The sequence below is a fragment of the Tasmannia lanceolata genome, unplaced genomic scaffold (genome assembly GCF_043159265.1).
Source record: "Tasmannia lanceolata isolate RefF3 unplaced genomic scaffold, GAP_Taslan_0.1 ptg000002l, whole genome shotgun sequence".
NCBI lineage: Eukaryota > Viridiplantae > Streptophyta > Magnoliopsida > Canellales > Winteraceae > Tasmannia > Tasmannia lanceolata.
Window position 1 is genome coordinate 53,787,501 of NW_027518679.1, and position 108,453 is coordinate 53,895,953.

Sequence of the window (108,453 nt, forward strand, 5' to 3'; positions counted from 1 at the left end):
ATCAGCCCTATAGGATCATCCTAACCCTGCCATCTGTTGAGGGAAAAAATGGGCAGAAACATGGACACAGAGTGTCTGTCCATTTTCCACTCCAACTTTGATTGGGTTAGGATGATCCTATAGGGCTGATTTTTGGTACACACCCTATCGATGGAAGGCCCTTCCAAATGAATGCTTTGGATCCCCCAAAAAATGTGGGGCCACATGTGTTTTTGAGCTATAGCTTCGGAACACTTTCCTCATATATATATATATATATATATATATATATATATATATATATATATATATATATAGGGAAAACGGTTCGTGAGCTTGAGCTCACGAAGCTTATATGAGAGCTAGAGTTCCACAAACACATGGGTCCCACATTTTTTGGGGTGATCCAAAGCATTCATTTAGAAGGCCCTTTATATAGATAGGGTGTGTACCAAAAATCAAGTCCATAGGATCATCCTAACCCATCCAAAAGTGGAGGGAAAAATGGACAGACACTGTTTGTCGACAAATCTGCCCATTTTTGCCCTCCACTTTTGGAGGGGTTAGGATGATCCAATGGACCTTATTTTTGGTACACACCTTATTTATATAAAGGGCCTTCCAAATGAATGCTTTGGATCACCCCAAAAAATGTGGGACCCATGTGTTTGAGCACTCTAGCTCATATAAGCTTATATGAGCTCTAGCTCACGAACCGTTTCCCTATATATATATATATATATATATATATATATATATATATATATATATATATATATATATATATATAGAGAGAGAGAGAGAGAGAGAAGGGTTCATACTCCCTAGAGTAGATAACTTATCTACTCCCTAGGCTTAAAATACAGTGGGGGCACATTGTTTAGGTGATCCAAAGCATTCATTTGATGGGCCCTCACATAGATAGGGTGTGCCAAAAAAATCAGCTCCATAAGATCATCCCAACCCTTCGAACTGAGGAGGCAAAAAATGGACAGATTTCTGAAGCTTTATACACGTCCATTTTTACCTCCACAAATTGAAGGGTTGGGATGGTCCTGTGGAGCTGATTTTTCGGCACACCCTATCTATGTGAGGGCCCATCAAATGAATGCTTTGGATCACCCAAACAATATGGCCCCCACTGTATCTTAAGCCTAGGGTGTAGATCGCTTATCCACACTAGGGAGTAGGAACTCTTCTCTCATATATATTACAAAGGAATTGGCACAATCTGTTGTAGTTTCTTTCATGGAGACCATGCTAAGAAAAGAAATTGCTAGTGAAATTGAGGGTGTAACTACAGAAACTGGAAAGGATGTAAAAGGCCACCAAGGAGTTATTAAATGAAGGGTGAACATTGTGAGGCAAGGGATCAAGACGGTGAACAATTGCTATCAAAAAAGACATTTTGGCATCATTCAAAGAACCACCAACTAACAAAATAAATCAGTAGAGAAATTGGAGCTGGGTTCTGATGCAGGAGCAAATCTATAACAGTAGCTAGAGCAAAATATTGCTTAATCCAGTGACAGAAGACCTTGGTAAATTGCATCACCAGTTGCCATTGCACAATTTAAAGATGAAAGAAACCCTTTACCAGAAGGAAGGCCATGAGCTAAACAAATGAATATTATCCAGAAAGACCGTAATAAAGACATACCATAATAAGAATGAAGTCGAAACTGTAATAAATCTGTGGAATATTTGCATTGCCTATTTACCTGGGTATAAAAACAATAGAACCGATGAATGTACAAAATCTAATACGAACCTTTAATCCTTCAATAAGACGCCCTGGCAGGCTTCCAATATCTGACCTTTGATGCCCTCTAATAACGGCCTTATCCTCGACACAACTAAGAGAAATTCGTACAAACTTTCGGTCCAAGGCAGCAGCAATAGATGATGCCAAAGATGTCTTCCCAACACCTGGCGGGCCAACAAAGAGCAGCACCGGAACTCTGGCATCTGGTTTAAGCTGCACACCAGTAGAATGAATTAAGCAGAAAGGTACTACTGGAATGCCAAAAATAGGCTGAATGGATACATAAAAAATAGCGCAGAGAGACAACCTTGAGAACAGCTAAATATTTCATAATCCGCTGCTTAACTTTAACTAAACCATAGTGGTCAGTGTTAAGACGCTCCTCAGCAGCTCTTAGATCCAGCTCCTTTTCTTCACTGGCCTTCTGCCAAGGGAGATCCGCAAGAAGTTCCAGGTAGGCATGAGAACTACTATATTCAGGTTGCTGTGGTTGCATTTTTCTCAGTAGCCTGAAAATAAAGAATTCAGGTGAGGAACTACAAGTCTGCAGGACCTTGAAATTATGCAATTCATATAGTTTCTCGATCATTTGATGTTGCAACACATATCCACATTAACATCACAGAACAAACATGTAACAATGTCCATCAACATTTTTTGAACCAAAAGCCCTAGTATTTTTTTTTATGATAATAAAATTTTTCGTATTATGGTTGTTACGTTCATCATCTCATCTCTGCCACAGGGGGTTTTCCAGCTGCCTGAAACACCGAGATCAAAAGTGATTTGCTGCAGCTTAAAGAGGGTTAGAGCCAAAAAATCCTTGTAACGGGATTAAGATGAAGAAAATGGAGAAGAAGAAAGATGGTGGAAGAGATAGAGTTGGACATAGTAAACATTTGTTTAGTAAAATCAAAAGACGGGCATTTTTCCCCAAATTTTGTTGGCAGAATGCTAGCCTATCCCTGATTGCCATGCCAGTATCAACTATGTCTAGTTTTCAAATTGCAGGCCGTACATCATTTTCTTAAGATTGGTAGGTAAGACTTTTGTCTGCACTTGTAACCTAGCATACCACAATTCTCTTAATGCCTGCTTCTGAACATTTGTAGGCATTCCGGCACCTTGTATCTTTATTTCTAAGGCAGCCACACCATTCTCATCATTGTCACCAAGCTCCTCTTTTAAAGTCCTCGTCTGAAAAGTTTTACATATAAAACAAAGTATATAAGATCTCAAATTCAGGTAAAATACAAAATAAATATAATGGCAGCATATGCACAAGTTCTTCAGTAGATGTTTCTCTCAATCAAGATGAGATGGTGCAACCAAAGACAACATTTGAAAATCACTAGTATGCATAAGAAGAAAGATAAGTATATCCCGGTAATAATATATCCCAGTATTAAAAGCACATTCAAGATGGTAAAAATTGGAATAACCAGAAAGCAACCAACATGAAGCTCTTAAGAACAGACTGATTTAGACAACAATTGGAGACACGCCGTCAAGTTTCTCACGGTGATTATTCAGATCTGCCGCATTTTCTATTTACCAATTTTTTATTTGGAGCTACCACATTTTCCATTCATCTGGCTATGATCCAGATCTCCTGTTTTCTCCATCCCAAGGAAAGTTTGCATTGGGGTTGGGCATGTAGCTCAATGATTGACACTTTGTTTCTCAACCTTGAGGTCACAGGTTCGATCCCAGCTTACTTACCATTTTGGTGTGGTAATAAAATTGGATCGTTTCCACCATTTTGTTGTTATTTAAGATTAGGATTTTGTTATTGTTTACTCCAAGGTAAAAAAAGGAATATTTCATGGATGCAAAGCATGGTACATCTGAGACGGACAAACCTTGAGGGTCAGCATGAGGGCTGGTATAGATCTTCAAATAACAGTTTTCATGCAAAAATATGCAACCTGTCAATTGATGGGGACCATTCTAGGGTCCATATTCTAATTATTGTTAAGTGTTGTCTAGGTGTCTTTTAAGTCTCTTAAGTTATAGGATGGGCATCACGGACTTTCCCACTAATAATACTTGTTTTTTTTAAGTTGTAGGTGCTTAAAATGTGGCCCAAATGTTTATTATGAAATTCGTAAGCGATAGGGGCATTAAAGTTATTTGTAATGAATTACCTAAGTTGTTAAGTGACCACAAGGGCCCATGTTGCAGCATAAAGGAGTCTTTGTATTTGTGTGACTTGACAGGGTTTGAAGTCTAGGATTAGATAGAGTCCATGTAGAGTCATTAAGTCATTAGAAGTTGACAATCATTTGTCACTTGTCTTGCATTATTGGTCGAAAATGGGAGTCCTTGTGTTAAGAATTTTTTTAAGAAGGAAAGTCCATGAAAAAATACACGTAAGTTGAAAAGTCTTAGTAGAGGTAGAAATTAGGGTTTACAACTTGATTTGGGAGAGGTTTAGGACTCTTAATCCTCCCCTAAACATGAATTTTGTGGTGTTTGAAGTATATAAAATTGTAAAGGCATGTGGCCTTTAGCTACTATGATATGATTGAATAAAATTGAGTTTATAACTAAGCGTGGTTGCCAAACCTCTCTCTTTCTCTCTATAAGGGAGTATCAGTCCTCCCTCACTTCCTTTAATTTTTCTCTTTCCTTCTCTTCCAAAAAACCCACCAAACTCTGGATTTGCATCATCATTCAATATGGAGTGTCTTCTTTTGATGGGAAATGTAGGTTTGAATTAGTGACCTCAACAAGAATTGTGGGCCATGGTACACAGATTCTTTTGAATAGGCTAAGTGCCCCTGTTCGACACATGTCGGATTCCAATATTTCAGGATTCTTTGCATTTTTGCAACACTTTTAGATCTCTTTATATGTTTTTCTTTTGAATATTACTACTTCAACTTTACAATTACCACATGTTTTCAGTTTTACCCAACCTAAGAGTAAGTTTTTATATGGAAAAAAAATTATATTTACGTAATCTATTTAAAATTTTAATATATTACTTGTTTTTTTTTTTTGAGACGGCAATAAAAAAGATACATTAACGAAAGAACCGAGGTGGTCCTTGAAGATTACAAACGGAAAATAAAGCCAACATAACAACATTGAAGATTATAACAATGTTATTATGTAAAGAAACTAAATTTTGAGAATTGATTAAAATATTCTGCCAAACAAATCTTTGTTTTTGACTTTTGTTGAATAAGACATGTGATATCCGTGTCAGATTCCGACACTCGTACTCGCACTGATACAACATAGATTTTGAGGCATCTCAATGCAAGTTTATCATCAAGCATGAAAGGAAATAACTTGGTGGGTCTAGACTGGATAGAGCAGCGCGGAGATGAGTTTCCTTGCGATATGACCCCTTAAAACTCAATTTCAATGATAGCTCTTCTGGCAATCTGGGCCCACCAATAACGGGAGGGATGGCTTTTTACGAATGAAAGAAGAAAAGGGGTGATGGTTTTTTCTTGTCCTTATTGGGCTCAGGATCTCATTGTGATTTGATTTTGCTTCCTCAAATGCGATTGCTTGAGCTAAATTAAGAAGCCCGAGCCTAAATCACCCATATTACTGCAGAGAATCAAGAGTTGAGTAGAGGTTTTGATCCATCTTTTTAGAGTATTTTAAGAGGAGCCAATTGGATGACAAACTCTCTAGGCAGGGATGGTGTTGTGAGACTAATTTCTATATGCCTTTCCATTTGATAGGTTATCACTTACTAAAAAAGAAACAATGTTTGTGAACTTTATTTCATAATTGCTAGGGTATAAGGCTCAGACCGAAACAGAGCAAAATAGAAAGAATATGCATCAGTCTATAAGTGATAAAACTTGCCCAAAACCAACAATATCTGCTCTGCCTAATTCCAGATTCACGATTTCAAAGAAAAAGGTATTACTTAATAAGCTCTGTGATAAAACAAACCTACTGACAGATAATAGATTCTTAGATTTTGACAATCATATCGATGGTAACATAGTAGCCAGAACATAATTAGAGATAATTGCATTTCTAGATTTTGATAGCAACTAAAATCTCATTCTCACTATTGAAGTCATCAGTTTCTGTTGAAATGACAAAGAAAGCTGGCTTGAAAGGTGATTTGTGCCACATAGGTCCCATCATTTGAATCCAATCAGCTTGTGTTCCTCTTCTTTAGTTCTAATTTGCTTAATTTGATCCTAAACTTATGTTTGGTTTTTGTGTCCAAGGGGTGTTCCAGCCCCCTTTCCCCCCCTCTTTTGACTCTTTTCTAAGGATTGGGCAGGTATTCTGTACTCTAGAATGTATTATAATTTAATGTTAGAAATATAAATGGAGCTAGGGTTAGAAAGAAGAAAAAGAAGAGTAGAGAAGATGTGAAGTCTCCACTAAAGGGAGCTCCTCATGAATACAATGGTATATATAGGCCCAAATAGGGCATCCAATGTACAAAGGCTACAATACCCCTAACACTACCAGTAATACCTAAACTACCCTTACATGTTATTCAACACTCCCCCTCAAGCTGGAGTGTATATACTATGAAACTCCAGCTTGCTACAAAGAACTACAACAAACAACTAAAAATACAACAAAAAGGACCATACATCAAAAATTACAATAAGCTCATACACATCCAGCTTCATATAACACTCATCCTCAAGCTGGTGTGATAAATATATAATGAAAACATGACAAAAAGACAGCAAAGGCCAAGAGTATGGTAGCGAGATCGACGGCCATAAGAAACAAAGCAGCTCCCCCTGAATAAGCGTGAAGGCGAGAGTGATAAAAAACAGGACCTCCCCCTAGGGGTGTTCATTATTCGGTTAAAACCGAATAACCGAACTGAACCGATTTAGTTCAGTTGGTTCGGTTCGGTTTTTTTCCTTTTCAGTTCGGTTTTGGTTTTTTTTTTTTTGGGAATTCGGTTATTCGGTTTCGGTTATCTCAAAAAAAAATCCGGTTAACCGAAATTATGATAAAAACCATTATTTTTTCAAAAAAAAAAATGCTATATGGGCACTCCGTAGGATGATCAAAACCATCCATTTGATTGATCACAACTTAATTAGGTTGTGCTCAAAAAATCATTTCGATTGGATGATCCTAGCCCTCTGATCAAAACCAAGATTTTGCTTTTTTCCCTCTTTTTCTCCCAACCGAATTTTTAATCGGTTCGGTTTCGGTTATTTCGGTTCAGTTATAACCGAATAACCACCCCTACCTCCCCCTGAATGAGAGCCAGGTAAATACATCTGCAAACCACGAAGGATCGAACAGTAAGACCTCGGCAGAGAAATAGCAGCAATTGATCGAGTAAAATAGGCACACAAAAGGTGCGCACATAAGAAACGGCAAAGCAGCACCACGCCAACAGAAGATAACCACTGATGAGAAAACCATCGGAGACAAGGCGACGGAGAAACCGTCGCCTAAAGATAAGAAGAGAAACAGGATAACCAACCAACAATGGGGAAACCATCGTCTGGTGACAAGGTCGACGGCATAAACATCGTCGCCTGAAGAGAGGTCGACGGGGAAACCGTCGCCTAAACAGATCCGACCAACGATGAGGAAACCACCGTCCGGAAAGAAGGTCGACGAAAAAAATGAACTCGTCACCTGTAAAAGAACCGACTAAAGATGGGGACACCATCGCCCAGAAAAGAGAGATCGAAGGAAAAACAAAATTGATGCCTGTAAGAGAGCCGACCAATGATGGGGACATCATCGTCGAAAAAAATAAGAGAGGTCGACGGGAAAACGAAGTCGTCACCTATAAAAGAGCAGGCCAACGATGGAGATACCATCGCCCGGAAAAGAAGATCAACGGGAAAACGAAGTTGTCACCTATAAAAGAGCCGACCAACGATGGAGACACCATAGCCCAGAAAAAGAGGTCGACGAGAAAACGAAGCACATGCACGCCTGTAAGAGAGATAAGGGAAAACGAAGTTGTCACCTATAAAAGAGCCGACCAACGATGGAGACACCATAGCCTAGAAAAAAGAGGTCGACGGAAAAACGAAGCCCATGCACGCCTATAAGAGAGATAAGGCATAAAACCGGACAACACAAAGAGATAAGGCATAAAGATGGAAACTAATGCGTAAAACTACGCCAAAAGAAAACATATGACGAAGAACATAACGAGAATACAACATTCCCCTTCGGGCAAGACTACATGAGCCCGGACAAGACAAGAAAAGACAAAAAGGAAGACGACAACAACCACCAAAGAGACGGACGAAGATCATAAAGAGAAGACGATAACACTCTCCCTTAAGAAAAGACAACATAGCAACACTCCCCCAAGAAGACAATACGAAGAAAAAGACAACCTCAACAGAAAGGAACAACTCCAAGAAAAACATGAAAACACTCCCCTCAAGTTGAAGGACTGCAACGAAAAGGAAGAAAACGAGGCACTACACTTCTCTCGGACATTTCATCAAACACTTGGCGCATGGTGTGCGCTTTGAAGAAGACGACAAGGAAAACATAGAAGACAACAATAGACAACACTTCATACCGTAACCCAAACGAGAGAATACGAGATTAAAAAGAGAGAATAAGAGACGAGAGAGATACGGAAGAGAGAGAATGGCGTGAAGTGAGTAGACTCTTCTTCTATCCTTGGATCAGCCCTTTGGCTCTGATGCCATGATAAAAATGGAGTTAGGGTTAGATAGAGGAAGAAAAGGAGTAGAGAAGATGGGAAGTCTTCACTAAAGGGAGCTCCTCATGTATGCGATGTATATATAGGCCCAAAAAAAAAATATATGTCATCTCCACCTCAAGTAAAAATGATCAAAACCCATTTCAGGGGCTTCTACTTTCAACGATCCGGACGCTTAACTCCACAAATGAAATAATATAAAAAAAACTCAAAAGGCATACGAGTAGAAAGCAAATTATATGGAAAATGTAAATGTAGGAGAATTACATAGGGCAACTCAGCAGCAAACTCAGGTATAATCAAGCGTTTATCGTCTCCTGGGACAGCCTGCGCATTAAAGAAGAAGAGCTAAGCTCATGAACAAAAGGGAAAATGAAAGAAAGCAAAATCCAAAAAGAGAAAAAGAAAACCTTGGGGGATTCTCATTTCGCCTTGAATCTCCCCAGTTTTTTATGCAAAAGTCTCCAATACCGAGATTTAGAGAAGGAGACGGAGTTTGGAGATGCCAAACCAAGCAATCGATGAACGTATTCAGGACGAGGGTTGGATGGGAAGAGAACCGAGGTCTTTGAATTTGTGATTGAGAAGTCCATGGAAAGAGAATAGCACTTCTCTCTGTGCAGCAAATGGAGAAAAAAAAACCTCTTTAGACCTCTTGTTTTCGAGTGATAATTTCTCCGATTAGGGTTGAAATATGAGAGACACTTTCTCCGATTAGGTTTGAAATATGAGAGACAGAGGTGGAAAGTAAATGTGAATGGCTAGGTATAAATGGTAATTTCATACCTGTTTTGAGAAGCAGGTGTAATTTCACATTTGTAAAATTCTCAAAACATTGAGGAAAAAGAAAAAAGAAATAAAACGGCGGGATTATAGATACTTCCCTCATAACGTTGGTAAGACGCATTTTTATTGGGCCCACCGATTTTAACTGGGGAGTGATAAATCGACTCCCCATGTGTCTTTCTCTCTCCTCTGGATTAGAGAGAGAAAGAGGAGAGAGATAGACACATGGGAGCCTATTTATCATTTTGGGGGGTCGATTTATCACTGCCCTTTTAACTAGGGGTGCGAGTGTGCAACTCGTGTAAAAAAAAGGTCGGGTCGGGTACGGGTCGAGTTTTCCCAACAAGAGTTGAGTTCCGGTCGTTTGAGGGTTTGGGCAACCCCACCCAAGTGAAAACCAGCAGTTTTTATCAACAAAAAAAAAAAAAAAGATTTGGTAGGCTTAAAAACTCGGGTTGGGTCAAGTTTAACCTCGCTAGGTTGGAAAACTGGGTTCCTCGGGTCGGGTCGGGTTGAGGCGGGTTGGCCTCAACCCTATCCACCCCGACCCGAGTTGCACCCCTAATTTTAACGTGATCACGATCCGGATCACAAGCCTTTCGTGAAGAGGGCATAAGCTCTGGAAATGTCATCTAACCATCCAATTGAAGGGCTTGAATTTTGACCATTTCTAATACTTTTAGTCATCCACATCCCAAGTTGAATTGTTAAGATCATCCAATGATGGAATTTTTAAGCTAATGGCATCTCCACGGTGGGGGTTCACCAAATAAATGGTCAAGATCCTGCTAGCATCTTGGGTGGGCCCAATCAATGTAGGAAGGCTCTTTAGAAATTAACGCAGAAGCGGATAGCGAAATCAATGGGCTGATTTTAGAATGGGTTTTGCGGGGTGGAGATCTAGTAATAATATGGGGCTAAATTTATGAAAGGAAAGCAGCATATGGCTTTATCATAGAGGGTCAAAAGAGCATCAGATGGCTCTGGTGTACGTTCTCTAAAAAGCAACAAGAGGCAACCAAATTTTATTCCAATACAATATCTATTTGGAGTTGTTGATTACATATTTATATTGGTCTGTGGTAGTCGAAACCAACCCAGACTCAAAAGCAAATACCGACTAACCTTTCTCAAATCTCTCCTAAAATTTCTCTAAAACAAATCTCCGAAGGATCTCACAAATCGTCAAATTCTACTTTTCCTACCAAAACTCAAACAAAAGCCTAAAAGTTCTCTACTTTTACACTATTGACTTGCTTTAAAACTCTTAAAATAACTCATATTTTCCTTCAATTCAAGATCCCTAAAATTTCTCAAAGAATATCCGTAAGTCCTACTGATGATGCCAAAATTCGTACCTGAGAATCGGATGAGCGTTGTAGACGGATCCCACTGTTCGGGTTGGTAGAGCTCCGATATGTGGGTGGCTATGCTCACAGAAAACAACATTAGAAGGGCCTCCGGAGGGGGACTCTGGGGGCACCCTCTGACGCTCAAATCAGAAATCAGCATCAAGAGTATCCAAGCAAATGACTAATTCGTGGAGAAAGAGAGATTGGGGGTTGAGAAAGCTGATTACCTTTGAGCTTGGGGGTACCTTTTTATAGGAGGGGAGGCCCATGATGCCCACTACGTCCATCATGCCCATGATGGTGCTGTTGTGGCATTGATTGGGCAGAGGTTACCATTGTGGGGGCTTAATTTTAGGTTTGACCGAGAGGGAATGGCGGGAACTTTTGAATTTGTATGTGGTGTCTTGGGCGTAACTATTACCCTGATTAATTGCTTGACGGTGAGATTTCTGTAATCTCGTCTAATTCTTTTTTAGAGTCGGCGCCGATCTTGGAGAATGTTGTATGAGTGGCTTGTTAGGAGGGACGGTTGGGTCGGCACCAATAATTTCTTCATATTTGTTTACATCAAACCGGTTGTGTGTTAAGGTTTGGTTTGAGGGTCGGTACTGGGTATACCGATTTTACCCCCAACATACTGCCCCCTACTTTCTTATCTCGTTATGCTGGTCAAGGAAGTATTTGAGCTTTTAAGAGGTTGCCCGGTACTGACCCACTTGTTATTAATTGCTTGGTGATAATAAAGTTGAAGCGTCCTTGGCGGGAACTTGAAATAAATTTAAAGCGTCGTATCACTCACACTTCCTTGAGCCGTTTTCGAGTCGAGGAAGTAGCTCTAGGCTTTGGAGATCTTTTAAGATCTTTCGGTACCGACCTTTAATGAGATGCTTTTGGATGCTCGGTCGAGTTTACTTAAGTTCGGCGATATGAAGTTCGAAAGTGTGGAGTCTATCCTTAGCGTGTCCGAGCTTTGAGAAGCCTAACGGAGATCTTTTGTTGGAGTCCAAGTTGTGTCTCCTTCAACCTTTGGAGGTTGAATGGCCATGAGGAGGGGCAATCGATGATGGAGAATGTAGACACTCTATTGAGCCATCTCGGGGCTACTGTTTTTTGGGTGTACCTTTTGTTGGAGAAACTGTCTGTGGAGAAGGTAGACGCTCTACCGAGCCTTCTCGGGGCTACGGTCTTTGGGTGTACCTTTTGTTGGAGAAACCGTCAATGGAGAAGGTAGACGCTCTACAGAGCCTTCTTGGGGCTACGATTTTTTGGTGTACCTTTTGTCGGAGAAACCGTCGATGGAGAAACGGTCGTTGTTCTCTCGAGTAATGAGCTCGGAGGTAACTGACCCACCCGTCTTGACTTAGATCGGGACTTTTACCCATGATGTTTTGTGGTGATCTCCAAGGGATCAGACTCAGTCACGCAAGTATCATCTCATGGAACCCTTTTATTTGGACAACCTGGAGGCTCGTCCGATGGGCGTTAACCTCTTTATAGGTAAACTGTCGTTTCGCCCGGCATGGAGATTTATAATTTGGCGAGTAACCACTGGAGATGCTAAGAGCTCGTCCGATGGGCGTCAACCTTAAAGAGGTTAACTAGGGTCGGTGACCTTCTACCTCTCGGGTTCATGATCGAACCACCCTTGGAGATTCCTGAAGAAATATTGGAGATGGGGTCGGTGACCTTTTACCTCTTGGGTGTATGGTTGATCTGCCCTTGGAAATACCCGGAGAAACATTGGAGATGGGGTCGGTGACCTTTTACCCCTTGGGTGTATGCTCGATATCTGGAGAGGACATTGGTCGAGGGTCGGTCTAGAGCTTTTCAACTTGTCCTTGGCGGAGCTTTGAAGCTTGGCCTATAAACTACTTCAACACATATGATCATTGTGCAAACGGCATTTCAAAAGCAAAACAAGATAGAACTGTGATTAATATAATTTGAGGAGAGCTCATCTTTACATATGGTTTAGAAGCATCCATAGTGAGCATTGACTAGGTGACTTGAAATATTCTACCGTTTACCATGATTTTAATCGCAAATAGTTAGTATGTAGTGTCCCCGCATAAGAACCATTTTCTCAGGGAGTAAATCCTGAACATGACTTAGCCTGAGCTTGGAGATGCCAAACCAGGCGATCTCCGAAAGATATCAAGAGAAGAATTGGATGAGAAGAGAACCGAGGTGTTTGAATGTGTGAGTGAGGAATCCATGGAAAGAGAATATAACTTTTCTCTCTGTGCAGCAAATAGAGAAAAAACCTCTTGTTGTCAAAACGAGTTTCTCCGATTAGGGTTGAAATATGAGAGACAAAGGGGTGTAAGGGTTATTAGGGTTTAAGCAGGATGCTTAAAGCATTACACCCAAGGTATCTAGTTTGGAATACCAAGTTTGTTGCCTCCAGCCCCTATATATAGAGATACACTAGGGTTAAGAGAGGTTAATGGGCTCCAGCTCAAATGGGCCCACTACACCTGGTCCATTACCTATTGGGCTTATATTAGAACATACATGGGTTATATTATATATACCCAACAATCTCCTCCTATGTTCTACGTATAGCACAATCCAATAGATAGATAATGTGATGTCCAAACAAAATTATTCAATCATCCATATCACCATATCAATAAAGATTTGTAATCCAACTGAAAACAAAAATACTTTAAAGAATAACCAAGAGTTTTAGAAATAATCTAAACTCAAACATAAGCAGTCTTATATGTAGGTGAACTATTTAATCAACGGAAAAGAAAATAATAGTTCCACTGCGCTATAAGGATTCACTCATCAAGTAAGTCATCCTCATCAAGATCCAAATTGAGGCAATCTCCTCCATTTTCGCCAATTCCTGTAAATTATCAAATATGAATTTCATTAAAAAATGAATCCAATCATTTGTGTATTTTACTAAAAGTATCTAGTTCTACCAGAAGAACTTAGTACAATTTCATAATGGCTGAAAAATAAATATCAATATCAATAAGCATCAATGTCAAGTTTCAATCAAGAACCAGACCTAAACAGTTTCTTTACAAAGAACCATTCCATGTTTCCATTTGGAATGTTACAGGCATCATATCCAAATTGAGGTAAGCTGTATCATCAAGTTTGGAATGAAACAACCTTTCCCAAGAAGGACATGTCATCAAATGTGGAATGACATAAAGATAACTGTAAACATCATTGAAACATATCAAGTGCTTATCTTGGCCAAGATAGGGAGATTCGAAAAAATTCAAAATAATAGGAATGTAGGTTAAGACACGTCTACACAGTCTTTAACCCCATCTCCCCCACAGTTTTGAATATTCGATCTTTGTTCAGTCCCTTCGTAAGAGCATCGGCCATATTATCCTTCGATCGCACATCAACCAAAGTGATAATACCTTGTTCTAGAAGATAATTCAGCGTGGCATGTTTCAGCCTGACATGTCTCCTCTTACCATTAAAGAGTGAGTTTTTCACAATCGTAATTGTAGCTTGATTATCACAGAACAAACTTAAAGAGTTAATCTTTAAATGGGTCAATGGAATGTCCATGATCAGATCTCTTATCCACTCTGCTTCATCTCCTGTAGAAGCTAAAGCATAAAGTTCCGATTCCATAGATGACAGAGCAATACAAGTCTGTCTCTTTGACTTCCAAGCAACAGCGGCTCCACCCAGTGTAAAAACATAACCACTGGTAGATTTACTGTCTCCTAATTCTGAGCCCCATGATGCATCAGAATACCCTTCCAGGATAGGAGGATGGCCATTATAACATAGAGCATATCCTTGAGTACCCTTAAGGTATCTCATCAGCCTCATAAGGGCATCCCAGTGCTCATGGCCAGGATTACTAGTGAAACGACTCAGCATGCCAACTGTAAAGGCTATGTCTGGTCTAGTGCAACTCATAGCATACATGAGACTACCAATCAGTTTAGAATAATCTAATTGATTCACACTGTCTCCTCCATTAGAGATCAGCTTCTTGGTATAATCAAATGGTGTCTCAATCGGTTTACACTCACTGTATCCCCATGTAGAAAGTAGTTTTTCAATATAATGGGCTTGGCTAAGAGTAATCCCTTGCCTTTCAAAACTTACTTTCATACCAAGAATGGTGTCAACCACACCAAGATCTTTCATATCGAATTCTTGAGCCAAAGTGGTTTTCACGTCACTCACTACAGAGAGATCGGAACCAAGAATCAACATATCGTCCACATACAAACAAATAATCGCAACCTTATTCGACACAGAACGATAGTAAAGGCATTTATCTGAGTAATTGGTCTGAAAACCAGAGCTCTTTACTACCTTGTCAAATTTTTGATGCCACAATTTAGGTGCTTGTTTAAGACCATACAAAGATTTGTGTAACTTACAAACTCTGTTCTCGAAACCTTCCATGACAAACCCTTCAGGTTGGTTCATGTAGATTTCCTCTGTGAGGTCTCCATTTAGGAAAGCCGTTTTTACATCCATTTGATGCACAACATACTTCTCAATAGAAGCCAAAGCAAGAAGAATTCTTATCGTTGCCAAATGACAGACCGGTGAGTAAACATCAAAGTAGTCTATCCCACTGACTTGAGTATAGCCCTTAGCTACTAAACGTGCTTTATACCGAGCTATGGATCCGTCAGGATTAAGTTTCTTCTTCAAAATCCACTTACAGCCCATAGTCTTAGCCCCTTTTGGCAAATCGACTAGCTGCCAAGTTTGATTTTGTAGCAGAGAGCTCATTTCATCATCAATGGCTTCTGCCCACAACAAAGAGTCCCTAGATCTCATCGCTTCCTTATAGGTTGATGGATCATTCTCTACATGGTAGGTCACAAAGTCCTCACCAAAGTTCTTGGGTACTCTATCTCTTGTAGAAACCCTTAAAGGTTCTGATGTAGAAATCAGTGAAGGACAGGTGTCAGAAGTATTCTGTTCAAACTCTACATGCGATTCTGTAACCATCTCAGTATCGCCAGGTAGGTTCAAACCATGATCTCTGAGAAATTTATTCTCAAAGAATACTGCATCTCTAGATTCTATAACCAAATTGGTAGATAGATCCAAAAACCGATCAGCAGCACTATCTTCTGCACCACCTAGATAAACACAAGTGTTTGTTCTAGGTCCTACCTTAGGTCTCCTAGGGTCTTGTATCCTCACATAAGCAATACAACCCCAAGTCTTAAGAGTGTCATATCTACAAGGATGTTTATGCCATAACTCATAAGGAGTAGTGGTCAACTTAGAGTGGTGTACTCTATTCAGGATGTGATTTGCAGTTAAAACTGCTTCTCCCCAATAGCTAGTAGGCATGCCAGCTGTCAATAACATAGAGTTTAACATTTCAGTTAACGTCCGGTTCTTACGTTCAGCTATGCCATTAGATTGAGGTGAGTAAGGAGCAGTAGTTTCAAGTATTATGCCCTGAGAGGCACAGAATTCCTTGAACTCTGTCAAAGTGTATTCTCCTCCTCTATCACTCCTAAATCGCTTAATTTTCAAGTTCAATTGATTTTCAACACGATTCTTGAAAATTTTAAATTTATCAAAAGCTTCATCTTTCGATTTTAGGAGATAAATATGACAATATCTAGAAAAATCGTCTATAAATGTGATTAAATACTTCCGACCACCTCGAGTAGTGAAACTTTTAAAGTCACAGAGGTCAGAATGTATTAACTCAAGAAGTTGTGTGCTCCTAGAAACCGAACGAAAAGGTTTTCTAGTGATCTTGGTTTGTGCACACACTTCACACCTGTCAAATCTAATCGATGTATCTAAAGGTATATTATAAGTTTTAGCAAGTGTGACCATTTTCCTATAGTTCACATGTCCCAATCTAGTGTGTAACAACTTAGGATCAATCAAAGTGGAACTAACCTGACTAACGGTTTCATTTGCTAAACTCAGTCTATACATACCATCGATTAAGAAAGCACAGCCAAAATAATAAGAGTTAACAGTTAAAGTTACTCTACCACCCAAAAAAGATGAACACATGCCAGCATTGTCTAAAAGACTAATAGAAATTAAATTTTTTTGAATAGCAGGAACTACTTTAACATTTTTTAAAGTGAGTATTTTACCTGAAGAAAGGACCAGGTTCGCAGTTCCAGTGTGAGTCACCTGTGCCTCAGCTCCACTAGCCACTGTAACGGTCTCTTTCACGCCAACGGCATCCGTAAGAAGTTTCTTTGAGTTGCAAACATGGCAGGTGGCTCCTGTATCTAACCACCAGTCTGAAGAAGTACTGGCCTTACCATTGCCTAACATGGCAATAAAACTCTTAGGCGCAGTACTGCCCACCATCATATGAGCTTCCTTTTGTGGTGTGTCAGATTTAGCCTTCTTAGGTTGTTTACATTCTGCAGCAAAGTGACCCCATTTCCCACAGTTGTGGCACTTGCCCTTCTTTTTCTGAAAGATGGTCTTTTTGGCCTCCAACTTGGGATGTTCACTTTTAGGTGACTTGGATTTCCGAGGAAATTTCTTGGGATATGTTACCGCGTTAGCAGCAGACTGTTGCTGTCTAACCATCTCCAAGTTATTCCTAGCTCGATTCTCATCTTCGATTCGAATGAATCGTTTGAGATCATCCAGTCCCACTTGCACCTTTTTCCGATACATCTCGGTTTTGAAAGAATGCCATGCAGATGGTAATTTATATATAATTGCACCCACAAGAAACGAATCACAGACAGCTATTTTTTCATTATTCAACTTAGATCTCAAATTCTCTAGATCAGTAACTTGAGGAGTGATTTCCTTGTCTTCTTGAAACTTGAAATCCATGAATTTGTCCACAAGATGGGTCTTGGACAATTCTTCTTCCTTCTTAAAGTGAGCATCTAAGTTGTCCCATATTGCTTTAGCAGTGTTAAATTTACTATAGGTTTCTGCAAGACGATCTGAAAGACAATTCAACAGGTAGTCTTTGCAGAAATCCTCATCTCTAAGCCATTGAGATTCATCAACTTCTTCATCCGTCTCAGCAAAGGTACTCAAAACAGTGTAAAAACAATTCATATATTTGAGACTGAATTGAGTCTTTCGCTTCCATGAGTTAAACTCAGATCCACCAAAGGAGTGAAGTTTGACCATCTCAAAAGGCATAGAAATTTTTTCCATTGGATATTTCAGATGAAATTAAAAATTAGAAAGAGTGCACCTGATTGGCGAATCGCAGAACCAAATTCCAATAACCGTTCCAAGAACCAGAATCCAAGAACGGCGCCAAGACCCGTTCCACGAACCAAAATCCAAGAACCGAACTACGAAGAATTGCAGCACAATATTTGCACCAACAAGATTCGGCAATAAGAATTTGTACTCCACCAAAGATCCAAACTGCTTCGGTTGTGGGAGGCAACCAAACAAATTGGCCTTGTCCTTTCCCACTATCGTGAATAAAGATAAGCAACAGTGAGATCGTCCCCTCTCGTGAATAAAGACAAGCAACAGTGATGAAATGATTGAGGGCTGCAACTTAATGGCTTCAACAAACCCACTTTGGTTCGGTTGAGAGAGGAGAAGGATTCGGTACCCAACTGCAGGATTCAACCAAATATGGGTTCCAACTGATGGCAAGCAAAGGTAGGAGATCGACCCTCTCTCTCTCTCTTTTCAAATTACTACAAATCCCCAATAAAAACAGAGACGATTCTGCTGTGATGGAGAGTAATATCTCTGTGGAGAATAAATCCTCACAGTAGAGAGAGGCCAACTTCCTTTGTGTCCCAAAGACAAGAGATAGAGGAGACGTCCTCTTATTTTGCTCTGAATTTCTGAACGTGAGATCCCACCTGGAAGTGAGTCCGGCAACGAGTCTCCGGCAAGAGAGAACCTCCGATTGTTTTATTCCAACCAGAGAGAGAGAGGCAGACGTTCCCAAGAGAGAACCCTCAGCCAAAAACAATATTTATGCAGACAAAACCCACGCCAAAAAACTTCCGTCGTGATTATTGTCGAATCCGGTGATGGGGATCCAAAGCTTTAGAAGTTTAAACCAATCCCAAATCGAAAACAGTTGTTTCCGAGAGAGACACGCCCAAAAAAAAAAAAATTTTGACGAGTAGAAATCCACGCCCAAAAATCCGAACAAGAGAGAGAAGACGGCTAGGGTTTTTGATGCTTTCGTATGCTTCTCTCTCTCAAAAAAAAATCGCAAGAACATCAGTCTCTGTCGAGTGAAAGAAAGAGATGGAGGCTGTGGGAGAAATCCGTCTTCTTCCTTTTGTGGGCGTTGATGAAACCCTAAAACCAATAATGCTTTAAGAATGTAAGGGTTATTAGGGTTTAAGCAGGATGCTTAAAGCATTACACCCAAGGTATCTAGTTTGGAATACCAAGTTTGTTGCCTCCAGCCCCTATATATAGAGATACACTAGGGTTAAGAGAGGTTAATGGACTTCAGCCCAAATGGGCCCACTACACCTGGTCCATTACCTATTGGGCTTATATTAGAACATACATGGGTTATATTATATATACCCAACAAGGGGGACAGTATCAAAGTATATGGGTTTATCTAGGGACCTAGTGGTATAAATTGTAATTTCATATTTGTTTTGAGAAGCAGGTGTAATTTCACATTTGTAAAATTTTCAAAAAAAATTGAAAAAAAATAAAAGAAATAAAACGGCGGGATCCGGATTAGGATTATATATACTTCCCTCATACGGTTGATGTATCCACGTGAGACAGGTGTGAGACCCATTTTGATTGAGCCCACCGATTTTAACTAGGGGGTGCAACTCGTGTAAAAAAAGGTGGGATTGGGCTGGGTCCGGGTCGGTACGGTTGAGTTCGGGTCGGGTTGAGGGTTTGGGCAACCCCACTCGAGTGAAAACCAGCAGTCTATAAAAAATAAATAAAATAAAATAAAAATCGTAAGCTTAAAAACTCGGGCTGGGTCAGGTTGAACTTGGGTCCGGTCAAGTTTAACCTCGCCGGGTTGGAAATCAGGTTGGGTCGAGTTCAGGTTGGAAAAATGGGTTACTTTGGTCGGAACCCAACCCGAGTCGCACCCCTAATTTTAATGTGATCACGATCCAGGCCGTTCGTGAAGAGGGGCAGAAGCTCTGGAAATGTCATCTAACCATCCAATTGAAGGGCTTGAATTTCGACCATTTCTAAAACTTTTACCACATCACACGTTGAATTGTTAAGATCATCTAATGATGGAATTTTTAAGCTAATGGCATCTCCACAGTGGGGGTTCACCAAATAAATGTTCAAGATCCTGATAGCATCTTGGGTGGGCCCAATCAATGTAGGAAGGCTCCTTAGAAATCCTCCAAAAACAATATTTCTAGGACATCGACCCATTGCCACGTGTATCAAGTCTGAATATTTTTGGCACCCACAATCCAGCCCATTGCCTTTGGTCCCATCCTCATGGGACGGTTTTAGTCTACTGATCAAGCGATTTAAGATATATTGAAGCTAGTGATTTTTGCAGGTCTGAATCTTACTTCATATTTTTTTGTTAAATGAGGTCCCAATCTTAGTATTGAAATATTAATTTCCATCTTACCCACGTGAGGGGGATATTTATGGGTTTCAAACCGAAGATGGAACGTTGAATAACAACGGTAAATCACAAAACAAAACTATAAGTTTTCAAATTAGATTTCATGGCACATAACTCACCAAAAAGAAATGTAATTCTAAAAATTCAAAAGGTCTTATAAGAAAGTTGTAGCATAGATTATTTATGTGAGAATTTATATGGTGTGATAGCCGTGCATGCATGTGCAGCCCAAAAGGACAGTGGGGCCCACATTATTTGGGTGATCCGAACCATTCATTGTATTGGAGACGGCCTAGCATGCACGTGAAGCCCAAAAAACAGTTGACCCCGCATATTTACGTGATCCAAACCATTCATTTGTTGGGCCCTAATGTAGATAGGGTGTGCCCAGAAAATCTTTTACATAGGATGATCATAACCCTCCGATTTCGGGAGGTTTCTATTGTGCTGCTCAGTTTAAACCTCCACAAATCAGAAGGTTAGGATCATCCTATGAAGAAGATTTCGTAAGCACACCCTATCTACGTCAGGCCCAAAAAATAAATGGTTTTGATCACCCAAATAATGTGGGCCCATTGTTTTTCCACTGCCGTGCACCATATAATCTCTCTACTTCTGTAGCAGGAGTGTCCAAACTCTTTATTAATGGTAATCTTTAGCAATCCCTTCTTCTTTGAAATTTTGCTGTGAAGCCTTTCCATGTGATATTGAATTTTTGAATTGTGAACAAGACTCGGGGCCCTTTGGATTCGACCAAAATTTCCGCCTACTTGTAAATAAGATTATTATTAAGTTGGGATTTGCTAGGGACCGTTGCAGATGGCACTCGCGTGCCAGTTGTTGCACGAGAGAGCAGCCACCTCAGATGAATTAAATGAATAAGAGAGCAGTCAACTTTGAGAAAGTTCAGACAAAAAGGAGATGATCTTAAAGATCATTCAAGCAAGGTCATGCCTGGGATCTATCTTGGGTTCACCAAGTACATTACATCATTCTCAATTCTTGAAAATTGCACTGAAGCAACGCAATGCCCGAGTTCAGTTCATAATCAACCCAGTCAACACAAGCAAAGAATCCTAGAGAACATCCTTCGCACCATTCGCACTCGAATCAGGGGGTTAAATCTGAACGGCTCAGAAGCTCGTAATCATCTTCAGATTGCAACCCAGTGGGGCTTTCCCCTTTTCTCTACGCACTCATCTCCAAAGTTTTGCAAATGGGATAAACCTGATGAGGGGTGGATAAAAATAAATACAAATGCTTCTCTTGAGAACTATATATGAAGCGGATATCGGTGGAATTCTTCGAAACTCAGAGGGCACAGTGCTTGTATGAATTAAGCAGGATTAGTTTCTTTTTCAACCTTATTCTACAGTCATAGAATAGGAAATGTGCATTTTAGTAACTTGTGTTTCACTTATTCTATATTAGCAAGTCATAGAATCTTGATTTCTCTAATCTTCTGGGCCATTGATTTCCAAAACTGTTTGGTCGAAACTTGCAGATATAAAATCTCATCAGATTGAGGCCATCATTGAATCCAGAATTTGACTAAAACCGTAGAATTACCCACAAAAAAAACACCTGTAGATTTCCATCTAGTAGCACACACCCAATTCTTGATCTGATCCAACAGTCAGATTTCTTCCGAACAACCAGGCAGTACCTAAATTTGAGATTGATACTCCTATTTGAAAATTTTGAAGTTTGTTTTCCTATGCCTATCTTGATCTTCTTAGCCTAATTCTTCTACAGCTAGCCCTTTCTAAGCATCCTCCTACAAAGCTATTCCCACCTCTCCCTTTGTTTCCCTCAAGTTGGCATCGATTTTATTGTATGTCATCTTATGGAAGTATGATTTCCATAGGTGAATCATGAAGGAGCATCGAGACGGACTGATTGTCAAGTTACAAACATTATTTAGTGATAAAACAGTTTCACACTTGACATGGAACGAAGTGTATCGATTCGCCCTCACATACACCCTCACTAAATGATACGGATGGCAATACGTTTACCAGGTAGGACCAAAATTTCAAGGTCCAAGACACAGGCATAATGATTTCTTCATGTGTCCAACTGTTAAGGAAAGACATACTATTGACAGCAAAAAGTACATTTAAAAATGAGAAGGAGAGTACAGCCGGCCGGGGACCTACAATGAGAATGTGCCATGTGTACAAAAAAAATAGTTTTTGTTGATTTTCCTAAAAAAATAAAAAAGGGGTATAACAAAATGAAGCGATGCTTTCTCACGAACATGCCCTCACAAAGATAGTTTAGGGGTTTTGCTTTGAATTTGGGTGCCGCAAAATCTCTTGCTTGGTTGCCAATGTAGCATCGAAATCCCTGGAGACTACTGGAGACTACAGGACAAGTGTCATGGGCAATTATTGCATGTCTTGTGACATGGCATCCATGTCCCCTACTTATACCTTCCAAGCCAAATTACTCAAAAAGGTGGAATTTGAGTAATTTGGCTAGCAGAATGATGCTCTCTCTCTCTCTCTCTATATATATATATATATAGAGAGAGAGAGAGAGGAAAAGGATTGTGAGCTTGAGCGTTGGAACATATTCGTGAGCTTGAGCTCTCAAACCAATGAGGCTCACATTGTTAGGATGATCCAAAGCATTCACTAGAAAGGGCCTTACATAGATAGGGTGTGTACAAAAAATCAGCTCCATAGGATCATCCTAACCCATCTATTTGTGGAGGTCAAAATGGACAGACCACAAATCTGCCCATTTTTGGCCTCCACTTTTGGAGGGGTTAGGACGATTCAATGGAGCTGATTTTTGGTACCCACCCTATCTATGATAGGCCCTTGCAAATGAATGGTTTGGATCCTCACAGAAATTGTGGGACCCATGTGATTGGTGCACTCAAGCGCACCATTCCTTATTAGAGCTTGAGCGCACGAACATATTCCTCATATATATATATATATATATATATATATATATATATATATATATATATATATATATAAACCTCCACAAATCATAACCCTAACCCTAACTATAACCTATAAAACTAATATGTTGGATGACTCAACCAACTATGGGATATATGGTTTGTGAACTCTAGCTCACAAACTATATATATATATATATATATATATATATATATATATATATATATATATATATATATATATATATAGAGAGAGAGAGAGAGAGAGAGAGAGAGAGAGAGAGAGAGAGGTGTTTCTAAATGAATGCTTTGAATCCCCCAACAATGTGAGCCCACACCTGATTCCTTCAATGTAGGGTTGGGATGGTCCTATGGAGCTGGTTTTTTTTAGCACAACCTATCTATATGAGTGCCTACCAAATGAATGTTGTGGATCATCCAAATAATGTGCGCCCCATATGCATGGCATAGCCCCTGCCAAATGGAAGCAAATGGCGGAGAATTGTCTCTAAGCGAATCCTCCTTCAAAAGCATGTTCCAGAACATCCTCCATTTGCGCAGCAAGCAATACCTATTTTTCAAATACATCAAGACGATGAGATCCTAATAAAGAAGTGGCATGCTTATAAAGTCTACTCTCAACCTAATAATTGATAAAAGGTCATTTTGGCCATGAAAAAAATATTCCCAGGCTCAACGGCTAAGCAAGTAAGAGTGCACTCAACCGTGGTGGAATATTTCTAAGCTCTACTCAGTATGTCACATAATTATTCAAAAGATATAACATACCTCCATGCCGTGAAGAATATCATATGGCACTTCATTTAAGTCTTTCAAGTTCAACTTAGGCAGGATTACTATTTTGATGCCGTGACGATGTGCTGCCAATATCTACAAATTCAAATACATAACATTAGGAGATTCCATCTTCCAATATTTGCATTCATTTGCATTAAAACAAGAACATAAAATGGCTAAGCAGTCTGTGGGATGATTGATGCTTGATGATAGGATTATGTTGAGCACAGGATATACTTCTCAACTCAACTCAACTCAACTAAGCCTTTGTCCCAAACTAGTTGGGGTCGGCTTGAGCATAGGGTATACCTGTGCATATTAAATGTGTTTTTATATGGAAGGAAAGAGTGAGGGAGAAAAGGATCTATATTTGCTTTAAAAAATAATAACCTATAGAAACATAAATGACCGTAGACAAACCTTGTCTTTGACACCGCCAACAGGTAATACTAGTCCATTCAGTGACATTTCTCCAGTCATTGCTGTGTTACCTCGAACTTTTCTATTACTCAACAGTGAAACTAATGATATTGCTACAGTCACTGCTGCTGATGGTCCATCCTTAAGTACACAACTAGGATGAAAATGTATGTGAATATCTCTACCCTCCAGCAAATTGATTTCCTTAGCAGCTGACAAGTTGAGAAGTGCAGCATTTTTTCTTACCTGAAAAATTATAGAATGTTTACAGTGAGATAACCATGACATATATAAATCAATAACTTCAAGTGCATAACTAAAAATACCAGCTAGAGTCTCAAATGGTGAGCCTGAAATTTTCCAGATGTTTAGCCAATTCTTTTCAAAGTGTTTACAGTGAGATAACCATGACATATATAAATCAATAACTTTAAGTGCATAACTAAAAATACCAGCTAAAGTCTCAAACGGCGAGCCTGAAATTTTCCAGATGTTTAGCCTATTCTTTTTAAACTGAAATATATCTTCTGGTCATGAATTAGCAAGTAGGGTTCCCAGTTTCTAACGAGATACAGGTTATATAATATATAAGATACATCAGAAACCTGCATTTGTGAGATCGCAAAAGCATATGAAACACCCTCATGACTGAAAATATAAATATATAGTATGTTTGTCATGGAGGGGAATGATGCATCAGATACACGTCTGTCATCTAAACCCATATAGGCATCATCTATAACTCAAGACAACTAAACAATTATTCAAGAGAGAACAAAGATTACCCATGACAATGCAACATCTGCCGATTCGAAGACAACACCCCCAAGTTGCCCCGTACGAAGCAAATCACCCTTTCCCGCAAATTCTATGGCCTCAACAAGTATAATCCCTCCACCCGTGGAGCTAATTCTATGGCCTCAACAAGTATAATCCCTCCACCCGTGGAGCTAATTCTATGGCCTCAACAAGTATAATCCCTCCACCCGTGGAGCTACCTGCAAGGCCAATTGATATACCAGGAAATAAATTAGAACAATTGCCATGACTGGCAGTTTCCATCTCAACTTCAGCACCATTCGCATGTCTAGTAGCCAGTGGTAGTGGTGATTCTGCCATTGCGTGCACATCTTTACTCAAGTGCATCACCAGAGTTGTGTGGAAATAACATAAACAAAGAAAAAAAAAACACACAGTATCTCAATCATCATCATTTTGGAAATAACATAACAAAATCAAGACCACTACATCTCATCCACCATTTCATCTACAATGAACTTGAAAAACTAAACTTAAAAAAAGAAAGAAAAAGAAAAACTGTGTCATCCGAAACCTTCTCTTCCACCGTCAGAGCATAAAGTCCACACTCAACATCTTCACTGAAATTAAAAGAACAAAAAATATAAAAAAATCCAAATATAAAAATAAAAACTCTTAAAAGAAAAAATCCACACTCGTCTCATAACCCACAGTTTCTCGAGGTGGAACAAACTTTTCTTCTCAGCCTTTCGTGTTCACATTCCCAAGTTAAAATCATAACAGAATAATAAACGGAATCGATTGGAAAGAAACAAGAAAAGAGAGAGCGCGATGTCGTAATAGGTCTCAGCCGGCCTGGCCTGATTGTGCATCACCAGATCATTTTGGAAATAACATAACAAAAGCAAGACCACTACATCTCATCCACCATTTCATCTACCATGAACTTGAAAAACTAAACTTAAAAAAGAAAGAAAAAGAAAAACTGTGTCATCCGAAACCTTCTCCTTCCATCGTCAGAGCATCGCCAACTGCTGTAACAAAGGCCCTTGCAATGGGGGATATTTTTTCACAACGGTTTTGGTTGGGGATGGGATTAGCGTTGGGGTTTTCTAGTAGGGTTGGGGTTGATAGCGATGGTGTTGGGATTAGGGTTTGATGTGATGTTGGTGTTGGGATTTGATGGGATGGTTGGGTTGGGAGCTGCAGAGCTGGGGTTAGGGCTCATTTCCAACGATGAAGGGTTTTCGAAAGAGCTGGGGTTAGGGCTCATTTCCAACAATGAAAGGTTTTCAGGGTTGAGGAGAGGGTTTTTAGGGTTATTTTCCTCCATTGACACGCTGTACCTGTAAACGTTTAAGTTAATGTGTAAAAAATAGAAAATTTTAGAAATATTTTTCCTTTCCAAACTTCTCTTGAAAAATTCAAAACAGGGATTTGCTAGTGTCCATCGCGGATGGTCTGCATGTCAGACAAGCCACATAGGCTCCAGACCATCCTCGATGGACGCTAGCAAGAGAGATAATAGCTAGACGATGTATTTGTTTAATTCATCTTTACGTCAGCACATACGGCCATGAGTAGGAAAATGCAACCTCCACCTTTTTCCATCACTCAGTAGCCTTTTCTGAAAAAACCGTGAGTCATCACTTGAAACGGTACAAAAATGTGTCGACACGCCTACATTAAGTCTGAGTGTCTGAAGGAGTGTCGACACGTGTGGACACGGGTGTGTTGGACACGAAACACCATGAGTCAGTAATAAATTCAAAGTGTCGGCTAAATCATAGATGAAAACATGATGAAAACATAGATCTACAAACCCATAGCAAGGGAGGAAGGCAAAGTAATTTACTCTAAAAAGGGGGCACATTGAGAAGAACAGAAACATCTTCTTTTTATACATTGCCGAGACCCGTAATGACATTCATAATTAATACCGTGTCGAATAAGAAATAGCTGCATATGATTTTTAATAAAAGCACCATAATTCCCAAAAATTGACAGAACTATTCATAAGATTGGCCATAATTGTTAACAAGACTAGAAATTACTTAGAAAAATGCATGTAGTAATAATTAACAAGACTAGAAATTACTTAGAAAGAATCTGATTGATACAAGCGTAACATATTTGACATTAATGAACAAAAGAATCTGATTGATTTGTAATATTGTTTATTAGAGCCTTAGAGATTCTAGATTATAATGAAGAAATCCATATTCTCCATCCAAACATAAAAGATAAAGGGAAGTACATATATACCTGCTTATTTTTTTTCCTATATCACCTGTTCCATGTGTGTGTGTATAACTGCAAAACACAAATGGGTGGGTATTAAAAGATCAACATATAAGTATATAATCAAAAGATAAAGAAAGGAGTTCCTACCATTATGAAGAAAAAGGATGATGGCAAAAGCTTACCAATCTATTCGACCCTTGTCTCTAAGAGGAGGTGGTCAGCAATTCAGGCAATGGCAACAACAAAAGATGAATCGTAGGCCGTCGTCTTGTATATGAGCGGAAGTCAGCATTGAAAGAAATGACATGGATAGGTCCATCATTACTGTATGAACAATAAGCAATAGCCTTAGCCCCCTAATATCACCAAACTGGATCAAAAATCAAAGAAAACAAACTGGACTACCAAAACATGGATCAATTTAAAAAACTAAAACAGAGGTTATATTCTTTAGAAAATAAAAAAAGGAACTAAAATTAAAGGAAAAAAACGATTATTTCAAGAAGCATTAGCCTCTAACCTCACCAAGCTAGATAAAAAATGCCTAAGAAAGCTACATCTGAACAATCATATATCAATAAAAAAACAAAGACAGGAGGAGGAATAGATATTCTTTAGAACATGATAAAACGAAGTAAAAATAAAGGGAAAAAACGAGTATTTCAGGAAGAAATGGCCTTAGCCTCTAATCTCAACAAGCTAGATCAAAAATATAGAAGACAAGCCATCTTATCAGAAAACATTTAAGGCTAGATCTGAAAAATCATAGATCGCCGACCCCAACTAGTTCGGGACAAAGGCTTTGTTGAGTTGAGTTGAGTTGAGTTGAAAAAACATAGATCGATGAAAAATAAAAAACAAAAGTGATGAATAGGTATGCTTTAGATCGATGAAAAATCAAAAACAAAAACTTTCTTTGATTATTTTTTTAGGGGTTTTTGCAGATGAAGTCTTCAATTTCACTTTATTTGCAAAAAGAGTCTTCAAATTTGACAATTTGCAGATAAAGTCATTGAGTAAACTTTGCAAATCAGCTCATGCCATCAATTTGTGACCAAAGTACCCAAGACAGATTTTTTTGGACTCATTTTTAAAAGGACCAAAATGTCCTTGTACGTGAAAAGATAAAAAATAAAAAAAATCTCATAAAAAGACCAAAATACCACTGTGTTGCCACCAATGGAGCTCAACTACATGTCACGTTTGCACTCACCCTTTTATAATAGGGTGTTTCAGCTGAACATTTACTAGTAAAAAAAATGAAAAGAGAGAAGCAATTTGAGAATGAAAAGAGAGCACTTCACACAAACCTCTGTTTTAAGACTCTTAACAATCACACCCTCCCAATAAGAACAATTCTCCAGTATATTTAAGACAACAACCAGATCATGAATCAAAGAAAATTTTGCTTGAAAATAAGGCTTGAGAGAAATAGCTAAAGTGAGTTGGCTCAACGCAAGCATTGTAACTTGATAATGCGGTCATAATGAATATCCATTTGATCATTACCCATCTCACTTGTATGATTGTTAGCATTGTCATAAGGATTCACCATAAGAAATTTTAAAGCAAAAGAGCTAATTGAAATGACGAGGGTGAGCCTCCCTGATGCAGTTACATAGCATTATTTCAACATCCTTAAACCCTAAACATTAACACCATTATGACTCATTTTCATGCTCCCAAGCATCCAGTGGTAATCATACCATACTTATCTTCCTATCAAACATTCACTCAAGTGTTTTGATGAGGTCAGTGCCACTCCAAATAAAATCGTAGTTGCAATCAAAAGAAATTGACAATCAGGTTTTAAGGTCAGACTTTAGTCTACTACCACATTCCAAAGGAAATTAGTAGAAAATTGTTGACATCAAAACCAAATTATAAAATCAAATCACTGATTACTATAACATCCGAGAAGAAGTCAGTATGGTCAATGAGATCAAAATGAGATCGAGATTCTGATTACTGGCACCGCTCACAAGAAATTAATAAAAGTCTAAGTGAGATTGAAACAGAACTCGGAATTCAAAACACTGATTCACCTCAGAGGAAATTAGCAAAGAAATTGTTGAGATCAAAATCAGGTCATGAAGTTGAACCATTAATTACCGTCTTACCTCACAGAAAGTTAATAGAAAGATTATTGAAATAAAAGCCAAATTAGAAAATCTAGCCATTGATTCTCACTACATCATTAAGGAAATCAATATCATGCATGAAATAAAAGTAAGAGGGTTCATGGATTCAAACTTCTGATTGCTACCACTTCTCAGAAATCATTGAGACCAAAACAAGGTTTGCAAAATCAAACACCAGCTCATTACAATGATAACAGAGATCAAGCAAATCAATCCATGGGAAACGAAGTAATATTTGTAAAAACCCATAAAGAAGCTTTCGACCCATCTAAGAAAAGAAATTCAGAGCTCAAGCAAATATAACCAACACATTCAACATTCTACATAAGAAATCAACAACAATGAAAATTGCCTGACAATGACGATTATCTGGATCCAAAGAGATGGAGTCAGATCTTGATTTAAACCAGCCGAAGCTAGAATAGCGATGACCAAATTTCAGGAGATAAGTTGAATCTATAAAAGGGAGAATCGGATCTAAAATTCTGAAGTAACAGGGATGAAACTACGTCAGATCTAAAATTTATATGGCTTTTTATGATGATAAACCAAGGTAATGGAGAGATCAATTAGATCCAAGTAGAAATGGCTGAGTTTAGGGCTTAGATCTATGGCTTAACAAGAAGAAAATTGATGATCGGATGACAACAAACTCGCCGGAGAAAATGAATTGCAGAGATCTCTCTTTCTCTTTTGATCTTCTCACAAATTTCTCTCTATTACTCTCTCTAATCGTTTGATCCCTTCTCTTTCACTCTCTGATCTAAAAAGAAGCAAAACCTACAAGAAAATGGAAAGGTAATCTCTCTCTCAACAGCTTTCTTCTCTCAGCACTCCCCTTTCTCCTACGTTTGAAACCCTAAAAATCCAGCTTTCTTCTCTCAGAAACCCTAAAAATCCACTCTCCCTCTCTCACAAGCCCTTATTCCTCTTATAAAGAGAAATGATGAAATTTTTTTACTCCCCCTTTCCCTCGAGACAACCCTTATCCAAGATATTTTAATTTATTTCATATACAAGACAGTGGTCTAGGCAAGGAGAGGGGTAGGCAAGGAGAGGGGTAGGCAAGCATAAAAAATCAGATGCTCTTTTTCTCTCTTGGGCAACTTATTTTAGGATAAATCACTCCACTTATACCTTTTAAAAGGAAAATGGTATTTGCACCATAATTTTTGATAATAGCCCAAACTCAGCTTGTCTTATCTGAAATTCTTTACCCAAATTCCTTGAAAATTTTCAGGGATCTCTTCGAGGGCAGTAACAATCTCTTGAGAAGTTTGTACTTATTAATGATCACTATAGGTTAACAAAATTCGGATTTCCTTTGCATTTGGGCTTGGCTCATTTTTAAAAGGACCAAAATGTCCTTGTACGTGAAAAGACAAAAAAAAAATCTCATAAAAAGACCAAAAGACCACTGTGTTGCCGCTAGGGGTGCAAGTTTGGCTCTGTCAGCCCTTACCCACCCTGAGCCCGAACAGGGTCAGGGCTGGATTTTCCAACCCTGAGGGCGGGTCATTGTTTCTAGTTCTAAACCTGGGAAAGGTGGAGAATTCTAGATGCATGGCCGGGTAGCTCTCCAATTTTTGACATAGAAGGGTATCTCCATAGGCAGAGCTGGTTTTTTCTGAACCCATGAGCGCTCAAAATCACCTTTGGGGGTCGTGCTCTCATCCTGCAGAAATGGTTTCCAGGCTGTTCTTTGGAGAAGCTGAAACTTTCAACTATCCCAATTTGGATTAAATTCCCTGCATTGCACCTGAAATTCTGGACTCCTACAGGTATTGGAAAGCTATCTAGCATCATTGGCAAACCTTTATACATGGATTCTCACACTGCTGAGGCCTCAAGATTACAATTTGCTAGAGTTTGTGTCGAAATAACTGCCGAAAGCCCCCTTCCTGATGTTGTCCACATCCAAACCCCTACTGGAGATGAAACTCAGGTTGTAGAATATGAATGGAAGCCCAAACCTTGCAAAACGTGTCTTGATTTTAGTCATTCTTCTGAAGGATGCCCTAAGAACCAAATGCCTCCTCCCCTTCTCTCTCAGCCCATCTCGTTTCCTGTTCAATCCAGAAAGGAATGGAGGCCAATCACTAAGGATAGTGATAAAGCTGTTCAGCTAAGTTCTGATTCTCCAATTGCTCATAATAGGATCAGCTTGGATCATCCTGAAACCCCTTCTACCAATAGTGCCTTATCTAGAAATAAATTCTCAGTCATTGGCTCTGATATCCCCGAGACATCTACAAAGCAGACCAAGCCTCCGGACCTTTCTCTCTCTTTATCGTCCCCATCGTCTGAAGGTCCTTGGAATTTAGTTCAGAGCAAGAAGAATAAAAAGGGAAAGTCAGCTGCTTCCCTCCTTAAGCCTCCTTCTTCCTGTGTGTTGCCATCCATCTCCCCGATCCCCTCTACTGGAATAAGGTCGCCATTTCGTGGGCTCATTCCGGGAGGCTGATCATGAATTGGGGTCTGCTTTTGGTGCTGGTGTTTTTGGGTCTGCTGTTAGCTCTGGTGCTGTTTGTTTTTGTGGTAGCTGTTCGAATTTTGGCAGTGTTGTGGCTGTTGTTTTCATTTTGCTGAAGCGGTTAGGTTGTTCTCCTTTGTTTGTCTTTGCCGTTTTGTTGGGTGGCCTTTGGCTCCCTTTTGATAGTTTGTTTGCCCTTCTTCTGATGTGCGAGGGGCTTGCTTTTCTGTTTTCTTGTAGTATCTTTATTGATCTTTCTTAATATATCTGGTCGGGGTCCGCCTGTTCCACTCCAATGCACAAACCTGTAGGCACATCACACACAGTAACGAGTAAATCATGACCAAGAACCTCAAAAAGATTGTGTTATGTGTGCATGAAGTGTGAGATTATGACAAAATAAAGATACAAAATGTACTTATATCTTGCTTGTATCATTATGTACTGCAAGATACCTACTTATATAGATAACTAAAAGTGGGGGAATTACAGCCAAATTAGATTATTGAAAAAAATATACAAAACCTTGCATTTCATTACAGATATTCTGAAATGCATGTCGAACCCAGCACACTATGTTATATTTTACCTGTGCATTTGTATCTAAAGTCTAAACTGTTGAGACATCTCCCTATCTGACAATCCCATATCTTAATGCATCAATCGTTTGTGCCGCCACCGGAAGCCAGTATTTTAGATTGATATGGGCACCAAGCAAGGGCCTTGATTGCTGCATTATGGTCATTAAATCGGTGCAAATATTTGCATGATACCATGCTCCAAGTTTCCCATATGTGAAGGAGGTTGTCATTCCCACCACTAGCCAATAGATTGCCATTCCCCGACCATCTCAGACCGCACACTTCTTCAAAATGCCCTCGTAAACGGGAAACCAAGTGGCTATCCGCTCGCACTAGTACAAAAAATAGAGAAAAGGCAATTACATAACTGTATAATATGCGTGTATTTGTGTGTATGAATGTGTATTACATATATACATATATGTGTGTAAATGTTTTTTGAACATTAAATAACTTGAATAATACTATGAAAGCTTTTAAGTACCATCATGGTTAACAATGGATGCATCTCGGCTTGCTGACGCTAAAAGGTGATCGTTCCATGACAGACTTCCGACTCTGCTGTGATGCCCTTCTAAGTTTCTTACCTGGGAAAAGAGGTTCAATTACTGTTGGATTGAAGCCTGATAAAAAAATGACACTCCAAAAACAAGAAGTGTGGAACTTCTTATTCAACTGATTATAACTTTTCTAATTACAGTTAAAAGAGAATAAAACCCCACTTGTCCATATCACATATTTCATCTAATTGGAATCCATTAACAGTAAACAAAATATAAATTCCTGATATTTGAATAATTAGTGCACAAAGCCACCAAAATCTTCCACATAAAAACATGACATTGAATTGCCATTAAGCCAGAGCTGCCTGGTTTGGTTCCTCATCGCCTTCTCGATATCAAGTTATAACATGGAGATGTAATAGTCGGACTTTTCATTAATACTACTGTTAGATCGTTGAGTTGTAAGAAATGGGGATAAAAAACAGGCACATTTGGGTTTTCTGTGCTATGATTTATGTTTTAGGAAACTGAAAGCAATTTAAGAGGGAGGTGGGTCACTAACCAGATGCGACGTTGTGGCATCCCAAAGCTGAAGTCTGGAGTCTGCTGACCCTATGACCAGTGTTTTTCCAACACCCGACCAAGCAACGCTCGTCAGATAATTCTCATCGCCGTCTGTTTCCATAAATTTATGAGTCTCTCCACTTCCAGCATTCCACAAATATAAGGTGTAACCCAAAGCAATGGCAAGGATGTTGTTCTTCCCCCAATCCATGAGATTCAGATAATAGTCATCCACGAGATTTGGGGCGTCCAAAACCCGCAATGGTGACTGAACAATCAAAAGAACACTTGAGAAATCTTAGATTAACAGTACTCCCATTTTAATACCCATATAATTCACAAAAATTCTCTGCTTTCCACTATAAGTTCTAATGTCTAACCAAATTATCCCCAAAAAAGAAAAAATGCGAAACAGCCAATTAATTTGCTTGTTTCACATGGTGACTGAGCTATTGCCTCATGGCAGGTCCAGGGTTCAAAACTCAAAACCCAACTACTCCCTCCTTGTTATTAAAAATCCACATGTATGGCTAGCCCAAAAAAAGAGGGGTCCCACGTGAGGGGTGTGTTGAAGTATAAATGATTAAATGACACCAACTCTTGACAGCTTAAGCTTTTGGAGTAACTGTTGTTCACCCGAAAAAAATAAAAAAATAAAAAAATAAATATAATAAAAATATAAATATAAATAAAATAAAATCAAATCATGTGATTATACTTGAACAAAAAAATGGCAAAATGGATTAACCTTGGGCAAGCGTCTCAAAGGCTTGACAGCGTTGGATGTATCTTTCTCCTGCTGCATCATCTCATCCAAAAGACGCAGCCGCCTTCCCTGAGATCTAGGGCTCCCTTTGAAAACAAGTATCTTCAAAGGCTTTCCTTCAGAATCCAAGGTCAGATTCTCCTCCACAATTCTCTTATACTCTTCCTGCCAAACCCCCCAAAAAAATAGACATTCATCAAAAAAAAAAAAAAAACAAACAACATCAACCCCATCTTAAAATTCGAAATTGTGAAAGATCAAACTACCTTTGCTGTCAAAATAGCACCCGAATTCGTTACTGCATTGCTGTTTCCCTGAGTATTTCTTCTCAACGAGCATCTAGCGATATCCACATTCATCAAACTCCTCGTTGGGATGAATCTATCCCCCTTAAAAATCCAAAGAAACCCAAAAAAAGGGTGATTAAAATCTTTTGCAAACTACCCCAGAAAAAAAAAATCTATCCCCCTTACAAACACAAAGAAATTCAAAAAGGGTGATCAAAACCTTTTGCAAATTACCCAGAAAAGCAACTGTTAGAAAATTAGAATCGGGAAAGATCGATATATTACCTGTTCGACAAATTGGGTCGAATTGTTGGACAAACGGGACGGGGAATACCAACTCGACATCAGAATTTCTTCTCAATTTGATCGGCAGGCACCGATCACAAAGCGGCCCAAAGAAGATGAAAGAAATGAATGTTGTTTTGCTCTTCTTTTTTTTCTTTCCTTTTTCTTCTTTAGGACCTTATTTACAGTAACAACGGATCTATTAGGGCTTGAAGAGCTCTGAAATCTGATTACCTTTCAGCATATGGGTTTAGAGGCAAAGGAAGAAACGTTCAACGGTCGTTTCTTTTCCCGCCTTCTTGTAGTTTCTTTTTGACAAAGAATTCATTTTCAAAATTACCAAACTAACCCTTGAGCCCTTCTCGGTTTGGAAAGCCAATGGACGCATGTCTTTTAATAAAAAATCAAAAGGGAAAATACCCGGTGCTAGTGTCACACGATTTCTGTAATCTTCGCAGTGCTACTGCCACTTTTTCATGTGCTAGTCGTAGATGAAAACGCCTTGATTGGCGAGTAACTCTAGCAATGGAATTTTCTTTTCACATAGGCCATCTTTGGATATCAGGAAAAACAATTCTTGTCTAGGAATTTTTTTTCAACTTAATGATTTAGAGGGAATTGATAGAGTTATCGCTTATTTAGAGGATATCATTATAAATTGAAGGTCCCTCTGAACAAATTTACCTTTTTCATTTGTAACAAATTTTGGATTTTTTTTTCTTTTCCAGACATTTTCTGAACAAATTTACCCTTTTCATTTGTAACAAATTTTGGATTTTTTTTCTTTTCCAAACAAATTCTGAAAATTCCTACAATCCAAACAGGGCAGGGGGATCCAAGAACTCTAGCTGTGTTTGAATTGTGGGAATCAGAAACCAGAATCAGCGTCTTACTCTGATTTTCTTAGAAATTGAATGGAAACAAAGGAATAAAACTTTATTTAAAGAAAATCTAACACAGATTTTGGATCGATTTTCCGGCTGACGACAAACAACTTTTCGCCTGACTGACTTTCCTCTGTCGGACATATTCTCTAGTTGGACCTCGGCGGCCATTAGTCACATCCAGTTGTTGGAGATTGACTGTTGTGGCTTCACAACCTGTACAACACAGTACAAGGTACAAATATCTAAATGAGTCCCGCTTGGGGTAGCGTAAATTAGTTTAGATATTTATAAGTTTGGCCATTTGGGATTTGCTAGCGTCCATCACCGCAGAAGGCATTTTGCAGATGGGCTGTGGCATGTCAGAACAGCCACATCATGAATGAACCTAAAATCTACTGAAAAGTAAGCTGACGTGACTGGTCTGACATGCAACAGCCCATCCACGAAATGCCTTCTGTGATGGACGCTAGCAAATCCCTCATGCTGATTTTGTACAAGAGGGAGGGAGGGAGAGACATTTGGCTGCTGCAGCAGCAAGGTCAAGGAGTAGCGAGGGTGAAGGTAATTGCCACAAATATTGATTTCCAGATATTGTCCTACAGAAAGGATTTGAAAATCAGATTTTTTTTTTCACTGTTGTGGCTGATTTGGAAATCTAAGGATCTGATCTAGTTTCAAATCTCAACTGCAAATGTGAGAAATCCAAATTTAAATCTTGCCGGTATCCAGATGTGACCTTATAGTTTTTAGATTTGCTCTTTACTTGTTTGGTACAGATAGGAGTTTCAAAGATTGGGGTTATTTAAATTGGTGTTGGGAGTTTTAGAGAAAGTGCACACATGTACAGGTACACACTCGAATACACGCATATTATACAATTAATTAACTGCAGTTTCTCTATTTTTTGTACTAGTGCAAGAGAGTAGCCATTTTGTATCCCGTTTCAGAGGGCCTTTTGAAGAAGTTTGTGGTCTGAGATGATCGGGGAATGGAACTCTATTGGCGAGTGGTGGGAACGACAACCTCCTTCAGTCCTTCACATATGGGAAACTCGAGCATGGTGTCATGCAAATATTTGCACCGGTTTAGTGACTATAATGCAACAATCAAGGTCTTTGCTTGGTGTCCATATCAATCTAAAATACTGGTTTCCGGCCGCGGCACAAACTATCGATGTATTAAGATATGAGATTGTCAGATACGGAGATGTCTCAGCAGTTTAGATATCAATGCACAGGTAATAAATAGCAATGTGTTTTGTATATATATATATATATATATATATATATATATATATTTTTTTTTTTTTTTTCCAATAATCTAATTTGGCGTTAGTTCCCTTACTCTTAGTTATCTATATAAGTTGGTATCCTGCAGTACATAATGATACAAGCAAGATATAAATATGTTTTGTATATGTATTTTGTCATATTCTCACACTTCATGCGCACATAACACAATCTTTGGTTCTTGTTCATGATTAACTCATTCCTGCGTGTGGTGTGCCTACAGGTTTGTGCATTTGAGTGGAACAGGCATCAGGAGATTTTGAGCACTCATGGGTTCAGAAAAAACCAGCTCTGTTTATGTCGAAAATTGGATAGCTACCAGGCTATGCATCTAGAATTCTCCACCTTTCCCAGGATTAGAAACAGAACACAAATGAAAATGATCATATCATATTTATAGAATAATGGAAAAAAGAAAGACACTTTAATGTCTAACACGCCAATGATGACTTTCTTAGTTTAGTATTGGTTTGTGCAGAGTCCAGACAGATCGACTGTGGTATCGGCTGGGGCAGATGAGATTCTTCGTTTATGGGACGTGTTTGGGATACCTCAGTCTGCCTCTTCAAGGATGGAGGATAAGGAGTGTTTTGAGTCCATTGTCGCTGGAGAACATGCACATAAATTGGAGCAAAATTCTTTCAAAGATGATGTATTTTGACATGTCTAAAAGTCTTCTTTTTACGGTGAAGCAGTTTTCAGAGGTTTGAGTGTGCCTTTAGTAAATGTAAGGATGCATATGGTGAAGTAGTTTTCAGAGGTGCGTGCGTGTGTGGGTGGGTGGGTGGGTGTGTGTGTGTGTGTGGTATCAATTTTCTGAAAGTTGAGAATGCCACACATTGAAATCTTCTTCATTGTGTAAATTTCGAAAAAGGGCCAATAAACAGAGACAGAAAATCATGTGCGCAACTGTTTAGAAAAGACATACCTATTTACAGCAAAAAGTCCTCACGTCCTCTCTGCTATGCATAGCAACAATTCCATAGGGTAACAAAAAATGAAGCGATGTTTTCTCGTGAACATGCCATCCAAAGAGAAAACCACACAAGCGATGTTTTATCATGAACATGCCATCCAAAGAGAAAACAACAGGTGTAGGCATATCCGCCCATTTAGTGATATGCTTTGGCTGAGGCTCTCTCCATGCCTTAACATTGGGATCGTGTGATCCTGGATTGCGGGTCGAAGGGTGGCATGGCAAAATTGGGGCATCCTCCTTCAAAAGCTTGTTTCAAAACGTTCTCCTTGTCTCTGCCGGTAAAATCTGTTTTTCAAATATAATGAGACAGTGAGAAGGTTTCTTGACCAAGCCTTAACTCTTAATTCACCCATCGACCAAAGTTGAAGGCTACAAGGACCTTTACCTAGCCCATTTGTTATGAACAAATCCCATCTCTATACTTCAGTAGAACAGAGTTAAAACATAAGTATAGAATGGTTCTGTTTGTAGGAACGATATTTCCACCCTGTTTTGTTTATCTTTCCACCCAATTGATAGCATTTCTGTCCTCCTCTTTTGTTATCTTTTCTTTGAAAATAAGGCCCTCTTTGAAAAAAATTTATTTCCACAATTTAGAGGAAAATGATATGGTATTGGTTAACCAAGAGGGATATTATCATAAATTGAACGTCCCTCTTAAAAAAAAATTGAATAGGGTTAGTTTAATTTATCTTTTTCCATGTGTAAGAAAATTCTTATCCGTGAGATTGGCCGCGTTTGTATTGTCGAATTCGATTAGCAGTAAAAAAAATTATTTCCACAATTTAGAGGAAAATGATATGGTTTTGGTTAATTAAGAGGGATATTATCATAAATTGAAGGTACCTCGAGTAAAATGTGAATAGGGTTAATTCAATATATCTTTTTTCCGCGTGTAAGAAATTTCTCATCCATGAGAGTGTCTGCGTGTGTAATGTCAAATTCAATTAGCAGTGAAAATTTTTATTTCCACAATTTAGAGGAAAATGATATGGTTCTTTTGATTCAGCTGTTACAAATTTGAGTATTTTTTCATAATTTTAGAAGTAATTAATGGTTTTGCTTTTTATAGGGTTGTTGCTACAAATTTCGATTTTTTTTTTCTAATTTTAGTACAGCTCAATGTTTATGCTTTATGGTTGGTTACGTATCAATCTTCTACGTCTGTTCATCATTTCTTCTGTACTTTTTTTGCACTTTCTTTTTCTTTGAGGAATGCTTCTTATCAAACAGGTTTAGGAAAATGAACGCTTAAGAGGAGATTTTATGTCGTACGGACAATGAACTATCATATCGTATTGCTTTTTATTTTTTTTCATGATTTGTTTATATTTTAACTTTATATAGGAATGATGTTAGAAACTCCTCGGATATCCAACACTTAATGGAACCCCTTGCACTGAGTAACAAATTAAAACAAAGGACTTTCCTTGCAAATAATAAATTAAGCTTCCATAAATCATATCTGACCTGAGGCAAACATATTCTATGCCTCACATGTAACACTGGTAGACTAACAAAATCAAACCCAGATCATAACCACTAGCAGAACAAAGGCAAGAGGGAGAGCTCTTTGAAAGGATTCTCTACTTTTTGTATCAAAATAACATATGAAAAGATAATATATGCGGCATTCAATGTCTTATACTGTTTCTATAAAATATTCTTTCTACTTTTATATTGTTTGTACTTTTTATCATAGTGGGTTTCTATTTAGTTATCATTTTGTGATTTTTTTCCTGTATTGTCATAACCTTTTTTAGTTTGAGTTTCTCATGTTTGGATTCTATGTTTTACTCAATTTTACTCTCTCTTTTTTCTTTTTTTTTATAGTTCCCATGAAAGGCTGAATAGAGCATTGATTTACACTGACGAGTGTTGGCAAGGATCTTCTGTAGAGGAGGAGAAACATTTATGCCATTGAGATAAAAATTGAAAGAGTTGATTTTAAGCTATGATCCAACTTCCTTCGTTGGGTTATCTGTTTAATTTTTAATTTTTAGTCATCCGCTCTCTATATCTCAACACCATGCTGTGTGTTAGCATTCTCTTTTTTATTATGCCAAATGATTATAGTATATGCATTGGTTTGTCATTTATGCGTAGAAGTGGGTCAACCCATTGCTGTAAGGAGTATTTCGTAAAGAGACAGGAGACATCACTATTATGCTAAGTTGCTCTTTAGGTAAGCAACTGTATAATAGTATCAATGATAATATTTTGTTAAATTTATATTCACTTTGTTGTGTTCATCCAACCTACACCATGCCAAGTTTTTTCTAGAAGCGCACATACATTTAGAATACGTAATCCTCAACATACTGGTTCCTTATTCATCTCCCTCATCACAAATAGATATATCGATCTATTACGCTTTTGTTTCATTATAAACTATTGTTTTTTTCCTTTTAAAGTGGTGAAGAAATCAGATTTTTATTCATTTGCTTTATTAAACATTAATTTTCTATCTCATTATCTTCGTTTGTTTATTTATTTTTAGTTTATTGATTTTCTTTGTTGTCCGTGCATTGCATGGGGTTGCTTATTAGTACCCCGATCCCGAGAGCGCCGGGGGACGAGCCCCAGCAGCCTCTGAGATCTCTACATATGAAGGAGAGCTCTACCAAGGAACTCTTGAAAGAGTGCCCCCACAGCATGAGTGGCAATAGAAAATGTGAGATACCTCTTGATTCGAGGACTAGTCCGGAACCAAGACGTACTTAAAACAAAGAAGAGTCGACATTCAAGGAAGTCGGCTCTGGAACCAATACTATACTTTGTTGCAACGGATAACCAAAGATACAAAAATCAGTGCCTGATGACGAATGAGGAAGGTTCGAAGAGCACCACATCCGCCCGAATGCAAGCACTTGGGTTTTCATGTCATTTTTTATTAACTTCAAAGAATTTTGGGAGAAAATTATATGATATGAGAACAATTATCCCTGAAAAGACGTCTACCTAAGCATGCATGTCTCCCAGGGGATAAAAGAAAAGAAAACACACAAGTCCTAGATGGTCGATATCACTGTTATTTGATATTGGAATTAACACTACAATCCGTCGTCTCTCTAGGAGGCGAAGAAGACTAAAGTCAATCCAATATTAGCTAGAATCCGTTGTCTCTCTAGGAGGCGAAAAAGACTAAAGTCAATCCAATATTAGATAATCCTGCTACTTGGCTCCATGCATCATATCTAACATCCATGCCTAGAGAGAATTAGTACCGGTATTAATATATTATATGCAGTAAGGGAAACTAAATTTTTCTGTTTTTTTTTAAATTCCGGAAATTTGAATTGTCGCCACGTGCATTTCACGTGAAAAGAGTATATTAATTGAGTTTTGTTTTTTTCTTCTTATCTCAACTCGGTTTGGACGGAGATAGCGATGGATTAGCGTCTCGGAAAACGCGCACCCCAAACTTACATCCATTTGGAGTTATAACATGACTAAAATGCCCTTATTCCCAAATCAATAAACACGTTAAAGGCTTTTTGGTGTCGTTTTCCTCATAAGGCTCTTTCCACTTTAATAGCTGACAGATTCCAAACGTCTATTATAGTATGACTAAATTGTCCCTTATTCCCAAATCTGTGTTTTGGATTAAAAAGTAGGGCTGCAACTCGAGCCGGGTTTTACCCGACCCGCATCGACTCGACCCGAAAATAGCCTAGGTTGGGTTCAGGTTTCATGGGTTTCGGGTCGAGCCGGGTTGAGCATTCAAAAGCCCGCATGAATCTCGGGTCGTGCCGGGTTTGAAGGGGCCCGACCCGACCCGACCCCAGTTACATAAGTTATAGTATGTACATTTTTTTCTATTGTTAGTTAAAAGTTAAAAGTGAAAACCCACGCACCCACTGTTATTGTATGTGAGTGTAATTTCTGCTTCTATGAGTTGAGTTGATTCAACATTGTTTGATTGTAATTACAACATTGTTTGATTACAGCATTGTTTGATTCAAGTGTAATGTGAGTGTAATTACATCATTGTTTGATTCAAGTGTAATGTGAGTGTAATTTCTACTTCTATGAGTTGAGTTGCCTTGCCAAACAAGAATTTTCCTTTAAAAATTGCGTCAATGTGAAAAAACCCGACCCGACCCAAGATTTATCATGGGTAGGGCCGGGTTTGGGAATTGTGGGTTTTCCGAAAAAAAACCCGACCCGACCCGACCCGAGATATTTTTCGGGTAGGGTTGGGTTCTCCAAAACCCGACCCGCCCGACCTGAGTTGCAGCCCTATTAAAAAGGATCTTGTCTAGTTTTTGGTTTCTTCTCAAATTTTATCGCCAAAAAGCCATTAAAATCTCTCTAGGGCTTTGTTTTCCAGAGGCCACCATTTTTTTCAAGGGTAACACATCATCAACTCTCTTCCAAAAATCCCTCACGAATTCTGAAATTCCATATCTCAGATTTCTCCTTCCAAAAGCATAGAAACCCCAGCAAGAGCAGGAGAATCGCACAAAATTGCTAAGGGGTTTAGAGCTTTGCTTTTATGGCGTCAAGGGAAAATAAATATTTGAGGAAGCAAAAGGTGCTTCTTGGGTTTTCTATTACAATATGATTTTTCTTTTCACACTAAAATCTCTCTCTGATTTTTGTCTTTACCCGATGCATTTTGTGGGCCTTTTTTTTTTTTGGGGGGGGGGGGGGGGGGGGGCGCAGTTCCCCTCGATTGGAGGGCTAGGATCAGCCGATGGAAATTATTTTACGGGCACAACCTATTTACGTTGTGTTCCATCACACGGACGGCTTAGATCAACCTATGATGTGGTCTGTATAATTCTTTGTTGGCCCGTGCATCGCACGGGGTTTTTTACTAGTATATATATCGCACGGACCACATCATAGGTTGATCCAAACCGTCCATGTGATGGAACACAACATCAATAGGTTGCGCCCGTAAAATCATTTCCATAGACTAATCCTAGCCCTCCAATCTATAGAGGTTTCCATAATTAAAAAAACATAAAGGAGGGGGGTAGGATTGAAATTATGTGGCTTTAATGGGTGCCTTTGTTAAAAAGCATAAAGGAGGGCGTATGATTGAAAATATATGGGTTGAATGGGTGCCTTTATTAAAAAAAGTCAAAAAAAGTGATGTGTAATTCTCATAGAATTTTGGGAGAAATTCAAATAAATCTCTCATTTTCTCTTGTAATATATATATATATATATATATATATATATAGGAACTTATACTAACGATGATTTCTGGCTTGAAAAAAAGTTTCGATTTTGTACGCGTGGACACGTGTCAATAATTTTGGAAGACAGGTTTGTCCTTAGTTGAGTAGTCTTTTCTATCTTTAAGGCTATTAAAGTCTTTTCCACCCTTAAGGCTAGAACCGGATCGTAAGGGTTTTCTAATTTCTGTTTTTCAAAAATCATAATGCCGACGAGTGTACTTTGACGGGTTTCTGGCCAGTCTACACCAATTTACAAAAATAAATACCCATCTCATCCCACCTCCGTAACACGTCATTGTCGAGATTCGGGACTCTCCACGCGTCCCTCTCTCTCTATCTCTACAACACACGTGCATCCTTACTCTTTCTCTCGAAACCCTTACTCTCTTCTCTCTCTCTCAAAATTTCTCTTTTGCTCCTTTCGCTCCCTCTGCCTGTGTTACAGCTGTTGGTCTCCAGGGGTTCCTCTCTCTTACTCTTCAAAACTCTCTTCCTCCTTCACAAGGGCAACATATTTACCATTATCGGATATTTTCCCCTCCTCTTTCTCAATCTCCCTGTCTCCATCTCTACTCTGTCTTCCTTCCTCTCTATCGTCCTTTGTTTAAAACCATTTTGGGATTTGATTAATCATGTAGAAAGAGAGAGAAATGTTCTTATGCTATGGGATTTAAGGGCTTCTCTGTAACATGTTCCAGGGGATTTAGGCATTTTGTACAAAAATTTGGAACCCTACTTCTCCAATGATAATAGCATTCTGGGCAGTAAAAATTTCTTAAATCCTACAATACTTCCCAGAAGATGAAGACGTTGAAAATGGGTTGCTTCGGTAATGTTTTTTCCTTTTGTTGTTATGTATTTTTCTTTTTCTTTCTTCCACTTCTGGTTGTTTATTTCTTTCTCGAGGTGGGAATCTTGGAAGCTGATGGGAAAGATGGCTTCTAACCCCGTCTTCTCAAACTCCCAAAAGAAAGGCTTTTTAGCTGATGTGCACTGTAATGGATCCATCTCTAGTTTTTGTATCTTTGCATTTGCACGCCATATGATTGATGAAATGCGTGAAAAAGTGATGGTCTCACTAAACAGCAGCTGTGATGGTCTTTTGTCAACATATAGTTTTCATGAAAACATCTATTCGAATCAGTTGCAAGAGGGCATTTCAGAATATAAGACTTCTTTTTTTAGTTTTGACTATTACCGATTAATATATTTGTCAAAATTTCTTCTAACCAAAACCCTCAAAATCAGTTCCTCAGGCGCAGTGTTAGAAGGGTTCAAACAATAGACAACGTCGCCTCTAGGGTATATGACCGTTTTCTCCCTCCTGTTCTGTATTTATTTCTCCTTTTTTCCACTCCAAATGCATTTTTTTTGTTTCTGCTAATATGGAGTGTGTGGTCATCTTCATTTCTATCTCTGTGGAAGCTCTACCATTTTCGAGGTATTTATTTGAGCCGTTTTCTTCCTCGATTCAAGTCCTTTTTTCCCATTTGGATGGAGGTGGAAATAGGGTTGGGTTTGGCTTGCAAGGCCTTGCATCAGTTCTCTCTACCAATACCCCTCTTTTCTGTTCCTTAATTTTTCATTTTTCTTAGTGCCCTTTTGTTTTTTGTCTCCCAGTTTCAATTAAGAACTTAATTTTGGTTTCAAGGAAACATGAAGCATATTTCCCAAAATCAAATCAAATCTAGAATTTTCTTTTCCTCTGTACAAAATTAATTTTTCTTCTTCTGTTCGTATGTGCAAATTTAGTTTTAGATGCCTTAGCTTTCTACTGCATAAATTGAGATTTGACTACAGCCAACTACATTCTACTTAATGTTATTGCTATTGACTTTGTTTTACTTTTCGAATTTTTTGATAATTTTCTTTCAATAAAAAATTTTCTCAAATCGTAGGGTTGGGATGATCCTATGGATCTGATTTTTTGTAGACACCCTATCTATGTGAGGGCCTTTAAAATGGATGGCTTGGATCACCCAAACAATGTGGGCCCCCACTGTATTTTAAGCTAGTGTGTAGAGAACTCTCTACACATATGTGTAGGAACCGTTTTCTCTCTCTCTCTCTCTCTCTCTCTCTCTCTCTCTCTGTATATATATATATATATATATATATATATATATATATATATGGGAAAGGTGTGCGTACTAGGTCGAGTAGATAAGTTTATCTACTCGGTCGGGTTAAAAACAGTGGGGGCCCACATTTTTGGGGTGATCCAAACCATTCATTTGAAAGGCCCTTACCTAGATAGGGTGTCCACAAAAAATCAGCCACATAAGATCATCCTAACCCATCCAACAGTGGAGGGAAAAATGGGCAGATTTGTGGACAAGCTGTGTTTGTCCATTTTTCCCTCCACTGTTGCATGGGTTAGGATGATCCTATGAGGCTGATTTTTTTGTGGACACCCTATCTAGGTAAGTGCCTTTCAAATGAATGGTTTGGATCACCCCAAAAATGTGGGCCCCCACTGTTTTTAACCCGACCGAGTAGATAAGCTTATCTACTCGACCGAGTACGCACACCTTTCCCTATATATATATATATATATATGAGAATTTATATGACGGGTGGTCGTGAAAACACGTGAAGTCTGAAAAAGTAGGTACGGCCAACTTTTTCTGATGATCCAAACCGTTCATCTGTTTGGGCACAACGTAAATAGGTTGTGCCCCAAAAATCATTTCCATTGGATGATCCTAACCCTCCGATCTGAACTGATCTGAAAATGGAGATTTCCAAAAATCATTTATAGTATCTTCTACAGATCGGAGGGTTAGGATCATCCTATGGAAATGATTTTTGGGGCACAACCTATTTGAGTTGTGCCCAAACAGATGAACGGTTTGGATCATCTAGAAAAGTGGGCCGTACCTACTTTTTCCAAACTTCACGTGTTTTCACGGCCACCCATCATATAAATTCTCTCTCTCTCTCTCTCTCTCTCTCTCTCTCTCTCTGTATATATATATATATATATATATATACTAGTAAAGAACCCGTGCGATGCACGGGGAGAGAAAGAAATGTTAAACAACTAATAAAAAGAAGCCGACAGTAAATACCACGGACAAAAAACATCCGCTTTTATTTAAGAGAAGGGCTTGAAATTGAAAAAAAAGAAGATACAAAAATGAGAAATAAAAAAGTATTGGTCAGGATGATGATAGAATGATGTGCATATTAGGCATCATATTGTAGAAAAGTGGGCAAATACCAGTCTGTGATGAGCATCTAACATGGATGAGAAAGAATATCCAAAATAAGTATTCATATTATAAAAGTATCCCACCTTTTTCATATAACACCTTGTGTTTTGATATGGCAAAGCCCACTATCTCTATCCAAACATATACATATGGTGGGGATTTACAGAAAAGTTTTTCCCCTAGGAAATCAAGCTTGCCACTAATAATTTGGTTTAAAATACAAATTTGAATTCCGAGCTACAATTTTGGTCTCCCCTATAAAATCTAATTTCACGATATTAATTTGGTTTCCCGTACAAATTTAATGCTATTATTTTGGGTTTTGATTTATCACACTGAGAATAAATTGCAATTAGTTCTTTCCTATTGAGAAGATTCCTGCCAACTTCGAATTTTAAATCTGTCACATCCTTACCTAAATCGGTTTTGCTTTGCCAATTACCACCTACAAAATTGCCCAATCAGATTATGATAGAATTAGCAAATAAGAAAATCAGAGAAGGGAATTCTTGGAGCAGCTTTTCTATCCAAGTTCAAGTGGGTAGATTTGGTTTGTTCTCTTTTCCTTTTTACCTAATCTATTTATCCTGATTTTGGTATTCCTTCTATTTATCCTGATTTTGTTTCCCTAATCTAATAATCCTGAAATTTACATAGTTAAATTGTCTCTTTATTAATTATATTTTGCTAATGTGTTTTCTTTTTGTTATTATTTTTAATAATCAGTGGTGATCTTTAGGACTCAATTTATGTTCTTTGCAGGATGCAACGTTATAAAATGTATGGATAGGTGACAATTCGGAGTATTCGCATTACAGAGGATGTGATGGTCATAAACATGGTAAAAATCTGTTTTACCAAATTAATTTCGGTTTCCCGCCCCTTAAAAATTAAATTTGCCTCTATAATATTGTGTTTGTTGCTGAATTTAATTTTACATTATTTTGCTGCTCGCATTCATCCCCTACTAATTAGATTTGAGATAACTTCCAGTCATGCGTGTCCACTTTCTTCCCTATAAATTCGGTTTCTAATGACCAATCACGTTTTGCTTCTAAGTACTAACTACCATAAATCCATTTTAAATTCAAATTGCAAAAAATCAGCCACTTTCAAATCTCTTTCCCTAAAATCTCTCCCATCCCGCCCTGTACATTTCCCTTCTCTTTCTAATGGCACACTTGCAGCCAAGCAGAGCATAAAATGAAGCTGCAGGCGCTTGAATATTGAATACCATCTTTGCAAACAAGAATGCAAGTCCTTTCTCAGAAATTATTTAAAATACCTAGAAATTAGGAAGCCCAATATGCATGGCTGAGCTTCTCCAATTGAAAGCAGATGGAGGAGAAGTGGAAGCGAATCCTCATTCAAAAGCATGTTTCAGAACGTCCTCCATTTTCGCAACAGACAATATCTGTTTTTCAAGTACATTAAGACAATGAGAACGCATTGGGTCATCCTAATAAAGAAGTGGCATGCTTATAAAGTCTACTCTCAACCTAATAATTGATAAGTAAATAGAACGGCACATTGATCAAAGGTCATTTTGGCCATGAAAAAATATTCCCAGGCTCAACGGCTAAGCAAGAGTGCACTCAACCGTGATGGAACATTTCTAAGCTCCAATATGTATGTTACATAACTATTCAAAATATAAAACATACCTCCATGCTGCGACGAATATAAGATGGCACTTCCTCTAAGTCTTTCATGTTCGACTCAGGCAGGATTACTCTTTTGATGCCGTAATCATGTGCTGCCTTTATCTACAAATTCAAATACATAACATTAGGAAATTCCATCTTCCAATATTTGCATTAAAACAAGATCGTAAAATGGCTAAGCAGTTTGCTGGATGATTGATGCTTGATGATAGGATTATGTTGAGCATAGGATATACTTCTCAACTCAACTCAACTAAGCCTCTGTCCCAAACTAGTTGGGATCGGCTTGAGCATAGGGTATACCTGTGCATATTAAATGTGTTTATATATGGAAGGAAAGAGTGAGGGAGGAAAAGATCTATATTTGTTTTAAAAAATAATAACCTATTGAAACATAAAAGGCATAAAGACGGTAGACAAACCTTTTCTTTAATACAGCCAACAGCTAAAACTTCTCCCTTCAGTGAAATTTCTCCAGTCATTGATGTATCAGGTCGAACTCCTCTATTACTAAACAGTGAAACTAATGCTGTCGCAATAGCGATTCCTACTGATGGTCCTTCCTTAGTTAAATCACTAGGATGCACATGCACGTGAATATCTGTATCCTCTAGCAAATTGAATTTCGTAGCAGCTAACAAGTTGAGAGCTGCAGCATTGCTTCTAACCTGAAAAATTATAGAATGTTTACAGTGAGATATAACCGTGACATATATAAATCAATAACTTTAAGTGCATAAATAAAAATACCAGTTAAAGTCTCAACAGGTGAGCCTGGAATTTTCTAGATGTTTAACCTCTTCTTTTCAAAGTGATGTTTATCCCAACCTCTTAAACTGAAATATATCTTCTAGTAATGAATTAGCAAGTAGGGTTCCCAGTTTCTAATGAGATACTGGTTATATAATATATAAGATACATCAGAAACCTGCATTTGTGAGATCACAAAAGCATATGAAACACCCTCACGACTGAAAATATAAATATATAGTATGTTTGTCATGGAGGGGAATGACAAACATACTAAACAAGCATATAGTCATCATCTATAATTCAAGACAACTAAACAAGTATTCAAGAGAGAACGAAGATTACCCATGACAATGCAACAGCTATCGATTCAAACATAAAAGGCCCAAGTAGCCCCGTACGTTGCAAATCACCCTTTCCGCCAAATTTTAAGGTGTCAACATGTATAACCAACCCTCCACCCGAGGACCTACATGTAAGGCCAATTGATTTACCAGGAAGTAAATTAGAACAATTGCCATAGCTGTCAATTTCCATGTCCTCTTCAGCCAGCGGTAGTGGTTTTGCCTTTCTGGGAGATTGAAGTGCATATTCTTCTTTGGCAACTTTGACACCAGATTCTCTAGTGTCTCTCTAAATCACAAGTTTCACCATAGCGCACAATATTAGTTTTCTTTTTTTTTTTAATGGCAGGGCACAATATTAGTCATCATCACAGAAATCAATAACTATGAGGATCACATGTCATGAAAATAAATTATAAACATAAATCAGGAGATGTCATCAGTAACACAATCATCAGCAACCCAATGGTAAATCCAGAACATAAGGAATAGGCAAGTAATCTAAGAAAAACGAAAGCAAAGACCAATATGAAAAATCACCATAAGCGACTCCTACATTACTAGACTTGGAGTTCCATGAGTTGATATAGTAGGAGCATTGACATTTCATGAAATTCAAGATAAGAGTGATGGCGGCATCTTTCTTTTTGTATTAAATTTTATTCCAATAATTTTAGTGCACCTTCATTATGAATATATAGATACATTATGCATCTGTATATATACAGGGATTTGCTAGTGTCCATCGCAAAAGGCATTTTGCGGATGATATGTTGCATGTGAGAGCAGCCACATAGGTTCAATTTCCAGCAGATTTTGTCTTCATTCAAGAGGTGGATGCTTTCACATGCAACAGACCATCCGCGAAATGCCTTTTGCGATGGAAGCTAGCAAATCCACACGTGGAGATCCGAAAGACCGGATGGGGGGCCCGTCTCCCACCGCTCTCTCAGGATCGGGGTCTGATGGGGTGTAAAAAGATCCCCCACTCAAGGATCAACACGTGGTACCAAGGCAAGCCCACATGCTCATCACCCAACAAGGGGTGATAGGGTCATTACAGCCTAAAAAAGGAAAGATCAAGGGTAAACCTTGCCCAACCACAATCTTGCACCTGTCCAAGGGCATGAAGGAAAGGATAAAGTTTGATCCACTAATGGGCTCACACCTGTCCCCAAGGGTAAAAGGGTAATCCAATACCCAAAACTCCACTATAAAAAGCCTCCTAAGGCTTAAAGGTAGGGGAATCCCTAAAAAAGCCATCATCTCTAGCTTTGGTTTTCTCAATTTTGTGCCAATTACTAACTTGACTGTCGAAGGGCCCGTCCGGAGCTACGACTTCGGGTTGGTCTTCTGACCTTGTGTTCTGTGCAAGATATAATCCTTAATCAGTTCAGTAGTTCGGACCCGCCAGATCAGCTCCCTCGTCACTGCCTCATCTGTTATCGATTTTGGGCCTAACAGATTGCCGCCATCCGTGGGACCCGAACTAAAAGTTGTTCCAAGTCCCATTACAAATGGCAGGATGGAGGAGTAATCGAGTACCCCCTGGTCGAACAGTCCAGCCAGAATCACATCGCATGGCTCAGAACAGGCGGATCGCTTCACAAGTAGTTGCTCCCTGACAACAACAGAACGAAGTCTAGCCCGCTCAGAGCATCCAACTCCCGCTTCAGCTTCTACACCTGAGCAAATCCAAACCCTTTTCCAACAGATGACAACCCTTGTCAATTAGTACAAGAACCTGATCCAACAGGTGCCTGAACAACATCCTCCAGAAGTTTCCCGACCTCCGCAAGGAAGGTTGAGCCCCCCCTGGGGAAGAGTTTGTACCTCTCCGTCGTGATCAGACCCACCACTCCTCTTCGAGGCAAGTCCATCACTCCAGAACAAGACATGCACAAACATAGCCTCATCCCTGTCACCGATCCCGATCAGCACATAGACACCGAGCTAGAGAGGATCGTGCAGAACATGCGAGATCTCGACACCGTCTAAAGAGCTCAGAAAGTCATTCAGACTCGGCGGCAAGTCCCACTGTGGAGAGAAGGAACAGACCAGCTAGCCAAGTAGCGAGGAGAGCCGACCCAATGCTACGAAGAATAGAAGAAATAGATCATCTAATCGAAGAGCTGGCAAAGGATCATAATCGGCCCATTTCAAGACCATTCTCAAGCAGACCTTCCTTTACAGGTAAAGTATTACGCACGCCAGCGCCCAAAGGGTTCAAGATGCCGCCAGTCCCGCGATATGATGGAACAATTGATCCCGTGGATCACCTGGAGATGTTCAGAACCATGATGCTCCTCCACGGCTCTTCAGACGGGTTCTTTTGCAGGGCCTCTCCCACTACCTTGATTGGGGCTGCCAGAGATTGGTATTCGCGACTCAAGCCGAACTCAGTTGATAATTTCGAAGATTTTGGAGATGATTTGGTCTGACACTCAATGAGTAGTCGAAGGCAACGAAAGACAGCGGCACCCTCAATGGCATTAAGACAAGAGGACGACGAGTCTCTGAAAGCGTTCGTGAGCCGATTCAACAAAGAAGCTCTTCAAGTTCCGAGCTTAGATCATTCTGCCACCACGAATGCACTCCTTGCGGGTGCCGAGTCCAACAAATTCCGACGTTCAATAGCCCGCCGAAACCCACACTCCTTGGCGGATCTCATGACTGGAGCCGAAGAGTATATATCCGTAGAAGAGATGCTAGCTGCACTGGATTCGAACCGGAGGAGAACTTCGAAAGAGAAACCCTATGAAGCAACGTAGGGAGGATAAGCCTCCAAGAAGAGAAAGGAGCCCTCATAGAAGGGAGGAGAGCTACACGAGGGATAAGTCCAAAAACCTGAGTCCCTGCTCGGGTTAGACATGCCTAAAGCCTGAGGTCCACCTCGGGTTGGGCCTAAGACCGACCTGCTCGGTTAGAATAAACATAAGTCCAAAAACCTGAGTTCCAGGTTGGGTTGGACATGCCTAAAGCCTGAGGTCCACCTCGGGTTGGGCCTGAAATTGACCCATTCGGGTAGAATAAACATAAGTCCAAAAACCTGAGTCCTAGCTCGGGTTGGGCTTGAAACTGACCCATTCGGGTAGAATAAACGTAAGTCCAAAAACCTGAGTCCCAGCTTGGGTTGGACATGCCTAAAGCCTGAGGCCCACCTCGGGTTGGGCCTGAAACGACCCGTTCAGTTGAAACTATAAAATGCTAATTTCTAACTCGATTTGAACGTTCTCACTCTGGACCAAAAGCCTGCCTTGAGCTAGGTCGAAGATCGAGTCGTTACTAATGCAACGAATAAACCTATCCAAAAAGGATTAGCTGAAGCTCGCCGTGATGACCAGTTCGACCAGAATTTGGCCGACCTGGATACAACACAGCCTTTCAGACTTGCCCATAGAGAGCAAGTGGCAGCTCTTCTAAAATCCAGTACGTCCATCCGTTCAGAGCACACATAGCCAGACATGATATTTCACTTCAAAATCCTGGTCGTCTAAAGCCGTTCAGAGCGTATATGGCCGAACATGTCACTCCAAAATCCAGTTCGTCCAGCCGTTCAGAGTACACATGGCCGGACATGATATTTCACTTCAATATCCTGGACGTCCTAAGCCGTTCAGAGCATTTACGGTGGAACGGGTATTTCACTTCAAAATCCAGTTCTTCAAGCCGTTCAGAACATCTCCAGCCAAACTGAATATAACGTGTGGGTAAAACTTAACCTGAAGAAGGCTAAGTTGTAGCTCATCTATTTTTCGGCAGACCTGAGACGGACGACCTGAACCGGCTGACCTGAATCAGTTTCCAGTTCATCCGTTCCTCAAGCCGACCAGGATATAGTGCGATATGTGCTACAAGACAAAATTTTGGTCATCTGAAGTCGACTAGGATACAACGCGATTCGCTACAGGACAAAATTCTGGTTATCTAAAGCCGACTAGGATATAGCACGATTCGTTACAGGATAAAATTCTGGTCATTTGAAGCCGACCAGGATATAGCGCGATGCGCTACAGGACAAAATTCTGGTCATCTGAAGCCGACCAAGACATGGTATAATTCGCTACAAGATAAAATTCAATTTTGTCTTTTAGTAGATTACGCTATATCCTAGTCATCTTAAGCCGACCAGGATATAGGATGACTCGCTACAAGACAAAATTCTGGTCATCTCAAGCCGGCCAGGATATAACGTCATCCGCTACAAGACAAAAATATGGTCATCTCATGCCGACCAGGATCTTGCGCAACAAATTTCTGGTCATCTCAAGCCGACCAAGATATAGCATGACAAATTTCTGGTCATCTCAAGCTGACCAGGATATTGCGCGATAAATTTCTGGTCATCCGATCAGGATATAGCGCGACAAATTTCTGGTCATCTCAAGCCGACCAGGACATAGCGCGACAAAAATCTGGTCATCTCAAGCCTACCAGGATATTGCGCGACAAAAATCTGGTCATCTCAAGCCCACCAGGATATAGCGCGACAAAAAACTGGTCATCTCAAGCCGACCAGCATATTGCGCGACAAATTTCTGATCATCTCAAGCCGACCAGGATATTGCGCGACAAAAATCTGGTCATCTCAAGCCGATGTGGACCCCGATCCGAGAGAGGCGGGGGGACGAGCCCCCAAAAAGTCTCTAGATCATTCACGTGAAGGAGAGCTCCACCAAGGAACTCTCGAAAGAGTGCCCCTCACAGCATGAGTGGCGATGTGAGGTGAAATACCTCTCGATTGGAGGACTAGCCCGGATTCGAAACGTACCTTAAACAAAGAAGAGTCGTCATCCAAGGAAGTAGGCCCTGGATCCCATACTATGCTCTGTCACAACGGATAACCAGAGATACAAAAGGTCCGGCCTGATGACGAATGGGGAAGGGGGTTAGGCACCCCCAATTCGCCCAAGTGCAAGCACCTGGTCTCTTATGCCATTTATTATTAACCTTGAAAAGTTTTGGGCGAAAATCATATGAAATGGGAACGAATATCCCCGAGATAACGTCTATCTAATCATGCATGTCTCGGTGATGAATAATAAGCACACAAAATGTCACCTAAGAATAGATAGATTATGAATGTCATGCCTAATTGGTGTCTAAGTTCTGATGGGCAAGCACATGCATGCTACAGCTAAAGGTATAAAGTATGTACATGAAAGTAAGAAAACACAGCAAAACACACAACACAATACGACTCCAAACACGACTCGACACGACAAACCCTAGACTCTAATGTGATACTTGACTCGGACCAAAATGGTCATCCATCCCGGCTGCTCTACGTATCCCTGCCTTGGGAAGAATCAGAGTCGACGTAGTTCGGCGGCCTATTCTAAACTACAATGCCTGACCATCTAGGACCGCTATCCTAGACTCGACTAGTTTTTAAAGCTTCTTGCGCTATTACTTAAGTTCAAGTGAATTGTAATTTTTATGACTCCATGTATGCTCTAACTAATGCAGGTGGGCCCTACACCCTATGTGTGATTAGGCTGTGCGTCCTAAGGAAAACAATGGGATATCTAAGTGTAATTTTTAGGACTCCATGTATGCTCTAGTCTAGCCATCGGCTCGACTAAGTGTCTAACCGACCACGACTCGAGGCCTCTTAACTCTTAGGACACTCACACGACCAGACATGGCACTCACACCACCAGACACACGAAACAACAACCTATGCAGGACAGACTCCTAACTCTAAGATACCCCAAACGTCTAGGACAGACTCCTAACTCTATGGGAAGATTTTTTTTTTAAATGGTTCGTAAGGTTATTTTTGAAGAATTTTTGTATTTTGGGAAGGTTTGAAAGGTTTTGAAGCTTATGGAAGTTTTTGAAGTTGTGACTGAACTCAGGATGCCAGCTGCAAGCCTGAGCTTCCTACGTACCCCTCAGCTAGGGATCAAGCCATCCGCAGTTCGGAACAGATTTTCCTAACTACTCTATAAAAGAATGACAGGATCCTAAATTTTATGAAGGGCAGGATGGAATCCTATGACTCTATGAAGAAAGGACAGAATCTTAAACTCTATAAGGGGAGGACAGACTCCTAAATTCTATAAAGGGGTAGGACAGACTCCTAAACTCTATAGGGGTAGGACAGACTCCTAAACTCTACAAAGGGGTAGGACAGACTCCTAAACTCTATAAAGGTAGGACAGAATCCTAAACTCTATGAAAGCAGGACGGACTCCTAACTCTATGACGGTAGGACAGACTCCTAACTCTATGACGATGGGACAAACTCCTAACTCTCCCCAAAGAAGAAGAGATCCCTCAACCTGTGAAAACTCTAATACAGGGAGAGAAGGGTTTGGCTCAAGAAGCATTCCGTCATAGCCAAGACCCGACAGGAAACTTCTGAAATCGATGGACAACCCCTCGAAAACCTATAGGAATCCTGAGATTTAAGAAAAACCCTAAAACTAAGAGAAGCCTCGAAAGGGAAGGAAAGAGAAAGGTTAAGGTGGGCTCTGAGTAGCCACATCATAGCCCAAAACAGCAGTTGTTTTGGAAAGCGCTCTCTTTTTTTCCCTTTTTTTTTGTATGCCTTCAGAAGAAAGAAGTTGGCAAGGTCACTACCCCCACTCCGATAGTTACTCAAGAATCATCTTGTCTCTTACTTGTAGAATATTCATAAGGAACCATGATAGTTTCCTATGAAAGACCCTGCAAAGAAGAAGTTGATTAAAATGGAAGAGACATGATGATTTTGCACTAGTACCGAGGTAAGTTGGTGCAAGTTGGAAGATATAGCAAAGAGAATTGGGTTGAATAGGGAGTGGTGCTAACACAATCGCTAAGCCCTTTTGTCTTTCAGTGTTCGAAGAGATGTCAAATGATCTTAGCGGTTCTTATAAGCTATACAAGGAAATGACTGCCACACCAACATATCTTGATATTTCCATAAATTGTTTAGATGTTATTATGGTTCACAAATGCTTCTTATAAGCCAATCATAGTGGAAGAGACAAGCTGAGTTGTGCAACAATTGAAACATGGTTGAGACTAATATCGTTTCCCACTAAACAATTGATAAGAATTGGACAAGAACTAAGCACAACACACATTAAAATGCAATTGTGTTGTTAAAAACACCCAAAAAGGATGAAGAAGAAGCCCTATTTTAGGTTAGAAATATTGACAATACTATGGTTTGATAATTACACCAAGTCACCTATGAAGGTAATTTTAAGTAATTACAAACATGATAAAGCTGTTGTTGGTGTCCATTTCCTTAAGACTCTAATGTTGGCATTACCATGCTTCAAATATTCTTGGGACTTGTTTTTCATTAACTGAACATCTATGAAACAGACAAATATTTGAATTGTTCCAACAATAACAAATCAGTTTTCTAGTGTATCGATTGAAGCATGGTTATTCCAACATTAGGCCTAAGGAGGATACCGGAAAAGAAGGGTTTCTTCTTTGATTTTGAACAAAGGGGTGAGGGCTGGGATCAAGGATAGGAACTACTCGTTTTAGGCTTTGTAATTAGAGCATTAGTAAATCGAATGAAATCCCAAATGGCCCAGCAGCAAAAGATAGATAAGAACAATCACCCCATTCACACGCATGAATTAAAAACAAGGGGTGATTGTTATCTAAGCAGCCAATCGAGATTGAACTGGAATTAACTTAGCGAGAACTCCCATCCGACACCATTTTGAGTGGCTGATTCATATTGGAGCGATGAAAAGGACAGCAGCCAAGCTTTATAATAGGAAGCAACTCCCCCCAAAATCAAAGACACAATCTCCTTTTCTTCCTCTCTAAGTTAGTAATAACTCTAGACTAGAGAGCAAATCCCAAATCAACCCCATACTCCTTCAGATTTATCTAGAGGGGGGGTAAAGTGAATTCAGATCTAATGAGATGGGATCTATTTGGGTGTTTTTCAGGGGGGGAATGGGATCTAATGGAGATATAATGGGTTTGGATGGGGTGATGGCTGCACGGAAATGGGTTTATGGCGGTGGATCTCAAAAGGGGAGGTTTGGTGGTGAAGGGATGAGGTCAGATTTATTGTGGAGGTTGGTTGGATTCCAGCAATCCGTCCGGAGAAGATGGGTGAAGGGAATAAAGAGGGTTTTGATAGAGATGAAGTTGAAGGTGAAGATGGATGAGGTGGCTGATGAGGGGATAAAGAATGAAATGCGTTTTTAAGATGATGGGGTGGTGGTGACCGGAGAAAGTGGTGGCTGGAATCGGGTAGGAGCTCGGGTGGTGGAAATGGCGATGATGCTGGGGTGCGGGACTTGCAATAGTGGCCGGCGGCAAGGCAATTGGCCGGACAAAATGGCCCAACTGCCCCTCTCCTTTTGCTCATGCTCCATCTTCCTCTCCCTCTCTGTTTTTTTTTTCACCCAAATGGGCTTTCTCCTCCCAAGCTCTAGTTCAACCCGTATAAAGGGAAATGATAAATTTCCCCTCCCCCCCTTTTATCTACTGGACAGCCCTCCTACCTAGTGCATTTGACTACTCTCCTTACCCTATAGGGTGGTCCAAGTAGAAAACAAGGTGAAAATTCCCTTCTCTATACATGATCCTAATCTTCTGATTTGATCCAAGGGACATTAGGGATTGCTTACAACATAAGCCATATGGGAATTACAAAATCACACTTATAAAGATAGCAAACCCCCTTTTCGCCTTGAATAAAGAAAATGATATCAACACACCAAATTTTGATATTTGCACAACCCAACTTGTCTCTTCTTCTTCCCTTATGATTTTTGCAGGGTATTTTATAAAATGACAATGACCACTGATGACCCCTTAAACGCCTAAAGAAGATAAGCTATCTATCATGTCATTTGGAGCTTTGGGGTACGAATAGAGGAGTGGTAATATCAAAACTCACAGGCATTTCACAATTTTTGCAAATTTCAGAAACATGGGTACGAGGACCAGGGTCGGCGATTCCAGGGTACAAATGCGATCTTGGGTTTTCCTGGGTTGTGAAAAATATTCAATGGATTAGGCAACAACAATATTTTTCAAAATTTTTGGGTTTATTTCTCACTTCGGGACCTTATTCAACCTCGGGGTTTTATTCGAATACGCGGGTTTAGGGCCCAGTCAAAATGGGGTGTCTACAGATGCCCCTCTTTGGCGGAGGGCGCTTGTCGCACGAATGCCAAAGCTGAAGAGACAACACATTTTGACTGGCTCAAGATTCCAAACAAAAGGGACGTAAGAGGATAACAAGATAGGTTGACGAGACAGATTCTCGTTGGACTAATCGAAAAAGAATAACAAGATAAATTGATGAGACAGATTCTCGTAAAGAAAACTGAAATGGTAAAACAGTCCTTGAAATGTTGATGAAATAGTGAGACAGACTCTCAATGAATGGCGAGACGGACTCTCGAAAGGATGGTGAGACAAACTCTTAATGGAACGGTGAGACAAACTCTCAATGGAAGGACGAGACAGACGCTCAATGGATGGTGAGACAGACTCTCAATAGAAGGACGAGACAGACTCTCAAAGGATGGTGAGATAGATTCTCAATAGGATGGTGAGATAGATTTTAAAATTGAGAAACTATATCGGGATTTTCTATGGGAGGGTAAGGAGGAGGGAAAAAAGGTTGAAGCATTTAGTGAAGTGGAGTAAGGTCTGTTGATCTTAAAAAGGTGGCGGGTAGGGCATAGGTCGAATCCGACTAAGGAACAAATCGTTACTCAGTATGAAGGTTCGGGGTGAACAAGGAATCACTGTGGCTCACATTATTGCAAAGAAATACGGGACTAATTGGGGTGAATGCGTGGGTAAAAATCCGTCTTCCAGAAATGGATCAGGAGCGTGGAAATCAATTTGTGCTACACGGGATGAATTTCTTGCTAATGTCAGATTCAAAGCTGGTAGGGGTGTGGATGTATGGTTTTGTAGGGACCAATGATTGGGTAATACTACTCTTGCAAACCAGTTTCCAGAAATCTTTCGGCTTGCATTGAATCATGAGTCGGGGATCACAGATAATTTAGTTAGGGGCGACGGTATTAGCGGCAATTTCTGAGATATAAGGTTGCGCAGAAATCTGAAGGATTCTGAAATTAACCAATTTTCTTTGCTCATTCAGGCCTTATCTTCTTGTTACCTATCTAAACATGATGATGACGAAGGGATTTGGATGGCAGACCTTCAAGCAGGTTTTTCTGTCAACTCCTTTTTCCAGAAATTAAATGATGTTAATTTGTCAAGTTCTTTAATTGCAAGGGTACGGCGCATGGACGCTCCGCCTCGGGTTATAGCGTTTACCTGGACGATGATTTTACGTGGGATCAATACTTGTGACAGTTTGAAGAAGCGAGGATGTCGGCTAGCTAGCTGGTGTGTGATGTGCAAAAAAATGGAGGAGAGCCTCGATCATTTGTTCTTACACTGCTCATACACACAAGTCATGAACGGGCATTCAAAGGTCTTTTGGTATGGCATGGGCGTTCCAAAAAAGGATCACCAGTGTAATTCTTGATTGGAATGGTATGTTCGGCGGATGTCTGGGGCAATCTATGTGGATGGCAGTTCCATATGTTGTCGTATGGCATATATGGGCCGAAAGAAACAACAGAATCTTTAACAGCAAAGACAAGATGCATCAATACAAGGCGGTTGATATCAGACTATCTGTGATTGCTTGGTCGCAAGCTAAGGGAGGCATACCACATTCTGTTGGGGATGTATTATGCCGTTGGAATTGCATCATTTGTGAGAAGAAAAATCGAATTCGATTTACCCCCGATGGACCCCTCCTACGGATGGGAGGCACAAACTCAATTTTGATGGAAGTGCACTTGGCAATCCGGGACGGGCTGGATTTGGTGGTATTATTCGCGATCACAACGGCACCATCATCATGGCATATTCTGGGCCGGCTGGTATTTGTGATGCTAATGAAGCAGAGGCGACGACAGCATTGGACTAAGATGGTACATTGCCCATGATCTTAGGCCACTGATAGTGGAAGGTGACTCCATTAACACAATCACATGGGCGGCAAATTGGAGTTGTGGACCATGGCGGCTCGCTACCAAGATTAATGAGATTCAGGGCTCAGTCCGCACTATACACCCTAAATTAACTCATATGAGTAGGTCTGCCAACTTCGTGGCTGATGGTCTGGCTAAGGCCGGGGTGGAGCGTGATACCAATGTATTTGGAGGGACTGATCTTTTGGGGGATCACACATAAGTCATATGTAATTTTCACTTGTTTTGTTGTCGGTCCCTTATGGCGGGGACGTCTTGTCCCGTGTATCGTTTTGATCACTCAATAAAATTTATGTTACCTTCTCAAAATACACACACACAGAAGAATTGGCACACATTGTTTTATTTTCTTTCAAAGAGACAATGCGAAGAGGTTGTTTAAATTTTTTATGCTTTGACGAGTGAATCATGGCGGAGGACTGGCAGAGAATCGAGAAGCTCAAAGAATCGAGAGAATCGAGATGCTCAAAATGGCGGAGAATTGGCAGTAACGGAGTATGGACGGAGGACTGGCAGTGCTGCAGTTGCTCCTATCATAATTTCAAATGGAGGGTTCATTGTCGAAGATGTTCGCAGGTCAATTTAAACCTGTCTTATCATTCCCGGAAAAGGAAATCATCCATTAATGAGCCTTGTCTTGGCAGTTGGCGGTGTTCTTCCTGCAAATATTTTAGCTTCAAATGGAGGGATAAGCGCCGTTGGTGTCAACGGCATGAAGTTCCATGGAAATGGGTTGTTCGTGATAGCTCGAATTCGGTTCCAAGGGACAAAAACGATGCGAATAGCGGCTGGCCTGATTCTGGTACAGTCTCCTCTCTTAAGGATTACGCGAATCCGGCCGTCTCCATTTCAGGTAAGGAAGTGTTTACCCGCATGGATTCCCTTAAAGCTTGCCTATTATTGAAGACAAATGATAACTTTCAGTCTGTTAACAGGTCTTTAGGTCTTTATTGTAATGCCCAAGGGCATACTTGTCTTTGTACTTCACTCTTTATTATTTATATTACATAAGTGAGGGGGAGAACCCTAACTCAATCTTTTCTCTCACTCTTTACTTTCTCTCTTTTCTCTACCTCTCTCAACATGGTATCAGAGCTCTAGGGCATGGATGCCTAGGGCTATTTTTATTTTTTTTTCCTTTCTTTCTTTTCTTTTCTTCTCTTTCCTTTTTTTTTCCCTAACCCTAACCTTAACCTCCACCTCCATCTTCTCCATCCCTAACCCTAACCATAACCCCTCCATTCTTTGCTACAGTACCCGCTACAGTAAATCGATACAGTACCCACTACAGTACATCGCCACAGTACATCGTTCCCGTTCCTGCTACAGTACCCTCTTTTCCCCACTCTTCCTTGCCCTAATCTGATCCATCATAATCTCTTCTTCCTCTTTTGGGTCATAGTTAAGCCCTAGATTTTCTTGTTCGGCTTGATTACTATCTTCATGGTGTTGTTCTGGATTTGTACTTACATCATTGTGATGTTTGTAGCTCGGAGTTGTCTCGACTTTGTTTTTATGTCGTGAGGTTGTCTCATGCCTCCCTTATGCATATGTTGTCCTCACGAAGGCGCGGTCTATTAGCTTGCTTATAGTCTTCATCCTTGTCTCTACTTGCTCGTTGTTGGTCCTCTTCAGTCTTCTTCCCGGTCTCTTATGGAAGAGAACCCTCGTATTGAGGACCCTACTATTCGTACTCCAGCTATGGCTACTAGTTCCCAGCTGCGTCAGGCTGCGTCGTCGTCTTTGTCTTCGGTGGATGCGTCATTCCCACCGATTACCACTTCCCGTCTTGATGGATCCAACTATTTGACTTGGAAGATTGCTGTGGAGACATATCTGAAGGCCCGACGAAAGATTTCTATTATTCGTCGTGATCCCCCTCCTGAGACTGACCCTACCTTTGATGATTGGGATGTAGATGATGCCCTTGTTCGTACACTTCTATGGCAGAGTATGACCCCCTGCCATTGCTAGCACCATGATGGATCTCCCTACTGCCAAAAAGGTATGGGAGCACACTGCGGCATTATATTCTGGTGAGGGGAATTTCACCCGTCTCTGCGACACTTATTCGCGCTGGATGGGTCACAGGCGTGGTGATTCTACAGTCCATGATTACTACAGACAGTTTGTCTCCTATTACCAGCAGTTGGATGCTCTTATGCCTCTCACCACTGATCTTACCACAGCAGCCAGACAGCGGGATCAGCTCCGTGTTGTTCATTTCCTTGAGGGTCTTGACCAGAGTTCACTCATCTTCGACAGCACATCCTTGGGTCTGGTACTGTACCCACTCTTCAGGAGGTATTTTTACGAGCTCAGCAGTGTGCACTTGGCATTACTGTTCCTACTCCCGTGGATGTCTCGACTACTGCTGCTTATGGAGCCGCTGACCGCCCTTCCCGAGGAGGAGGCACTTTTGGTAGCGGTCGTGGTCACGATACTAGCCGAGGCGGACGTGGCGGCGGCCGAGAGGGTGGCCGTGGAGGTCGAGCTCGGCCCTATTGTACTCATTGTAGGCGTGAGGGTCACTATCACGAGACATGCTTTGATTTCCATCCTGAGCTGCGTCACACTCCAGATCCTCGTCAGGGCCGTACTGCACATCTTGCCCTTCCAGATTCGCCTGCTCCTATTGACAACCCCTCACAGACACCACTGGCTACTCTGACCGATCTGATGGTCGTCTCTCGTGCCGACTATGATGAGCTACAGCGTTTCAGGTCTGCCAGCCACCCTCCTACTGCTGGTCTTGTTCAGCCAGGTAGTTCTCCTGCTTCGTTCCTCTCTAGTTCTAGCTCCTGGATTATTGATTCGGGAGCATCTCATCACATGACAGGTACCCAGTCATCCTTCCATGAATTTCATCATGTTGTTTCACGTTCTATTACTCTTGCTGATGGGAGTGCCTCTCCTATCACTAGTGTTGGCAGTTGTTCCCCTTCACCAGGAATTACATTATCATCTGTGCTCTGTGTCCCCAAGTCACCTTTCAGTTTACTTTCTGTTAGTCAATTAACAAAGCATCTTCATTGTTCTATCTCATTTTTTCCTTCATATTGTCTTTTTCAGGATCTCTCAACTGGGAGGACGATTGGCTCGGGCCGTGAGGTGGATGGCCTTTATCGTCTCGACCGCACTCCGTCCCATCCAATTCTACATGGCTCGGTCGATGCATACCAGTGGCACTGCCGTCTCGATCACCCGTCTATGGAGTGTTTACGCAGGATTTCCTTCGTTTCTTCTTCATCTGTTAGGTCTTTTCAGTGTGAGGCCTGTGAACTTGGGAAGCATCATCATGTGCCATTTCCCTCTGGGACTGTTAGTCGGGCTTCACACCCTTTTGTTCATGTTCATTCTGATGTATGGGGTCCTGCGAGGACTACCTCTTTATTTGGATTTCGCTATTTTGTGGTCTTTATTGATGACTATTCACGTATGACATGGACTTATTTAATAAAATATCGTTCTGAAGTTTTTTCTGTGTTTCGTGATTTCTATGCTGAAGTTAGTAATCAATTCTCATGTGTTATCCAATGTCTTCGCACTGACAATGCAAAGGAATATTTCTCTTACTCAAATGCTTTTCAGGAATTCCTCTCTTCGCGAGGTATTCTTCATCAGTCCTCATGTGCTCATACCTTTCAACAAGATGGAGTGGCTGAGAGGAAGCTTCGCTCCTTGTTAGATGGGGCCCGGACACTACTCTTTCAGATGCGGGTCCCTAAGACCTATTGGGCTGATGCTGTACTCACAGCATGTTACCTGGCGAATAGGCTTCCCTCTTCGGTCCTTGGTGGCACCTCTCCGTTCTCGATTCTTCGTCCTACCTCTGACCCTTTCCCTCTTGCACCTCGTTTTTTTGGCTGTCTCTGTTTTGTCCACGTTCTTGGGTCAGGATTAGATAAGTTGGATCCTCGGGCCGAACAGTGTATCTTTCTAGGTTACTCTCGGACCCAAAAGGGTTATCGTTGCTACAGCCCTCGCCTGCGACGATCCTTTGTCTCGGCGGATGTTACATTCTTTGAGACTCAGTCATTTTTTAGTCCGTCTATCTCGTTGGATCCCTCCCCCTCTACACTTCAGGAGGATTCCTCGCATACTCATGTTCTTCCTCTTCCGGTTCTTCCTGATCCCATCCTGTTTCTACACCTCCGGTGTCTAGTTCCTCCCCTACAGTTGATTCTACTGTTATGCCGACGTCAGCGCCTTGTGCAGCCCCTCTACCTCCACCATTGAAGCAGTATCAGCGGTGGGCCAAATCTGCTGCTCATTCTGCCCCGCCCGAGCCATCATCATCTCAGCCGGAAATCCCCACTTCTGAGGTACATTCTGACTCTCCCATTGCCTCTCGCACTCGGTCTCGCAGTACTGCTCATCCCATTTCCTCTTTCGTGTCTTATGACTTTCTCACTCCTGTATTTCGCAGTTTTGTTTCGTCTTTGTCCTCTATTTATCTACCTAAGACTCTACAGGAGGCACTTGATCATCAAGGCTGGCAGGTGGCTATGGATCTTGAGACGCAGGCCCTTCAAGCCAATCGGACATGGGATTTGGTCCCTCCACCATATGGTGCTCGCCCCGTTGGTTGTCGCTGGGTTTATGCAGTCATGCACCTTCCTGATGGCACAGTTGAGCGCCTTAAGGCTCGACTTGTTGCCAAAGGGTACACGCAGACATATGGGATTGATTATGGCGAGACTTTTTCACCAGTTGCGAAAATTCCTTCTGTCCGTGTCCTGCTATCCCTTGCGGTGAATCATGGCTGGCATCTTCATCAGTTGGATGTAAAGAATGCCTTTCTTCATGGTGATTTGGAGGAAGAGGTCTATATGGAGCAACCTCCTGGATATGTTGCTCAGGGGGAGAGATCTTCTCTTGTTTGCTGTTTGAGGAAATCCATTTATGGTCTCAAACAATCTCCGAGAGCCTGGTTTGGGAAGTTCAGTGCTACACTTATTCGCTTTGGCATGAAGCAGTGCGCAGTTGATCACTCCGTCTTCAGTTTTCAGTCTCAGGCTAGTTGTGTTCTGTTGATAGTATATGTCGATGATATCATTATCACTGGTAGCGATACAGGTGGCATTCAGAGGCTCAAATCCTTCCTTCAGACAGAGTTCTCTACTAAGGATTTGGGTCGTCTTCAGTATTTCCTGGGCATTGAGGTTGCCTATTCGACTAGGGGTATCTACCTCTCACAGAGGAAGTATGTTCTAGATCTTCTTGATGAGACAGGTTGTTTGGGAGTCAAGCCTGCCGCAACTCCTGTGGACTAGAGTATGAAATTGCTCCCTGAGGAGGGACTCCTGTTAAAAGATCCAGGGCGATACAAACGCTTAGTTGGTAAGCTCATTTATCTTACTGTTACACGTCCAGATATTACCTTTGCAGTTAGCGGTGTTAGCCAGCATATGAGCTCACCTTGCACTTCACACTGGGCTGCTGTACTTCAAATATTGAGATATCTGAAGAGTTCGCCAAGTAAAGGGTTGTTATTTCAGAGGCATGGGCACCAGAGAATTGAAGGATACACTGATGCAGACTGGGCAGGATCTCCGGCTGATAGATGGTCTACTACAGGATATTGCACCTTTATTGGAGGTAATCTTGTTTCATGGAGAAGTAAGAAACAAGATGTCGTGTCTAAATCCAGTGCCAAGGCAGAATATAGAGCTATGTCTCAGACGAGTGGCGAACTCATGTGACTACGTTCCTTACTTTCAGAGATTGGATTTCCTCCTTCTTCTCTAGCTCAGTTATACTGTGACAACAAATCCGTCATTTACATTGCCACGAATCCAGTCTTCCATGAGAGGACCAAACATATTGAAATGGATTGTCATTTCATTAGAGATTTGATTCAGCGAGGCTACATATCTCCTGTGTTTACCAGATATACAAATCAATTAGCAGATATGTTCACGAAGCCTATAAGTAGAGCTAAGTTAGTTGATAATTGTAGCAAGCTAGGAATGTTAGATATATACATTCCAGCTTGAGGGGGAGTGTTAACAGGTCTTTAGGTCTTTATTGTAATGCCCAAGGGCATACTTGTCTTTGTACTTCACTCTTTATTATTTATATTACATGAGTGAGGGGGAGAACCCTAACTCAATCTTTTCTTTCACTCTTTACTTTCTCTCTTTTCTCTACCTCTCTCAACACAGTCTCTAAGGGCTTTCTGGATTTGGGCACAGAAAGCTTGGGACCACCCATCCCTCCCTTTTCCCTGCTCCCTATCAGAAGGGGTAGTTCTTTTTATGTTTGAATCTGAGTCTCATGCTTCTAAATCCTGAACATGGGAGACGTAACTCTTGGAAATCTCTCTCTCTCTCTCTCTCTCTCTCTCTCTCTCTCTCTCTCTCTCCATGGACTAAAGATTTCACTCAAGGGGAGGAAGCCCTTTGGGTTAATTTTTATGGCATCCCCTTACATGTGTGGGCTGTTTCGACAGTGGAAGCCCTTGGGAACCTATTTGGTAAAGTCTTGGAAGTTAAAATGGAAGGTTTCAATCAGCACTGTATGAGTTTCGTTTCAGCTAAAATTATGGCACCATGGTGGCTCTTCCATGGTTCTTGTATTAAAATTAGAGTGCTGGATAAGGTTTATGCTATTGGAGTCGATATTCAGAGGCAACAACATTCTAAAAATAGTATTTTCGGGCCGAGAGGGCCTTGGGTAATGATGCCTTGTACAAATAGCCACCGTTTGAGGATCCATCGCCGACTGAGGACTCCTTGCTGGCCGAAAACTATTCCCATCCGTTGCACTCAAATTTCAATTTCAAAGTTGGTGCCCATAATGAATCAAAGAATGTCCTGCCGAGTTCTGCTCTGGTGCGTAGTGGTCTGAGGGATAAGTACTTTGCTGCGCCAAGGGTCTCTTGGGCAGATTTGTCTAAAAAAGGGTCTATTCAGGACAAGGCCTCGGTAAAAGGGTCTATTCAGGACAAGGCCCCTATAAGATCTACTTGCCTCTTTTCTAAGCCTGACAAGATCGTCCCACAGACCTTCCATAAAAAAAGGCTTTTTGGGGGCGAATTCCAAGACGGCGGCTTTTTTCTCAAAAGTTAGAAAACTGATTGATTACCGTGTTGGGGGAAGATATGATGGCATAAATGAGATGACTATCTGGGACGAGTCCCACAGAAATACATTGATGAATTTGCTGAAAGTAGTCCTGGGTTTGACTCCGAAACCTAGAAAGGGGGGAAAATCCCACTATTAAATTTTGCCAAAAGAATTTGATTGACCTGCGTCCTTTTGAGCCAGGGGTATACTATTATCTATAGTCCTGAAATCCTAAAAGCCTTGCCTGGGGAGACGTATCGGTTCTTGGAAGGAATGGAACATTTAATGGTTAGGTTGACCTTTTAAATGGCTAAGTTGATGGTTTAAATTAGGAGATCCTTAAGATTATTTTCTTAAAATATAGATGGACCAAGATCCCCAAGAATCATCTTCCTGCCCTGGTGGTCGGAAGAGAAGCTTCTTCATGGAGATCATGGTGTTAAATATGACTCTTCAAAAGATAAGAGGAATGGTTTATGTCGATGAGCTAGCAGTGGCTAATGGTTTCCTTGCTAGAACCGGGAACCGACCTATGGATAGATTGCATCGGAATAGAGTTTGGGATTTTTCTAGGGAGATGGCCATCTCCTTTTTGGAAGAAAAAATAGCGCCTCGATCGTCCCCTGGCTTCATGGGAAGGCCCTTGGGAGATGTAGGCGATGATTCGATCCCCCTTCTCCAAAGCTTCCTCGAGTCTCTTCAGAAATGTTCTTACTAATTTTAGGGATATTAAGGGTTTAAGATACGTGCTAGAATGTTGATGTTGCAGATATGGACTGACTCTTTTGATGAAGGCATAATTTTTAGCTCTCGGCCTTGGGCTTGGTTGCTTTGGATTGATTGCCTCCTGGAAATTCCTATAGTCTTGGGTGCTTGATTGTTTATGCAATTATCTTGGTTTTTAAGGGGCTTTAGGTCAGGAGTTCTTAGGCAGGTTTCCGATAGAAGATGAAGGGTCTTTGGGGTGTGGTTTAGAACCTGGATTTGATTATATGTAAAAACACTATATGTGGGTAGGAAATATGGCAAGAAATATGCAAACTTAATTAAATATCATTCCCATTCATCCATAAACAACAAATTGATGGCTTGTTACCTTCTTGAAAGTTACCACTCCACCAGAGTAATTAAAATCCTCACCAACGTCACCAACAACTGTCAAAGGCTGCTGGCAAGAAATATGCAAACTTAATTAAATATCATCCCCATTCATCCATAAACAACAAATTGATGGCTTGTTTACCTTCTTGAAAGTTACCACTCCACCAGAGTAATTAAAATCCTCAGCAACGTCACCAACAGCTGTCAAAGGCTGCTGGCAAGAAATATGCAAACTTAATTAAATATCATCCCCATTCATCCGTAAACAACAAATTGATGGCTTGTTACCTTCTTGAAAGTTACCACTCCACCAGAGTAATTAAAATCCTCACCAACGTCACCAACAACTGTCAAAGGCTGCTGGCAAGAAATATGCAAACTTAATTAAATATCATCCCCATTCATCCATAAACAACAAATTGGATTTCAACTGTGCACCTCAGCCATTTGATAACTGTCATAGGTGTTGATAGCTGATTTTGGCACCAATTCCCCATCTGCTGATGTCTGTACCACAACACGAAAGCCTTGATGAAAATAATAATACAGAAATATTTTCGCATCCATGCTCCAATATACAACACTAATAATAAACTAGTCCATCCCTTCTTTACGATGAGGTATAATATAATTCTCATCTAGAGAAAAAAAATGAAATAAAAAAAGAATTCTTAGACAAGCCAAACATAGACAGTACTAGCGCATAAAGCAGAATCTCCAATTAGTGGAGGTTTTTGGAATATAGCAACCAAATTAAATAAAGGCAATCGGTTGTTATTAACAGGAAAAACCAAAACATGATGATCCCGATTCCCATCAAATCTGCCAAAAATTATCAAGAAACCCTTTCAGGGATTTCTACTTTCAATAATCCAGAAATAATATAAATATAAAAAACTCAAAAATCTAAATGTAAAAGAGTTATACAAGAAAACTTAGGAATAATCAAAAGCCTATATCGGGTTATGGAACAACCAACCCGCGAATTAAAGAAGAAGAGACTAATCAACTTGGATCAAAAGGGAAAAGAAAGAAAAGCAAAAGGGAAGAAGAGAAACTCAGAGTAAACCTTGGAGCTTTCACATTTCACCGCAATCGTTGGGCTGGGTCTACACCATTTTCGAAGCAATTTGAAATCCATTGAGCTTATAGATGCAAACTCTGAGGGTCTCTCTAAGGGGGGAAACGAATGAAGAGGAGAAAATGCTGATGCCAGAGGAAGCCGCCGATTTTGGCTATTCCAAAACCCTAGCTCGTCTCTTCGGCCAAAAAAACAAAAGAAAAATTACATTTACACCCCCTCTAGTTTATGACACATCCACTTCCACCCCTTAGTTTAAAACGTGACAAATACACCCATGTAGTTTCAATTTGTTTAAGGTAGGCCCCCTCAGCTTAAGGTTCGTCCATAGATTGAAGGATTACGATGATCCGATGGAGCTGATTTTTTGGGCACACCCTATCTATGTTAGGACCCATCAAATGAACGCTTTGGATCATCCAAACAATGTGGGCCCACATTATTTGGATGATTTTTTGGTAGTGTTTGGATTCGGGTATGGGCCCACATTATTTGGATGATCCAAAGCGTTCATTTGATGGGTCCTGTCATAGATAGGGTGTGCCCAAAAAATCAGCTCCATCGGATCATCCAAACCCTTCAATCTATGGACGAACCTTCAGCTGAGGGGGCAAACCTTAAACAATTGAAACTACATGGGTGTATTTGTCACGTTTTAAACTATAGGGGTGGAAGTGGATATGTCAGAAACTAGAGGGGGTGTAAATGTAATTATCCCAAAAACAAAAACAGTGCAAGGCCGTTTGGATACGCGGATTTTAGAATCCAGGTTTTTAGTTTGTAAATCCTTATCCTTACTATTCTAAACGCGTAAACCAAGGAAAATTCGTCAACCAACTTTAGTCAAAATTCCCTATGTATCCTGCCCTTTTTTTTTGTTGAACTTCCAAATAGGTCCCAATTTTTCCGCCCATTATCGTCATATCAGCCTCCTTATTTGCCCCTCCATATATGTCCAAAAAACTCACGTGAGGCAAATTCGTCGGTTGTTTGCCCTTCATATTTCCATTCGTATCCCTTAATGTTATACCCTTAATCTCCTTTCATAAACTATACCGCACCACAGGAATTCTGCCAATTTCACAAGGGCATCTAGGTCATTTGATTCCTAGGTATATCCGCCCTGATCAAAGAAGAAGAAAAAACCAGGAGTCTTCATCTACCTCTCCTCCATTTTTTCCTAAAATACGCTATATCTCTCGACACTTGCTTCTTCCAAATGTACACTTGCTTCAATCGATCCTCCTTTTGGGCAAAAAAAATGTTAGGAATAAATTTTCTTATTTAGATGATTTCCTTATTTATGTTATTGCTATCTTATATTGGGTTTCCTTATTTGCTTTTTCCTATTCTGTTGATTTCTATTTCCATATTTCGTACATTGAATTATTGAAAAGTAGTCCCCACGAAATCTATGGTCAAAACAACAAGGGCTGCATGGCTATTTCCATACTCAAACCACATCAAATGAAGAGTAGTACTGAATATTGACATTGGTCTCATCAACCCTTATCTCTGGCAGTTGATGTTGTTTGTTGTATGTTGCTAGCTTAAAGTGAAGTTGTGGACTCAACCTTGCTGATTATGTGACTCAAGACAATTGATCTGCTAGAACTATGGGTTTAGTGATCTATATTTTGTCTATTTTGAGTTTTGGATCTCCCTCTCTCATGGGTTCCAAGTTAGCTTCAAGGAAATAGACTTATTGGGAAGATCCACCATGTTGCTTGTCTAATCTTAGTTGAATTTCCATTTTCCCTTTCCAAACTTTCCTAATGACATTGGTCTTAAATTTGTGTTATTTTCACTTCAGACCTCCTCCTAGGTAATTTTGTAACTTGTTTCCTATCTAACATAATGATTGTAATTTAGCAACATCTTATAAATGTATCTATCTATCATAATGATTGTAATGCTTGAACTCAGTTGTGTTTTTTAACCATGATATTGCTTTTGAATTTTTTCTATTCCGAGAATAAGAAGCGTTGAAGATTGTATCCTCAACATTTCTATACAGAGAGAAATATGGTAAGAAGCACATGGCAATGAAGAGGTACATTGTGGGTCCAATGAAATCAGAAGAATAATATACTTGTACTCTCATGTTTTTTTAAAATGGTATTATACTTAAGGTCTTGGGTCACACGTGCAACGCACGTGCACTTTTCCTAGTAGTGTAAAAGAGGGTTCATCATCACTCTCAGCGTTTCTTAGATTTTAAGTGAGAAATTCAGGTTTTAAAAATCTCTCCTGCATCGTGAGATTTCTAAAACCTGGAAATATGGGAGGATCTACTCTCTTGCTGACAGAAAGAAGGGCGGGAAGTTAAAAATGAGCCAAAAACCACGGCTGGTCCGCTTTTCTCTTGTCTCTTAGCTACAATTTTGAAGAAATCCTAGATTCTTAAATCCACGTATCCAAACGGCCCTACATGTTTCAAATTGCAAAATTGTCGATCACTGAGGGCGATGATTTTTTTTTCGCCCCCCTTTTAGGTTGATTTGACATGAAAAGGCGTTAGAGTTAGCCCACAATTCACATTAAAAGTAGGGCGCATAATCCTACAGGGAGGAGCGAACAAATCATCTCCCGTTGATCGTTCCCTTTGTTTGTTAATAATCTCCGGCATAATCCTGCTGGGGCATGCGTTTTTGTATCCCTACTACACAAGGAAAATGGAAATTTTTTGTAGCATACTATTTTGGAAAAGGAAATTATAGATGCGCCCCTTTTCATTACTTGGGACAACCAGCTGCATTGTATCTATGACTACAACAACGGGACTGATGTACTTCACATTTAAGGAATGAAGTGACATAATTACCACGGACAAGGTGTCCCAAGTGATGAAAAGGGGTGCATTTATTATTTCCCTTTCGGAAATATCTACTGCAAACCTTGCACAGGGGCATGGTTATGAAGATAGGGTCTTGGCAAGTAGAAGCTATATAGTTTTTTTTTTATTTTTTTTTTATTTGAATGCGTCCTTTCCCCTCCTGGGATGCCCGTAGCATATTTTAACATATTTTCCTAAAATTTCGGACTGAAATTTGAGGAAAACGAAATTTTGACTCGGTCGAAATAAAGTAACGTTTCGAATTTCCCCAATTTCGATTTCGGTATCCACCGAAACCCGAAATTTCGGTCGAAATTTAAAACCTTGCTCATGACTGAGAATAGAAATATAGTGGATGTTTGTCATGGAAAGGAATGATGCATCAGATACAAGTCTGCCATCTAAACCTATATACGATTCAATACAACTAAACAAGTACTAAAGGGAAAACAAAGAATACCCATGTCAATGCTATCTGTGCCGATTCTTTGATAACGTCACCAAGTTGCCCTGTTAGATGCAAATCACCCTTTCCCACCATTCCTGAGGCCTCAACAAACTGAACCTCTCCACCAAAGGAGGTCCACACAAGCCCAACCGATACCCCAGGAGAAGATACTCGTTCGGTAGTTTCTCTGTCATCAAACCTAGGAGGCTGCATACGATATCAACACAAGATACAAGCAGGCATGTTTAGCCTATCAATGATGAAAATTCTGACTTGGTCATAAGCATGAGATATAAATTTATGAAAGATACCTCCCGACTAACAAGGGCAATATGACTTACTCAGAGTACTTTTTCCAACATAGCTTCATCTACGACCAAGGCTGAACAACTTCTGAAAGCAGTTGATATTTCATGGCTATTAACTCCCATTGGAATAACTTCCATTTCAACGTCAGCTCCATCAGCAAGTCTGGTATCCAGTAGTGATTCTGCCATTGGGTGCACATCTTTGCCGAGTGGAAGTGCATATTCTTGCTCAGCAACTTTGACAGCAGCTGCAAGAGCCAAGGCCGCTAAGTTTCTTTCCAAATTCCGGACCCCAGCTTCTCTAGTATATCTTTGAATCACAAGTTTCACCATAGCCTACCACAATAGTAGTCATCATAACGGAAAACAATTACTACGACGATTAGATGTTATGAAAATATATTATAAACACATATGACGTGTAATTAGTAACACAATCTCCACCAAGCCAATGAAAAATCCAAAACAAAAGGAACTAGCAAGCAGTCTAAGAAAAGCGAAAGCAAAGATCAATATGAAAAAACCATCATATATTGCTAGACTTGGATTTCCACGAGTTGATACAAGAGGTGCATGTAATTGCTTATATTTCTTACAATTTTAAATGGTTGCAGTTAACACTCAGGAAAATATGACAATATGTCGTCATTGAAAAAAAAAGAGATGACAACATGATGTGCTTGCATCAATCTTTAGTTTGGCAATATAACAATAATTGTGGCCGTCTTGATGAGATGAATCCTTTCCTGATGTCTCTTATCTCCCAAACATGATAGGTTACTCGGAATTAGTTTCATCTTTATTCCCTTCCCTTGACACCAACTATATAGGCTATTTAATAAATGTTGACTAGGTGAGAGTGACCATCAAATTGTGAAAGCAAAAAACGAGAAGCACGGGCTTCGGTAAATTGGTAATTCAAGAAATGTTGGTGGGTTCATGATGATTAATGGTGGATTCCATTGACAACGAAGCAAACCCTACAGGTAGATTCCTAGGGCTCGGAGGTGGATTCCTTTGATATTGGTAGGTTTCTTCTCTAGGTGGATTCCTTGAGACCCAAAGGTGGATTCCTTTGGTAAACCATACTTGATTTATCGGTGTTTTGTTCTATGTTGCATCAGTATGGGAGCGAGTATCGGAATCTGAAGCAGATTTCGATTGTCAGATTCGCCAAACCTAAAAAAGGATTTATTCGTGGATTCGTCAAAAATATTTAATCAATTTTTGAAATTTATTTTCTTATGTAATAATATGATTATAACGAGTAATATATCAAAAAATTTAATAAGTTAAAAGTACATATACTGTTTTATTTCCATTTCAAAAACTTACTATTAGGATGGATAAATCTCAAAACGTGCGGTAATAATTTGTGGTAGTAGTATTTAGAAAAAAAAACAGCTAAAAGAGATCTGGAAGTGTCCCAGTGAATCCAAATGTATTAGAATCAGAGACATGTCCGACACGGGTACTTCGCCCATTTTGGAGAACCCATGTAACATGGGTTCCGTTATTTAGACTTCAAAAGTGGTAGCTTCTAAATTTCTGAGCTAACTATTAAGATTGTCCTCTATTCATCCAAGTCATGTATGTGTTTTCAGTTTTCACTCCAATATGTTTGATCAGTTGACTAACTCTTCAAATCTTGTTGGGTCTGAAGTCCGAACCCATGTCTGTATAAATGATCAGATCGCCCTTTAGATTCTGTTATGCGAAGCTCAGAAAATTCCAGCAACTTATAGAAATTCCTGTCTAGTTTTGGACTTTGTTATCCTTCCCATAGTCCGTCCTACATCACTAGGTCACTGAAGAAGTGTAGTAAAGAAACATTGTTTGATGTGTAAAAACATATATAGAGAAACAAAATGGATCCTCGTGGACCCACCAGGATTACATAAAAAGTTGATAACAGGAATTGCCACAACAAAAATCAAAATTTTGAAACTGCAGTAATATTCTAATAGCTTCTGGTCCAATGACAAAGTAGGTTACACTAGCATATATTCTGATAAAGAAAAAAAAAGAAAAATAGAGTTAATTAAAAAGAGAATAGTGTATGTTAACTTCACTACCTCGGGAATTTTAAGAAACTCAGAGCTCAAACCATGTTGGTCCAAAACTCATGGTGGTAAATGTCACATGGCTATTCTTAGCTTATCTTCAGGTGTATACCCAGGCAGCTCAATAACTTCCATCCGATCCAAAAGTGGAGGAGGAATAGGCTGGGCCCTGTTTGCCGTTGTGACAAAGATCACCTTTGAAAGGTCGAATGGAACATTCAAATAGCTGGTGATCTTCAATTAAGGAATCCACGTGCTGTTACAAGTTATAAGTCCAATAACAAGATTCTTATAACATAAAAGTTCTTCCAAGGTTGTTTCTCTTTCACCAACAGCGTGAATTATCGCCATACCATCCAATTATTATGAAAACAGATGTGATGACTAATTCTGACAAATAATGAAATAGAATTTATGAAACTATCTTATGAATGCTTGAGCTAGGTATGACATTAAACCATCAACAGAAGCACATTTACCACATCGGCCTCAACACAGATGCGAAGCGTGAAACAAGTTTTATCTGGATTGAAAATACAAATCTGAATCCCTTGGAATTTTGTTGGATATTTTTAATTCAAAACCAATGAAGAACGAAACCCGGAAGCAAAATTACCACTGTGCACACAAAGACATAGGTTAAGCCTCCCAACCAATATCCATTGAAGTACCACGGGAAGTGCCTGACCATGAGAAACAGCTGTCTTACTTTAAAAAATTCTGGACATGATAAAAATTTCAAAACCCTGAAATGTGACAAGGATAGGAAAAGAGTGGACACAGAGTGAAATAGGAATACAGTCATCATCCATTTGTGGCTCGGCAGTAAGAATGCTTCATATGTTGGATAATCATCTAGTATTTGTTACAGTTCAAGACAGCAAGCCAAATGGAAAACAAGAAATTAAGTAAAATAATATTGTAGAAATTCTGAATAAATAAGTGTGCCGACACCATTACTTTTTAAAAGAACTGTGTAACTCAGTGAAATTTCATTAAAAGTGATGGAAACTGAAAAATAAAAAGTTGAAAATCCAGATGGACATAAAGAAAGCCAAATAATGAGAAGCTATGGGTATGTCAAATGTTGGTTTTTGGGTCGGGCAAAGGTTTAGGTTTAGAAAGAGTGGGATAATAGGAATAGGAACAAAGAAACATCCAAGACCAAGACTTGAGAGGGTTAAATTTTAAAAGATAGGAAGACCACAAGATTTTACAAGATAAAGATAATAAGATTTACAAGATAAAGATAATAAGAAGAGGATAGGGCTAGGTGGATGAGAATCTGATTTAGATTTAGGGAGAGGATTTCCATGTTTTCAGAGTCTCGAGAATTAAGAAAGATGAAGCAAATAAGATGAAGGGAATAAGAGAAAGGAGAACATAGTAGAGATGGTTTATGTTAGCAATAGGTAGAGGTAGAAAAGCAAAGACTAGAATAAATAACAGATGTGGCCTTATTTTATGTTTAGTCGTAAAAGGAGTGTTTCTGAACAAAGCAAATAGAGCCTTAAAGAAGTGAAACAAAAACTGAAATTTTAGCATGTCATAACCTTCCCCAAGTTTATAAAAACATCAGCAAGTCATTGATTGACTGAACCAAAGCATGCAGAAAATATTTGACAGTTAACATAAGTTGATCTTGCATAAGATTGATTGCTTCAGGTATCAAGCATATTATTGACCAGAAAACAGTAGCTAAATTCATTGTCTAAAACCATCCCAGGTTAATCCTTGACTCACCTAAGTCAACTGTGTTTTGAACCTACAGTCATTAATCATCATAAAGAAAAAAAATGGGACCCATCACATCGGGGATCATCGATGGAATCATACTTCTGAGCAATATCAATCCTAGGCAGGAAAATAAAAAAAGTCATCAACTAGCTTGACTCGATAAAAAGCTCCCCACATCGATCACTAACTCACCCAAGTTAACTCAGTTTTACCTTGGGTGAGTTCTTAACTGAGAATGAGTTCTTAAACATTAATAAATTGTCATTGAATAGGAATTTCAATGCAATCAAGAAGAAACCGACACCAAAATAACCCATTTTTATTATGACCATGTCAATGAATGGTTAATTGGTTATTTAATTAATTCCAAAGAAAGAGAAGCTGGTTAACAACTATGGGGAAAAGTAACTAAAAGAAGATACAACATAAGCCACCAGTAATAAAGATACAAAGTTTATTAAACACTACACCTAATTATGCATAACATGTTCAGGAAAAAGCAGATGTGACAATAAAGACAAATTTCCACATAATTTTTACAGAATGCACAGGCAAGAAAATTGGATACTGATCATTGAATGTTTTGTTCTGCTCTGGGTCAAGAACCTCCAGTAATGCTGAAGCAGGGTCTCCACGAACATCCGAACCAGTCTTGTCAATCTCATCGAGAAGCATCACTGGATTGCACACTGCAACTCTCTGCAATTGGAAACAGGAAAATAACTTAGCTTTCTCCAAAGGAAAATGAAGGCTAGAAGTCCATAATGTAGTGTGGGAAATAGAACCAATATATCGGAATGCTGGTATGTCCACTTCACGTACATTGCAGCGTTTTGTCCATATTTTAAGACAACAATGCACTTCTGTTGTGAAACATCACACAATAAGGTAATTGAGTCCTATATTTCCCCCCCTTTTCTCCTCATTATCATCTCTTTACTTTGGTAGTCGCTGCTTCTACCATTACCGGATGCAATTTCCAGTCACATCTGTTGTCGACTTCATCCATTTCTATCCATCGCCAACTCCACCTCCAATATGTCCCACCATGGCCACCAATGGTAAACATGTCCAGCTAGCCACAGTCATCATCGCCGCCCATGGCCAGCATCCCATCCCATCCCTCTCTCCCTCCCTCCCTCCTGGGATATGTCACACAAAATATTTAACAAGCCCCCAAAAAAGCAGAAGTGCATGGGCTATAACATTCATAGTCCCTTTGATAATTGCATTCTTCATTTTGTTAACATTTTTAAATTTCTTCTTTATAGCTTTTTGGGAGTTTTAACAGCCCTTAATTAGAGAAGTGTCAAATAAGAAAAGGAGTGCCATTCTTAAAACAAGGGACTGCATATTACATTTCCTGCATACATACATACATACAAGCATACATGTGTATATACATATATAAATGTGTGGACGCGCACGTGCACACTCACACACACATATATGGGATTTGCTAGCCAATTTCGTGGAAAGCCATTTCGCAGCTGGCTTTTGCAAGTGAGAACATCCACCCAAGTCGACTTTTTTGGCGGATTTTGTCTTATTCATTTAATTCATTTGAGGTGGCTGTTCTCAGTTCTCACGTGCAAAAGCCAGCCGCGAAATGGCTTTCCGCGAAATTGGCTAGCAAATCCCTATATATATGTGTATATATATTACAAAAGAAACTGGAAAGGCATGTAAAAGGCCACCAAGAAGTTATTGAATATGAAGGGTGAACACTGCGAGGCAAGGGATCAAGATGGGGAGCAATTACTTCTTTAGAAAAGACATTTTGGTGCCATACAAAGAACCACAAACTAACAAAATAAAACAGTTGAGAAATTGAAGCTGATTTCTGATGCAGAGGCAAATCTATAACAGTAGTTGGAGAAAATACTGCTTAATCCAGTAACACAATCCCCAATTGCCATTGCACAATTTAAAGATGAGAAAAACACTTCACCAGAAGGAAGGCCATGGCCTAAAAATGAATATTATCTAGAAAGTAAATTTAGGTATCATAAAGATGTGAAAGCTGACTGACCATAGTAAGAATGAAGCCGAAACTGGAACAAATTTAAAGAATATTTGCATCAGCTATTTACCAGGGTAAATCTAAAAGCAGTAGAAGCGACATATGTAAAAAAAAATCCAATACGAACCTTTAGCCCTTCTATAAGACGGCCCGGCATGCTTCCAATATATGTCCTTCGATGCCCTCTAATATCAGCCTCATCCTTGACACCACCAAGAGAAAGCCGTACAAACTTTCGGTCCAAGGCAGCCGCAATAGATGATGCCAAAGATGTCTTCCCAACACCAGGCGGGCCTACGAAGCACAGCACCGGACCTCTGGCATCTGGTTTAAGCTGCACATCAATAGAATGAATCAACAATACATTACTGCAATGCCAAAAATAGGTCAAATGGATACATAAAAAATAGGGTAGACAGTCAACCTTGCGAACAGCTAAATATTCAATAATCCGTGGCTTAACTTTAACTAAACCATAGTGATCAGTGTCAAGATGCTCCTTAGCAGCTCTCAGATCCAGCTCACGTTCTTCACTGGCTTTCTGCCAAGGGAGATCGGCAAGAAGTTCCAGGTATACACGAGAACTACTATATCCAGGTTGCTGTGGTTGCATTTTTCTCAGTCGCCTGAGGATAAAGACTTCTGATGAGGAACTACAAGAAACTTCAACACCTTGAAATTATATAATTCATATAGTTTCTCAATGATTCGATGTTGCAACATATGTCCTCATTAATATCTGAATCAATTCACCAAGTCAACACAGAACAAACATGTAACAATGACCATCAACATTTTTTTGACTAAAAGTCCCTAGTTTTTCCTTATGATAATAAAATTGAGGTATTCTGATTGATACATTCATCATCTCATCCCTGCCACAGGGTTTTTCAGCTGCCTGAAACATCACTATCAAAAGCAATTTGCTGCATCTCAAAGAGGAAGAGATAGAGTTGGACACAGTAAATCCTTGTTTAGTAACATCAAAAGATGGGTAGTTCTGACCAAAAAATGTCATCAGAATGCTATCCTATCCCCGATTGTCCTGCAAGTCTAAACTATGTCTATTTTTCAAACTATATACCTTAATTCTCTTTGTGCATGCTTCCAGATATTTGGAGGCATTCCTGCACCTTGCATCTTTCTTTCCAAGGCAACCACATCATCTTCATCATCATCATTGTCACCAAACTCCTCTACGCCCAAATGAGAGAGAGAGAGAGAGAGACTCCATTCTGAGCACGACATAAACATTGTTCCCACATTAATGTATCCAGAACTTGAGGCATGGCCCTGACAAGGGCTGAGGTGCAGTCATTTGGGATTCTACAAAACCTTATCCGGCTATTCATAACCAACAAGGATTAATGGTATAAAGTGGCAGAAATGCTTTTCAAATGTCACCATGACATTTCTAATGGCTTTGACTTTTGTCAAGGCAAATATTCACGTGTTAACATAAGCTTGTTTGTGTTTCTCGACAGTGTGGCAAATGGACTAAAATGATGCTCACACAGGTTTTCAAAATTACAACACACTGAGGGTCCAGTAAATTTGATTACGAACAACTTCTAGTGTACTTTGGAGTATGCGTGAAGTTTTGAATCCCTATACAGTGAGAAAAGCTGCAATTCTGAAGTGTCGATCATCAACAATTTTCTAAAGTGTTAATGGTGAATTAAGTCAATATTTATTTATTCAAAAGTGCTGAAAGCAAAAGAGGTCTACTTATTCCTTTGCTTCACCATGGTATGGCAAAATGGCTTGGAACATCCCAAATTTGGTCGCAGACAGTGTGGCCCGCACTTGCTGGGTGCATGAAGGCCAGTGGCCCGTATTTTATATTCCCCCTTAGATTAAATAAGTCAGAGACGAAGAGGGGCAATATTTTGATTATTTCTCTCAGAAGATATTTGATATGCAGCTAGTGGGACCATTTTTCTCCTAGGGGCAGTGCGTTTCTGAAAGGATTTCGAGGTTGATGAAGTGAGCATCGATTTGTGTCTGTCCATTTTTGTCCTCCACAAATGGAGGGGTTAGGATGATCCTATGGAGCTGATTTTTGATACACCCCCCATCTATGTAAGGGACTTTCAAATGAATGGTTTGGATCATCCTAACAAAGTGGGCCCCCATGTGATTGGGCAAGCTAGCTCACCATAAGTTTCCTCATATATATATATATATATGAGGAAAATGATTGTGAGCTTGAAGCTCATATAGCTTATATGGGCTTGAGGGCCCAAACACATGGGTCCCACATTTTTTGTGGTGATCCAAACCATTCATTTGCAAGGCCCAATCATAGATATGGTGTGTACAAAAAATCAGCTCCATTGGATCATCCTAACCCCTCCAAAAGCGGAGGGCAAAAATGGGCAGATTTGTGACAAACGGTGTCCGTCTATTTTGCCCTCTACTTTTGGATGGATTAGGATGATCCTATGGAGCTGATTTTTTGTACACACCCTATCTATATAAGGGCCTTTCAAATGAATGCTTTGGATCATCCTAACAATGTGGGCCCACATGTGTTTGGGCCCTCAAGCTCATATAAGCTATATGAGCTTCAAGCTCACAATCATTTTCCTCTCTCTCTCTCTCTCTCTCTCTCTCTCTCTCTCTATATATATATATATATATATATATATATATATATATATAGGAACTTCTACTAACGATGATTTCTGGCTTGAAAAAAAGTTTCAATTTTGTACGCGTGGACACGTGTCAATAATTTTGGAAGACAGGTTTGTCCTTAGTTGAGTAGTCTTTTCTATCCTTAAGGCTATTAAAGTCTTTTCCACCCTTAAGGCTAGAACCGGATAGTTAGGGTTTTCTAATTTATGTTTTTCAAAAATTATAATGCCGACGAGTGTACTTTGACGGGTTTCTGGCTAGTCTACACCAATTTACAAAAATAAATACCCATATGATCCCACCTCCGTAACACGTCATTGTCTAGATTCGGGACTCTCCACGCGTCCCTCTCTCCCTATCTCTACAATACACTTGCATCCTTACTCTTTCTCTCGAAACCCTCTCTCTCTCTCTCTCTCTCTCTCTCTCTCTCGATCTCTCTCGAAATTTCTCTTTTGCTCCTTTCGCTCCCTCCGCCTGTGTTACAGCTGTTGGTCTCTAGGGGTTCATCTCTCTTACTCTTCGGAACTCTCTTCCTCCTTCACAACGGCAACATATTTACCATTATCGGATATTTTCCCCTCCTCTTTCTCAATATCCCTGTCTCCATCTCTACTCTGTCTTCCTTCCTCTCAATCGTCCTCTGTTTACAACCATTTTGGGATTTGGTTAATCATGTAGAAAGAGAGAGAAATGTTCTTATGCTATGGGATTTAAGGGCTTCTCTGTAACATGTTCTAGGGGATTTAGGCATTTTGTAAAAAAATTTGGAACCCTACTTCTCCAATGATAATAGCATTCTTGGCAGTAAAAATTTCTTAAACCCTACAAAACTTCCCAGAAGATGAAGACGTTGAAAATGGGTTGCTTCGGTAATGTTTTTTCCTTTTTTTGTTATGTATTTTTCTTTTTTCCACTTATGGTTGTTTATTTCTTTCTCGAGGTGGGAATCTTGGAAGCTGATGGGAAAGATGGCTTCTAACCCCGTCTTCTCAAACTCCCAAAAGAAAGGCTTTTTAGCTGATGTGCACTATAATGGATCCATCCCTATTTTTTGTATCTTTGCATTTGCACACCATATGATTGATGAAATGCGTGAAAAAGTGATGGTCTCACTGAACAGCAGCTGTGATGGTCTTTTGTCAACATATAGTTTTCATGAAAACATCTATTCGAATCAGTTGCAAGAGGGCATTTCAGAATATAAGACTTCTTTTTTTAGTTTTGACTATTACCGATTAATATATTTGTCAAAATTTCTTCTAACCAAAACCCTCAAAATCAGTTCCTCAGGCGCAGTGTTAGAAGGGTTCAAACAATAGACAACGTCGCCTCTAGGGTATATGACCGTTTTCTCCCTCCTGTTCTGTATTTATTTCTCCTTTTTTCCACTCCAAATGCATTTTTTTGTTTCTGCTAATATGGAGTGTGTGGTCATCTTCATTTCTATCTCTGTGGAAGCTCTACCATTTTCGAGGTATTTATTTGAGCCGTTTTCTTCCTCGATTCAAGTCCTTTTTTTCCCATTTGGATAGAGGTGGAAATAGGGTTGGGTTTGGCTTGCAAGGCCTTGCATCAGTTCTCTCTACCAATACCCCTCTTTTCTGTTCCTTAATTTTTCATTTTTCTTAGTGCCCTTTTGTTTTTTCTCTCCCAGTTTCAATTAAGAACTTAATTTTGGTTTCAAGGAAACATGAAGCATATTTCCCAAAATCAAATCAAATCTAGAATTTTCTTTTCCTCTGTACAAAATTAATTTTTCTTCTTCTGTTCATATGTGCAAATTTAATTTTAGATGCCTTAGCTTTCTACTGCATAAATTGAGATTTGACTACAGCCAACTACATTCTACTTAATGTTATTGCTATTGACTTTGTTTTCCTTTTCGAATTTTCTGATAATTTTCTTTCAATAAAAAATATAGAAATCTTGACTTGGCCGGTTGGATAATACGATTCTGGCATCGCCCACCATTGGTGATCAGATCCAAACAATGTTATTTGGAGTGAGGAAATAGCTTCAGATTAGAAGTTGCATCGGAATAAGTACATCCTCATTATTTTATGAAGCACGAACAATGCTTCTATTACACGTTTTACTGGGTTCTCTTTTCTGAAATTTTTATCTGAGAATTATATTCCTAGATTTTATAATTTATATTAAGGGAGTGATATTTACGCCCCTTTTGATCACCGGGGACACCTAGCGTCAGTGTATCAATGACAAAAAAGGGGGCTGATGCACTTGATGTCAGAAAATTCCAGTGGCTTTGATTGCAAAGTACACTGGCAATGGGTGTCCCTGGTTATCAACTAGTTTTGAAAAATAATATCCTCGGTAACATATTATGAAAATGAAAACTACATCAAATAACAGATTTCTCCATGAGGGGAGTTACAAATATTGATAAGATTGAGTAAATCGTACCTTTACTATTCACTGGTTTCCTTTCTTCTTCGAAAAGTGGCTGATTAGCTTTCTTCTTGGGGAGGAAGAAGAGTTTTAGAGAGAATGTTTTGTTGGGTTTGTGAGAAGAGAGCTGATTTTAGATTTAATAACTTGGAATGAGAAGGGAACATTCTGAATTTAAATTCCGAAACTTAGTTTTAGTTTTTATGCATCTTGTGAAAGATTATGTTGAGATACAAAAAAGTACTTTGAAAAGGATTCTATTTGCTATCCTTCTAAATCGGTAGTAAGTGTAATAATTAGGCAAAAAATCAGCCTGATATAGTGTGGGCCCCATCGGCCATTGCTTTTGGGTTGCAAGTGCATGCACTACCGTCCACCAAATTATGAAAAGAAAGACATTTTTCTAGGAAAACATTTTCTGTTAGAAAAGTTTTCCCCCATCCAAATAGTGCTTAAGATATTAACGTGATCTGAGCCATTCATCCAAGTTGCTTTATTTTTTTTCATGTTTAACTAAACAATGGAAAGGCAACATATTCTGGAATTTTTTTTTTCAAATAGTTCTTGAAAAATCTTGCCATCCAAACACGTCCTAAGATAAATTTAACGTGATCTTGCCGTCCTCTTAATGCTAAACCCAGCATATGATACCGATTGGGCACACAGCTGTATAATATATGTCATTGAAATTTTTCTTGTGGATGGCAGCATCCCTAATAAACACAAATTGAATAAGAAACCCAAGATTAAAATGCTACTTAAGAAATCCAATCGAAGGATTTGGCACAACCCTCTTCTTTCTGATCCATGTAAAGCAAGAATGATTCAGATTACAGCCTTGCATAGGCCTGTGGCTGGGCACAAAAGACCACCGACAACACCATCAATACCTTAAGAATCTTAGAAATAACAAATAATACGTAAACTTCCTCAAATCACATACTCTCAACTGACTCCAAGAATTGAATCTGCATAAGTAAATATGGGGAAGTGCATTAAACAGAGAAACAACTGTCTTTAAAAAGAAAATATAAATAAATAAATGAAGAAACAAAGCAAAGTTTTATTTCCAACTTTTTACCGGTAATATTTAGGACAAATCCAAAAAAAAAAAAAATCCAGCCAAGGCAACACCGCGGCTTTCACCCTGGTGGTGTGGGAAGGAAGAAGGACTATATTCATTAAGGAATAGAAACGATACCTGAAATTTTTAGAAGAGATGCACTTAGAGACAAATCATAGCCTATTATATTAAGAATTTAAGCAGATTTATTTAAAGCAATCTAATGGGAGAGTCAGAAACGATTCTGATTATTAGTACAAAGATACAAATCATGAATTTCTTTTGAAGAAGTTCCACAGAATATCCCTCATAAATTCCAAAAACCAATAGCTGCATTAAAAAATGTTTATATCCAAAATCACAATTTTTTGGGAACGGTTTCAAAATTACCAATTTAAATATAAATTCTTCCCCTAATTTGAAAATACTGAGAATATAAAAAATTTAAAGTCCGAATGCAAATATCCAAATGGCTGCATTAAAAACGCTTACAGGAGATTTAATTGGTTCATATGGATATCTCAATTCATATGATGCCAAGATTCAAAGAAATTAATAGGATGCCAATTCATGTCTCTGAAAATTGCGATTTGAGCAGAAACATCCATAAATGGGTAAAAGATCAGTTAGGGTCTTTGGAGGTTAGAGAGAGGCAGGAATCGGCGATACATAATAGATTTTTTAAGTTAAAGCAAATCAGGACTCTATTAAAGCAATTCCTTCTTGTAAAGGAATCATTGACATAGGAAAGATAGGAATAGGTGATATTTAATAGATATTATTGATATTGATTAGGGTAGTGGTCTCACATTAACTATTTCTAGGAGACGTTTGGAAAGCCAATTTTCTCTCTTTAAAACATAAAAAATAAAGAGGGAGAGATATTACACGAGATTTAATTGGTTCATATGGATATGTCATGCGTCAAAATCTTCTCCCACTTTCTCTTTAAAACGTAACTAATAAGGAGAGGGAGAGATTGTAGGAGATTTAATAGGTTTTAAGAAGAGATTTAATAGCTTTCTATAATTGAGAGATTTTCCAAAACGTGATAAAGAGGGGTTTTTTAAATTGCTGGATGGAGGAGGGGCTGACACGTGTCACCACCACGGCTTAGAGGATTCCGCTTTACTTATACTAGTAAAAAACCCGTGCGATGCACGGGCCGACAAAGAACTGTACGGACCACGTCATAGGTTGATCCAAACCGTCCATGTGATGAAACACAGCATAAATAAGTTGTGCCCCAAAAATCATTTCCCTAGGCTGATCCTAGCCCTCCAATCTATAGATGTTTCCATAATTCCTCTTAAATCGGATGATTAAGATCACCCTATAGATTTTTTTATTAAAAAACCATGTAGGATTGAAATTATATGACTTTAATGGGTGCCTTTGTTAAAAGCAAAAAGGATGGGATAGGATTGAAAATATGTGAGTTGAATGGGTGCATTTGTTAAAAAAAGTCAAAAAAGTGATGTGTAATTCTCATATAATTTTAAAAAAAATTGTAAAAAACCCGTGCGATGCACGGGCCGACAAAGAACTGTACGGACCACGTCATAGGTTGATCCAAACCGTCCATGTGATGGAACACAACATAAATAGGTTGTGCCCCAAAAATCATTTCCCTAGGCTGATCCTAGCCCTCCAATCTATAGATGTTTCCATAATTCCTCTTAAATCGGATGGTTAAGATCACCCAATAGATTTTTTATTAAAAAACCATAAAGGAGGGGGGTAAGATTGAAATTATATGGCTTTAATGGGTGCCTTTGTTAGAAGCATAAATGAGGGGATAGGATTGAAAATATGTCAGTTGAATGGGTGCATTTGTTAAAAAAAGTCAAAAAAAGTGATGTGTAATTCTCATATAATTTTCAAAAATATCAAAAAATTCACTTCTTTTCCTCCCAGCTTATAGTAGTAGATATATATGATGTAGAGTTGGGTCAACTTGGATGATCCAAACCGTTCATTTGTTAAGACAAAAGGTATATAGGTTCTAATTAATATTATATAAATCATTTCCATAAGGGCCCGTTTGGATACCCCTTTGATTTGGATTTCTAAATCCAAATTCGGCGTTTGGCAAGCCTTTATGACATCTGGATTTGGATTTGCGTGAAATCCACAAGATTTACAAATTCTTCATGTTAGTGTAATTTTTCGGATTTGTAAATCCTTTTTGCGAGAGGTTAGTTATAAATCTAAATCTGACCCGTAAGGGGTTAAAATGACCAAAATATACCAAAAAAGTGTTAATTGACTTAAGTACCCACTTGACATTAAAAATTAATCAAAATACATCGTATTAGGAAAAATGACTTGAAAACCCTGAGTCAGGCAAAATGACCGAAATACCCCTATACTAGGTAAAAATGACAACATACCCCCTAATCGTGCAAAATGACTAAAACACCCTTATGACATAAAAATGATCAAAATAACCTCATACAAGGTAAAGTGACTAGAATATCTAATATCATGAAATATTACTAAAATACCCCTAGATCAAGTAAAAATGACCTACGGCTCATAAAAAATGACTAAAATAACTAAAAATACCATCATGAGATAAAAAATGATAAAAATATGCTATATTAGGTAAAATGACTAGAAATACCCCTATACTAGGTAAAAATGACAAAATACTCCCGAGTCGTGCAAAATGACTAAAATACCTTTATGACATAAAAATGATCAAAATAACCTCATATGGGGTAAAAGGACTAAAATACCCCAAGATCATGGAAAATTATCGAAATACCCTTATATCAAGTAAAAATGACCTATGGCTCATGAAAAATGACTAAAAATACCCTCATGAGATAAAAATGATAAAAATATGCCATACTGGGTAAAATGACTAGAATACTTAAATGACCGGAATACACCTATACCGGGTGAAAATGACCAAATACCCCGAGTCATGGAAAATGACTAAAACACCCTTATGACATAAAAATGATCAAAATACCCCCATATAGGGTAAAATTACTAGAATACCCCTGGATCACGGAAAATGACTGAAATGCCCCTATATCAAGTATTTTAGGGGTTTTTGGTTTTGAAAAATTAATAATTTAGATTTGAAATCCAAATCTATACGTGGTCATCCAAACGGCATTATTTATAAATTTGTGAATTTTAAAATTCTTGATTTCAAATCCATGAATTTTGGAAATCCAAATCTAAGGGGTATCCAAATGGGCCCTAATAGAATATCGTATTAATTCCCCTAATCTCTACGGCCATGCAAATTTGTCCGCGTGTCTCTCGAACTGTCTATCTCTAAACACCGAAAAATTTACGTCTCACGTTTTTTGTTCTGAAAAATCTCGAGTTATTTTGGTCACAACCATTGCCAATATTATTGTTCTTCAGTACATTACATTCATCTCTGCACCTAATATAAACTATTCTACTAAATGGTGTTGTCTTGATTTCTTTGTTCATTTATTTTAATTTGCAAGTTGTCGCTGCTCTGCCTATGGACTGTTTTTTGTGCTCTTCCAATAGGTAATGCTTTCCTATGTACTCTATTTACTATTTATCACTGTCATTTTTGTTTCTACTTCTATTGCTCTTTGTTTAAGTATATCCTACAGATGCCAAGTGAAAGAAAGTTATTTTATTAAAAAAAATTAAGAACCATTAAAAAAAAAGAATCACAGAATCATAATCTTAGGTTTCACTTGATACTATCTTTAATTGATATAACATGAATAGAATTCCCTATTTTCCTTGCATTCTTCCTCTTTTCGTTGTTTCTGTTGGTTTTCTGTCTCTTTTGGGGATGTATATTAGTCGACTTCTGTTGATTGATCCATCTGTCATTTTATTTATTTTAATCGGCTTTGTTTATTATAAAGCTAGAATTGTAGTGGCTTTTGTATTGGGTTAATAGGTTAGATTTACTTTTATTGTTCAAGTGTATCAAGTTCATCTCCAAATTTGATCGACCAACTAATTTAATCTCTTAAGAATTGTATCACCAAATTTATTTAGGAAGTACCTCTTTTTTTTAATGGTATTTAGGAAGTACCTTTAGCTTATGACGTTTAATGAGAATATCACCAGTAATTGACAAAAATTTAGCTCTATAGGATCATCCTAACCCTTCAAACTGTGGAGGCAAAAAATGGACAGATTTGTGAAGGTTTATATACATCCATTTTTCTTTTCTCTTCACCTTCGATTTTGAAATTCTTCTTCTTTCGTCTCTTTTTTTTTTTTTTGATAAGTAATTTGGGGTTAGGCAGACCCCAACCAGAATATATTAAAGAAAAAGGAGATTACAAACGAAGATAGGATTTTCTCGAAAAATCCTCCGAGAGAATTACAGAAAGACCAAGAGGAATGAGATTAAGAGGGATCGGGTTCTGTCAAATTTGAGAGAATTTCTATTATTCTTGAATTTCTTGGATGTGATTACAAGAGAATCAAGTAGTGCTTATATTGAGCACTTAGATAATAAACATAGAAAGAAGATCATGGTAAACATCGAAAGAGATATTTGGAGAATATTCTAATCTAACATAATTACTAATTTAATCTAGCTTCCTAATCTAACAAGATTACCCTTTTAACCAACTTGCCTAATCTACCACCGTGATGATCCAACGGTAGTATTTCAACCCAATCTCACTGTGACATCTCACATACTCTAACAGGTTCCCTTTACAAAAACAATTACTTTTTGAGAGGTAATCAGCAGCTCCACCTTTAATCTCTATTCTCCATGTCAAAAAGGTGAATTTTTTGCCCTTCTTTTGTTTATTTTTTCTTCATCCTTTTTCAATTTCTGCATTTCTTTTTCATCTTATTCGTAGTCGATTTTTTCAAGCAAGTTTTTTGTCCGGTTTTCCTTCTTTTCTGTATCTATTACATGTTCCAAACCATTAATCATGTTTTTTTTTTCTCATGGATTCCAGGGTTTGATCATTTTTGGATCATATTGTCAAGTCTCGGTACGTGTGTGTGTTTGCCTTCTTATTTTGCCTTTTTGAGAAACAAATTCTCTCTCTCTCTCTCTCTCTCTCTCTCTCTCTCTCTATCTATATATATATATATATATATATATATATATATATATATATATATATATATATATATATATATATATATGAGAAAACGGTTCCTACACACGTGTAGATAAGTTATCTACACACTAGCTTAAAATAGAGTGGGGGCCACATTATTTGGGTGATCCAAACCATTCATTTTTAAGGCCCTCACATAGATAGGGTGTCCACAAAAAATCAAATCCATTGGATCATCCTAACCATTCGAACTGTGGAGGCAAAAAATGGACTAATTTGTGAAGGTTGGTCGTGAAAACAAGTGAAGTCTGAAAAAGTAGGTACGGCCAACTTTTTCTGATGATCCAAACCGTTCATCTGTTTGGGCACAACGTAAATAGGTTGTGCCCCAAAAATCATTTCCATTGGATGATCCTAACCCTCCGATCTGAACTGATCTGAAAATGGAGATTTCCAAAAATCATTTATAGGATCTTCTACAGATCGGAGGGTTAGGATCATCCTATGGAAATGATTTTTGGGGCACAACCTATTTGAGTTGTGCCCAAACAGATGAGCAGTTTGGATCATCGAGAAAAGTGGGCCGTACCTACTTTTTCCAGACTTCACGTGTTTTCACGGCCACCCATCATATAAATTATCTCTCTCTCTCTCTCTCTCTCTCTATATATATATATATATATATATATATATATATATACTAGTAAAAGAAAGAAATGTTAAACAACTAATAAAAAGAAGCCGACAGTAAATACCACGGAAAAAAAACATCCGGTATTATTTAAGAGAAGGGCTTGAAATTGGAAAAAAAGAAAATAAAAAAATGAGAAATAAAAAAGTATTGGTCAGGATGATGAGAAAGAATATCCAAAATAAGTATTCATATTATAAAAGTATCCCACCTTTTTCATATAACACCTTGTGTTTTGATATGGCAAAGCCCACTATCTCTATCCAAACATATACATATGGTGAGGATTTACAGAAAATTTTTTGGAAAAGTTTTTCCCCTAGGAAATCAAGCTTGCCACTAATAATTTGGTTTAAAATACAAATTTGAATTCCGAGCTACAATTTTGCTTTGCCAATTACCACCTACAAAATTGCCCAATCAGATTACGATAGAATTAGCAAATAAGAAAATCAGAGGAGGGAATTCTTGGAGCAGATTTTCTATCCAAGTTCAAGTGGGTAGATTTGGTTTGTTCTCTTTTCCCTTTTACCTAATCTATCTATCCTGATTTTGTTATTCCTTCTATTTATCCTGATTTTGTTTCCCTAATCTAATTATCCTGAAATTTACATAGTTAAATTGTCTCTTTATTAATTATATTTTGCTAATGTGTTTTCTTTTTATTATTATTTTTAATAAACAGTGGTGATCTTTAAGGACTCAATTTATGTTCTTTGCAGGATGCAACGTTATAAAATGTATGGATAGGTGACAATTCGGAGTATTCGCATTACAGAGGATGTGATGGTCATAAACATGGTAAAAATCTGTTTTACCAAATTAATTTCGGTTTCCCGCCCCTTAAAAATTAAATTTGCCTCTATAATATTGTGTTTGTTCATGAATTTAATTTTACATTATTTTGCTGCTGGCATTCATCCCCTACTAATTAGATTTGAGATAACTTCCAGTCATGCGTGTCCACTTTCTTCCCTATAAATTCGGTTTCTAATGACCAATCACGTTTTGCTTCTAAGTTCTAACTACCATAAATCCATTTTAAATTCAAATTGCAAAAAATCAGCCACTTTCAAATCTCTTTCCCTAAAATCTCTCCCATCCCGCCCTGTACATTTCCCTTCTCTTTCTAATGGCACACTTGCAGCCAAGCAGAGCATAAAATGAAGCTGCGGGCGCTTGAATATTGAATACCATCTTTGCAAACAAGAATGCAAGTCCTTTCTCAGAAATTATTTAAAATACCTAGAAATTAGGAAGCCCAATATGCATGGCTGAGCTTCTCCAATTGAAAGCAGATGGCGGAGAAGTGGAAGCGAATCCTCATTCAAAAGCATGTTTCAGAACGTCCTCCATTTTCGCAACAGACAATATCTGTTTTTCAAGTACATTAAGACAATGAGAACGCATTGGGTCATCCTAATAAAGAAGTGGCATGCTTATAAAGTCTACTCTCAACCTAATAATTGATAAGTAAATAGAACGGCACATTGATCAAAGGTCATTTTGGCCATGAAAAAATATTCCCAGGCTCAACGGCTAAGCAAGAGTGCACTCAACCGTGATGGAACATTTCTAAGCTCCAATATGTATGTTACATAACTATTCAAAATATAAAACATACCTCCATGCTGCGACGAATATAAGATGGCACTTCCTCTAACTCTTTCATGTTCGACTCAGGCAGGATTACTCTTTTGATGCCGTAATCATGTGCTGCCTTTATCTACAAATTCAAATACATAACATTAGGAAATTCCATCTTCCAATATTTGCATTAAAACAAGATCGTAAAATGGCTAAGCAGTTTGCTGGATGATTGATGCTTGATGATAGGATTATGTTGAGCATAGGATATACTTCTCAACTCAACTCAACTAAGCCTCTGTCCCAAACTAGTTGGGATCGGCTTGAGCATAGGGTATACCTGTGCATATTAAATGTGTTTATATATGGAAGGAAAGAGTGAGGGAGGAAAAGATCTATATTTGTTTTAAAAAATAATAACCTATAGAAACATAAAAGGCATAAAGACGGTAGACAAACCGTTTCTTTAATACAGCCAACAGCTAAAACTTCTCCCTTCAGTGAAATTTCTCCAGTCATTGCTGTATCAGGTCGAACTCCTCTATTACTAAACAGTGAAACTAATGCTGTCGCAATAGCGATTCCTACTGATGGTCCTTCCTTAGTTAAATCACTAGGATGCACATGCACGTGAATATCTGTATCCTCTAGCAAATTGAATTTCGTAGCAGCTAACAAGTTGAGAGCTGCAGCATTGCTTCTAACCTGAAAAATTATAGAATGTTTACAGTGAGATATAACCGTGACATATATAAATCAATAACTTTAAGTGCATAAATAAAAATACCAGTTAAAGTCTCAACAGGTGAGCCTGGAATTTTCTAGATGTTTAACCTCTTCTTTTCAAAGTGATGTTTATTCCAACCTCTTAAACTGAAATATATCTTCTAGTAATGAATTAGCAAGTAGGGTTCCCAGTTTCTAATGAGATACTGGTTATATAATATATAAGATACATCAGAAACCTGCATTTGTGAGATCACAAAAGCATATGAAACACCCTCACGACTGAAAATATAAATATATAGTATGTTTGTCATGGAGGGGAATGACAAACATACTAAACAAGCATATAGTCATCATCTATAATTCAAGACAACCAAACAAGTATTCAAGAGAGAACGAAGATTACCCATGACAATGCAACAGCTATCGATTCAAACATAAAAGGCCGAAGTAGCCCCGTACGTTGCAAATCACCCTTTCCGCCAAATTTTAAGGTGTCAACATGTATAACCAACCCTCCACCCGAGGACCTACATGTAAGGCCAATTGATTTACCAGCAAGTAAATTAGAACAATTGCCATAGCTGTCAATTTCCAAGTCCTCTTCAGCCAGCGGTAGTGGTTTTGCCTTTCTGGGAGATAGAAGTGCATATTCTTCTTCGGCAACTTTGACACCAGATTCTCTAGTGTCTCTCTAAATCACAAGTTTCACCATAGCGCACAATATTAGTTTTTTTTTTTTTTTTAATGGCAGGGCAGACTATTAGTCATCATCACGGAAATCAATAACTATGAGGATCACATGTCATGAAAATATATTATAAACATAAATCAGGAGATGTCATCAGTAACACAATCATCAGCAACCCAATGGTAAATCTAGAACAAAAGGAATAGGCAAGTAATCTAAGAAAAACGAAAGCAAAGACCAATATGAAAAATCACCATAAGCGACTCGTACATTACTAGCTTGGAGTTCCATGAGTTGATATAGTAGGAGCATTGACATTTCATGAAATTCAAGATAAGAGTGATGGCGGCATCTTTCTTTTTGTATTAAATTTTATTCCAATAATTTTAGTGCACCTTCATTATGAATATATAGATACATTATGCATCTGTATATATACAGGGATTTGCTAGTGTCCATCGCAAAAGGCATTTTGCGGATGATCTCTAGCTTAAAGGTAGGGGAATCCAATACCCAAAACTCCACTATAAAAAGCCTCCTAAGGCTTAAAGGTAGGGGAATCCCTAAAAAAGCCATCATCTCTAGCTTTGGTTTTCTCAATTTTGTGCCCATTACTAACTTGACTGTCGAAGGGCCCGTCCGGAGCTACGACTTCAGGTTGGTCTTCTGACCTTGTGTTCTGTGCAGGATATAATCCTTAATTAGTTCAGCAGTTCGGACCCGCCAGATCAGCTCCCTCGTCACTGCCTCATCTGTTATCGATTTTGGGCCTAACAGATTGGCGCCATCCGTGGGACCCGAACTAAAAGTTGTTCCAAGTCCCATTACAAATGGCAGGATGGAGGAGTAATCGAGTACCCCCTGGTCGAACAGTCCAGCCAGAATCACATTGCATGGCTCAGAACGGGCGGATCGCTTCACAAGTAGTTGCTCCCTGACAACAACAACAGAACGAAGTCTAGCCCGCTCAGAGCATCCAACTCCCGCTTTAGCTTCTACACCTGAGCAAATCCAAACCCTTTTCCAACAGATGACAACCCTTGTCAATTAGTACAAGAACCTGATCCAACAGGTGCCTGAACAACATCCTTCAGAAGTTTTCCGACCTCCGCAAGGAAGGTTGAGCCCCCCTGGGGAAGAGTTCGTACCTCTCCGTCGTGATCAGACCCACCACTCCTCTTCGAGGCAAGTCCATCACTCCAGAACAAGACATGCACAAACATAGCCTCATCCCCATCACCGATCCCGATCCCGCTCAGCACATAGACACCGAGCTAGAGAGGATCGTGCAGAACATGCGAGATCTCGACACCGTCTAAAGAGCTCAGAAAGTCATTCAGACTCGGCGGCAAGTCCCACTGTGGAGAGAAGGAACAGACCAGCTAGCCAAGTAGCGAGGAGAGCCGACCCAATGCTACGAAGAATAGAAGAAATAGATCATCTAATCGAAGAGCTGGCAAAGGATCATAATCGGCCCATTTCAAGACCATTCTCAAGCAGACCTCCCTTTACAGGTAAAGTATTACGCGCGCCAGCGCCCAAAGGGTTCAAGATGCCGCCAGTCCCGCGATATGATGGAACAATTGATCCCGTGGATCACCTGGAGATGTTCAGAACCATGATGCTCCTCCACGGCTCTTCAGACGGGTTCCTTTGCAGGGCCTCTCCCACTACCTTGATTGGGGCTGCCAGAGATTGGTATTCGCGACTCAAGCCGAACTCAGTTGATAATTTCGAAGATTTTGGAGATGATTTGGTCTGACACTCAATGAGTAGTCGAAGGCAACGAAAGACAGCGGCACCCTCAATGGCATTAAGACAAGAGGACGACGAGTCTCTGAAAGTGTTCGTGAGCCGATTCAACAAAGAAGCTCTTCAAGTTCCGAGCTTAGATCATTCTGCCACCACGAATGCACTCCTTGCGGGTGCCGAGTCCAACAAATTCTGACGTTCAATAGCCCGCCGAAACCCACACTCCTTGGCGGATCTCATGACTGGAGCCGAAGAGTATATATCCGTAGAAGAGATGCTAGCTGCACTGGATTCGAACCGGAGGAGAACTTCGAAAGAGAAACCCTATGAAGCAACGTAGGGAGGATAAGCCTCCAAGAAGAGAAAGGAGCCCTCATAGAAGGGAGGAGAGCTACACGAGGGATAAGTCCAAAAACCTGAGTCCCGGCTCGGGTTAGACATGCCTAAAGCCTGAGGTCCACCTCGGGATGGGCCTAAGACCGACCTACTCGGTTAGAATAAACATAAGTCCAAAAACCTGGGTCCCAGGTCGGGTTGGACATGCCTAAAGCCTGAGGTCCACCTCGGGTTGGGCCTTAAATTGACCCATTCGGTTAGAATAAACATAAGTCCAAAAACCTGAGTCCTAGCTCGGGTTGGGCTTGAAACTGACCCATTCGGGTAGAATAAACTTAAGTCCAAAAACCTGAGTCCCAGCTTGAGTTGGACATGCCTAAAGCCTGAGGCCCACCTCGGGTTGGGCCTGAAACGACCCGTTCAGTTGAAACTATAAAATGCTAATTTCTAACTCGATTTGAATGTTCTCACTCTGGACCAAAAGCCTGCCTTGAGCTAGGTCGAAGATCGAGTCGTTACTAATGCAACGAATAAACCTATCCAAAAAGGATTAGCTGAAGCTCGCCGTGATGACCAGTTCGACCAGAATTTGGCCGACCTGGATACAACACAGCCTTTCAGACTTGCCGATAGAGAGCAAGTGGCAGCTCTTCTAAAATCCAGTACGTCCATCCGTTCAGAGCAGACATGGCCAGACATGATATTTCACTTCAAAATCCTGGTCGTCTAAAGCCGTTCAGAGCGTATATGAACATGTCACTCAAAAATCCAGTTCGTCCAGCCGTTCAGAGTACACATGGCCGGACATGATATTTCACTTCAAAATCCTGGACGTCCTAAGCCGTTCAGAGCATTTACGGTGGAACAGGTATTTCACTTCAAAATCCAGTTCTTCAAGCCGTTCAGAACATCTCCAGCCAAACTGAATATAACGCGTGGGTAAAACTTAACCTGAAGAAGGCTAAGTTATAGCTCATCTATTTTTCGGCAGACCTGAGACGGACGACCTGAACCGGCTGACCTGAATCAGTTTCCAGTTCATCCGTTCCTCAAGCCGACCAGGATATTGTGCGATGTGCTACAAGACAAAATTCTGGTCATCTGAAGTCAACTAGGATACAACGCGATTCGCTACAGGACAAAATTCTGGTTATCTAAAGCCGACTAGGATATAGCACGATTCATTACAGGACAAAATTCTGGTCATTTGAAGCCGACCAGGATATAGCGCGATGCGCTACAGGACAAAATTCTGATCATCTGAAGCCGACCAAGACACGGTATAATTCGCTACAAGATAAAATTCAATTTTGTCTTTTAGCAGATTACGCTATATCCTGGTCATCTTAAGCCAACCAGGATATAGGATGACTCGCTACAAGACAAAATTCTGGTCATCTCAAGCCGGCCAGGATATAATGTCAGCCGCTACAAGACAAAAATATGGTCATCTCATGCCGACCAGGATCTTGCGCAACAAATTTCTGGTCATCTCAAGCCGACCAGGATATAGCGTGACAAATTTCTGGTCATCTCAAGCTGACCAGGATATTGCGCGATAAATTTCTGGTCATCCGATCAGGATATAGCGCGACAAATTTCTGGTCATCTCAAGCCGACCAGGACATAGCGCGACAAAAATCTGGTCATCTCAAGCCTACCAGGATATTGCGCGACAAAAATCTGGTCATCTCAAGCCCACCAGGATATAGCACGACAAAAAACTGGTCATCTCAAGCCGACCAGGATATTGCGCGACAAATTTCTGATCATCTCAAGCCGACCAGGATATTGCGCGACAAAAATCTGGTCATCTCAAGCCGATGTGGACCCCGATCCGAGAGAGGCGGGGGGACGAGCCCCCAAAAAGTCTCTAGATCATCCACGTGAAGGAGAGCTCCACCAAGGAACTCTCGAAAGAATGCCCCTCACAGCATGAGTGGCGATGTGAGGTGAAATACCTTTCGATTAGAGGACTAGCCCGGATTCGAAACGTACCTTAAACAAAGAAGAGTCGCCATCCAAGGAAGTAGGCCCTGGATCCCATACTATGCTCTGTCACAACGGATAACCAGAGATACAAAAGGTCCGGCCTGATGACGAATGGGGAAGGGGGTTAGGCACCCCCAATTCGTCCAAGTGCAAGCACCTGGTCTCTTATGCCATTTATTATTAACCTTGAAAAGTTTTGGGTGAAAATCATATGAAATGGGAACGAATATCCCCGAGATAATGTCTATCTAATCATGCATGTCTTGGAGATGAATAATAAGCACACAAAATGTCACCTAAGAATAGATAGATTATGAATGTCATGCCTAATTGGTGTCTAAGTTCTGATGGGCAAGCACATGCATGCTACAGCTAAAGGTATAAAGTCTGTACATGAAAGTAAGAAACCACAGCAAAACACACAACACAATACGACTCCAAACACGACTCGACAAACCCTAGACTCTAATGTGATACTTGACTCGAACCAAGATGGCCATCCATCCCGGCTGCTCTACGTATCCCTGACTTGGGAAGAATCAGAGTCGACGTAGTTCGGCGGCCTATTCTAAACTACAATGCCTGACCATCTAGGACCGCTATCCTAGACTCGACTAGTTTTTAAAGCTTCTTGCGCTATTACTTAAGTTCAAGTGAATTGTAATTTTTAGGACTCCATGTATGCTCTAACTAATGCAGGTGGGCCCTACACCCTATGTGTGATTAGGCTGTGCGTCCTAAGGAAAACAATGGGATATCTAAGTGCATCCTAGTCTAGCCATCGGCTCGACTAAGTGTCTAACCGACCACGACTCGAGGCCTCTTAACTCTAGAGACACTCACACGACCAGACATGGCACTCACACCACCAGACACACGAAGCAACAACCTATGCAGGACAGACTCCTAACTCTAAGATACCCCAAACGTCTAGGACAGACTCCTAACTCTATGGGAAGATTTTTTTTTAAATGGTTCGTAAGGTTATTTTTGAAGAATTTTTGTATTTTGGGAAGGTTTGAAAGGTTTTGAAGCTTATGGAAGTTTTTGAAGTTGTGACTGAACTCAGGATGCCAGCTGCAAGCCTGAGCTTCCTACGTACCCCTCAGCTAGGGATCAAGCCATCCGCAGTTCGGAACAGATTTTCCTAACTACTCTATAAAAGAATGACAGGATCCTAAATTTTATGAAGGGCTGGATGGAATCCTATGACTCTATGAAGAAAGGACAGAATCTTAAACTCTATAAGGGGAGGACAGACTCCTAAATTCTATAAAGAGGTAGGACAGACTCCTAAACTCTATAGGGGTAGGACAGACTCCTAAACTCTACAAAGGGGTAGGACAGACTCCTAAACTCTATAAAGGTAGGACAGAATCCTAAACTCTATGAAAGCAGGACGGACTCCTAACTCTATGAGGGTAGGACAGACTCCTAACTCTATGACGGTAGGACAGACTCCTAACTCTATGACGATAGGACAAACTCCTAACTCTCCCCAAAGAAGAAGAGATCCCTCAACCTGTGAAAACTCTAATACAGGGAGAGAAGGGTTTGGCTCAAGAAGCATTCCTTCATAGCCAAGACCCGACAAGATACTTCTGAAATCGATGGACAACCCCTCGAAAACCTATAGGAATCCTGAGATTTAAGAAAAACCCTAAAACTAAGAGAAGCCTCGAAAGGGAAGGAAAGAGAAAGGTTAAGGTGGGCTCTGAGTAGCCACATCATAGCCCAAAACAGCAGTTGTTTTGGAAAGCGCTCTCTTTTTTTCCCTTTTTTTTGTATGCCTTCAGAAGAAAGAAGTTGGCAAGGTCACTACCCCCACTCCGATAGTTACTCAAGAATCATCTTGTCTCTTACTTGTAGAATATTCATAAGGAACCATGATAGTTTCCTATGAAACACCCTGCAAAGAAGAAGTTGATTAAAATGGAAGAGACATGATGATTTTGCACTAGTACCGAGGTAAGTTGGTGCAAGTTGGAAGATATAGCAAAGAGAATTGGGTTGAATAGAGAGTGGTGCTAACACAATCGCTAAGCCCTTTTGTCTTTCAGTGTTCGAAGAGATGTCAAATGATCTTAGCGGTTCTTATAAGCTATACAAGGAAATGACTGCCACACCAACATATCTTGATATTTCCATAAATTGTTCAGATGTTATTATGGTTCACAAATGCTTCTTATAAGCCAATCATAGTGGAAGAGACAAGCTGAGTTGTGCAACAATTGAAACATGGTTGAGACTAATATCATTTCCCACTAAACAATTGATAAGAATTGGACAAGAACTAAGCACAACACACATTAAAATGCAATTGTGTTGTTAAAAACACCCAAAAAGGATGAAGAAGAAGCCCTATTTTAGGTTAGAAATATTGACAATACTATGGTTTGATAATTACACCAAGTCACCTATGAAGGTAATTTTAAGTAATTACAAACATGATAAAGCTGTTGTTGGTGTCCATTTCCTTAAGACTCTAATGTTGGCATTACCATGCTTCAAATATTCTTGGGACTTGTTTTTCATTAACTGAACATCTATGAAACGGACAAATATTTGAATTGTTCCAACAATAACAAATCAGTTTTCTAGTGTATCGATTGAAGCATGGTTATTCCAACATTACGCCTAAGGAGGATACCGAAAAAGAAGGGTTTCTTCTTTGATTTTGAACAAAGGGGTGAGGGCTGGGATCAAGGATAGGAACTACTCGTTTTAGGCTTTGTAATTAGAGCATTAGTAAATCGAATGAAATCCCAAATGGCCCAGTAGCAAAAGATAGATAAGAACAATCACCCCATTCACACGCATGAATTAAAAACAAGGGGTGATTGTTATCTAAGCAGCCAATCGAGATTGAACTGGAATTATGTTACATAACTATTCAAAATATAAAACATACCTCCATGCTGCCACGAATATAAGATGGCACTTCCTCTAAGTCTTTCATGTTCGACTCAGGCAGGATTACTCTTTTGATGCCGTAATCATGTGCTGCCTTTATCTACAAATTCAAATACATAACATTAGGAAATTCCATCTTCCAATATTTGCATTAAAACAAGATCGTAAAATGGCTAAGCAGTTTGCTGGATGATTGATGCTTGATGGTAGGATTATGTTGAGCATAGGATATACTTCTCAACTCAACTCAACTCAACTAAGCCTCTGTCCCAAACTAGTTGGGATCGGCTTGAGCATAGGGTATACCTGTGCATATTAAATGTGTTTATATATGGAAGGAAAGAGTGAGGGAGGAAAAGATCTATATTTGTTTTAAAAAATAATAACCTATAGAAACATAAAAGACATAAAGACGGTAGACAAACCTTTTCTTTAATACAGCCAACAGCTAAAACTTCTCCCTTCAGTGAAATTTCTCCAGTCATTGCTGTATCAGGTCGAACTCCTCTATTACTAAACAGTGAAACTAATGCTGTCGCAATAGTGATTCCTACTGATGGTCCTTCCTTAGTTAAATCACTAGGATTCACATGCACGTGAATATCTGTATCCTCTAGCAAATTGAATTTCGTAGCAGCTAACAAGTTGAGAGCTGCAGCATTGCTTCTAACCTGAAAAATTATAGAATGTTTACAGTGAGATATAACCGTGACATATATAAATCAATAACTTTAAGTGCATAACTAAAAATACCAGTTAAAGTCTCAACAGGTGAGCCTGGAATTTTCTAGATGTTTAACCTCTTCTTTTCAAAGTGATGTTTATCCCAACCTCTTAAACTGAAATATATCTTCTAGTAATGAATTAGCAAGTAGGGTTCCCAGTTTCTAATGAGATACTGGTTATATAATATATAAGATACATCAGAAACCTGCATTTGTGAGATCACAAAAGCATATGAAACACCCTCACGACTGAAAATATAAATATATAGTATGTTTGTCATGGAGGGGAATGACAAACATACTAAACAAGCATATAGTCATCATCTATAATTCAAGAAAACTAAACAAGTATTCAAGAGAGAACAAAGATTACCCATGACAATGCAATAGCTATCGATTCAAACATAACAGGCCCAAGTAGCCCCGTACGTTGCAAATCACCCTTTCCGCCAAAATTTAAGGTGTCAACATGTATAACCAACCCCCCACCCGAGGACATACATGCATGGCCAATTGATTTACCAGGAAGTAAATTAGAACAATTGCCATAGCTGTCAATTTCCATGTCCTCTTCAGCCAGCGGTAGTGGTTTTGCCTTTATAAGAAGTTTCACCATAGCGCACAATATTAGTTTTTTTTTTTTTTAATGGCAGCGCACAATATTAGTCATCATCACGGAAATCAATAACTATGAGGATCACATGTCATGAAAATATATTATAAACATAAATCAGGAGATGTCATCAGTAACACAATCATCAGCAACCCAATGGTAAATCCAGAACAAAAGGAATAGGCAAGTAATCTAAGAAAAACGAAAGCAAAGACCAATATGAAAAATCACCATAAGCGACTCCTACATTACTAGACTTGAGTTCCATGAGTTGATATAGTAGGAGCATTGACATTTCATGAAATTCAAGATAAGAGTGATGGCGGCATCTTTCTTTTTGTATTAAATTTTATTCCAATAATTTTAGTGCACCTTCATTATGAATATATAGATACATTATGCATCTGTATATATACAGGGATTTGCTAGTGTCCATCGCAAAAGGCATTTTGCGGATGATATGTTGCATGTGAGAGCAGCCACATAGGTTCAATTTCCAGCAGATTTTGTCTTCATTCAAGAGGTGGATGCTTTCACATGCAACAGACCATCCACGAAATGCCTTTTGCGATGGAAGCTAGCAAATCCACACGTGGAGATCCGAAAGACCGGATGGGGGGCCCGTCTCCCGCCGCTCTCTCAGGATCGGGGTCTGATGGGGTGTAAAAAGATCCCCCACTCAAGGATCAACACGTGGTACCAAGGCAAGCCCACATGCTCATCACCCAACAAGGGGTAATAGGGTCATTACAGCCTAAAAAAGGAAAGATCAAGGGTAAACCTTGCCCAACCACAATCTTGCACCTGTCCAAGGGCATGAAGGAAAGGATAAAGTTTGATCCACTAATGGGCTCACACCTGTCCCCAAGGGTAAAAGGGTAATCCAATACCCAAAACTCCACTATAAAAAGCCTCCTAAGGCTTAAAGGTAGGGGAATCCCTAAAAAAGCCATCATCTCTAGCTTTGGTTTTCTCAATTTTGTGCCCATTACTAACTTGACTGTCGAAGGGCCCGTCCGGAGCTACGACTTCGGGTTGGTCTTCTGACCTTGTGTTCTGTGCAGGATATAATCCTTAATCAGTTCAGCAGTTCGGACCCGCCAGATCAGCTCCCTCGTCACTGCCTCATCTGTTATCGATTTTGGGCCTAACAGATTGGCGCCATCCGTGGGACCCGAACTAAAAGTTGTTCCAAGTCCCATTACAAATGGCAGGATGGAGGAGTAATCGAGTACCCCCTGGTCGAACAGTCCAGCCAGAATCACATTGCATGGCTCAGAACGGGCGGATCGCTTCACAAGTAGTTGCTCCCTGACAACAACAACAGAACGAAGTCTAGCCCGCTCAGAGCATCCAACTCCCGCTTCAGCTTCTACACCTGAGCAAATCCAAACCCTTTTCCAACAGATGACAACCCTTGTCAATTAGTACAAGAACCTGATCCAACAGGTGCCTGAACAACATCCTTCAGAAGTTTTCCGACCTCCGCAAGGAAGGTTGAGCCCCCCTGGGGAAGAGTTCGTACCTCTCCGTCGTGATCAGACCCACCACTCCTCTTCGAGGCAAGTCCATCACTCCAGAACAAGACATGCACAAACATAGCCTCATCCCCGTCACCGATCCCGATCCCGCTCAGCGCATAGACACCGAGCTAGAGAGGATCGTGCAGAACATGCGAGATCTCGACACCGTCTAAAGAGCTCAGAAAGTCATTCAGACTCAGCAGCAAGTCCCACTGTGGAGAGAAGGAACAGACCAGCTAGCCAAGTAGCGAGGAGAGCCGACCCAATGCTACGAAGAATAGAAGAAATAGATCATCTAAACAAGAAAGAAAAGGAAAAACTGTGTCATCCGAAACCTTCTCCTTCCATCGTCAGAGCATCGCCAACTGCTGTAACAAAGGCCCTTGCAATGGGGGATATTTTTTCACAACGGTTTTGGTTGGGGATGGGATTAGCGTTGGGGTTTTCTAGTAGGGTTGGGGTTGATAGCGATGGAGTTGGGATTAGGGTTTGATGTGATGTTGGTGTTGGGATTTGATGGGATGGTTGGGTTGGGAGCTGCAGAGTTGGGGTTAGGGCTCATTTCCAACGATGAAGGGTTTTCAGCAGAGCTGGGGTTAGGGCTCATTTCCAACGATGAAAGGTTTTCAGGGTTGAGGAGAGGGTTTTTAGGGTTATTTTCCTCCATTGACACGATGTACCTGTAAACGTTTAAGTTAATGTGTAAAAAATAGAAAATTTTAGAAATATTTTTCCTTTCCAAACTTCTCTTGAAAAATTCAAAACAGGGATTTGCTAGTGTCCATCGCGGATGGTCTGCATGTCAGACAAGCCACATAGGCTCCAGACCATCCTCGATGGACGCTAGCAAGAGAGATAATAGCTAGACAACGTATTCGTTTAATTCATCTTTACGTCAGCACATACAGCCATGAGTAGTAAAATGCAACCTCCACCTTTTTCCATCACTCAGTAGCCTTTTCTGAAAAAAATCGTGAGTCATCACTTGAAACGGTACAAAAATGTGTTGACACGCCTACATTAAGTCTGAGTGTCTGAAGGAGTGTCGACACATGTGGACACGGGTGTGTTGGACACGAAACACCATGAGTCAGTAATAAATTCAAAGTGTCGGCTAAATCATAGATGAAAACATGATCAAAACATAGATCTACAAACCCATAGCAAGGGAGGAAGGCAAAGTAATATACTCTAAAAAGGGGGCACATTGAGAAGAACAGAAACATCTTCTTTTTATACATTGCTGAGACCCGTAATGACATTCATAATTAATAACGTGTCGAATAAGAAACAGCTGCATATGATTTTTAATAAAAGCACCATAATTCCCAAAAATTGACAGAACTATTCATAAGATTGGCCATAATTGTTAACAAGACTAGAAATTACTTAGAAAAATGCATATAGTAATAATTAACAAGACTAGAAATTACTTAGAAAGAATCTGATTGATACAAGCGTAACATATTTGACATTAATGAACAAAAGAATCTGATTGATTTGTAATATTGTTTATTAGAGCCTTAGAGATTCTAGATTATAATGAAGAAATCCATATTCTCCATCCAAACATAAAAGATAAAGGGAAGTACATATATACCTGCTTATTTTTTTCCTATATCACCTGTTCCATGTGTGTGTGTATAACTGCAAAACACAAATGGGTGGGTATTAAAAGAGCAATATATAAGTATATAATCAAAAGATAAAGAAAGGAGTTCCTACCATTATGAAGAAAAAGGATGATAGCAAAAGCTTACCAATCTATTCCACCCTTGTCTCTAAGAGGAGGTGGTCAGCAATTCAGGCAATGGCAACAACAAAAGATGATCGTAGGCCGTCGTCTTGTATATGAGCGGAAGCCAGCATTGAAAGAAATGACATGGATAGGTCCATCATTACTGTATGAACAATAAGCAATAGCCTTAGCCCCCTAATATCACCAAACTGGATCAAAAATCAAAGAAAACAAACTGGACTACCAAAACATGGATCAATTAAAAAAACTAAAACAGAAGTTATATTCTTTTGAAAAAAAAAAAAAAGGAACTAAAATTAAAGGAAAAAAATGATTATTTCAAGAAGCATTAGCCTCTAACCTCACCAAGCTAGATAAAAAATGCCTAAGAAAGCTACATCTGAACAATCATATATCAATAAAAAAACAAAGACAGGAGGAGGAATAGATATTCTTTAGAACATGATAAAACGAAGTAAAAATAAAGGGAAAAATGAGTATTTCAAGAAGAAATGGCCTTAGCCTCTTATCTCAACAAGCTAGATAAAAAATATAGAAGACAAGCCATCTTATCAGAAAACATTTAAGGCTAGATCTGAAAAATCATAGATCGCCGACCCCAACTAGTTCGGGACAAAGGCTTTGTTGAGTTGAGTTGAGTTGAAAAAACATAGATCGATGAAAAATAGAAAACAAAAGTGATGAATAGGTATGCTTTAGATCGATGAAAAATCAAAAACAAAAACTTTCTTTGATTATTTTTTTAGGGGTTTTTGCAGATGAAGTCTTCAATTTCACTTTATTTGCAAAAAGAGTCTTCAAATTTGACAATTTGCAGATAAAGTCATCGAGTAAACTTTGCAAATCAGCTCATACCATCAATTTGTGACCAAAGTACCCAAGACAGATTTTTTTGGACTCATTTTTAAAAGGACCAAAATGTCCTTGTACGTGAAAAGATAAAAAATAAAAAAAATCTCATAAAAAGACCAAAATACCACTGTGTTGCCACCAATGGAGCTCAACTACATGTCACGTTTGCACTCACCCTTTTATAATAGGGTGTTTCAGCTGAACATTTACTAGTAAAAGAAATGAAAAGAGAGAAGCAATTTGAGAATGAAAAGAGAGCATTTCACACAAAACTCTGTTTTAAGACTCTTAACAATCACACCCTCCCAATAAGAACAATTCTCCAGTATATTTTAGACAACAACCAGATCATGAATCAAAGAAAATTTTGCTTCAATTTGAAAATAAGGCTTGAGAGAAATAGCTAAAGTGAGTTGGCTCAACGCAAGCATTGTAACTTGATAATGCGGTCATAATGAATATCCATTTGATCATTACCCATCTCACTTGTATCATTGTTAGCATTGTCATAAGGATTCACCATAAGAAATTTTAAAGCAAAAGAGCTAATTGAAATGACGAGGGTGAGCCTCCCTGATGTAGTTAAATAGCATTATTTCAACATCCTTAAACCCTAAACATTAACACCATTATGACTCATTTTCATGCTCCCAAGCATCCAGTGGTAATCATACCATAGTTATCTTCCTATCAAACATTCACTCAAGTGTTTTGATGAGGTCAGTGCCACTCCAAATAAAATCGTAGTTGCAATCAAAAGAAATTGACAATCAGGTTTTAAGGTCAGACTTTAGTCTACTACCACATTCCAAAGGAAATTAGTAGAAAATTGTTGACATCAAAACCAAATTATAAAATCAAATCACTGATTACTATAACATCCGAGAAGAAGTCAGTATGGTCAATGAGATCAAAATGAGATCAAGATTCTGATTACTGGCACCGCTCACAAGAAATTAATAAAAGTCTAAGTGAGATTGAAATAGAACTCGGAATTCAAAACACTGATTCACCTCAGAGGAAATTAGCAAAGAAATTGTTGAGATCAAAATCAGGTCATGAAGTTGAACCATTAATTACCGTCTTACCTCACAGAAAGTTAATAGAAAGATTATTGAAATTAAAGCCAAATTACAAAATCTAGCCATTGATTCTCACTACATCATTAAGGAAATCAATATCATGCATGAAATAAAAGTAAGAGGGTTCATGGATTCAAACTTCTGATTGCTACCACTTCTCAGAAATCATTGAGACCAAAACAAGGTTTGCAAAATCAAACACCAGCTCATTACAATGATAACAGAGATCAAGCAAATCAATACATGGGAAACGAAGTAATATTTGTAAAAACCCATAAAGAAGCTTTCGACCCATCTAAGAAAAGAAATTCAGAGCTCAAGCAAATAGAACCAACACATTCAACATTCTACACAAGAAATCAACAACAATGAAAATTGCCTGATAATGACGATTATCTGGATCCAAAGAGATGGAGTCAGATCTTGATTTAAACCAGCCGAAGCTAGAATAGCGATGACCAAATTTCAGGAGATAAGTTGAATCTATAAAAGGGAGAATCGGATCTAAAATTCTGAAGTAACAGGGATGAAACTACGCCAGATCTAAAATTTATAAGGTTTTTTATGATGATAAACCAAGGTAATGGAGAGATCAATTAGATCCAAGTAGAAATGGCTGAGTTTAGGGCTTAGATCTATGGCTTAACAAGAAGAAAATTGATGATCGGATGACAAAATACTCGCCGGAGAAAATGAATTGCAGAGATCTCTCTTTCTCTTTTGATCTTCTCACAAATCTCTCTCTATTACTCTCTCTAATCGTTTGATGATCCCTTCTCTTTCACTCTCTGATCTAAAAAGAAGCAAAACCTACAAGAAAATGGAAAGGTAATCTCTCTCTCAACAGCTTTCTTCTCTCAGCACTCCCCTTTCTCCTACGTTTGAAACCCTAAAAATCCAGCTTTCTTCTCTCAGAAACCCTAAAAATCCACTCTCCCTCTCTCACAAGCCCTTATTCCTCTTATAAAGAGAAATGATGAAAATGTTTTACTCCCCCTTTCCCTCGAGACAACCCTTATCCAAGATATTTTAATTTATTTCATATACAAGAGAGTGGTCTAGGCAAGGAGAGGGGTAGGCAAGCATAAAAAATCAGATGCTCTTTTTCTCTCTTGGGCAACCTATTTTAGGATAAATCACTCCACTTATACCTTTTAAAAGGAAAATGGTATTTGCACCATAGTTTTTTATAATAGCCCAAACTCAGCTTGTCTTATCTGAAATTCTTTACCCAAATTCCTTGAAAAT

The 108,453-nt window shown here is 39.4% G+C and overlaps 5 protein-coding genes across 18 annotated transcripts in view; all 5 read right to left on the reverse strand.

Moving 5' to 3' along the window:
* Positions 1–9,154, reverse strand: part of LOC143878877 (lon protease homolog 2, peroxisomal-like) — a 31,323-nt gene extending 22,169 nt beyond the window's left edge. For 3 of the 7 annotated variants that reach the window (XM_077381114.1, XM_077381109.1, XM_077381106.1), the window contains exons 1-4: positions 8,816–9,151; positions 2,820–2,941; positions 2,052–2,253; positions 1,751–1,957 (exon numbers count right to left, since the gene is read on the reverse strand). In XM_077381114.1, the coding sequence (XP_077237229.1) occupies positions 1,751–1,957; positions 2,052–2,253; positions 2,820–2,860 (450 nt within the window). In that variant the 5' untranslated portion in view covers positions 2,861–2,941; positions 8,816–9,151. Of the gene's footprint in view, positions 1–1,750; positions 1,958–2,051; positions 2,254–2,819; positions 2,942–8,815 lie in introns of all 7 variants that reach the window. The other 4 variants (XM_077381097.1, XM_077381101.1, XM_077381093.1 and 1 more) reach the window with 2 other exon arrangements.
* Positions 9,155–22,175: 13,021 nt separating this feature from the next.
* On the reverse strand, positions 22,176–30,273 carry LOC143878939 (lon protease homolog 2, peroxisomal-like). 3 transcript variants are annotated; one of them, XR_013251100.1, is made up of 8 exons: positions 29,707–30,273; positions 27,396–27,537; positions 27,235–27,282; positions 24,996–25,208; positions 24,211–24,456; positions 23,782–23,883; positions 23,410–23,563; positions 22,176–22,424 (listed from the first exon to the last, which is right to left on the reverse strand). XR_013251100.1 is itself a non-coding variant. In XM_077381159.1 (7 exons), the coding sequence occupies exons 5-7, from the start codon at positions 24,268–24,270 to the stop codon at positions 23,501–23,503; spliced, it is 225 nt and encodes a 74-aa protein (XP_077237274.1). In that variant the 5' UTR covers positions 24,271–24,456; positions 24,996–25,208; positions 27,235–27,282; positions 27,396–27,537; positions 29,707–30,273; the 3' UTR covers positions 23,272–23,500. The 3 variants fall into 3 exon arrangements, 1 of the variants encoding a protein (XP_077237274.1); XR_013251099.1 differs by having other exon boundaries at positions 22,176–22,431; XM_077381159.1 differs by lacking the exon at positions 22,176–22,424 and having other exon boundaries at positions 23,272–23,563.
* Positions 30,274–33,449: 3,176 nt separating this feature from the next.
* LOC143893075 (cell division cycle 20.2, cofactor of APC complex-like) lies at positions 33,450–36,140 on the reverse strand. Its single transcript, XM_077398025.1, has 5 exons — positions 36,113–36,140; positions 35,825–35,913; positions 34,508–34,630; positions 34,224–34,406; positions 33,450–33,743 (listed from the first exon to the last, which is right to left on the reverse strand). Exons 1-5 carry the CDS (start codon positions 36,138–36,140, stop codon positions 33,450–33,452), a joined length of 717 nt encoding a protein of 238 aa, XP_077254140.1.
* LOC143878909 (uncharacterized) lies at positions 34,924–108,137 on the reverse strand. 6 transcript variants are annotated; one of them, XM_077381134.1, is made up of 12 exons: positions 107,585–108,137; positions 105,273–105,413; positions 105,113–105,159; positions 101,077–101,322; positions 100,650–100,751; positions 93,374–93,661; positions 92,701–92,946; positions 92,279–92,380; positions 49,135–49,422; positions 48,462–48,707; positions 48,040–48,141; positions 47,468–47,789 (listed from the first exon to the last, which is right to left on the reverse strand). In XM_077381134.1, the coding sequence occupies exons 4-12, from the start codon at positions 101,134–101,136 to the stop codon at positions 47,739–47,741; spliced, it is 1,485 nt and encodes a 494-aa protein (XP_077237249.1). In that variant the 5' UTR covers positions 101,137–101,322; positions 105,113–105,159; positions 105,273–105,413; positions 107,585–108,137; the 3' UTR covers positions 47,468–47,738. The 6 variants fall into 6 exon arrangements, 4 of the variants coding, with proteins under 4 accessions (XP_077237249.1, XP_077237248.1, XP_077237239.1 ...); XR_013251098.1 differs by lacking the exons at positions 105,113–105,159; positions 105,273–105,413; positions 107,585–108,137 and adding exons at positions 34,924–35,913; positions 101,750–101,892 and having other exon boundaries at positions 47,661–47,789; XR_013251097.1 differs by lacking the exons at positions 105,113–105,159; positions 105,273–105,413; positions 107,585–108,137 and adding exons at positions 37,935–38,253; positions 101,750–101,892 and having other exon boundaries at positions 47,661–47,789.
* LOC143881891 (lon protease homolog 2, peroxisomal-like) lies at positions 75,104–79,280 on the reverse strand. The gene is made up of 4 exons (XM_077385225.1): positions 79,273–79,280; positions 78,931–79,171; positions 77,349–77,479; positions 75,104–75,269 (listed from the first exon to the last, which is right to left on the reverse strand). Exons 1-4 carry the CDS (start codon positions 79,278–79,280, stop codon positions 75,119–75,121), a joined length of 531 nt encoding a protein of 176 aa, XP_077241340.1. The 3' UTR covers positions 75,104–75,118.
* Positions 108,138–108,453: the final 316 nt, after the last annotated feature.

Coding starts and splice junctions, on each gene's coding strand:
- LOC143878939 (XM_077381159.1), bottom strand. CDS start 24,270: ATGACTGGAGAAATGTCACTGAATGGACTAGTATTACCTGTTGGCGGT. Junction 23,884..24,210: donor TTGGCGGTGTCAAAGACAAG/GTTTGTCTACGG, acceptor TTGAATTTGTAG/ATATTGGCAGCACATCGTCA. Junction 23,564..23,781: donor ATATTCTTCACGGCATGGAG/GTATGTTATATC, acceptor TTTGAAAAATAG/GTATTGCTTGCTGCGCAAAT.
- LOC143893075 (XM_077398025.1), bottom strand. CDS start 36,140: ATGGGCTGTTGCATGTCAGACCAGTCAC. Junction 34,631..35,824: donor AATATGTCCGACAGAGGAAA/GTCAGTCAGGCG, acceptor TGGATTTTTAAG/GGGGATAGATTCATCCCAAC. Junction 34,407..34,507: donor GTGCTATTTTGACAGCAAAG/GTAGTTTGATCT, acceptor GGGGTTTGGCAG/GAAGAGTATAAGAGAATTGT.
- LOC143881891 (XM_077385225.1), bottom strand. Junction 77,480..78,930: donor GTCTTATAGAAGGGCTAAAG/GTTCGTATTGGA, acceptor TTCCAATTGCAG/AGAGTTGCAGTGTGCAATCC. Junction 75,270..77,348: donor AACAAAACATTCAATGATCA/GTATCCAATTTT, acceptor GAAGATCACCAG/CTATTTGAATGTTCCATTCG.
- LOC143878909 (XM_077381124.1), bottom strand. CDS start 101,875: ATGTCCTCGGGTGGGGGGTTGGTTATACATGTTGACACCTTAAATTTT. Junction 49,423..92,278: donor ATATTCGTCGCAGCATGGAG/GTATGTTTTATA, acceptor CTTGTGATTTAG/AGAGACACTAGAGAATCTGG. Junction 48,142..48,461: donor TTGGCTGTATTAAAGAAAAG/GTTTGTCTACCG, acceptor TTGAATTTGTAG/ATAAAGGCAGCACATGATTA.